This window comes from Trachinotus anak, unplaced genomic scaffold (genome assembly GCF_046630095.1).
Source record: "Trachinotus anak isolate AG129_WGS33_773 ecotype Australia unplaced genomic scaffold, CSIRO_AGI_Tana_v1 ptg000016l, whole genome shotgun sequence".
NCBI lineage: Eukaryota > Metazoa > Chordata > Actinopteri > Carangiformes > Carangidae > Trachinotus > Trachinotus anak.
Genome location: NW_027273867.1, coordinates 23,351,019 through 23,466,133, shown reverse-complemented (window position 1 = coordinate 23,466,133; position 115,115 = coordinate 23,351,019). Strand labels below are relative to the sequence as shown.

General features: G+C 41.9%; 3 protein-coding genes across 6 annotated transcripts; all 3 read left to right on the top strand.

Annotated features, from left to right (window-relative positions):
- Positions 1–7,427: 7,427 nt before the first annotated feature.
- Positions 7,428–46,149, top strand: LOC139634111 (protein shisa-7-like). Of its 2 annotated transcripts, XM_071500373.1 has the most exons (10): positions 7,428–8,037; positions 8,346–8,422; positions 23,180–26,445; positions 27,819–28,061; positions 28,321–28,437; positions 29,088–29,233; positions 31,217–31,285; positions 34,323–34,541; positions 40,599–40,980; positions 42,082–46,149. In XM_071500373.1, exons 3-10 carry the CDS (start codon positions 26,039–26,041, stop codon positions 42,542–42,544), a joined length of 2,046 nt encoding a protein of 681 aa, XP_071356474.1. In that variant the 5' UTR covers positions 7,428–8,037; positions 8,346–8,422; positions 23,180–26,038; the 3' UTR covers positions 42,545–46,149. The 2 variants fall into 2 exon arrangements, with proteins under 2 accessions (XP_071356474.1, XP_071356476.1); XM_071500375.1 differs by lacking the exon at positions 31,217–31,285 and having other exon boundaries at positions 7,430–8,037.
- A 2,197-nt stretch (positions 46,150–48,346) lies between these two features.
- Positions 48,347–60,483, top strand: LOC139634110 (zinc finger protein 865-like). 3 transcript variants are annotated; one of them, XM_071500370.1, is made up of 3 exons: positions 48,347–49,190; positions 49,554–49,663; positions 55,798–60,483. In XM_071500370.1, exon 3 carries the CDS (start codon positions 56,255–56,257, stop codon positions 60,401–60,403), a length of 4,149 nt encoding a protein of 1,382 aa, XP_071356471.1. In that variant the 5' UTR covers positions 48,347–49,190; positions 49,554–49,663; positions 55,798–56,254; the 3' UTR covers positions 60,404–60,483. The 3 variants fall into 3 exon arrangements, with proteins under 3 accessions (XP_071356471.1, XP_071356472.1, XP_071356473.1); XM_071500371.1 differs by lacking the exon at positions 49,554–49,663; XM_071500372.1 differs by lacking the exons at positions 48,347–49,190; positions 49,554–49,663 and adding an exon at positions 49,702–49,969.
- Positions 60,484–65,192: 4,709 nt separating this feature from the next.
- On the top strand, positions 65,193–101,491 carry dbpa (D site albumin promoter binding protein a). The gene is made up of 5 exons (XM_071500376.1): positions 65,193–67,292; positions 73,425–73,693; positions 74,444–74,639; positions 94,189–94,442; positions 97,401–101,491. Exons 1-5 carry the CDS (start codon positions 67,097–67,099, stop codon positions 97,614–97,616), a joined length of 1,131 nt encoding a protein of 376 aa, XP_071356477.1. The 5' UTR covers positions 65,193–67,096; the 3' UTR covers positions 97,617–101,491.
- Positions 101,492–115,115: the final 13,624 nt, after the last annotated feature.

The following is a 115,115-nucleotide window of genomic DNA, read 5'->3' as shown; positions in this document are numbered from 1 at the left end:
CTTCACTAAGGACAAAACTTTATGATGTTTGAAGCCTAAATACAATCAGCAGAGGTAAGAAGCTAATGTTGGGCCATAAACGAATCACACCATAGTCACATGACTTCACCACCACTAAACCTCAACTTACTGTTTTATTTAGTTCTTCTGCAGGAGTCTTCCCTCTTACAAAGCTAGCACCAATTTGCTAAATTGTGAGTATAAACACAAGGAGGCTGTGAAGGTGGACAGGTGAGTAGTGATGATGTTTAACGTTTCATTTAGCCACTTGTTAGCAACCGGCCTTTTTTAAGAGACGTAAAACCTTAAAGAAATCAGATTTACTGATATTTTTTAAATTGTAGAATAAAATCTGAAAATATCTTGAGCTTGAGCCATCTGACCAAAAACCCACCGACTTCAGGATGAAGGAACCAGAAGAGCTAAACTGTTTTAGGACTCATTTCTGTGGCAGTAAATTATGTTGGTGGTGTTTTAAAATCTTATTTCACATGCTCTTTTTTAACTTTGTCTCTCTGAAGGTCTCTGCACGGCCGCGATCAAAACAAACAACCAGATAAAACCCCTTAAAAAATCAAATTACATCTAAGTTTTTTCTGTTTTAATTGAGGAGCGATGATCTCAGAGACGGAGACACTGACTGATGGCTATCAGCTGGACCTGATGTTCCAGTCCAGATCACATCCTCGTGTCTTTAAACTCAACATACAGATGACAGGGCTCTTTCTCCCATACTCACTAACTGCAGTGCAGAAACCCGCTGGGAAATTCTACTGATTTCCTGTCCAGAGGGACTGGGGGAGGCGGTGGGGGTTGAGAAAGGCCAGAGAAAACAAATCAGGTGTCCACTAACGCCGTGCCGTCGGCTGCATGAGAGTTTGACCTCCCTCGTCTAATCAGAGCCGTGGAGTCCCTCCTCATCCTCTACTGTCAGTCGGACCGAATCCCCGAGGGGATCATTAAAGGTTCATTTCTTCAAGAAGTACCTCACATCACGCTGCCCCCTCTGAATCATATCTGCTTGGCCATATCTTCCTCCTCCACATGCTCTAATTTTGCTCTAAAAAAAAAATCTCTCTGTTGAGCTTTTTCTCTTTTTCTGTTGTTACTTTGCTCACAGAAACATCAGCCTCTCTTCTGGGCTGATGCTGATCAAGCTCACTGCGGTTTGTGTATTTTCCATAAAATGTATTTGATACTTATAACTGCTTGAAAATGAAACAGTTTCTGGTGGATATATCTGGAGATCTGAGCTCCTCCTGAAGAATTAAGAAACACCAGCTCAATCAAAATAATGCACCTTAAGAAAAGATATGTGTTCAATTTTACCTTTTTTCCTCCAGTGGTCATATGAAGGAAAACTGAGCCTCACATTTAGTTATAAAACACAAAAGACTGAAAGATCAGAACAACCATTATCATGACCATGTTTGTGAGATTTATTCTTTTTCTTGTTTCTATGGTTTTCAGCTAAAGAAAACTGAACCAGCTATTTTTGTAACTCTCATTGAGTCTCACGAAAAGGTCAAAAACAATCATGTATAAATCATCTCTCAATACTTTCTCCTCTCCCTGCTCCGTCTGTGCCTCTCAGCCCTGAACTAACTGAGTTCCTCCTGAAGACATATTAGTTTTTTCTCATTTCTAAATGATTTCCTAAAACAGCTGGGCACTGCGGTTTGTAGAAAATTTCACAATAATAGGAGGAAATCACTGTGGCCCTTAGAGCTCAACACACTGCAACTAAAGAAAACACATGCAGATAACGAATTCAGAAAACATCACAATGTCTACAATATAAGCATACATATATAAATGTTCATATTTGTGTAGGTTACACATATATGTGAATATATAAAGTACTTCCAATTTCTAATAGGTTTTATATGTAATTTTTACATAAACAGTAAGTTTTTATTTTATAAGTGCCTATATTTAATACCTGTAAATTAAATAAATGTGCTTATAAAACATTTGCATATGAGTTTGTCCACTAAAGAACCTAAATAATAAGGTTTACTGATTTTATTTTGAAAAACACTCCTCCAAGGATTTGTGTTACATGTAATCCGAGCACCCTGTCTTACATTTAGTCTCTCTGGGGGTAAACTGACACACACACACACACACACACACACACACACACACACACACACACACACACTGTTTTGGGATCAGCTCACCTTGAAAGACTTTGAATCCTTTTTAAGCGTAAGGTTTCCAGTCACATCGGTGTGACTGATACAATCAACTGATGAAAGCAGATTCCCTTTAACGAGTGTGACCGGTGGATGCATCATCGTTCATTATTTAGGAATGCTGTAAATTATTAACGATGACAACTGAAACCAAATCTGTCAGGATGGATTATAAACGATTGTTTGAAATCAAAATCTCCTGCTGTGCATTTAATAGTGAGGTTCACTGATGCAGAACACACACACACACACACACATGCACAAAGAAAACCAAGCATGTATTAAATTTAGTGTGCTGCACAGAATTGATCTCCAGCTGTGTATTGATTGCAAGTTTAGTGAAGGTATTGATCTATTGACACTTTAAGCGCTTGTTATGAAAACTCACTGCAGACAGGCTAAACCTATAAATCACTGCAATCCTGTTAGAATACATCTGTGACATGAATCATATTTCCCATCTACTCTTCTCATAATCTGCCTTGTATGTCTCTCTGTGAGCAGAGATATGTGTATATTAATGTGAAATACATATTAAAGGAGTCTTTGGTGAGGGGAACAGCTGGCAAACGGTTGGGTAGATGTGTGCCAACTCCTCTGGCTATTTCTGCAGAGACCAACACGTAGCTTCTCCATCTGCGGTTCCTCCACAGTGTTTCTGCTGAACTCAGGTCAGCACAACTCTTTCCACTCGAAACCTACAGACTTGGAATAAAATATTAATCTGCATGAAAAAGGACAGTAACTCAGAGGCAGCTGGCAAGAGTCTGACTTGAGAGATTGAATATAAAAGAGCAGATCTGAGGAGCATGACTTTATCCAGTGGAGGATGCAGTGGAGATTTAACCTGTGCAAACTGAGTTCACATGAGTATTTTTACACACTCACATACTTTGGATTGTCCATCACTATGGGTCTTTGGCATTTAATAGTTAAGTATAAATATTAAAAGAAAAAAAAAGTAGTAAAATCTACATTTTAATGCAAAAATGGGCTAAACCCCTCTAAAACAGAGACCTCAGGACACAGAGATTGACCACCATGATGACATTGTTTGGGCAGGTTGACATTCACTCAATACCCACTGAGGACATTGAGGTCATGTCCTGATTATTTCGGGGGATGTGGAGGTAATCATGAATTAATTCTTTGCATTTGTGCACACATTTTTTAGTAACATGTACATTAAAGGTCCCAAATTCTATAAAGTGCGATTTGAGATGTTTGTGATTATAAAGCAGGTCTAGGTTCTATATTAATACTGTGAAAGTATCAAAGCCTCAGTCCACAGAGAAATGCACACAGCCTGTATTCAGAAACTGAGCCTTAAAACCAGCCGTCAGGACTTCTGGAACTTTGTGATGTCACAACAAGACAGTCAACAATGTCCGTCATGCCCCAAACCCCGCCCACCTGGACCCACCATCCACCCTTGCAGGATTTGGTTTTTCTAAGTGTTTACCTGAAATCTGATGTATTTTTATTTAATCACTCAGAAAACAGTCAGCCAATCAGAAGAGAGACTCAGAACCTCCCTTATGGATGTCAAAACTTCTATTAAAATACTGGAAAAGTGTAAAATATGGGACCTTTAAAAAATAAGACCTTTAGTTATTTCTAATTTTATTATTGTTTATTGTTATTTCACTTTTCTAACCATTCCAGTCAAAATAAAGAGCAAACAAACAAAAAAAAACTCTTATCCCAAAAAGCCCTCATGTAGGACTGTTCCACTGTTATATTTGTAAAACTCCAGACTACTTCCCTGGTTGTACTTATTCATCTGTAAGAGAAACTCTGGGACACATTATGCCTTTAAATAAAGTATTCATTTGCATAAACATGAATAAATAAAACGCTTAAAGTGAATCTATATTCATGTTAGCCAGAGAGGAATCTTTATCACATTAGAGGAGGACTGCATGACCTATTTCTGATCAGCCAAAATGTAAAACAAAAGAAAAACATGTGATGATATACAAATGAAAACATAGTTAGAATTGAAGATATAATTAATTAAATTTATATTAGAGGCTGTCTGACTGTGTTTTAATTTAGCACTAACTTTCTCCTGAAGACCAACACATAACCTTGAAATATAAACATAACAATGAAACAAAGACTGAAATGTTTAGGCTATATCTTCCTTTAAAATACTGTAATTGGTGCACATGATAAGCAAAGGATAAATGTTTGTCAGGGAGATCCCATTCACAAACAGTACAGAAATAACAGCGTTGAAGAGGCTGAAACACTGACGCATGGCGTCGCCATGAAACACTCCACTTTATTTACTGCCTGCTGACCTGTGAGGTCACTTATTTGATCTGTGATTTTCCACTGACATGTCACTGTGCATATTACAAAACCAACATGTCCACTGCAGCTGAAATGTGAACATTTTTTTTCTCCAGGATTTTACAACAGTCATGTTATATATCTGGTCATATAATCATTTGGACCAAAAATTTGAAAATGTCTAAAGTGGTTCCTGGTGATTTTATTTATGCTTAATGTCTTGTCCAATAAATTAAACCAAATTATATTGTAGGTAATGTTGTTTCTGCAGAGGACTACCTATTCATTGCTGAGGAATATGAGCCAGGGCTTGAGGCTGAGCGCTGTAGAGATTTGCATATTATATTTTCTGTCTTGTTGTTGAAGTCAGCAGTGAGTAATGAAGGCAAACGGCCTGAGCTACAGAGGCTGGGCCAAGAACAGGGAACAAGCCTCTGCTAATTTACTGGCAAAAATTCATAATTAACACGTTAGATGTAGAGGCTCTGGTTGTCAAGGTAACTGATGACACCGCATTATCACTTGGCGCTTTTGCATCCTTCATCCTCCCTCTTTCCTCCCATTCATCAGACGGCAGGGAGCAAAGGGAAGGCACCCCCACCTAAATTCATATTCAAGTCCTATTTATTCACAGAAGAGAGTTCACACACCTTTGGTCCGGTATTAATCTTGTATAGACAATTACCATAATATATGATTATACATTACAATGGGAGGTGGTGGGCCTGGGAAATAGTGATTCCATAAACCATACTTTTATGGCTGTATAATTTTTTTTCTTTTGGGTTTATTCACCCAAATTTAGAAAAAAAGTGTCTCTAACCTAAAGTAAATAGTTAGGTGACATCTGTAGGGAGAACTGACAATGGAAACAAATAGCGCTTAACACAAATACTGTAAACCATGTTTAGTCAGATATAAACTGGTGCAATGTAAAGGTTTTTTTTTTCAGGAACGATGTGAATAAATTAGGATAGCCAGCTAAACAAGCATATAAACAATATTGGTCTAGGAAGGAAGTGATACCTGTAAGGAAACTGCTAACTTAGTGCTTCAGGAAAATAACAACGTTGTTTAGTTAAATATAAACAAAATATATTTAGCTACACTAACCTTCAGCGTACTATAAAGGTCTGTACCTGTCGGGAGAGCTGACAACAGATAGGGCTTGAAAAAAGCAAATACATGAAAAAATATGTAGCTTTTTAGCTAACAAGGATGACTAATCATTTTTGGTCAGCGCATTAATACTGAACCAGATTAACGGTCGGCGCATTAATACCGAACTAGATTAACGGTCAGCGCATGAATATAGAACCAGATTAACGGTCAGCGCATTAATACTGAACCAGATTAACGGTCGGTGCATTAATACCGAACTGGATTAACGGTCAGCGCATGAATATAGAACTAGATTAACAGTGGGCGCATTAATACCGAACTAAATTAACGGTCGGCGCATTAATACTGAACCAGATTAACGGTCGGCGCATTAATACCGAACTAGATTAACGGTCGGCGCATTAATACTGAACCAGATTAACGGTCGGCGCATTAATACCGAACCAGATTAACGGTCAGCGCATTAATACTGAACCAGATTAACGGTCGGCGCATTAATACCGAACCAGATTAACGGTCAGCGCATTAATACTGAACTAGATTAACGGTCGGCGCATTAATACCGAACCAGATTAACGGTCGGCGCATTAATACTGAACCAGATTAACGGTCGGCGCATTAATACTGAACTGGATTAACGGTCAGCGCATGAATATAGAACCAGATTAACGGTCGGCGCATTAATACTGAACCAGATTAACGGTCAGCGCATGAATATAGAACTAGATTAACAGTGGGCGCATTAATACCAAACCAGATTAACGGTCGGCGCATTAATACTGAACTGGATTAACGGTCAGCGCATTAATACTGAACCAGATTAACGGTCAGCGCATGAATATAGAACTAGATTAACGGTCGGCGCATTAATACTGAACCAGATTAACGGTCAGCGCATTAATACTGAACTGGATTAACGGTCAGCGCATGAATATAGAACCAGATTAACGGTCGGCGCATTAATACTGAACCAGATTAACGGTCGGCGCATTAATACTGAACTGGATTAACGGTCAGCGCATGAATATAGAACCAGATTAACGGTCGGCGCATTAATACTGAACCAGATTAACGGTCAGCGCATGAATATAGAACTAGATTAACAGTGGGCGCATTAAAACCGAACCAGATTAACGGTCGGCGCATTAATACTGAACTGGATTAACGGTCAGCGCATTAATACTGAACCAGATTAACGGTCAGCGCATGAATATAGAACTAGATTAACGGTCGGCGCATTAATACTGAACCAGATTAACGGTCGGCGCATTAATACTGAACTGGATTAACGGTCAGCGCATGAATATAGAACCAGATTAACGGTCGGCGCATTAATACTGAACCAGATTAACGGTCAGCGCATGAATATAGAACTAGATTAACAGTGGGCGCATTAAAACCGAACCAGATTAACGGTCGGCGCATTAATACTGAACTGGATTAACGGTCAGCGCATTAATACTGAACCAGATTAACGGTCAGCGCATGAATATAGAACTAGATTAACGGTCGGCGCATTAATACTGAACCAGATTAACGGTCAGCGCATTAATACTGAACTGGATTAACGGTCAGCGCATGAATATAGAACCAGATTAACGGTCGGCGCATTAATACTGAACCAGATTAACGGTCAGCGCATGAATATAGAACTAGATTAACAGTGGGCGCATTAATACCGAACCAGATTAACGGTCGGCGCATTAATACCGAACCAGATTAACGGTCAGCGCATGAATATAGAACTAGATTAACGGTCGGCGCATTAATACTGAACCAGATTAACGGTCATCGCATGAATATAGAACTAGATTAACAGTGGGCGCATTAATACCGAACCAGATTAACGGTCGGCGCATGAATATAGAACTAGATTAACGGTCGGCGCATTAATATTCACATTGACTGTCACAGTCAACTGTCACAGGTGCGCGTTTATCGGGAATTTACCAACGGCTTCGAACTGCGACTCAGCCAATCAGATGTGAAGCTGGGAACCAGCCGCTCCACCATTGGCTGATCATTTCCTGTACTTGAGGAACGCAAACGTGGGCAAGTGCCATTTGTCCAATCAGGGAGTCGGCCGCGGACCTCAGCGGGAGCGGCGTCTGCTGGAGCGGCAGACCGGGAGCGACGCTACCGGACGCGGAGGCTGTGAGCATCACCGGGGGAGCGCCGAGACACTCACCGCAACGACGACACCGAAATACCGCGACTTTATTCTTCAAAACGCGTCTCTCGCTGCTTCTACACGCTTTCTTTGTGTAATTTCATTTTTGTATTATTTCTGTTGTTGGGAACAGCGGCGCCACTGCGGCGGATCAGTTCTCCTCCAGACCCGGGAATTACAATGAAAAATGTAGGTGACACGTTTTCTTTCACAACAGGATCCAAACCAAGGCGGTAAACAAGAGAAAAGGTAAATAAAAATCTCCCTCACTGAGCCCTACCTGTTTCAGAGATGTGGTATATCGTGTTGTTGTTTTAACCCTGCGGAAGTTCAAAGCCCGTCTCATCGGTTAAAGAGGAAAACGGGTCCGTGAGTGTCGTAGTTGCCCCGGGGCTCTTCAACGTGTTAACACCGGCGAATAGAGCGAGCTCGTCTCCAGGTGCAGGGAGGCTGTTGCGCTGCAGTGTTCGCGCTTTGTCGTTTTTATTTCATTAGGGAGGAAAAAAAACTGCTTTTTAGTTAAATTCATACGATGCACTGTTTTCTTCTCCTCAAAGGGGGAAAATGGTGACGGGTGCCGCATCTATAGGATCAGCATCCTCTCTGTGGAGCCCCTGCGTAAAGGAAATAACAGGTATTTATTTTTGCTGCCGTCGTGTTATCTGTTGTTGTGCTGCTGCAGTGTGTCAGACAGGCTTTTTCTGAAATCATGAGGCTTGTGCTCTCATCTGCTGCCTTCAATGCATACATACAATACAGTAACGCCTCGGCATAATGCAACAAAACCCTCCCATTTTGTGTCTCACACTGTGATGCCCTGAATGCAGCAGCAGCAGCAGCAGCAGCAGTCGCACATGGAGTCACCTAGCAGCTTCAGAAGATGGCAATAATTGTGTGTTTTTGCATGCACATGTGTGCGAGTGTGTGTCTGCATGTGCCACACACACAGTCATGCATAAAAAAGACAGATCATGCACATGCACAAACACACACACGCACACACACATACACAAGTGCCATGACTGGCTCCAGCGTGAGCATAAATGCCTCATGAATGCTAATGCATCATGCTAATGCAGAAACACTGCAAAACTAACTGCTCCCCTCTGCACTGCTGCCTCATGGGCTCACAGGTGCTGGCTAGCCTTACCTAACTTACTGTGTGAATTTGTGTGTGTGCATGTGAGTGCGTGTTTGGGAAAGCATGTGTGTAGGCGTCTGTGTAGGTGCGTGTTTGTGGATGATATCACCTTGCATATGGTTGCAGGGCCATGTGTGGTTGAGGATGTGTTTTAACCAGGGTTTTCAGCGCTGCACACCTACACCTGCCTCAGCGGGGTACTGAAGTGAGGGTATTAGAGAAGTGCTTCCCGTCCTCCATGACTGACACACTTAGATTCAGCCTTTCTGGCACAGAGGAAAGTTTGCTGTGATACTTCACCTGCAGCAAAGTGACTAATTGAGACTTTAAATAAAAATATGACCTGAAACACAAAATCTGTGAAAACAGCTTTGGGCAATGCACCCTGCTCAGGGTGAGCTCTGTTTTTTTATTACTGTATTACTGTAAATAAACATAGATGATTTAACATCTAAACATCACAACCAGATATTGAACAGCCACACTGTGAACGAGTGCGACGAATGATTATTTTCTTAATCTTATTCTTCTTAATCTGTCAATTCATTTTTAGTCAGTAAAATGTTGGTAATAGAGAAAAACGGCCAGAGCCCGAGGTGGTGTCTTCACATCGATGTCCTCAGAAAATTTAAAACCCAAAGAAAATCTATTTGAAATCATGTAAAACAGAGAGAGGCTGAAATGCATCACCTATTAAAAGCTGGAAGCAGCAAATATTTAGCATCTTTACTTATTAAATGACCTAAACAATGAATTGACAATCAAAACATCAGGCTTTTAATTGTCTTTTGATCAACACTTGATTAAACATGAATGTTGCAGCCTCTTGATATCACATCCAGATATTCTGAGAAGTCTCAGAGAGGTTTGGCAGCAGGAAGTGTTTTAGACTCTAATGTTAGATTAGAGCTAATGACTGTTTTCATTATTGATTTATCTGATTACTTTTTTCGTTAAGAAATTCATCATTTAATCTATCATTTAAATGTTAGTAAATTGAAGAAAATGGTTGTTGCGGTTTCCCAGAGCCCAGAGTGACAATTTTAAATCCCTGTTTTTTATGATCAACTGTCCAAAACCCCAAAATATTAGATTTTCAATGATATTAAAGAGAGAAAAGCAGCTAATCATCATGTTTGAGGAGCTGGAACCACAGAGTATTTGGAATTCTTTGCTTAAAAGACTTAAATGATTAATTGATGATCAAAATAATTTATTAATAAACCGATTGTTTCAGCACTGTCAACATGGATCACATAACTTTTTTACATTACATCCAGATATTTGTAGCCATCTCTCTGGAGTTTGGTAGCAGGAAAGAAATTTTACTGTTGACTCATCTGTTGACGCGGCGAGTTGTGGCTCAGGTGGAGCAGGTTGGCTGATCCCCGGGTTGGCGGTTTGATCCCCGGCTCCTGGAACCCAGGGTTCCATCAGGAAGGGCATGTGGTGGAAAAACCTACGCCAGATCCTCAATGCAGATGGTGTTCTACTGCAAACGGGAGCCACTTAAAGATGACGTTCATCTTTTGATTATTTTTACAATTAATGACTTAAAAATGGCGAATATGGTGAAAAATGCCCACGGTGATGTCTTAAAATTGTTTTGTTTTGAACGGACATTTTAAAACATGAAGACATTTGCTTTAGAATTATATAAAACACAGTACGGCTGCAGCTAACAATAATTTTCATTATTGATGAATCCAGGAATTGTTTTTTTCTATTAGTAGATTAATTGTTTGGTCATATTCTGTCAAGTAGTCAGTTCATCGATTTAAGAATTAGCTGTAAGTGAAATATTTCAGTGTCAGTTCCTCAGATTTGAAGAGCAGAGGCATCTTCTGAGAGCATTTAAACATTTAACATGAGCATGAGGCTAAAAATCCTTTACACAAGAGGGAGAGAGAGAGAGAGAGACAGAGAGAGAGAGAGAGAGAGAGAGAGAGAGAGAGCGCACTGTACACCCACAGCAGCCTCCATAGACCAGACTGCAGTGCAGCCACAGCACATGTTGTGTTTGAGTAAGGGGCATAGCTGCGATTATAGATGCGTATAACCCTACAGCTGAATGATCACACTTTGAAGCTGTTTGTATGCCTGTGTACGCCTACCTTTGAGTGAAATCAACAAGTTCACGCCCACTCTCTGGGGGCTGTTGACAGGCATTCTGGGAAAACGCAGGGAACCACTGACTGAAGTGGAAGCGGACGAGAAAGTCGGTGCGGCAAGTTGATGACAAAAGCATTGCACATCACAGGCGGATGATATAACAGTGTCAGAGTATCAGAGGGAGGTTGTTCCTCAAATTGTGGAGTATTTTGGGTGATGCTCCCCTCAGGTGCAGAGTTTGTGTCTTAAAAGGCAGCGTAGACGGTGTTTTGAAGCTACTGTCCCTTGTAGTATAATGAGCGACTTTAGCTCATTTGTGGTTGTGCTCACTCCTGATGTGGTGGAGGAGGTGGATCGTCTGCGGCCTCACCATCCATCATGGTTGTTTTATGAGTCAGCTGTGATTAATGTGATAGGTGGTGGTCAGGCTTTCAGCTTCCCCCAGAGAACAAGCTGGAAATGGGCTTCGTATGTAGACAAACGGCCTTGTATGCGCCCCCGGATGTTGGGGGATTCTACCAGCAGCTTGTGGAGACTCTTAGGTATTCATGTCCTCACTGGGGGAGTGGGTAGAAATGGCTGATGTATCCTCTGCGCACAACAACCTTCAGGAACAAACACTATTGTGTTTGTACTGTACAGTGACTCCTCTCCCTGGAACTCCTCCACTGCATCATTGACATGAGTGAGAAATGTAATTTGCCCGTTTACAGGTGTTGAAAAACCTTGATTTAACATCTGTGGGTGTGTTTTTTAGATGATGATCTCTGAGAAGCAGCACACTCATGCCAGACCCCTGACTGTTCTCCAGTGTCACCCGCTTCCTTTAAAAGTTATACGATATAAATCCGCACCAGTCATTGTTTTATCAAAGAAATAAGTGAAAATAAGGTTGGCAACACTTTAGTTTGATCCCCAAAAATGATACAGACATTCAGTAAATGATTTTTAACACAAGATGATGTAGTTGTAAAGCAGCTATAACAACATTATCAGCGTTTATTAATGCACTGAACATAACAACAGTTATAACTTCTCCTGAAGACATATTATATATTATTACAGCATCATCAGTCATTATCTATCCACACTGTCACAGCCTTTAGTTTGAGTTCTGCCTCTAAATGATGGACAGAGGGACTAAAAGTAAAGTGATAAATGTTATATGTCTAATTTCGGAATGACCCATTTGTCGTCTAGCAGACGTCTTTTATTAAAAGTTCCAGTTTAAATGGTGACATGTGACTGACCTGGTTGGGCTCAATGTTGGCTGTTCCCAGGTCAGTTGGGAATATAGTCAGTGATACTGGAGCAGACTCTGAGCCTGCATGACAGGACTGGAAGCTATTTAGAGTCAATCACATCCCTTTTGCAAAGACAAGTAGACCATAGCCTATTATTCACACTTTTCCTGCTTCACTTCTTGGAATTTAAGTGACTGTTAGTTTGTATTTTTGGATGACCTCACTCGTGAATGAAAAAGAAGCTTTTTCTCCATGAACGTCTCAGCTGTGTAGACCTAGTTTTAATCTGGCGCATTGCCCTTGTGCCATTGGCTCCTAAAGTTTTCTGTGAATGAAAGAAACTGTCTCCGATATAATAAATCACAGTTAGATGGCAGTAGGTCTGGGCCATGTGCCAAGTATATCAGATTACTGATGTCATGGATTTTTTGGTTAAAGTCAGATATTTTACACTGTTCCTCTGTTTTATTTGAAGTGTTGAAATCCATGAGAAGATATATTTGTGGCTGTAAGCACCAAAAACCATCCCAGGCTCTGAGGCTCTCTTCTGATTGGCTGACTGTTTTCTGAGTGATTAAATGAAAATATATCAGATTTCAGGTAAACACTCAGAGAAACCATATCCTGCAAGGTTGGATGGTGGGTCCAGGTGGGCGGGGCTTGGGGCAGGGCTGAGAGTGGTGACTGTATAGTGACATCACAAAGTTCCAGAAGTCCTGACGGCTGGTTTTAAGGCTCAGTGTCTGAATACAGGCTGTGTGCATTTCTCTGTGGACTGAGGCTTTGATACTTTCACAGTATTAATATAGAACCTAGACCTGCTTTATAATAAGAAACACATGAACATCTACCTTTATACTATATGGGACCTTTAAATTTCTCCTGCATGAAAACCGTTTTAGTGGGCAACACTGACACTGATGCCGACATTATTCAAAATCGAGCAGTGGTTGACAGTTGACAGTCTTTGTTGCTAGATTTAATGACTTGCATGTAAAAGCTTTGAGTGGCAAACTGAATGACATTTTATCACCACTTGCAGAGATGGTATAGTGTTTGCTCCCATGTTACAGATGCAGCTTGTAGTAATGTCTTATTCATGATCTCACTGCTTCTCATACCCAGTGCAGCCCCTCACTCATATTCATGTAATGATCTTTCCACACTTGGCAGCAGTGATTGTTGTTGCAAAGATTGTTTGTTGACTTGTTTCTGTCGAATCTTCTTGCCAGTGTCGCTGCCTGAGCAAAGCAGAGCGGCCACCATGTGCCACTGTTCAAACTGAAGTTATTTACAAAGCGGTTAGTCATAGCACTCAGGCCTGGAGTGGTTGTACGACCGGCGCGATGAGCGCTGAAAATGCGCCTCGCTGGGCCGACACCTTCCAGTTGGCTGTGAGGGAGGTGCAGCTCTCCCTGTGAGGCCTTTTTTTTCCTCCCCAGTCATATCAGCCACCTTCAACAGATGGGACAGCGTGGCAACATCCCACTGCTGCACATACATGACAGCAAAACATTATGTTTAATTTACGCCTTCTGAAGCTGTCACCAAGAAATATTACACCACTGTTTCCGTGGAGAGGGAATAATTATCGCCTAGATCAGATTGACTAATTATACAGTTGATAATCTTTTGAAAGAAATATTCAAAGTGGCTTCGCAGGCCGGCAGCATTGGTACCAGCACAGCAAATAAAGCTGTGTGCTATCTGTGAGGTGTCTCACAATGGTCCTCATTCACAGGGGCTGTCACTATCTGTTTCACACTTATGATGAGGGCATACGGTGTAATAAAGTGAGAGTGGATGATGGAATCAATAATAACATTAACATATCAGGTAATAACTCTTGACACAAATGGTGATTCACCCCCTCAGTATTGATTAAACCTCTGTTGATTGATTAAACACTTATTTCTCATATAGTTGCTTTATAGACTTTGCCATTTCACTGTTATTATATCTCTTATTCTGTACTTTATATATTCTGGCTTGATTCGGGTACTGTTTGGTTTTAAATAGCTTATTTTTGCTTTATCACAGAACAACCAAGGGTAAGTGCCAGTTTTCACCAAGGAGTGGCTCAGGTCAGGTTGAAATCAGACAGTCAGGATTTACATTTTTTGGAGGAAGCCAGTGCTTTAGGTCTGTCTCTGTGAAATATTTCAGTATTGATCCATCTGAAATTAGTTTTGCTGAAATTACAACTGATGTCAGACTTTAAAGAACTTGTCTAAACAATACAACAGACGTCATATGCAGGATTATATAGAACTGACCTTGTACAGAGGCTGTGAAATGGGCTGCTTTGGACAAAAGCATAAACTGTGTAGAAAGAAGGACGTAGCCTCCGTGAGGTCAACCGTAGGTTTCTGAAGAGTGGTTTTGAATCCAGAGTAGCTTTTAACAGTGAAGACCCACTGAAAGCAGCGCAGGGCAACAAGACGTCTGCCCCTATACTTTTTCAATGGCATATGAGCGATTCACTTTATGAGGCATAATGGGATCCAGGCAATGTGGGACTGACTGGTGATGTGAGAAATTAATTAATAAATTATTTCTGTTGCAGTTCTGATCCCTCTTTGGGATGTTTCCCGGTGCCAAGATTACAGGTTCAACAAAAACCAGTGACTCACAGTGATGAGCCAGATGTGGCAGAGACGATGTCATGTGATTGGTTCACTGTCAGTGGCTCCTCAGTGTTTGTCAGACTTCAGTCTGGGAATCAGTTGGTTGAAGGTTTCTGCTGGTTTTTCCTTTGATGATGCATGAATTCATATTGATTTTCCATCCTGTTAATAGGTTCCAATTTTCATAATCAGTTTGCATAATTAAATGTTATGAATGTTTTGTGTAATGTGAGTCTTTAGAAATCTCATTAGATTGTTATTAGATAATACAGAACAGGATTAGTAGAGCAACAAGCAAACATTGTATTTCCTCATTGTATCTTCTAGTGCTGAAAGATTAGTCAATTAATTGATTAATGTGCAGAAAATATACAACAGTTGAAATAGTTTAATAGTCGATAATATGTTTAAGTAAATTATAAGTTTGCAAATATGCCAACAAATAAATACAGCTCCTGTGCTCAGACAATATTTAGAATTTTGAAACTTTGAAACTGAACGAAAAAACAGTTTGAAGACAAAACGTTTGTATTTCTCAAAGTAAGGTTTACTCGGTTTTAATTTATAGGAAATTTAATTTTATTTGGTTATTTGGACAAAATAAAGACATCTGATGAAGTCACTTTAGGTGACTATAACACTATGCCAGGGATTTTTAACAGTTTTTCCTAAACAAAACAATTAATAGATTAATTGAGGAAATAATTGGCAAATTAATCAATAAGGAAAGCACAAACTTTTGCCCAGTTTGTACTAAAACAAATATTGCAGCCAAAATAATTAGTTGGTTTAAGTCATTCATATCAAAGAAAAATTCCAGAGTCATAGATTCTGTTATGTGAAGATCTACTGCTACTCTGATTCATTTAATAATATTTTTCTGACCACTGGTTAGAAAAACAATGTCAGTTTTCATAATTTTTCAAAATGGCATAGGCTAAACAATTTATAGATTATTTGAAAAAAAATCAATAATAAATAGAAGTACAGTACTTAGTTACGTCACTAGTATCTACTTTAAACCCTGTCATTTTGACTGACTGACATTTTTTTGCTTATTTTGTCATAAAGAGGATAGTGATAGTTTTTTTTCATGTCATTTTCTTATTGTGGATTTTATTTGGCTTTAAAAGTGTTGAATCTGAGCCATAAGGCATTTCACTGAAGTTTACTAAAGCACTGTGAAAGTCATGTACCATAAATTAATGATGTACAAACTGAATACCCAAAACTCACTAAGTGACTTACATAAGTCTGCTTTGTATGTGTTGGTTGGTTTAATTATGTAGTTATGGCTCAACCCACAAACACCAGATTATTCTGGCTGAAATAAATCGTTATGACATTATGTAGTGTCATTCTGATGAGAGTTAATGGAAGCATCTGCCTTCTATAATACTCCTCACTCCACACTATCATCTGAAAACTAGGCTACATTAATGGATTTTTATTTTTAAACCGGTTTTATTCCACCACCGCCGCATCACTGTGTCAGCACCAAGGGCAGTGCATTGACCTTTATGGACAGAGTTCACAGCAGTGACGCCTCTGCCGGCTTTGCCCCAGTCCATATTAGAATACAGAGCCATACTGTTGCTGCTGCTGCTGCTGCTACATGCCCTTCTGCACTGGCACATTTCCCAGCATGCTTCAGAGTGAGAGGGAGGGAGGGAGGGAGTATAGATGAGAAGAAGGAGAGAAGGGTTGAAGATGGGGGGTAAAAAAGAGAAGGAGAGGATGGTGGAAGAGGACTGAGAGTGAGGTGAATAAAGAGTAGTTGTAGGGAAGAGGAGGCGCGTGGAGGAGGAAGATGGTGAATGAGGAAGAGGAGACAGAGGCTTTCTTCATGTAGAAACACACCACTGTGAGATGACGTTAGCCAGCAGGACTGGCTGATATCTGTTTGTGTCATGTTACAGAAGAACACACACGACACAGGAAAAAAGAACCAGATAGTAACGACGGGAACAAGCGTCTTTATCTTTTTTTTTTCCTTTTGCTTTCTCTCTTTTCAATGCTGCAAAGCTATTCTGAGAAAGATGCTTCGGCCCACGCACTGCCAGAGAGGGAGGGAGTGAATGGATGGAGGGGTGGAGTGAGGAGAGATAGTGTGTGTGTGTGTTTTACAGGGGGGTCTGCTGCACTAACTCACTGCCTGTCGGGGGTCTTTAAAGCTCATGTGTCCCTGCAAGGGAAAGTCAGGCAGGCATACAGCAGTGAGACAGATACACAGGCACATATACAGTTTACTATAAGCATGGAGACAGATGTACAGGCACGTGTGTGTGTGTGTGTGTGTGTGTGTGTGTGCGTGCGTGTGTGTGTGTGTGACTATATGGTTGAAATCAATGTAAAGATATTGATACTAGATACTATTTTTTCAATATTCATGTATAGTAGAAAATGACACATATGCAAAATACCACCTATAAATAATCAGTTTGATATTCAGTGCAGTGAAGCGTGTTCTGCTGTAATGATTACATCACACACTTTTGTAGGGCTGCAGCTAACAGTGTTTTTATTATTGATTCACTTTCACTATAAAATGATTTAGAATAGAGAAAGCATCAAATTCTCACATCAGGATGTTTATCTTGATAAATTACCAAAAAGGTTAATTGATAATCAAAATTGTTGTTGATTTATTTTTTGTCAGTCAACTAATCGATTAATTGACTAATTGTCTCTTAATTAGCTTAGCTTTCAATCACAATTTGCTTGGAATAAATATTTTATATTGAGTAAAATGATCAAATATGACCTTATCATCACTTTATCATTCCATGAAAAGTATTACAATTAAAAGATAAAAGAAAAATATCATCCAGCCTGAATTTATACTGTAGACAGGAAGAGGGTTTAGTGTTACAGGATTCCAGTCAGTCTGACTGCGTTCTACCACCAAGACTAAAGCGTTAACAAACTCAAATCACTCGGTAACCAGGGGTTATCTTTTCCATATGTGCTTTCTGAACTAGGAGTTGTCAGGTTACTTGTAAATGAAACACAATATGGCAGCGAGTCAACAGACTGGCACCACGTCTGCAAATGTTTGAATCACTCAGGGAGGCATTACTCATACATTTTAGGTTTTGTAACATACTGTGCTCAAAATAACTGCATTTTGAAGTAGCTGTTCTTACTTATTACTGCAGGTTAGATAAATGACTGTGGATCAGAAGATTGAGAATTTGAAATATATATAGCAAATAGCAATATTTAAAATTTATTTCCAGTATACAGTCCAGTGGGGTCCAGAAATCTGAGACTGTGAGAAAGTGATCTCAGACTGACCCCAGTATATATTCATCAGATCTACTAAAACATCAGATAAAACACTGATCAGAAGGAACCTGCCATCTTCAACCCCCAGCAGATACGACAGATAAAAAAGAGGCACATATACAAAGCAGGGAGTAGAGAAATATAGTAGTATGAGTATGTGTCCCAGTTATTACAAATGAGTATTCAGTGTGTACACACTCCATCAAGGTATACACAGTCAGCGTGCTACAGATATTGTGGAGTGTGCCGGTGACAGACAATAGTGTCCCATAAATTAATGAAATGAAGAAGCTAATCTCAGCTGAAAAGATTGAAACAAGCTGTCGATGGTGAAACAGCATCAGATTGATGTGTGAAAACCAAGGATAAGTTTCAAACCTGATCTCTGTGGCTTTTCACCGACAGTAAGGTTGTGATCATAGCTTCTGCCTTCGCCAGTGTCATGACGATGTTTGGCCTGTTTTCCAATTAATGTATTAACTTAATTATTTGTAGTATTAAATTAATATTTAATTTAACTTGCCTTGACACACTCACACACTCTGACCACCTGATTGTCTGCTTGTTGTGTGTAGTGTGTTGTGTGTGTTGTGCTTTTGAGGTTGTAAATAGGACTTTTGGACGGTCAACGAGAGAGAGAGAGCTGAAAGCCATAAACAGCTGTTTCTGTGTGGCTCCTGCTGATTGTGACTCATTACTGTGAATGCTCTGATTACTAAATGTAAATAATTAATGCTTTATTTGTGATGACAGTTTTGTTTGAACATAGCCATAAAATGTAGAAGATTTAAAAGAGAGAGTGGCGAGTGAAACTCGTCAGGCTCATCGCTCTTTTTCTCTCATTCATAGGGTAATGTAATTTAATATAGCTGTAGTGTATACTTTCAGTATATGGTGGAGAAATGGGGCTTGGCTATAGTATACTGTCACATGCTGTTGGCAGGAAGGCAGAGCAGCAGGTATATAGGCAGCAAGGCAGCACACACAGCAAGACGAATGGCCAGGCCCAGCAGGAAGGTAGAGTGAGACCAGCAGGGTTATACAGGCTGACAGATACAGACAGATACAGACAGATACAGGCAGATACAGGCAGACAGATGCAGACAGATACAGACAGACAGATACAGGCAGACAGATACAGACAGACAGGTACAGGCAGACAGAGACAGACAGATACAGGCAGATACAGGCAGACAGATACAGACAGATACAGACAGACAGGTACAGGCAGACAGATACAGGCAGATACAGGCAGACAGATACAGACAGATACAGACAGACAGACAGATACAGACAGACAGATACAGGCAGACAGATACAGACAGACAGGTACAGGCAGACAAATACAGACAGATACAGGCAGATACAGGCAGACAGATACAGACAGATACAGACAGATACAGACAGATACAGACAGATACAGACAGATACAGACAGATACAGACAGATACAGGCAGACAGATACAGACAGATACAGGCAGACAGATACAGACAGACAGATACAGGCACAGCTATACAGGTATGTGAGCCATAAACACTGGCAGACATACAGTATATAAGAAAACTGACCCACATTTAAAGACTCAGATTAATAAACAGGCTGAATAACAAGCAGAATATCCTTTATTAAACACAGTCACGATGACATGAAAATGCCATTACTTGAACTTCCTGGAGAACAGTGTTATTTTTAGTGTTTTGTAGTAAGCATGAAAAATGCCAGCCCATAAAACTGTCACAGATGTTTGAACAGTTCCCCCCCTGCCCCTCACATCCTGATTTAACAAGAGATAATACCAATTTATCAATGGACAGAAAAATGGACTCAAAGTGCTGCAGAATTTAAACTTTTTTATTACCTTTGTGTGGTTTTACTGGCTGTTAAATTTAAATTTCTATTGTCTAACCTGCAGACACCCACTCCATGTTTAATCCATGAGTGGACACAAGTCTGCACATCTGTATTTGTGTGCATGCATTCAGAATTGAAGTGTTTTTGTTTGTGGTGTTTTTGTTGTTTTTAAATTAGTGCACTTGCTGCCTAGAAAGCAGCAGAAGTTCAGCTGTTTGTCAGCAGGGACTTCTCAATTACGACATCTGAGGAAGCGGCTCAGAAAAGCCCCCGGAGGGCAGAGACACACTGATGTGAAGCCAGGCTGTCAGGGCAGCAGAGCGCCCAGAACCTTCCAGCAGAGAGGAAGTTCTTGGCTCTGGGTTTTTAGGTCACTGTGGTCCAGGAAATAGTTCCCAACCAATCAGCTCCTCAACCCTGGAATCAGAACATCCTGCTCTTATATATTTTTCTCCTCCACTTACACTGAGAGGATCAGCTCCTTTGTTAACACTTCCTACTTATAATTAGTCTCAAATAGGCCTGTCACTTGTTCCAAATCTTACCAGTGATGGCGGTTTACGACCTTGTGGCTGGGGGCCTGCTGAAGCTGTGTGTGTTGAGCAGATGTCATAGATGAGATGTCATAGGTATTGGAGATGTGATTCTGACGAGTGCAGTAGAATAATCCTGTCTAGGATCCTTCAGTGGTGTGTGTCCTCCTTTGTGATGTCTCTGGCTACGAGATGTGAGGTGGTGGAAGTGGAGTGAACAGTGTGCAGAGCCTTCGTAAACTCCTGCGGGTGAAACTGGGCTAACAGAACACTTTTACTGCTGACTGACTCTGAAAGACTCACTATAATCGGTCACTAGCCCAACAACATGAAGGTTATAAAAATCCAGAATGCAACACTCAATGACCACAGTGGCACTCCCCCCATTCAGAAATAATATCTGACTTTGTGAACACTTTAAAACCTCATTTTTAGAAAAAATATCCTCTTATACTCTGGCCTTTCTCTCTTACTTGGTATCACAGAGGCCATAGGTCAAAGGTCATGAAAGTCACAACATATAGTTTATGGCGACATGAACTACAAGTATTAAATAAGAGTATGTCACATCTATTTTAGGGTTTGTTTGATTTTTTTTTCCTGTCAGCAGTGTTATGCAGAGCCCCTCCCATTCCTGGTGCTGCAGGCCTCATGCTGTAAACAGAGCACACACACACACACACACACACACACACACATCTGTGGTCTCTTTCCTCTGTCCCTCTGTCAGATGAGTCCATATGGCAGCTGTCATGTCGCCTGCTCTCTTTTTATCAAAGTCAGATCACGGCTGCTCCCATCTCCTCTGTCAGCTGATGTTTTATATACAAGTCACTGTGTGTGTGTGTTGTAGGAACAAGTATATGTGCTATAGGTCCCTCAGTTAAGCAGAATTTCAGGTTTAATCAAGCATTCAATAAGCTGTACTTACAGTTGCTCAAGGCAGCAGCATTATATAAAATCACCTCCACCCTCCCAGCCTAAATCACAGCATCTCTAATAACAGACTTCCTGCACATATTTCCTCTCTGCCCTCATTCAATTCCGCTGTTGTGTTTGTGCATTTCTTCACACAGGAAGTAATACAGTCAACCTTATAAAGCAAAACCTGAAAAGTCTCCTCATAAATAGTGCAGAAAGTTGGACTTTACTGAAATCACATTAATAGATTTAAGGCTTTTGAAGACACAAGTTTTTTCTTGTGGAAATTTTGAGCTACAACAATGGAGGTAAACAGTGGAGGTGGTTTTATTATCTTTGTCTGGTATAACAAACACTCACTTAATTATTTTACTTTCAGTCACCTCACTTTGTTGCTATCATTTTTCTGAATAATGCACATTGTTATTCAAGCAAAAATGCCAAAAGTAGCTGTTTTCATCTTGTTTCATCCTGCTTCCCTCCGTTTTATATTTTTACAAACTGAATACCTTTGGGTTAGACTGTTGTTTGGATAAAACAAGACATTTGAAGACATCATCGTGGACTCTGGGATATTTTTCACAATTTTCTGACATTTCGTGGATTATAGGGCTGCACAATTAATCCAAATATTATTGAAATCACAATCTGGCCAATATCCAAATCACAGGAACTGCACTTCTTTTGATGAAGGTAAAAATTTCACTCGCATTTTTAGCACCATGATCATTGCAGCGCTACAAAGATGCCCCGGCCTACAAATCATATTCTCCAGACATAAAGTAACATGTTTGTTTGGTTCAATCCCCAAGAAAAATCACATCGTCTCCTCATTTTTATATTTTTTTCAGTGAAAATGAAATGCAAAAATGACCCAGCTGAAATCATGACTCATATCACTATTGCATTGTCTGCCACAATAATCTTCATAAAAATAATCATCAAAATCGTTTTTTTTTTTTTTTTGTATATCATTCAGCCCTAATGGATTATAAAAAATTAATTGATGAATCGAGAGAAAAAGCAACAGATAATTTGATAATGAAAATAATTGTAAGATTTGCTCATAACACAGAACCAGCAGACTGAAATCATTTCTGTTTTCAACATAGATAAGATGTGTATTTTTTTACTATTGGTCAGAAATGATCAATAAAATGAAAGCATGTGAGTCCAGCTTAAAGCATCATATTAATCAGAATGTTGTGTTTAGTTCAAGTAATACAACAACAACAAAAAGTTACAGAGAAATTACAAATAGTTTTAGGGAGATGAACAAACACCCCACTGCCTGAAACTGTTTCATGTTTATGATGCATCATCCAAACATTTGTGCTCCATCATATCATAATATCAGGTTCAAAAGCTGTTTGAATAAGATGTTATAACAGTGACATATGATAATATTCCAAAAACGTTCATGTGTTGCTTCACATCTTGTCTGTTTGGGGAAAAATTATAACAAAATTAACACAATAAATTTAATTAAATATGGTAAAAAAACAAAAAAAAAAACACATCTGATTTCTGTGAACATTTCCAGACAATATATAGACAGACAGAATGTGCTGATTCTCTCTTAACAAACCTTTACATCAGCATTTAAAACCACAGCAAAACTAGACTGAGTGTCTCCTGACAAACACCCTGCATGTTGTGTTCTTCTCTTGCAGCGTGAAAACTGGTGACAAAGTGGATGTGAACCTGTGAGAGAAGGAAAGACTTGAAGAGGCAGAGAGAAGGCAGGAGCGACTCGGATCTCATCGGGACCGTCCCTGTACCTCGTGGAGGTTTCAGGAGGGATTCTCTCAGCTGCTCTCAAAGCCGAGGCTCCTCGATAACCATTCCAGCTATTTTTACTCGTCTGATGTTGTTGGGATCTTCCCCTCCTCGTCTGTTGTTTTGTTCCAAGCGAGACCAAAACCAGGTGCCAAACTGACTGTGTCAAGAGAAGAAGCAAAAAAATCTATGAAACTATCTATCACTAAATCATCATAAAAAGAGTTTATTTAGTCATTTAGCTTTGAAACAGTACAGCTTTATTTCTCCCGCCCTCAGCCCATGAACACATTACAACACCCTGCATCCCATTTAAATCACATTTAATCTCAACACATTCATGACAACATATTACAGAGGTATTTTAGAAACAACCGTAAAAGTTAATATCCATTGTCTTCGGTCAGTGTTTGCTGCTCTTAACGTTAACAGTGAGATGATCAGTGCATTATTGGCTCAAAGTGCTTTATAAACAGATCCTCCAGCTGATGGTTTGTTTGTAGTTGGCAGCGTGGTGCACAGCGATAAGTCCCCGCCGCACTCCTAAACCGTCTGAACGTTTGAAGGCTTCGGGTTTGACTGACAGGCAACACAAGCCACGTCTAAACCTGATAAATATAGTCACCACCACCACCGCCGACGCTGCTGCTGCTGCTGCTGCTGCTGCTGCTGCTATCTCAAAGGCTCGGAGATATACCGTCGTCTCTGTCTGCGCTGTGAAACACTGTTGACACTTTTCCTATCTCCTTCTTCCAGTTGCTTATATGAGAGAGGCCTCTCACTCCTTGTCGTCTTCTGTTTCTTCCACACGTGGCGCTCGATTACGTCACACTGAACGCCCTGAAAGCCCCCTTTATCTAATCCCAGTGACCTCTTCAAGCTTTGCATTCTTCCTTTTATTCTACTAAAACATGCAATTTAATACCTTTCACTGTATTTATATTTTTTGTGGAAGGAGATCCAGTTTGTAAAAAATAAATAAATAAATAAAAAGAAAGCATAACCTAAAGCCATACTGAACACCAGCCATACAGATACCTTTCACATGAACAAAACACCTCACAATGCTTAAGATTCCTCCAACAAAGTGATCTTCAGTCACGTCGACGCACGTACGCATTCAGGGAGTCGATGAGGAAACTGCTCGCTTCATTCGTTTGGATGAAAGAACAGATTTGTAAGCTGTGACTTTTTTTTTCCACCCGTGTCACGCGCAGCCTGCGGTGTCAAGCGTGGCAAGTGAACGTGGCCGTGCCGAGTTCCCGTCATCATTCCCGTGTTCCTCTGTGTTGACGGATGAATCCGGACATTTTCATGTCTTTTCTGTGGGCAGAACCTCGCTGCCCTGCTAGAACCGGGCCCAAGCCCTCCTTCGTCCTCTTCTGTTGGGCCAAGCTAAACTCAGAGCAAAGACACTCACACAAGGGTATCGAACGCACATAGATCCTTACTTTTTTTTTTTTTTTTTTTTGTCTTTTCTTTCTGTAACTTCATCACCAATCTCTTGCTATCGATCACTCTTATGTGAATGCCTTGACATGCTCATCTCTGTCCTCTAGGAGCTGCTGGAAGGATTCGATGCCGCTTCATGCTGTCATCTAGCAGTAACCTTTACAAGTCAAACCACAACTTCTAAATTCACTCTTCTTATAATTTAAACCAAAACTTCAAGCATATTGACCTTTATTGATTCTCTTGCTCTAATCTTTTGAAAGGAGAGAGCGTGTTTATTGGGCAGATTGTGAGAGAAATACAAGTTTAAGTCACAGCTTGTGCCAAATTCAGCCTGAGCTTGTTCACCAAACAAAGCTGAGATCTCTAAAGCTGCCAGCAGCATTGTTTACACACACACGCACACACACACACACGCGCACACACACACAGACACACACACACAGCCAGAGTATTTGATTTGATTTCAGAAGCATTATTTTTCCATGCATGATTTTACACATCAGTTACTCACACAGGACAACAGAAGTGCCAAACTCCAACAAGAATTCTTCCAACATCCGTTAAAGCTCATCAGACGTGAAAAACAAAGTTTACATACAGCGCTAAATGTTTACAGACGACATTTTTCCATCGCAGTTTCTTATGTGAATTGTAACTTTTCGTGCCATAAACAACTCCCAGAAAACTCTTTGGCAGGAGATATAAGACTCTTTGTTTTTGGAGGGGTCTTTATATTGAGAGTTTACAGTTTCTCACACTCATTTTGTTTACAGAAATGTAAAAAAATTACTGCCTGTTTTGAAGATTTCAAGATTTTGAATTCTGGCCAATAGACTGTAAAATACCACAGACCAAAATTAAATATCTGACACCCGCTGCCATAAAATAAACCCATATTATTCTCTATTGATGATCGAAGTTTTCATTTAAATTGATTATTTCAGATCAATAGCCATTTCGCAGGCAGTTCGTACAGGGCCTAAAAACTCTGAAAGACCTCAATGTTTACAAAAGCTGCTCAATGGAGGGATTTGTACACAGGAAGAAATGTTTACATTAAGATGAGAGAGTGAAATGTCAAACACGTTGATGAAACACCGTGAGAACAAAGTGAACTCGGAGAGAAACCCTCTGCACCTGTGCAGCGTGTACAAAACAAGAAGCTGTTAGCTCAGCAGACTGGAGCTGAAACTTTTCATACTGAGGGTTTTTATAAGCCAAGAAGCGGCCATCTTGGAAGAGTTTCTGTGTTTTTTTTTTTTTTTTTTTTTAAACATCAAGAACTTTGTGATAAGACAATGAGGCCATCAATTTCAAGAGGGATGTTTTGGTCATCCCTCATTGTCCTGCTTTTCTCCTGCCTCACTGTCTCCACGGTAACCATCACCACAAAGCGACGCGCTGTTGATGGCGATGTCAGGACTCTGACCAGCAACGGTGGCTCCGCTGCAGCTGGGAAAACGGGCAACACCTTGTTCCTCCTGACTGGCTACAAGCCGCCGCTGCCCGCCGGACCCAAGGTGGCGCCAAAAGCGGCAGAGATGGAGGACGGGGATACTCCTCCAGTGATGGCTGAACTCCCTCCAAAGCCCCTCCCTCAGACCATGTTGCCAAGGAACATGACGGCCGACGCCCTGAAGCCTCCGCTCGGAGCAGCCCAGGTGGCTCCGCCTCCCAGACAGCTGGTGGATGTGGACGTGTGCAGGTACAGAACAGATCTGCTTCCTGTTGTGTGGGGAAATGAACCAGCAGTTAGAGCATCTGTATCTTGTGTAATGTGACATATTCTGAATGTGTGGGCTGGGTTTAGCTATGGAAGGGGTTTAATGTGGAAATGTATTTTTCATTTCACGTGGTCTTTAAAAAGCTGATGGAAATCAGATTTAAGGATTTAATAATGCAAGAACACCAGAGGGGCTGTCGTATGAAGTTGTTTGATGAAAACTGAAAAGGCAGAATGCGGTTAAATCTGTGAAAGTATGAAGTCAGTAAAGTTAACCTTCAAAGTAAAGCTAATTTTCTGTGTAACATGTTGATCACACTGGAAGCCATAAAAGCGAGGCACACCATGATTCCTCTCCTCCTGCTGCTCTCATCCTGATCTCGCTGAGGCTTATATTTTGCACTGAGAGGCGTCTTGCTGTTGCTAGGCAACATGTAATCAGCTCTAAATCAGTTGTGTGTTGGCGAACAGCTACACACCACAACTATCACCAGCAGGCTCACCCGAGCAGTCGAAAGCAGCACTAACAGCACAATGATAACAGACAAACAGATCTATAACTTACATAAAGCTCCAAAAGCCTCACGAGGCCCCTCTGAACCTGGTGTCATCTCTCTCTGAGATTACACAGCTCCAGCTGCTCGGCAACAAGAACTAGATGTCTTTGCTCCATTTTGATGCTGATTGGTCAGTTGATGAAGATAACCCTGCACCTTCAGACAGCAGAGAAACCAAAGCGTTATCCACTTGGAGTTTACCTCTTTCAGCTGGAGCTCCTCCAACGACGAGTCATGGTGCCTCGAGGACGTAGGCAGCACAGAATGCACCAAACCCAGTGAAAAAAAACTGTAAAACAGTAACAAGCCATGAAAAATGTGCATTAGCTTTTTAGAAAACTGCCTCTGCAAAAGACCAAGGTACTTAGGTACGGTACTTAAATACAGCTTGTGGTACTTGTACTTTACTCGAGTATTTGCATTTTCTGCTCCACTACATTTATTTGATAATTTAAGACATTAGTTACTTTGCAGATTCAGATTACTAATAAAATAGCTCCACCCCTACCAGCTGCAATATTACAGTGATGTACACAGTAATGCATCAGTAATCATAATCCAATAATATAAAACAGTAATGAGCCATTCTGCTTAATGAGAACCTTTCCTTTTGGTACTTTAAGTTATGTATTTTTTTACTTTTACTTAAGTAAAAATTTGACTTTTACCTCTAACAGAATGTTTCTACATTGTGGTATTACTACTTTTATTTAAGTAAAATATCTTGGTACTTCCACTTTAACGGGACAAGTAGCAGAGACATCAAATACTGTGTCTTTGTTAAACTTTATTCCTCAGGGGTTACTTCGACGTCATGGGGCACTTTGACAGCACGTTCAACTGCTCCAAGGGCAGCTACATCTACTGCTGCGGTACCTGCCACTACCGGTTCTGCTGCGAGCACCAGAGGAACCGGCTGGACCAGGACTCCTGCACCAACTACAAGTCCCCCGTCTGGGCCGACCCACAGGTCCCCGTCACGGTGCCCGCGGGCAACAAGCCTGACCCGGACTTTGAGACGCTCCAGCAGCAGAACAGCAGGTGAGGGTCTGGACCAGTTTGTCGCTGCGAGAAGTGGTTAAAGCCAGTAAAGCAGTGTAACAATACAAAAAGAGGAATGATGGTGTATGGCCACAGTGCAACATGCAACATTACAGCAGCCACATGAAACATGGATGAAACAGAAATGAACAACAGACACACAAAAGTATAAATAACTACAACCTCAGCCAAGTTTTGTTTGCTGCCTGTTTTCCTCTCCTGTGCTGAGTGAGTTGATGTAATTTTCCTCTAAAAACAGCACTGCCTATGTGATCGGAGGGGTGATCTCCTTCACCGTGGTGGTGGCTGTGGGTGTCAGGATCGCCTTCAGCAAGGTGGCGCGTCGACCCCGGAACAGAGACATCAACATGCCCAGGTGAGACTCAGTTAGAGGACAGGGAACAGACCTGTAGTTCGTTTACTTTGGTTGGTTTATGTAGCTGTATTTTAGCATTTGGTTTGGTTTGCTAGCAAATGCTGATAGAGATTGCAAACGGACGTCATGTGACGTGTTTTACTATTTGATACACAAGGATGCAGAAATGTACTATGGTGAATTTATGAAATGTTTTAGGCAATTTTATGGATGCTCTGAGCCTCTTTTCTGATTGGCTGACTGTTTCCTGACTGATTGAATAAATATAATATGGGATGGGTTTGGGGCATTACTGCTTTTTGTGACATCACAAAGTTCCAGAAGTCCTGACGGCTGGTTTTAAGGCTCAGTTTCTGAATACAGGCTGTGTGCATTTCTCTGTGGACTGAGGCTTTGATACTTTCACAGTATTAATATAGAACCTAGACCTGCTTTATAATCACAAACACATAGATATCTGTACACAATGGGACCTTTAAAGATCAGGTTGCCTCTGTAAAATGGCTGAATATTTCAGTGTATCTTCCACATTCTTATTGTCTGTCTCCTTCCTGTTCTCTTCACATCTCTCTCTGTCTATCGTCTTCTCCCCCTCCTCTACTCCCCTCCATCCCTCCCTCCCTCCATCCATCCATCCTCTGCTGTGTCAGATCACTGGTGGATATCCTGCGTCACCAGTCGAGCCCTGTGCAGCAGGGAGAGAGGAACAACACCACAGTGTTGACCACCACCACCTCAGACGGACGCACATCCAAAAACCTCTACACCCCCATCCTGCAGAGCAAAGACAACCGCAGTAAGTGCCAAGAACTTCACGTTAATAAAAAACAAACATATTAAATACACACATTTGTCAGGGTGGAGACAGAAAACGAGGCACATTCACATTCAGGTGAAATGAACGTTTGATTCAGGGCATGTTGTTGTCTCCCCCAGGACGTGGATTTTAATTCTCACTGCTTTTATTCTAATCTCAGTTCAATCTCAGTATTGGTCACACACATCACACTTCAAGTGGAATACATTTGTTGGGACTGAAATGTTGCCAGACACAGCTATTTAGAAAAGCTGATGGATAATCTCAGTGGGTTTTTGTTTTAAACTCAAGCAACATCACATCAGTTATTAGTAAAAATCTGTCTAATAGTCCTTTTAATAGCTTATAGTGTGGATTCATCTTTACTTCTTCTGCATCTAGAGGAGAATATCTGTAAATCTAACCAGTTCATATTCACAGTTTGTGCATGAATAATCTTCATTTGAGAACATGTAGTGACATTAATATTATCTCTGTAAAAGAAAACACTCCTCTGACATCTAGAGAAATATTAATGATGACAATAATTTCTTGAACTTTCCCAGTGAATTCTCTCTTATGTTGCAGATTTATAATTATGGTTCGTAGGCAGAAAAACAAAAACTCTTCTCTCTTTTTCTGTTGTTAGTTTTTAGGCAGATGTTCAGCTAATTATAATTTTAACCTAAAAATGTGCTAATTAATTAAATGCTCAACACGGCACTGTCACTGAACCCATGAGGGCTGACGGGTTGTTATGTCATTGCCAGAGAAATAAAAAAAAAAAACCAAAAAAAAAAACAAATGAGCATTTTAGTGTTTAAAAGCTGAATTTCAATGGAAGCCTTAATGTTTTCTAATATGAGGCTTTTTTAATATTTGCTATAACAGATTGATCTTTATAACAGTATTTGTTGGTTTGAGGTAATCAGGGCTTTGAAAGTGGCTGCAAAAAGTCTTTATTTAATTTTTGTTTCTCATTCTTGTTCACAGTCCTGTATGTTGTTGCCAATGAGACAAAAATGTTACTCGCATTAACAGATTATAGTTGGAACGATCACACTTCAGGAAAAAAAAAAAAGTTGCCTTTTCCCTCTGAGCTCTGGTGAATGTGTTGATTTTGTTGTGCTCTTAACCATTTACACAGTTACAGTCTGAACACACACAAACAACACGTCTCTCTCTTCACTTCTGCTCTGTCTCTCTGTCGCTCTGCCACTGTCTCTCACCTCAAACAAAAACAAGCCCTCTTCCTTCAGTCGCTCCAGGATTTGAATTGTTTTGTGACTCTGCAAATAATCTTGTAGGAAATTCAACAAAATCCCAGTCAAGAAAAAAATCTGGTGCTGAAATAAATGAAAATATTTTTAAAATATTGGATTTATTTTGTATTTTTCCACATTTATTGTAGATGCTCCTGCTCTGCTGGAATAGGAGAGTCTACATTATGGACACTGCTGAAACTTGATTTTCTGAACAGGTTACATAGACTAACACACAGTCAATGTTCTATTAACACTTGATTTGACTTCATTTTAACACACTAAAAATAGTACAATCTGATCCTTTGCACATGACACATAATTATGAAACTGGATTTAGAGTTTGCAAACAACTGACATTTATTTTCATTATTCGTTAATTTGCTGATTAATTGACTTATTTTTGCAGCTCAAACAAAGAACAAGCAGGTTAAATGGACCAGAAAGATTAACTTAGACTAACCTTCATCTTCTTCCTGTCTGGGGGGTTTTGCCCCACCAGATCATGTGCTAATTAAGAGTTTGATTGAATATTGATAATAAGTAGAGACAAAAATGAGTGAATTCCTGGAGGGACTGACTTCTTCTCTGAACTGTCTTGTTCTCTCTCTGTCCTGTTTCACCCACTGTCTCTCTATTGACACAAATGCTTACTCGACACACGCCTCTTGTGTCTCTCGAGTGGTTGTCCATCAGTTTGTCAGCTCTGCTCTCTTTGCAGCTGGGAACTTGCACCACCATTTTAACCAGCAGGGGTCTGCTTCCAGCCCCAAACACTCTGCTACCATCGGTAAGCTTCGTGGTTAGCAGCACAGTCTAGCACAGGCGGCGGCGAGCTGCCGGCCGGGTGAACGGCCTCACTACCACACTGTCTGTCTGTCTTGTTGTTGGTTTGACGGCCTGTTGTAGTGCACTCTTAAAACAGCTGTGCCACTGTCAACACGACCTTGTGGCAACACACACATTTGTGGTTTAAAACATGTTTTAAATGATGCTTTTTTTTTTACATGGTTGTGTTGACAGTGACACATCATTGTTAAGAGTGTGAGCTAAAAGTTGTCTGGCCTGCCCTCTGCTTAATGCGAGCCTGTCTGCCCCACCACCACCCACTACTACCACAAGCCTGCTTCCAAATGTGCTTCTTCCTCTTCCTCTTCTTCTCTCAGTGTAGCAGTGATGTGCAAGTGTGCTTACAGCTGACACCACACGTTAATGGAGGTCTTGGCTTAAGCGAGGTCACTGCACTTCCTGAGTCTGTTTTCCCAGGCTTTGCACCAAGAAAACAAAAAAGCAATGCCAGCACTGTCCTCAGGAAATAAGTAGCACTCTGATTGTTTGTGAAGCCTAATTTGGTGCATCTTAAATGGCTGCCACAGGTTTCTGGAGAAGGTCTTTGTGGACATTCGATGAGATAATGAACTCAGAAGGAAACAGCTTGCCAACGCCTGATGCCAAAGTCAATTTAATATACAATACTGACGACAGCTGACCTTGATATTCTGCTATTTTTGTGTTGTTAAGTAACCAGTGTCTCATGTCAACGCCATCTTGACAAATAAAATTCTGAAATTCATTCTTGAGCTAAACCCAACCTCTGCCAAACAGTGTCACAATGTCAGGAAGCCAAAACCAGTATTGACGTCAACCTGATTTTCATTTCTAACTGAAATCGATAAAGTCCGACGTCTTTCTGACGTCACATTGACGTCCTGGACGATGACGAGCACGATTTTCACTGAACTTTTCCAAATTGTTTCAGTGCTAATTATTCCAAACCATTCTGTCCCTCGGAGGATGAATTACTCAAGAAGGCAACTGCAAAGAATAAACTGAGTTAGAGTGAAGATTAAATTACAAGTTTAGCATAAATGGTGCTTTAATGTGTGCTGGAAGCACAGTTTGTCAGTCTAATGTGAACCAGCAAGTCAAACGTCCTTATGTTAATTAACTGATAAAATATTAAACAAACCATTGATTAATTTTATGCATTATTGCTGTAAATTATATCTGTAAGTGATAAATATTTTAGAGGCATCAGTTTGTTTCTGGGCAGTGGATAAAAGGAAACTGGAAGTTGTTAAAAAAAAATCTCTCATATTCTAAGTTTTATACATTTCTGTGTCATTCTTCAATGTTTGTGCATAATCAACACTGATCACATTGAAGAGTTCAGTTCATATATGACAGTTCATTCTTGACGTCTTTGGTTCTACAGGTAAAGTTTTAGACCTGTATTCAGATCTTTGTCCTTGGTTCCCTTTAGTTTTGTCCTCAATCTTCCAGTGTTAGATAATGTTAACAGCCTCCTGGGAGGAAACAAGAACAGAACACTTCAACTCTCTGAGTCAGACACTCTGCACACGTTGAAGTTCATTTTTCCATGACACCATTATCAAACCTCTCTGTCAGCCATCGTAGGTGTTCCAAAGAAATCGATTATCTTGCACTCTTGGAAATGACCAGGCTAATTCTGCACCGTGGCAGAGAAGACAAACGGCATATTTAACACAACGTTTGAAGCTTTTTGGTTGTATTTTCCTCATTATGCTCAGTTCAGTTCGTACTTTACAACCTATGATCTCACAGCTGGCATTGCTTTTTTGCCACCGTGTGTGTGACATGCACGGTACAGAAGTCGATGTGGTGTGTGTTCCCTGGGTGACGCTTAACGGAGACATTATTGGCCATTATTGCCCATTACTGTCAATGGTCAATGACCAGTATATGTCCAGCAGTAATCTTAACAAGATCGCAGCCCATAACCATTACCACCCAGAATGGACTCAACATCGATTGTGTCTGTCTCAAACACAGGAAACAACAGCAAATGGCCAGTTTTTCACAGTTACATAATCTTTTATTGCTGTATTCTCACATTTTTAACCTTTTTTTAAGTCCTCTGCTGATGCTCAGCAGTTGATAAAGTTTCTCCTCAACTTTTTTTTTTTTTTTTTTTTTTTAATAAATTCAGCATCTGAAATTACTCCTTGGATAGTAGTGATGTTCCAGCAATGAGCCGCATGTGTTTGTCGATTTCACGTTGTTTCAATGTACAGAACCTACACATGTTGGGTCACCACGAGTGCACCTACGGTACATGTTGGGTCATCGACTGTCTGTTTGCTGTTTGGAAAATATGAATGTACTCGTAAACTGTATGATGTAACTGATATGAGTATACATGTTGCAAAACAGACCCCCCCAGCCCCTCCCCCATACTGCTAATCTTACATAAGTCGCACCATCTTTCTATGTATTGATGGATGTGCTGCTTTTGCTCTTTGCATAAATGTGAATGTGTGTATAGAGACCCCCCCCCCTTGATGCTATCAGTGTATTTCTGTGTATTTACATGTGGCTGATACGTTTGTGTTCGAGCCTCGGATGATCAGTACAGAGTTGTATTTATAGATGGTCGCCATGGAGCTCAGAGCCACTTCCTGTGTTTACTGATCATTAATCAGCTTGTATCTTCTTCTCTTGTTTCTTGTTTTTCCTCTTCTCCACTTATTCTTCCCTTTCATCCTTTTCTTCTCAATTTTCTGTCATTTTTCTGTATCCACTCCTCATACATCTCACTTTATCCTCCCTCCCTCCCTCACTGCTACTCTCCCCCATCCTCTCACGCTCCATCTTCTGTCTTTATTTTTCTGTTTTTCCCTCATTGTTTTTCTTCCCCTCCTCTTCTTCTTCATCTCTAATCTTCCATTTCCCTTCCCTCCCTCCCTTTTTCACTTGCTCTATCTATCATCTTCCTTTTCCCCCTCTCTCCTTTCTCTACATCCCTTTTCCTGTCCCTCTGTCCATCTGTCACTGTCTCTCCCCAGAGCGTGGATCTCGTATGAACAACACCCCCCAGCTCTCCTCCGGTCCCACTCTGCTTTCGGGTAGCGGTAAAGGTCCCGACATTATGGGAGGCGGCATGAGACACAACAGCAGCCACCCGTCCTTCTCCCACTCCTTCCACAACCTGGCCCAGCTGCCGCCGTCCTACGAGGCCACCATGAAACCTGAGATCAGCCGCTACAGCTCCCTGAAGAGGCTGGGTGAGCTGGGTGGGGGGTGTAGAGAGAGGGTTGAAATGCACAAGAGGGAAAAGGGGAGAACAAGGGAGGTAAAGAGGAAAACCTGAGGGAGGAGGAGGAAGAGGGCAAGTGGGACTAATTGATTATTCAGAAGCAGTGAAACCTTTCAGGTGATGCAGCCATGCCGTTGCTGAGTGCATTTATAAAACTGCCTCAAAGGTTTGACTCACTGTACATACATAACTTATTTTGATTGTTTTGCTTCAGATTTGAAATATAATGTGTTTAAAGGAATTTTCCAGAGAAAATATTGTTGAAAATTTGATCCTGTGTTGATAATGCTAGCTGTAGTCAGCTTGGATTCACAAAGGTTTCAGTGGAGTCAAATGGAGACACAGGCTGACATTGAAAATATATATTAAAGCTGAACAATTATTCAAAATACTATTGCAATTGCAATATGGCCACATGGTGCTACATCCGAATCACAGGAGCTGCAGTTTTTTGATAAAGGTAAGATGTGTCAGACCAGACCATAAACATGTGCCACAGAGATGCTCCAGGCCTATAAATCATATTCTACAGACGTAAAGGAACATAGGTGTTTGGTACAAGCCCCAACAAAAATAAAATGTAAACAGGTGAGTGATAAAAATTCACCCTGGTACAGTTGTCATGAAGGACGAAATTAGCTCTAGAGACCAAAACCGTTTTTCGTACCAGGCTGTAAACATTCATTTCTGCTGTAGGGTTGAATATTTTAACATGGGAGTCTGTGGGGATGGATTCGCTTTTGGAGCCAGACTCAAGCGGCCTTTCAAGGAACTGCAGTTTTTAACACTTCACTGTTGGCTTCAGTTTTCAGACCTGAGGGTTGCAGCTTGGATCCTACACTTCACATAGCATGACGACATCTTTCACGATGTCCAACCTGCGAGGAAAACACCCACGTCTTTTAAATCCACACCTCCAGTTTTCAACTCTGTCTTCCTTTCATGAGTGTAACATCTCCAAGCCCAAGCAAACGTATCAGTAGAACTCCCCATGACTAGTGAACTGACTTTTATGTATGAAATATAACACTGGCCTCTTATTTGGTTTTCCACAGTCAACTAACCATCAGTTTTTCCACTTATCTCTTGTGAATATATTGAGACGAGTGACTAAAACTGGTTTGTTGCATGGTAGCATAAACATTATCCATGTGGGAAGTGGGCATTGGCTCTGTATGACCGAACATCACCTTACACCATAACCGCCTACTTCACCAGATTTCGTTGTTTGTCGCAGCCAACTAAACTGTGAGCCAGTTATTCTCAAGTCAGCTGACCGACTCCCACCCCACGACTTTCTTTGTGGGCTATTTCTCCTCTTGTGGCCTGGTTAGTTAGACTTTCACACAGCTGATTCTCCAGTGAATGAGAGTCCGTTATGGCAGTAGCCAGGCATGGCCGCCAGGAGATTTGTGACTCAGCTGCAAAGCCAAATAATCATCTCAGTGTAGCCTGAATGTGTAAACTGTTTCTGCTAAACAGCCATAACAGTACAGTAAACAAACTGGAAGAGAGGAGGGGGAAGTGATTTGATGATAAAGGCGTACACAGGGTAAAGAAAAGCATTTTTTAAAAGTAAGGTAGAAAAGAATAGAGGAAGAAAGGAGAGGCAGAGAAAGAAGGAGTTGACAGAGATGAAAGAAAGAGCTCCAAAAACAAACCTGTGAAAGTGGCACAGAAACATGGGAGAACATGAATGTGAAGAAAGAGGATCGAGGCGGGCAGTGAAAGAGCTGAGTGGGCAAATAAGGATACAGCAGGAAGAAAAAATAGATATTCAGGAAGATAGAGATGCAGAGAGGTCGACTGAGCAGACGGAGAAGAATGAAGGGAGAGGCAGGGAAAGAAAGGAAGAAAGGATTGGAGGGAAAGAGAGATGTGGAGATAGGGGGAGGGGCGTTGGCTGGCTGGTCTGCAGGGGCCTGGCTGCCTTCGACAGGGAAGAAAAGACGTTTGAGAGGCAGTGGCTGGCAACCTCTCTCTCTCTCTCTCTCTCTCTCTCTCTCTCTCTCTCTCTCTCTCTCTCTCTCTCTCTCTCTCTCTCTCTCTCTCTACCTCTCTCTCTCTACCTCTCTCTCTCTACCTCTCTCACCCTGTGATTGCTGAAGACTGCAGGGGGAGGGGAGTTGCCTCTGCAAGCAAAGTGATGGATGGTTACTACATGGGCGATCGTATGTGTGTGTGGCTGTACCTGGAAGTGGAAGCAATAATGAGGTGAAAGCGGAGACCAGATGGGGCTCTTCATTATTTCAGTCACAAAGAGAAAACATTTCTATAGGTGACGCTGTGCAGCGTTTGGAAAACGCTTCAGACACATCATATCAGACCCTCAAAGGTCATTGCACTTCCCTTCATCTTCTCATCTATGAAACAGCATCTCTGTCGCATCGTTGGCAGCTGTCCTGCAGCTTTTTATGCTTCAGATCATAAAAACTGACACGCGTGTTTTATTTTTTTGTTTTGGAATCAGTAGAAAAATCGCACATAGAAAGAGAATCACTTTCTTTCCTTCATCCTTCCTTCCTTCCTCACTATTTCTTTCATTGTTAGTTCTTGCTAACATTTGTCTCTGCCTTTGTCCTTCCCTCATCTTTCTCACTGCCTCAGATGCCTGAAAAAAAAAAGATGGCTACACTTCTGCACAACACATTTAAAAAAAATAATTCTTGATATTTTCTAGTGGTACATCAGTGAACTTAAGTAAAAAACATGACTGAACCTTGATTTTCTTCTGCTCATTGGTGTGGGTTTTTGCACTACACTTCCCAGGGTTCACCTGTGATTCAAAAAGCAACATTGATGTATTTTCTGTTTAAGAATTTCAGAGAATTTTCCATCTGCTCAGTCATCGTGGTTTTCACTTCTCATCCTACTCTGAATCCATTTGTCCGAACATGTCACTTGCAGACTTAGCAGGCATTCAGTCAGAAAACAGCCCTGAGTTAAAGCGAACGCATCGGGGCTGCGTTGGTGGAGGTTTGTTGTTTCAAGTGCTGGTGAGATGATTAAATTAGATCCTGTAATTAGATCAGTCGAGTTTGAAGGACAGAGGTTTATAATACCATGAGACAGGATTTTACAACTGTGGAAAGTTATCATGGCAGCAATCATTTTATTTTTTATTGTGATGATCATGAGTTGAGTAGAAACACGGCTTTTCACGTTATAAAGAGATCTGCCAGAAATGTGCAGCTGCACAGATTTAATTGCTGCTGCATTTTGGCAAAAGTTCATCTTTTTATTGCCAGACAACCCTGTGGTGTTTTGTAGGAGCTCTTTGTGTTGCCTGATTGAAGTGAATGGTGGGGCTGTGTTTTTAAGTTGCTCTGAATGTGGCACCACTGCGCCCTGAAAACCATTATTTCCAAAGGCTTTGGCCTCACCACGAAGGTTTGTTGCTGCGCTGAGCAAAGCACACACACACCACAGCGGGCTGATGGGCGAGTTGAAGTTTGGACATCTCTACATATATTTGCTCTGTCCTCCGTGACTCCCACAGACTGTGCTGACCCGAGCGGCGATTACAGCGCTGATAGTTCTGTCTGAAAGCCCCATTAGAGAGAAACCTTTAACAAAGCGGTCGACAGAAACAACGGCAGCAACCTTCAGCGGGTTCAGAAGACAACCCTGAACGATAATAATATAATAATATAATATAAAGTGTGTACTAATAACTAAAACTAAACACACAAGATGTCAGGTTTGGTCATAAACATGTCAGGTCTCATGCCACATTTCATCCCCTCAGGCCGTAACGCTGAGTGTTTAGTATCAAAATCCAGAGCCCAGTCTTCCTTTTCTTCTGATTACAAACCAAACAGAAGCATAAGGACAGATCATGTTCAGTGGATGGTTTTATTTCCCAGAGTAAAGCTACGAGACGCTGATCACTTCAAAAGAAAAACCAGATACAGGCTGAGTCACTGTTGCAGTGAATCAGTGACACTCAGCAGTATTTTTACTTGTCTGATTATTAAATGCCTGCTTTTTCACAAAACACCCTGAACGCCCCTTCAAATGGAGACTAAAATGTTGTCATTATGAGTCAAAGAGAGGGAACGCGGCCTCTCGCCAGCCATTGTATGAAACCTGGTCCTTTTGATGTCGTTCCCCACACGACTCTGCTGAAAGAACACTGATAAGGGCTTCTTTGTCTGCGGTCAGCAGCCAGGGAGAAACCTCAAGATAATTTGGCCTTACAGGACAGGAGTAAACAGAGAGGAGAGAGATGAAGAGGAGGGAGAGGATGAGGACATGAGAGAGAAAGATGGTGGTGGAAAAAGACAGAGAAAACCTTGAGAGCAGGAGGAAGAGAGGCTGAAAACAATACAAGAGAACAGAAAAGCAAAGGAGAAGAGGAGACAAAGAAGCAAACAGAAGGAGAGGAGAGGAAGGGAAGAGACCTGATGGAGAGAGAGAAGACAAGGTGAGAGGGGAGGAAGAGGTGGAGAGGTGGCTGGGTAAAGGTCAGGTTTAAATTGGCTCTTGGGGAGCTGCTTCCATGGAAATGCTTTGAAGATTAAAGTGGTCTCAGGCTACAGAAAACACAGAAACTCTGCATTTCACTATTAATGAACCTCACTAACTGTTCTCTCTCTTTACTTCTTCATCTCTTTGTTTCTGTCTATCTCTTTATTTTCATGTTGTCGTATCTCCCTCTTCTCTCATCACACGGGTTGAAACTTTCTCACTTCTGTTAAAATCTGTTCATTTGTCTTTCACCTTTATTCTGTTAAGCCTCATCTAAAACATAGCATATTTCTGCTTCACCCCTTTTTTCTCTCTGTTTGTTCCATTATCTTTTCTCATCTTGTCTTCCTCTGACTCAATCACCTCCATTTCACCTTTTTTTGATACCTCTACCTCTACCACCGCATCTCTCTTCACAGTAAAGTTATTTCACCTCCTTTTCCTGCCACACACCTACAACAGATTTTCTTTTTCACGTCTTTTCCTTTGTTTTTTTTTGCTTAATTTCTTTGCATTTTTTGTCTTTTCTGCTCTTTCTAATTTCTCTCTTCTTTTCTTTTGAGGTTCAGAGTTCAACAGTTGAGAAAACAGTCTCACCACAAGCTCCATTTAGTAGCTGTTCTGGAGCTTTCAGTCATATCACATGGTCTCCATCAGCAGATAGAGTTTGCCCAGCTGTTTGTTCGGAATACGCAGTAAAATAAAACTGTTTACACCAAACTTGGTGGAGTGATGGGACGTGGGCGAGGGAAGAACGCATTAGATTTAGGTGCAGACATCTTTTGTCTTGAAGTGAAGTTTGGATCTTGTAAAAAAATCACATATATTTATGGTGTTGACATCTATAAGTTTGTACAGTTTTGTGCAGATCTAGACAATGATCCAGATCTGACGGATGTGTGTAGGATTGTTTGGCCTTGGTGCCACTCTAGTTTACTATGAATGAGATTTTTTTTTCTCTGAAGTCTGAAGTGTTGTTTATCGATGGCCTTGGCAGAGGTCTGCGTTCTCTGAGTGCTCTTCTAGTTATAACTTGAATATCATGGGTTTTGCACTGTTGGTTGGAAAGAAAAAGTATTTCAAGACACTAGTTTGGACTCTGAAAAATTATGACGGGCACTTTTCACTATTTTTTTAAATACATTTTATAGAAGTGAAACCAAGTGTTCTCAACTGCATACCTGGTAGACAGGTGCGTAGGAAAATCAGATCATCAGCAACAAGTATCAATAACCTGGATATTAATATACTAAAGTATCAATAACCTGGATATTAACGTATTAAAGTATCAATAACCTGGATATTAACATAATAAGTATCAATATTAGAGTTTTATTGGAGTTTTCTTTCAGGCAGCAAATTCACAATGTGAAACAAGATACCTGCTAAAACCACAGTGAGCCAATAATTGATTGATTGGTTGATTGGTTGTGGGGATTTAACCATTTCTAACTGACTGAAAAAACAATTGACATATTAATCAATAAAGAAACTAAACATTACCTGCAGCCATATTTACATCTTGTACAATTGTATCTTCCTTTTGCTGAATCAGAGAAAGAGCTGGACGAGTACTCCAGCTACTACTCCTCCAAACGTCGCTCCAACAACGCTCCACCATCCTTCTACTCATCTCAGCACCACCTGCCCTGGGGAGGCGACTACACGCTGGGCTCCAGGGGCACGCTGCCCCTCAACGGCTCCCGACCCCGTCTCCACATCCCCGCCTCCACCCCAAACCCGTACCCACTGCCCTCTCAGACGCAGTACACCAGCTCCACCTTCGACAGACCACCGCGCCGGGTCCGCTCCCAGGACCAGCTGCTGGCACTCGGGGAGGGCAACACGCTGTCCCGCCTGTCAAAGAACCAGCAACACCAGTACTACAAAGCCATGATGAGCACCAGCAGGAGCTCCACCTCACAGACGCTCCGCAGGTGAGACAAGAGATAAGAGGGGACAGAGGACAGAGGACAGCAGAGGTGAGAGGAGGATTGTGAGAGACGAGGTGTGATGAAAGGAAAATTCAGATGAGACGAGCAGATGAAACACAAAAGAGAAAGGAAGGAGATCAGACAAGGTGAAAGACAAGAGGACACCAACAGAGATGATAATGATGTTAGGTGAGATGAGAAGATGGAGGAGAGACGAGACTCATTCTATGAAGAAAAATAAAAGCAAAGGGAGGCTGAGACTATAATATGAAATTAATGTCAAGAGCAGAGCAGTTTCATTGAAATTTGAAGAGTCTGATAATGTGAGGGTACACTCCATTTAACTTCTGTTCAGTCAAATTCGAAACCTTTAACCTTATTTGACTTCTTTGAAAAAGTGAGTCCAACAAGTTAAACAAGCTCTACTGTTCTTTCTTTACCTGGGAAACAAAGGTGACTGAAGACAAAGTCCATTTCATGTTTTATTGCTCGTTATATGTTGATTTAAAGGTCCCATATTGTATGAAGTGAGACTTCCATGTCTTTTTTTTTTTAGTTTAAAGCAGGTCTAGGTTCTATATTAATACTGTGAAAGTATCAAAGCCTCAGTCCACAGAGAAATGCACACAGCCTGTATTCAGAAACTGAGCCTTAAAACCAGCCGTCAGGACTTCTGGAACTTTGTGATGTCACAGACTTGAGAGACTTGATTGGCTCATCAACCTGTTGTTACTGGAGCTCCAGAGAGAAGCCTGAGGGAGGAGATGTAAAAGTACACTGAGATGGTTTTTGGTTCTTAAAACCACAAATATAACTTTTGTTATACTTTTGTTTGTGTAATAAAACTTAATATAAATCTCCAGAAAAGTGTAAAATATGAAACCTTGAAGGTTTAGGAAAATGTCCTTAAATCCTGATTAATTCTGCTGGATGAAAAGAAACTTGAGCTGTGTTTCACTTATTGTGTGGCTGATTTTATTTGGAGAGATCTTGGTTACTTGATCACAATGTGATATTCAACTTATATTCATGTTCAGCAAATGTGCCACCACTGCAACAGTAACTTTTTTAATAGCCCATGATAAACAGGATCTGTGGTTTCAGGTCCCATGAGAGGCTCCTGGTCTCACCTGACCGTCTGGAGGACCGCCTGATGGCGATGGGGCTGATAGGAGGAGGCGACAGAGGTGGAGGAAGCGGGATGGTGCCCACCATGGGCCGGCTCAGCCACCACCAGAAGGCCCAGTCACAGCAGAACATCTGCGTTACGCCGTCCATGGACCGCCACCACATGATCAAGATGAACTCCCACCCGACACCAGGCCACGACCATGACCGCAGCTCTGCTGCCATGCCCGGGATGGGCATGCACAGCGGTTGGGACCCCCACGGTGGCCACCGTGACTGTGACGGAGGCGGAGTGGGGACTATGGGAGGCCACCCCAACGCCCGGCGGATGGCGTTCGCCAGCAAGAGGCAGAACACCATCGAACAACTGCACTTCATCCCCGGAGGAGGAGGAGGGCAGGGACTGCGGACTGGGAGTAAGAACGAGGTGACAGTGTGAGAGATGGAGGGAGAGAGGAAGAGAAAGAGTGAGGGAAGAGAGGTGAAGGCTGAAGTTGTAAAGACGCTGAAGACAGGAGGAGGAAAGGAAAGTGGTGAGGCGTTCAGTGGGAGATGAAGTGGAGATGAGCAGAGAGGCGAGGTAACTGAGGAGGAGGTTTGCTCTCAGCTGGCTGCCTCACAGGGCTGCACTGTGTCCTGAGGACGAGCAGCAAACAGCCCCCCTCCCCTTCATAAAACAAAAAGTGGTGGATGACAACATTAATCTCTTAGTGAATACAGGCACTTGATTTTCTCCTTATCACTTAGTGTGTTGAAAAAGAGAATATTCAGCCATTCTTTGTAAAGGGAAGACAGAAATGTCCACATAAAAAGAGCAAAAAATATGGTATGAGTGCAGTTTGAAGGTTGCTGGGTATTCGCTGTGACTTTTATTGAAGGATACCTGCTGAGTCAAATTCATTGACTTGTCCTTGAGTTTTATTGCACTGTCCTCGAGTCCTCGAGTGCTCTGACAGAGATTCACCAGTCTTTGAATCCACTGTGGATGACAGAGAGCGCAGAGGCAGAGACAGACGGGTTTGCTTGTCTTTGTATTTATAAAAATATTTAAAACCAAACAAGTTGCTTTTGTATGAAACTAACCTGATAATAATAATAATAGTATTAACATTACTGAGCCCTGTAGGACTTTGTGTATACTTGGTTGAGAACGTATTTATCCTTAAGCCAGACAGTTTGTAACTTAAAGGCTGGACATGATTGGACTGTCATGAAAGTAAAACTTCTAAAATAATCCAGCCGAGTACAGTTAGCTGTCACTTGATTGCTTTATGGCTTGATTCACTCTAGGTTAAAATAAAATAAATGCCATTTTTGGAGAAAAACTGTACTTGCGTCATTGCAAACTGCTGCCATAAAGGCCCCGTCACACCAGCATTTTAACAGTTAAACTTTTGTGGCCAAATGAATTCATGTCAGTAAAATCACTGGATTTGCTTTCAGGGGTGAAATTAATAGATGTTAGTTTAATTTAAAGTTTAACTTTGTTGAACTGTGAAGTGAATTCAACTGATAAACTGTCTTTCACTGCTGAGGGGAAGGAGAGCGAAAGAGTCTAAAATGGAGCAAGCTAATGTCGCTAATTAGCTGTGTGTTGGAGTGAAAACATCTCCACAAAAGAGGAATGGTTTTTACACATTTATGAGACAGACGTTTATGGTAGAAACACGTGTTTTGAACTTAAGAATTTGTGAAATTGTCGTGACTCAGCTAAGAAGCTAACCGCTAATTGTCAGTTTCAAAGCCTATTAGCTTCTTAAGCTTTTTTTTGCTCTTCAATAAAATGTCACGTGGCTGGATAGCCTGCTAGCTACAACAACTAACTCCAAACTTTTCATGTGGGTGAATTTTACTGAGCCACTTTCTGGTGTGACCGGGCCTTAAAATCCACTTAAATCCACACTGCAGTCTGATTTTAGCTAACTTTTAGCCTTTGTACAGTGAACTCTAGTGGGTGTATATCATCTATGAAACATTGTGCTGTGACCCTTTGCGTAATAATTAGTCCAATTTTTTGAAATTAGACGATTCAGCCTCGTGCAGACTCTGTATGGGTCAGACATTTTAATATGGACAAAGCAAACATCCCTCAAACGCTGTTTTAAACTTTTCATTGTGAGTTTGTAGAGTCGCGGGTTACTACCTTTTGCGACTTGCTACTAAGCAAATCCTCCCGTACGTCGACGACGCCACATGTTACCTGCGAGTTCAGCTGCTCACCTCATATGAAGGGAAGGGGGGCAGACGGGTTCGAGGCCGGGGACAATGGACACTTCACACCAAGGGCTATACCGAATTATCTTTGTGTGTCTGTGCTCTGTACAGCGTCTGCTTCTCATTTTCATTTCTTCTGCGTGTCAGTGTCAGGAGGCATGCTTGTCCATACATTCACCGATTTTTTTTTTTTTTTTTTTTGTCTAGAGAGAAAATATAAACATGCAAGGAAATACAAAGTGAAGGAACTTTTGTGGAACATGTAAAAACACCACCATGAATTCTTGATAGTACTGTTGCGGGAGAAGTGGTGGCCATAAAGATGTCATATTTTGTCTTTTTTTTTTTTTTTTTTTCTGGCTGTGAGATGGACCTTCTAGCTGTTCAGGCTGGATTTACCCCTCTATGGGGTTTAAGGGACTCATGAGGCCTCGTTCGAGGTTTTCAGTTTCCCCTCTGAGTTGTATTTCGACAAAGTCGGACATGATTGGTGCCAGTCATTTTTAGTCTTTTTAATAAGATACATGTGCTCACGTGTTAATGGTTCATGATCATAATGTGTAAAGATTCCCCCTCGATCAGACTATGAACGCTCTTATCATGATCGTTATTTTTATTTATTTATTTGTTTATTTATTTTTTGTCTAAACATGTATTTATTTTTTTAATCTCTGTGAATTTTAATGTATAATCCTGGATTTTCAATATTCAAACTTTATAGTGGAATTTAAAAAAAAGAAAAAAGAAAAAGAAAAACATTTGTATTCTCGAAAACAAAAAGAGATGATGCAATCAAAGAGAAAAGATGAACCGCATGACGATGTCAGAAGCCAGTGTTGATGATGTCATAGTGCTGACTTATGATGTCATGGCGTGTATGTGTGTAAATGTACATGAGTCTGTTTTCATTTGTGTGCCCGTGTGCGTAACTCTCAGTGTCTTCTTCTTCTTCTTAGGAATGCTGAACCTCATTTTTTGACCAAACTCCGGTCAAGTCTTTGGCCTACGAAGACGATTTTAACGACCCGAGTCTCGTTACGTGTTCATATCAACTTGTAATTCAAATGAAATTTTAAAGCCCTGTCGTCGTTTAATTCAATAAAAGGGAACATTGATCAATCACAACTTTTCTTGTCGAGCTACGTTCACCAAAGCGAGAACTTTTCAAACGTTTGAAAATGTAAATTACTGAAGGCTTATATTGTGTCGAGTTTTTGGCATTTGAATAGAACGAAAAAGCTGAGTATGTTAATTATCACTCAGCTGATGAGTTTGTGTCGCTGCTGTTTGACTTAAATATGTATCTGCAAAAAGCGAATTGTTTTTTTCGAAGCTATTTTGTCATTTGTGCTGATTTGAACAGACTTTAAAGGCAGGAAAGTGACTCAATGTACAGTGTTAACAGCCTCTTAAAGTTCTTGAACACGTGAAGGGGAAAAACAAATTGCGTTCATGTGTTTTTTTTAGCGACAGCAGTTGTTGCTTCAGCGGGTTGTGGAGGGGAATGTATTGTGACTTGCCTTTGGCTGACAGGACTAGAAAAGATTCCGTGGTTTTTACAATGAAAACGTCTCATTAACTTTTAAAATAGAAAGAAGCAAACAACACAGGAAGGGAAATATAAACGACGTGAAGATTCAGTTGTATTTTTAATGTCTCTTTCATTTCTCCTCATACCTTCAAAGGTCTGTTACAGATGTTGTAATCAACGTTCGGTTAACTGCTCCCCCTGATAAAACTGTGTGCCTGTATGTGTGAGGTTGCGTGTATACGAGTGTGTGTGTGTGTGTGTGTTAACCACTGGGGGGGAGGCATGGGCATATTTGTATTCTCAAAGCTACTCTGCATACCTCAAATTGTATGATACATTTATTTATTACATCCCCTTATATGTCTATTTCCAAGAATATTCAAACAAAGGTCTCACAGATGTGCAACCCTTTTGTTATTGGTGATCAATTCTTGCGTTTGTAGAAATCATACTGTTTAATTGATAATAACAATAAAAAAAAATCCCACTAAACCTTGTTTGTCTTGCGTCATTGACCTTGATTCTTTCTGTTTGAGTTTTTAAATTACAGGCTCACATTCACAGCTGGTGCCACAACAATTAGCTGATTATGCCATTATTCAGCGGTCTTGATAAACAGTTAATAGTTTGACTTAAGCAAAAATACCAAACATTTGCTAGTTTACAGCTTCTCACATGTGGGGAGTTTTTTTTCCTTTTCTCAGTTTTAAATTGCAAATCAAATATCTCTGGGTTTGGGCTGTTTGCTGGACAAAAGAAGTAACTTGAATAAACACCATGGATGTGAATTTTTGATGGACATCTTTTTGTCTTTTAACATTTTTTAACATTTTTATCTAGATGAAGTGATAATGAAAGTCAACAGTAAGCATGATGTTTAAGGCTGCATCTGACAACTGTTTCTTAGATTTTGCAAATTTCACAAAAAGGGATAATTTACCTTCACAGCTTTCCAGGTGACATTGGATTACCTTTCCAATCAACAGTCTGAAATCTGATTTTTTTTTAAGTTACAGGTACATAAATTCAATAAAAGCAAAGCTAAAACAAGTGAAGCAGTTACAGGAGCTGCAAATAACCAATTTCATTATTCATGGTTTTAATTTTTAGTCAATAATTATGAAATTATGAAAAACTTTTCATTTTTGCTTAATAATTGACAAACATTTAACAATCTGGAAAAATTTGCCACCGATCAACTAGTTGAATCGTTGAATAATCATTTCAGCACTAATAGCTTAACTCTCCATTCATTCATTCATTCTAACAAACTGTCAAAAGCCACAATAGACTGTACATAGAATTGGAAATCTGCAATTTTGAATACTAGTTCTGATGTGAGGGGTCCCAGTACCGATACCAAAATGATGTTTTCTGGTACTTACATTTGAGAAATAAAAATATGTTTCTCTACAAAATCCTTTTTTTCAATCTACAAAAGAAGCCAAAGTTTCCAAGGTGTAAACACAAGCATCAAACAACAACTTTGTCTGAATAAAATACTAAAATTAGCTAAATGTATAATGAAATCAGGATTTAATCAAAGAATAAGAAAACAAGAGTAAGAATCTGAGCATTCAGTAAACTGACACTTGCAGACTGAACCACTGAGGTTTTATCATCCAGCCCTGTAAACACAGCAAATCTCACTGTGTTTTGAATAAGAATCTACAGCTAGAGTGGGAGAAATGTGTTCAACGCACTGTTATGTTTCTATAATCAGTCCCTCCTCCTCTGTTCCTACACCCGAGGGAGCAATTTGAGGCTCCACACAGGGGAACATCAGCTCTCCATCCCTTCCCACCCACCACTTTAACACAAATTATTAAATTCATTACAGTCATTAAGCTGAGAAAATTAGGAAATTACAGGAGGGGATAGAGATGCAGCGGAGTGGCTCAGCCTCGGCTGTCTGCTCACCAGCTCAGTGAGCTTTTTGAATATATGCACAACTTTAAACTGGACTTAGAACCAAGATTTCTGTTTCTGTTCTCTGACTCTTTTTATAGACATTTTGTGCTTGTGATAAGTGGAGAATTGCACCAGCAGGATACCCAAAGCTATATCCCCGCGCTACAGCCATGAAACTGTTTTCTCCAACCGTTTAATTGATTTATTAGCATTTGTTTTAGGGTGACAGCAGATATTCCCAAACCTCTGCAAATCACAGCAAAGCTCTCAGGATGAACCAGTGGGTTTCTGTGCAGGTTTTAGCAGTTGTGGGTGAACTGACCCTTCAACCGTCCCCTTGAGCTTCGGTTTATTCAGTGTTTAATATTCTCACAACAGGGAATAAAAAAAATCAACAGGTTTATTACTTGGTGGACGTGCACGTGTGAAATACATGCATGCACCAACACACACATGCAGAGGTTATTTCTGTCTGGAACACACACATGCACGCAAAGTAAACAAACGGGTGCACACATTCAAACACACCCACACAGCAGACAGACACAGACACTGTACTATAATGGTGACTTTAATTGAATGCAAATTGGGCACCAGACACACACACACACACACACACACACACACACTTTGTAATGTTATGCAGCATGCACTGTAATGATATCTTTAATTGACTAATTAACATTTCACACACTTAGTGTGAAAACACACACATTATCACACACACACTCACACACACACTCACAGGGGCTTAATAGTGTCAGAATGCACACTGATATCTTCTTTAATGGAGCGCAAACATGCATGCACACGCACGTACACGCACGCCAGCGCACACACTCACACACACACGCTTTATTTATTCATGAGCATCATGCAGGAGAGGACCCGGGTTGTGCAAACGGAGGGGCAGAGGTGGCTGTGAGCGGGGCAGCGGCGGCGTGGTCGCGGCCGGACAGACCAACCTGTGCCTGGCTCTACCCGGAACCATTATGCAGACAGGAAACTACCATTTTAACGCGAGCAGCATCGGTGGAGCCGTCGTCTACAGCGGGGGACACCTCAACCCGACACGGGCCGGAAAACAGCCAGCAGCGGCGAAAAGAGGGAAAAACACGACGGAAACAAAACAAAGGCGCCGTGTGGGTGAAGACGAGCCGTGAGCCGGAGGAGCCGCGGGGCAGCGGCGGCGGACAGTGGGCGCAGCGGGCCGGGCCAGCGGAAACCGGTTTTGTTAGCGAGAGAAAGCAGCGCTCCCGGGCCGATGGAGAGCCAGGCCCTTCTCTGTGTTTTTCCATGGATGAAGCAGAAGGCCCCGCTGGCAGGCAGTAGGGACCCCGCTCTCACGGCGCACCCCCACCTCCATGTGTTCACGCCTCTGCTCCTGTGTTTCTGAGCTTTCGTTGCATCGGGACGTCGACGTTTCAAGGTAAAAAAAACAAAAACAAGCCGTTTCCAGCAGGAGCGGGTCAGCTAATGTGCTAGCTGCCGAGCTAACGCAAGCTAACGGCTCGGCTAACGCGGCTAGCGCGATGCTATGCAGCCGGGATGCCTCCTTTATGTCAGATTAGTTGTTATTATCCGCTTCACGGCGCCGTTAGACACATTTTAGGTTCGTTTGAAACACCGGGTGTGTGTGTTTGTTCATTTGCAGCTAAACATTGGGGCTTTTTATCAGTTTCGAACCGTTAGAGCAGCATCGGGCAGTTGATTGATGGATGCTAGCGGACCCTGGTCAGTGAGCGGTAATCTGTCCGTCTAACCTGCTCGGACACCGGTGCATCTGTTTCAGGCTGCCGGCCAGAGGTCACCGGTTGTCGGCGGAGAAAGCGCACGGTCCCCCCTCCAGCACACTCAAACCTCGGAGGTCCAGCACGGAGCTCGCAGGCTGCGGATCAGCCGGTAAGATGCAAACACACAGCTCCAATTAGTCAAAGTGACTGCGCGTTAATGAGCCCTCCTCACAAACTGCTCGGACTCAAAGACATCAAAAACGTGCAGAGTGCAGTGGAGCTCGTACTCTGCACGCCTCTGGAAAGTCCTTGCTTTGTGCAGAAACTGAAGCTGAGTCTGCAGCTCAGACTGACAGGACGTGTTAATGTGTGGAGAAGTTTCAACAAGATGCGTTTTGCATGCATTTCTGTCCCGATCTGCAGAAGCTGCCGCCTTCCTGCTGGAAAACAAAGTTTTCAGTGAGATGAGGAACATGTAAGTTGGTGTTCGATCATCAAGAAGACTCAACAAAGCTCAGGCAAATATTTTGTAGCTACTGTAGGTGGACCAGTGCCACTGAGCGCTAGAGCTGGAACAATTATTCTTTCAAATAAAAGTAATCTGCAACTGTTGTGATATTCAATTTATCCCAGTAAAACTTGTGTCCATTTTTAAGCAAAGTGCCAAACATTCGATGGTTTCAGCTTCTCCAGCGTGAGGATTTGCCACTTTTACAAATCTTATGTAGCAGCAAACTAAATGTCTGTGGCTTTGGGACTGTTGCTCAAACACAACAAGCTATGTAAAGACGTTTTTATTGTCATTTTTTAAACTAATTTCTGCTGTAATTACCTGGAAAGTGATATGTAGGTTAATGGATAGTGAAAAGAATCACTGGTTGTAGCCCTTCAGCAAACCGATCCAAGTACGTACTGTTCATTCATGATATCGTCGTTTTCATCGTCGTGTACTAAAACACTGCAAAGCTGTGCATCAGGCGAACTTGGTCATGCAGCAGAGTATGTTTGTAGATAGTCTGTACCACGGTTTCACTACCTACACGGGTTCACAGCTGATTTTTATAACCACAACACTGACGTGAAGATAAAAGTAAACAAGTTGTAAATACATGTTGTTATTGCATTGTTATCTACAGGCGGGTGACAGATTAAAGGGGGAACCAACAGAGCGTCTCAGGAAGGTGTTGAGCCACCACGTGCCACATTGATTGAAGTCTCAGGACTCTGCTGAAGGCACGAGCACCATTCCTCCTAAAGATATTCCCTCGTTTGTTGTTTCGATGATGGTGGTGGAGAGGGCTGTCTAATAGGTCTCTTCATAATCCCCCATAGGCGTTCAATGGGTTGATATCTGGTGACTGTGAAGGCCACAGCTTATGATTCACATCATTTCCATCCTCATCAAATCAGTCAGTGACCCCTCGTGTCCTGTGTGGAGGTCATCCACTCATTTATTCAGGGTTTTTCCTTTAATTTGCCCTTGTCTGTATTTTGAGCTCCTCTGTGGTTTTGAAAGTATAATAGAGCGACGGTTGAAAACGTGAAGATCCTACAAGTTATGCTTTTTTCCACATGTTGCATCTGATACTTTACCCCACAGAGAAAGATGTGCAATAAGCAAGTTTCTTGCTGATACCAATGCTACACACAGTGTTGTGTGTGTAAAAGCTGCCAATCAAAGGGCTTAAGGCCATGTTGTTAAATGTTTCTGAAAAACTCTTCTGAGCTGCTGCATTAGTTTTTTTTTTTTTTTTAATGAACTTGGTGAACAAACAAATTTGCTGTCACCTGGTTGAGAAAGCATCATTTAAAGGAGAGCAATAAGAAATACAGATGGAAGACAAAATCTAAACTAAAAGCAATTTAAAGCTGCAACACAAAGTTGAATAATCCATCAGTCAATTGACAGAAAATTAATTGAATACTCTTTTAGTCATTTTTTAAAATACAAAAATGTCAATTATTTGCTGGTTGTAGCTTCTCTAACACAAGGACTTGTTGCTTTTCTTTGTCACATGACCGTAAACTGAATGTCTTTGGACTGTTGGTCAGGAAAAAAACAAGACATTTTAAAATGTCACCTTGGTTTGTGAGTAATTATAACAGACACTATCACTATTTCCTGGCATTTAATAGACAAAACAATTGATTAGCTGAAAAAAAAAGTAGATTAATTGATAAGATAAATAAGAGAGAGCAGAGAGGCTCAGTCAGACTGTTAGACTCCTCTAACTACTGATAATATTCACCCAGTAACACACTACCTGTCAAGTTGTTTAGGTCCCTAAGTTTCAGTTCATTTTGATATAATGGAATAAAGTCAATGAGAGATAAAAGAAACAGCCACTGTCTCACAGAACGTTAGCTGTCACAACAGAGATAAGGTCCCTCACACCGGCTGCACATACCTTCAGACTTTTTTGAAGATGACAAATGACATTTAGGGTTTGTATTTCTATTCCCAGCTACTATTATTTTTTTAATTTATTAAATTTTTTTTGTTTTTGTTGATGCCTTGAGGAAGCAAATAGTTTCTCTGCTGTCAGCAGGGAGGACACTCGCTGTTCAGGGGTTTTACTCCAGCGTCTCACTCAGCTCGACCAACACAGAATAGAAAACGTTTTTTTTTTTTTAGAATGGTTTGAGCTTCCTGGTGCAAATACTGGTTGTGGTTTCTTGTAGTTGCTGTTGTAGTGAGGAACTAACACAGCTTGTGTCTCTTTTTTAAAGTCATCCTCCAAACATTTACACATGTGTATAAAAGTGCAAATCACCTCATATCCTGCGTTTTCACCTCAGCGATCATGTTTTTTTGAGTTTCTGTGTCGAGTTGTTTGTGTTCACTGCGAACGCTGACTCGCGCTGTAGCAAACACACTTGCAGTACAAAGTGGTTGCTAAGCGTTGTGCGCTGTTGGGAGGAAAAGTATCGCTCAACAACAGACATGCTGCAAAATGTTGTCCCATCGAGCACATCGGAGGTTCACCTGTCGAAGGAAGTTCTCCACACATCTTGATTGGTGGTCAGTTTTTATTCCGTCACTCAGCAGCAGGTGACACACACAGTGGTTCCTCTCCTCTGGTGAAAAGGTCACTAATCAATATGCTCTGCTGATTGGTTTGGAATCAGACCTGTAGACTCTCAGGTCCAGCTGCTTCCCCGTCCAGAGGAGTCCACACTCCTGCTGGTTTACTGTCCTACCTGCTGGTTAGCTGGTGGAACAGGTGCAGACTAGTTCCCTGGTTGTGGTTCTGCCTCATGAACTGGAATGTGGATTAATTAATCCTAAATCTGATGAACCAACAGTTTCATCCTCACATTGTAGATTATCAGGTTGTTAATGTCGTGCACGTGTGTTTGCTAAAATTTTCAGTTTCAGATTGGTGCATGTAAAAAATGAGCAAAATGAGCATAATGATTAAAATGATTAATCGTTTATCTGACTAGGTGCTGATTAATTGATTGATTAATCCTCTTGTCCTTGCAGCTCTGGTTTTAATCCTTAAACCAGTCAGTTACCATTTATTTCAGGCCGTCCCAGTTAGACAAACTGGTAACTGAGCAGAATTTAGATTCACCTGCTGTTATACTGAGTTGTGCGACAGATTGACACTGAGGTTTGTCCTTTAGACTGTGAGTGTGATTTTTGTTACGGTTCTTATTGATTATTGTTCATTTTGGCGGTTTTGTAAAGGGGCTAAATTCTTTAAGTGATTCTTTAAGTGGTAAACACAGTGGTAACTTTTTATAAAAGCCTGATGGTGGTGAACAGAAGCATCATTTTTCTCAGTGTCACCATCTGTGCACTTAGTTCACTGGTTCATCAGCTTTCTAAGACCTTTCTGTTTTACACTTTCTTCTTCATCTCGTTCAGAGGGAAGTCAGGATTAGGTTATTAAGTGTGTGAGCTTTGTTATTGCTGTATTTTGAAGATATGTCAGATGCATGATCAGCTCAGGTTGTGAGTCCTCAGGGCGGCTTCAGGCGGTGTCTCTGGTTTCTGTCTCAGGGGAGAGTTGTTCATGTCGAGCGCTCTGTGCACAGGCAGAAGGTCAGCGTGAAGAGTAGACTTCACCTCAGTCTTCATCACGATATGGCAAGACAAAGGCAAGACAGACACACAAGAACACAAAATGATCCGTCTTCAGGGCAGCAGGTTGTTTCCCAAAGTGAAAGTGAGAAGCATCATTACTTATTGTAAAGAAGGCGTTGAGTTTTTTCATAGCAGCGTTCAGACCCATCAAAAAAAAAAGTTAACTAGTGCTAATTGTAGTTGTTGACCTCAGATTCTCAATAACTGGGCTGAAACTCGTTACTGGGTCACACTTGAATAAATACAGGACATAGGAAGCTTTAAAGCAAGTCTAACTAAGATCAGTGATTGGCTATGTAGCTTAATTCTGTAGAGCTAAACATGCTGAAGGCTCCTTCTTTAGCTGAAACAACTAATCTAATCAACAGATCCATTAGTTGATTGACAGAAAACGAATCAAGTATTTTGTTAAACAATTTATCATTTACATGTTTTTTTTTTTGTTTTTTTTTCTGGCAAAAATACCCAAACATTAATTTGTGAGAACTGGCTGCTTATCTTTGTTTTATTTGGCTGTAAATGAAACAGTTTTCAGATGTCAGAAGCAGAAACAACAGATTTGACAGACGGGCTCGGACGGTCAGTTAGATGTTTAATGAATCAGCTGAAGGTGTCGGATGCTGAGTGACTGAGTGACATCAGACCCCAGAAACAACAGCAGAAGCATCAGTTTCTATATTGGTAGTGAAGTGCTGCGTTCCTTGGTGAGTTAACAGTATCAAGTTAACGCTCCATGCACTGACCCGTCTTTGTATGAATACATTTTCTTCCTAACTGGTTTTAAAAACCTTGGAGGTTGAAGAAACAAAACAAAAACATGATCAGTGAAGGTGGGGAAAGATGTCAGTTTGTGAACACCAGATTACAGTTTTGACAGAAGGGATTTGCAGATTCTCAGCAGCTTCCTCTTGCACACAGAGACACTGTCCACCAGACCACCTTTTGTTTTTTATCAGGCATTTAGTTTGTGTGTATCTGTGTGTGTCTTGTGTGTGTGTGTGTGTGTGTTTGTGTGTTTTGGGGACGACAGGCAGCCATGTTATCCTGCAGGAGCTGGGCAGGAGCGATGGCATTTTGAGGCACCGCTCTCTTTCATTTTTATTGTCGATTTTAATCTGCAGATGAACTTTTTTGTCTTAATTTTAAAGTGATTTAAAACAGAGAAAATCTGCAAATCCTTACAGTGGAGAAGCTGCATCCAGAGAACAGTTTTGAATAAATGACTGAAACTATTAATAATTGATGTAGTTACCCATTAATTTTCTGTCAGTTATTCAAGTCATAGCTTTACCTGCAGTGTTGAAACGAACCGTTTGAAGTCATGTTTACCTGAACACATTATAAAGTAGAAAACCAGTGTAATGAGTAACTGGTTTTCTTATTGGGCCAAGATTTCAGTTTAACACATGGAAACCAGTTTTATCTCTAATTATATCTGTGTTTAGCTTTATGCCTGCTAATGAATTCTTTAGTTAAATATGAATGTGATTAAAACTGTGACACAAAGACATTTTAAAATATCCAAACAATATATAAAAATAAAACACTGAACAGCAGCCGCTGGACACTGGGTCCATTGGGTTCAGGCTGTGTGATATTAGGAAATCAGCTGAAAAAACGAAACAAAAAACTTTTACCTGGTTGAAAAAATAATCAAATGCAGAGTGCTTTCCAAGATTTCAAGAGTTTGTATAAAAATAATGGTTCAACAGCTGCTCGGGCGTCTGAGTGAGCGTTCAGTGTGAGGAGGGAAGGCAGTGACCTAATTTCCATCTTATCTTGAGTCACACGTTGTCAACATGCTTGTATTTTTAGCCAAAAAATGTAGATGAGGCGACCACAGCTACACTTTTATTTTCTTTGGAAATGTGTTGTGAAAAATGCACGCGTGACTCTTACATAATAAAAGGTTTAAATTTATAATAATCAGTTTTATAACATCACCAGAAGCTGCAGGCTTTAGAAAATGTACTGAGGAGTAAACAGTGAACAGAGTTCAGCTAAATCGTTTCTTGTGTTTAACCTGAGTTGTTTGTTTGTGTGTTTCCTATTGTGACATTCAGCATCCGGCTTTAAGTCCTGAGGGCGAGACAAGCAAAACAGTGCTGCTGACCTAACTGTGCCAAAACTGTTGAGTTCGTCTGCTCAGTATCAAGTCTCTGAATCACTTACTGTCATTAATGTGTCTTCCTCTCCCCGTCTGTCCTCAGGCTCCCAGAAGAACTCCATGAAGGGACATAAGGGCACTGAAGCAATGGTTCACCCTCCACTAAAATAGCGGACACACTCCTACTTCATGGGACTGCTGACCTGATTTGAAAAATCAGCACACGGTTATGGAACACTCTAAAGAAACACTACAGACTTTTAGTATAATTTAGTATATTGCCTATTTATGACCTTTTTTTATAACATCCCACAGAAGCACTTGGAAGCTTCACTCTTGAATGGAGGGTAATACTTTTATTCTCCATTGATATATTTATGTGAGAAAATCAAGCATCGGCTTTTGGTGGATTACAGCGGCTTGTTTGAGGTAGACTAGTTTGCGGCAGGACTACCTCTGAAAACCAGACTGCAAAGCTTCACTGCTGTTTCTAGCAACTATAGTCTTAGTGTACAGGGTAGTTTTGCACCTTGGACACTTTGCCACAGCTGCGTTCGGAGATGTTTCAGTTCAGCAAGTACCCCATGGACATTTTAGAGATGCTAAGTGGACACCAAGCCCATCAGTTCAAAGGCCTTGGATTAGAACGACAGCTGAGCCACCAACAGCAGGTCCAGCTGCAGCATCAGCAGCAGCTCCAGCAGCAGCACCAGCCCTCTGCTGACACCTCTGGAAGCCTCCTCTCTGGCCTCGGCCTCGGATCCCTCCAGAGCACTCGGAGTAATGCCTTCGCTGACTCCTCATCATTATTCGCCAAAATGAGCGCCCCGCCCCCATCCATCTCCCACCAGAGCCAGTCGTCCTCTTCGTCTCACAGCTCCAGGAAGTCCAGCAAGATGAGCAGTAGCAGCAGCAGCGGGAGCGGGAGCTCCTCGTCGGGGTACCCCCAGTTCCTGCGGCCTTTTCACCCAGCCGAGGCTGCGCTGGCTCAGGAGCAGCTCCACTCTGGGATGGGGCGCTTTGACTTTGGTGGGAGCAGCAGTGGAGGAAGCGCAGGGGTCATCGGGGGTGTGGTCACACCTGCGCCCCCACCTCCGCCGCTGCATCCAGGTCTCTCTGTCCCTCAGCCCTCCCCTGGTCCCTCCTCATCGTCGCCCTCTCCCTCCACATCAGCTTCAGCCTCCAACAACCCCTCCGGCAGCACTGCAGTCCCCTTAGTGGGCCAGTCTGATCCCCGCAGCCTCCACCAGCAGTTCAGCTGCATGCTTGCCGCCAACCAGTACTTCCTGTCTGGAGTCCCCACCAACAGCAGCCTGGAACAGTTCCTTGTCCAGCAAGGCACTCACAACCACTTGGGCCTGGGGCTTAGCCAAGGGGCCACTGAGTCAAACTCGGCCCTAGCGCCTCCCCCCGCCCTCCACTCCTCCCACAGTCACAGCCACACAGCTCCACAGCCTCAGCAGCAACAACAGCAGCTGACCTCTCATGCCTTATCTCATCCACACAGCCACACTCACCATCCACACCCTCTCCACCCGGCCCCCCAGCCTGCCCCGCTGGGTGGCTTTGATTTCCAAGGCATTCCAGTCCTTTCCTCCAACCAGATAGCATCGCTAATGCAGCAAGAGGCGGGCCTTCCCCTCCCCCTTCCTCTCCACCTGTCCCTCTCTAAAGACGATGCATCAAAGTCAGGAGACAGCTCGTCCACATCTACTTCGAGTGGAGGAAGCAGGAGAAAGAAAGCAATGGCGGGTTACTTACCCCAGAGGAAAACAGACAGTAGTAGCCACAGCAGCCACAGCCACAGCAGCAGCAGTGTTAGTAACTGCCATAACAGCAGCTCAAGTGGGCATAGTCAGAGCTCCTCATCAGGCCTTGTGGGAGGAGGATCTGGGGGTGTTGGGATAAGTGGCATCGGAAGTGAGCCACCGCACTCCTCTCTTCTCTCATCGTCCTCACAGCAACAGCAGTCCTCCTCCACCATCTCCTCCTCTTCGTCCGCCCCCCCTTCCTCAAACTCCACCTCTGTGCTTGTAGCAAATGGTAACCAACAGTTGTCTAAATCCCGAGAGAGCCACAGTAACAGTTCATCTGGCCAGCCCGAACCAGAACCCCTTTACCACTGTGGTGAATGTGGTAAAACCTTCACCCACCTCTCCAGCCTTCGAAGGCATCTCCGCAGCCACGGCTTGACACCAGAAAGCCAAAGCAGGAAGTCAGACTGTAACTCCCCCAGCCCAGAAAGGATATTCTGCTGTGGTGAGTGTGGAAAGAGATTTAAAAAGAGGGGTCACCTCATCCAGCACAGTGTCACCCACTCAGAAAACCGGCCTTTTGTCTGCAGCATCTGCCAAAAGTCCTTCAACCGTCGAGAGTCACTTACGAGACATGAGAAGATCCATGACGAGAAGCCTTTCCGCTGCCCAGCTTGTGGGCGATGTTTCCGTGAGAGCACCTCTCTTCTCAATCACGCTGCTTCAGGTGCCTGCGGCAAACCTCCCCGCAGTTCGAAAAACCGGGCCAGCACTGGAGGGAGTGCTTCGTCCAACCCAAGCAGCAGTAAAATGGGCAGCAGTGGAGACAGGGTAGGCATTTCAAATGATGGGGCGGCAATGACTAATGACAAGTATGCAACAGATTATTCCAGAAATCGCTACCAGAACCAGTCGTCCTACAACAGCGCGGTTGACGACTACAGACGGTCACAATCGTCGTCTTTGTATTCTCCAGAGAGTACGCTTGCCAGTGAAATGACCAGCCAAACACTCCGTAAGGCCCCTTTAGCACCAACTCTTCATCCTCACCCTCAAAGTCAGCAACAGCACCACCACCACCAACAGCAACAACAGCAGCCACACCTCCCCCTCTCCTCCCTATTGGATGATTCAGAGGATGAGGTCACCAGCAGTGCGATGTCGGCCATCGCCGCTGCAGCCGCAGCTTCCTGTGATATAAACACAGAGGGCCGGGAAGGAGAGAGGAGGGATATCATCGGAGGCCTGCTGGGGGGGTTGGGGTTTGGTAACATGGGTGGACCATCATCCACGTCCAGCCTCAACGGTTCCACCATGCCCTTAACCCACCCCAGCCAACCCCACACAAAGCCCCGGAGGCCGAGGAAGCCTAGAGAGAAAAGGGACCCAAACGCTATTGTGAGGAGGAGGAGGAGCCCCGCACCTCCAGGGGACGGCTCAGAGAGGCCGTATGGATGTCAGATTTGTTGCAAGCGCTTCAGGAGGGCGGAGACCCTGAGGCGCCACAACCGCGTTCACACAGGGGAGAAACCTCACGCCTGTGATGTGTGCGGCAAAATGTTCCGCGAGCCTTTCCACCTCACCAAGCATCTGACCGTGCACTCTGGTCAGAAGAACTACAAATGCAACCTGTGTGGCAAGATGTTTGCGTATGCACAGAGCCTGGTGAGACACGGGAAGTTGCATAGAAAAGGAGAGATTGATAACCAGGGGCGGAGAATAAAAGGTGCCGCTGCTGCCCTCAGTCAGGTCGCCAACCCGGGAAACTCTGACTACTTCTCATCCTGCTCCCAAGGTGAAAAGTCACCCACATCTGGGACCCCCTCCCAGAGGCTTTATACCTGTACGGTGTGCTGGAAGTCATTCCGCCACTATTTCCACCTGACCGCACATCAACAGACTGTCCACGGTGGGGGGGTAGGGCTGGAAAAGTCCTTTCGTTGTGAAGTATGCGGCAAAGCCTTCGCCTACTCCAACAGCTTAGTGCGGCACAAGTTGTCTCAGCACGGCATCGACCGGAACGGCCAGCGTGTCAACCAGTCCCAACCCTCCGGATACTCGCCCCTCTTCTATGATTCAGGATCAGGCCCCAACTACACTGGGTCGTCTCACATGCAGCAAGGGGCCTCCGGACAGCAACCGCAACAGCAACAACCGCAACAACCGCAACAGCAACAACAACCACAACCACAACAACAACCACAACCACAGCTGCAGCACCCTTTTCACTACCGCTCAAAAAACTTCCAAAAACGGCATGGAACGACAAGAAAGCAACGAAAGAAAAAAAGACGCGTGGTGATCCACAGCATTATGAGAGACGGAAAGCTGGTGGGTGTCCCACTGAGTAAAGACACTCGCAGGAAGCTGTTGCTTCTGAGGAAAAAGAGGGGGAAACTGCAGGCCCAGCTCAACAAAAAAAAGCTCCTGGCCCAGCTGAGGATAAAGGGCAGTGTGATGAAAGTGAAGTCATGGAGCGGGGGTGCTGTCAGAGTCACCGGGCTTACCTCAATGGACATCCCAATCAAGCGCTTCCCTTGTCCAATCTGCCCCAGCACCACATACGCCAAGCATGGTTCTCTGCTGGTCCACCACGCCATCAGACACCCACCGAGAAACTCAGGCCGCCACGCCCGACTGCGGTGCCAGGTGTGTGGAAGACGCACCAGCTCGTTACACAAAGCCTTGAAACACAGGGGCCAGCATCTCAAACAAGCTGCATTCCAATGCCGAAAATGCCGACACCGTTTCTGGAACGCCCGGCTCCTGGCTCGCCACAAGTTCTCCTGTAGGGGGATGACCTCCGGCGGCGGGGCCGTGAACTGGGGACTGATGAAGATTAAATCTCCATCACCTCATGACCAGTCAGACAGTGACCATTCACCGGTCCAGCTGACGGTCCCAGTCCTGGTCCAGCCTGAGAGATCAACAGTTCTGACTGAGTACAGTCAGTAAAAAAAAAACACAAACAAAAAAAAAAAAAAAAAAAAGTTTTCTAGAATAGATTCTTTTGATGTTTATTTTTTTTAAATAATCCAAGAAGCAGCAAGCAAGAGCTAGCAAGTTTTTAACAAAAAGAGGCGGGAGAATGGGGAGGGTTTAGTGTAACTCCCATAATATCCCCACACCCCTCCCCAGATGAATCTGTACACAATCCTAACTTACTACAGCAGAGGTGGTCGATAAATTAGCGTGGACTTCAAAAGACCCAGAATCAGAACCACTCTGAGTAACTGTCTCCTTTTCCGCAGAGGTGAAGGAACTCCAGACCATGAGACAATTTTAGTAGCATCTATTTGAAAAAGGCATTCATCCACTTTCCTTTGCATCATGTTTTTTTTTTTTTTGTAATTTTCCCATTAGCAGTGTTGATGCATCAATATGAATTGGATGCCTATTGTAGAAGTGAGGTACCTTTTTAGTACCAGTTTATTTTTACAAATTGTTTCCACATTATTCACAGTTAAACAGTATAGTCCTCGTCTCTTGCTCTGTATGTGTTTATTTGTTACCCCAGTGGAGATTCTCTTTTTTATATTGAGATGACAACTGCCCTCAAGATAAAATTATCTTTTTAAGAAAAAAGAAATCCTGACCCGACTAAGAGCCTCATGACAATGACTTTTACAACAGTGAATAGTCTCGTCTGGCACAAAAGGCGGCAGTAGTAGTTGATGTGCTGAAGTGACTGAACAGGAAAAAAAGGAGCTAAGACGAAACAGTAAAGTGTTGGTGATCTTGTTTTTAATGTACACTACTTTAGTCATTTTTAAAGAGGCGTGGATGGAGAGAAATCCCGACTCAAACTGTTAATGTGTTCAGGATTTAAAAAGGACAACACAAATAACCGGAGTGTACTGTACAATTCGTATTATATTTTATTATATATTGATTATTTGCTGTTTTTTACTCCAAGTATCATTTCTTTTATCATTGTTGGTATTGTATGGGTGGGAGGGAACGAGTTGGGGGCTACCTTTGTAAAACAGCGGGATGAGTATATGTATCGATGTGATATTTTTTTTCCCCCCCTCCCTTCACCCCTTTTACCTACTCCCTCATTGCCACAATTATGCCCAATTTTTTGTAACAAAAGCGTGTACACATAGTTCATTACTTAGGTCCTGTCCAGACGTGTTTTTCTTTTTTTCTGTAAAACTAAAACATGTAATATTACTAAATTACTATCCTTTTCTTTGCCTAAAGTGAGTTGTTGAAAACCCTCAAATCAAATAAAAAAAAAAAAAAAAAATCTGAAATGTTATGTCCACTGTTATGTTAAAATTTGAAATTTCCCCACAAAGGTTTATCTTTGGTTGTGATTTGAAAAGAAGTCAAGTTGAGAAATTTTTAAGAACGTGATTTCGTGGGTGAGTTCATCATCATTGCATCACTGCCCGATGCCTGAAAGGGGCACGTGGAGTAGAAAACAAGGTCACGCCTGTCTCTGAAATTTCCCTGAATTACTAAAAAATAAATTAAACATAGAAGGAATCTGTGTCGGCTAACTTCACGTAGAGAATCACATGGTGACTGAGCTCCAGAAGCTAAAATCTACATGACCAGAGATGAGTTTTAAAAAGTTCTCCCCTTTGTCCTCCATTTGAATTAAACCAAAAATTCAACATCCTCCTCCCATAATCTAAAAAAAAAAAAGCCCACATTTTGTGATATCCACCGATGAAGTTTCAGCCTCCAACCCAACACAGTGATGGCCAGTGGAATTTAATTTATGGTGCTTTGAAAAGAAGGCACATAACCTCAGTGTTGTTCCAGAGACAAGGTCACAGATATTCACAAGAGCTCCCTGAGTTTTCCTGGAACTAACGTTGTGAAGATGAAATTGTCCATTTACTGTAGATATACACTGATGCAAATAAAAATGATCAGTGGGAGTATATAAAAAAAAAAAAAAAAAAAAATTTTAAGTTTCAGTATTCTATTATGTTCATTTACTTTCAACTTCTTTAAAGAAAAACATTTTCTTCACAGTTTAAAATTTGGAAATACTGTAGATTCTAAAATGAAAAATGTAATATTCAGTCATCAGAGCTTTTACTAATAAAGCATCTCTTCGTGTAGAGTCGAGAACTGTTGAAGCTGAATTTCATGTATCTGCATGTAAACTGGTATAATGGTGATGGCAGTTTGGTAACTTCTGATCAGTATTAGTTACAGTTAAATTTTGCTTTAGTGTGATGTAGTTAAGGATCTATGGGCAGATATTCTAGCAATAAATATTTTCATTTAGATAACACACAGCTACTTGTCTATTGCCATCAACCCTCCACAAAGCCCTAGTTCTAGGAGTCTGTCTTTCTATAAAATACCATAAAGACTGTAACTAAACTCCAACTTCCATCCCCTCAAAGCTTGTTTCAGATAATTAACTGTGTATATTTTTGTCCTTCCCTCTCTACTGAAGGGGTGTTGAAGTGGTTTTTCTCCCTGACGCATGTAGCCCACGCACACAGGAGCAGACTCAGAGAGCTCCAGGTACATCAGTGGCCGGAGGTAATGAGGCCTGTGGTCAGGTGAGCTGTCCTGAGCAGGCGGCCGCGGAGCCTGGCAGGCATGGGCCGAGGGAGAGGTGGACAGCTGTAACGTTTTGGTGCATTACCAACAAATGGCCACTAGATGGTGCCATTACAGTACAGTAGACAGTAAATGAGGGCTGGACTGGAGCTACAGGGAAAATAATTTCAATTCGAAACAGCTCATGAAACTCGAATCACACATTAGTGGAGTCAAGCTGTTGTTCCACACTTTCCCTGATGCATGCCAGAGTACACACACTCCTACACGTGTGTGGGTGAGTGACAGATTATTTTGGCCTCTTACTACCAACACATTCCTATCATGTATATTTGACAGCACTATGTCACGAGATAGGACCTGCAGGCTTCTCCAGGTCCTTCTAGGAACTGCTGCTTCCACAGTGCAGCTGCTGCAGCTGATTCATGAGTCAGTCAAATTAGTATCAACAGGAAACACATGATGTTGTTTATGTTTGACTTACTCCTTTAGTTCCTTTATGAGCTGTTATTATTACGAGGCTATTGTTGAAGTCCTGAAGTTAGCTTCTGCTCAAAAAAACATGACAGCACATGATTAATGAAACGGCATAAAAGCCACAGCAAACATGATGATTAAATACATATATGTGCAAGGAAAATTAGAATTTAATTTGAGAACACTGGCAAGTCTGAGATGCTTATCAGGGACAGTGCGCATTAACAAACATGTACCTATGCATGAATGCTAACAATCCTCCATTCTGATTACATTACAAAGTCCTGCGTTTAAAATCCTGTTCAGGTAAAAGTAGCCTATTATCAGCTAAATGTACTTCAAGTATAAGAAGTAAAACTACTCATTCTGCAGAAACATGGCGCCTGTGACTGATATATTCAATTATCTATCAGTTTATAAAGATTATGTGATGTTAAGATTATCGTAATTATTAATGCATTAATAACTAAGTTGGTATAGATAAGCATTTTACTGTTGAAGCTGCTTGAAGTGGAGCTAGTTTTAGTTCACACTTCTGTACAGTTCAGTACTTTTACTTTATCATATTTTATGAGTTTGTCCTCTTTTAGTTTAATTTGGAAAATAACTAATAAGCTAAATGTAGTGGAGTAAAAAGTACAATATTTGTAATAATGTAGTGGAGAGGAAGTACCCAGGTAAAATATTAATACCTCAGAACTGCATGTAAGTACAATATTAGAGTTACTTTTCACCGTTCCTACATCATCAGGTATGAAAATAGTTTGACACCTTAACATAATAAAGAAAAACATTAAATTGTCAAATAATAATAATATTAATAATAATATTAGTTCAGCAAAATAAACTTTATAATATTTTACTTATGATGCACTATTTTGTACTTTTATCTTGTACTTTCTATTTATTTTTATCTTAATTGTAAATTTTAATTAAATTATAATTTTATAGTATTTTTTTTTAATGCACTTTCTTTTTATTCTATGTTCTTTTTCAATCTATTTTCTATTTTTAGTTGTTATGTTAGTAAGGTTTTTAATGCATCCTTCACCATTGATTTTTAATGCCCCCCCCCCCCCCCCCCCCCCAGCCAGACCCTCACGCGGCAGTGGCATGGGGAAACCTGTGGGCGGAGACTGTGACCTAATTTTAACCAATAGGAAGCGGAGAGCGGCAGCGAGTGACCTAGTTTCAGCCAATCACAGCGCGGCAGAGTCGCCGGTAGGCAACAGCGGACGCGTGCCGGAGCCATGTGCGCGGGGAGCCGTGGGAGAGACGCGGTCCCGTCGTGGATTTTTCCTCCGTGTTCGCGCCGGTCCACGCGCTTTAACCGGTATAAAAGTGACGAGTGGGAAACTTGACCGCAAACACAACCTGACGTTTGATCCTCCGCTCCCGACCAATCACAGCGCGGCGGCTGAGCCTTTGATCTCTGCAGCTGACGTTAGGTTCACATGAGGCGGGACACACACACACACACACACACACACACACACACACACACACACACACACACACACAGTCCTGTTTTCATTCTGCAAATCCTGTCACGTTGTGGGAGTGGATGTGTATCAGTGGTTTTTTTAAGGGGGGGTCATTATTTCACTCTGACTCTGAGCTGTTGTTGTGGCCCCTCGGTTTAAATGACAGCGTGAGAGAAGAGGAGGGGGGCGGGGCCAGGAGCACAGCCCGGGGGGGGGGGGGCTTGGTACGCAACAGTTCCAGCAGTCACCAGCTATTGGCTGAAATTACAGGGGGGGTGTTGTGTTTTAAAATGCTAATTTGTGTTGCGTTCAAGTACCATGGGAGGAAACAGACATACATGTGATGCCATCGTTCAAAGCAAGAATCCAAATCAGTTCATGAAGCTGATTAATCAAAGCTGACCAACAAATTCATTCAGTCAAAGTATTTGATGATTTAGCTGATCTGGTAACATTGAACTCCCGCTGTTGTAAAGCAGTCGGCTATAAAAACATTCACTAAATGGTTTGTAACACACTAAAATGTGGACGTAAGCAGCCACAAGAACATTTTTATTTTTATGAAGACGCATCACAAATGTGATTTATTATATATACTGCAATTCATCATCTTTTTATACGCCTGCATGTTACAGTTGTTGACAAATATATTTAACCCTAACACAGTTGTTTATAGTATAGTGTGCTATAACCCATTTATTACATCTTTGCTCCTTAATGCCAAATGGAGGGATGTAAGCTAAAGTGTCACCAAAATACAACTTTACAGTTTTTACAAGTAACTCCATTTAGCATTGCTTCAAGAACGAGACATATTGACACTGCATATATGAAGTTTCAAGAAGTAAATCTGAAAGAAAATTTCTTTTCATTTAACAATATCATAGATTTTGGTTTAAATTCAAGACTTACTTAATTGAAGATGCTTTTCACAAGGAAAAGCTTCTGTGTTGTCTATAGTTAAACCAAGCTGAACATCATTTTCTAGTGATTTATTTGTGTTAAAAGTTCTTTGTACCTCCTTAAAGGCTATAAGATATTTCATCTGCTATAAGTAGTCTGCGTCTAAATAGTTTGCCATATCAAGTTAAACCCAAAGTGGCCGAAATAAATTAGTTATTGCAGGTTTAAGCTAATGAGAAAATATAAGATGAATGAACTAAATTAATCTAAAATCCATCCATTCATTCATTCCTGTCGCCTTAAACCCCTGAAATCTGATATAAACATGGAGGCTCACATTTACCAGCTTTCGCATGGGCCGCGAAGGCATCACAGTGGCTTGAAGAAGAAGGCGGCGTTGCCGGGGGGCGTGGTCTCGGGATGCAAACGAACCACGCCCCCAAGCGCCTTTCCCCCGTGAGCGGTGACGTCACACGAGCGGCCCGTGTTGGTTCCAGCTGACTGAGAGAGAGAGAGAGAGAGAGAGGGAGAGAGAGGGGGAGGAACAGGAGCCAGCAGCCCCATCTATCTGACTCTCAGACTACTGGATATTATTATTTTGGGGGGGTCTCTTTATTTCCTTCCATCTTGTTTGTTTTGGCTCATTTTCTCCACCTTGGAGATTCTCCCAGCGCCGCTCGACTCCGTCTCCACTGTCTCTAATCCTCTCTCTCCCCCCGGTGCATGGGACTACACTCATCCGCGTTTATTTCTCTTTTGCATTTTCTACTTGTTTTATTCTTCTCCGGACTAAAACACCCCCCGAGCGACCGTGGGACCGTGGGACCGTGGGACCGGGCCGTGAGCCGCTGTTGCAGCCCCACAGACTGCTGCGCCTGCGGGAGTGGAGCGCCGTCCTGTGCGCGGTCTTTAGCGCGGGGCTGAGTTTGGTGGAAGAGCCGGCGGCTCCTGGAGGCTCGGCTGGTCTCAGAGGATGAGGGAAGACACGGTGCCATTTTGGAGATAAATCCCCGTCTTTAATTCCGTTTCTCTTCTCACGTTTCTTCATGGGCCGGGCGGAAAAGCGGGAACTCAGGTGGAGGTTTTGAGCGTCACCTGTCCGCGCACCTTGTGACGGCGCGCGCGTCAGCCAGCGGCGCTAATTGGATTATTTTGATCTTGAACTTAAAGTCTGCAGGTTGCTCTGCTCCACCTCCTCTCCCCCAGGGCCTCCCCTCATCTCCCCCCTCCTCTTCCTCCCCTGGAAGTTATGTCAAGGCCTCTCTCGCAGCTCCTACCACCGGATCTCCCTGCCGGGGCCACCAGCCCCCAGTTTGGGGCCAGCAACCCGGCCGGAAGTGGCCCTCAAGGTGGACACCTGACCTCCATGACCAACCTGAAGTCGCTGCTCCAACTGCCAATCAAGAGCGACCAGAGAGGAACCAAGGACTGCTGCGAGATGAAAGGTGAGTGTGTGCACGTGTGCATGTGTGTGAGCTGGTGTGAGTGTGCATGTGGGGGGGGGGGGGGGGGGGGGCAAGAAACTTCTTAAAGGGACACTAGTGGAAATACCTCAACCAACAAGTTACTGCAGACTACAGAGAACTGCACTTGTAATATGCACCAAAATGTACTGTAATAGAGTTTACTGTGGTGGAAGCACCATGCACACCTGTGTCAGATGTTTGTTTGATTTTTTTATAATGAATTTATTGTAAAAATCCACATCAAATGCAATAAAATACAAGAAGTACAACTATGAATGCACATTTGAAGCCCCTGCAGAAATATAATGTGAAATAGAGCTAAAATCAGGGACTGGTCAATCTGTTTCAGTAGTTTCTCAAGTCAGACAGTCAGAAATGTTCTGCTACCAGCTTCTTAGATGTAATAATTTGCAGCTTTTCTTTGATAAATATGAAATTTAACTGAATATAATTAGGTACTGAACCTCTGGTTGGGATAAAACAGGGAGTAGGAACACATCACACAGAGCTCTGGGGAGTTATAATGTGCATTTGCATTCTTTTATTTTGTCATTTTAACCAAGCGAACAATCAGTAGATTAATGGATGATTGAAGTAACAGTTAGTTGCAGGACTAATATGATAGAAATCCTAATAGATGTGCATTAAAGAGCCTCTACTCAATATGACTCTTTGCAGAAACATCCCTGGAATATTACAGGGATTATTCATTGGTGTGTGTGTGCGCATGTGACTGAGTGGGTAGGTGTGATTGTAGAAGACAGAGGCCCTGCTTATCCAGCACACACACACACACACACACACACACACACACACACACACACACACACACAGTGTTTTCACTTCAGCCTTCCTCCTTCTGGCTCGCTGGATTCTTATATTAAATGTTTCCTTTCTGCATTTGGTGGTGAAATGAAATGATCAGAAGGAGGAGGAGGAGGAGGAGGAGGAGGAGGAGGAAAGAGGGAGTAAAAAAAGCAACACAGTCTGGAGTGGATGCCATTAAAAATACAGCCAAGGCAGAAGCAGCAGAAGCAGCAGAAGCAGTCGTTTGTGTTGAATCTGAGTCGTTGTTCTGTTTAAATAAAGGTTACTGAGTGGGATTGAATTGTTTCCCATCCACCAGCTGCCATGACAAATATTAACCAGGCTGCCTCTCCTTCCTCTCTCTGCTGTGGGGATGTCATAACTCCTAGTCAGCTGCTGTCAAACACACTCACACACACACACACAGGCTTTGGTGGACTTGTGAGGACATTGCATTGACTTGCATTGATTCCCTTGAGGGTTTGTCTTGTCTTACTTTTCTGTTTTATCCTTAAAATCAGCCTTTTTCTCACTGTGAGGACGAAGCTAAAAATGTCCTCACAAGCACAGCATGCTGTCACGAGCCAGTCCTTATTAGTATAGATGGAGCTTAACATGCACACACACACACACACACACACACACACACACACACACACACACAGAGGGAGAAAAACAAAGAAATCCCACTGTCCAAACGCTTCCTGCTGGTTGGCGGCCCCCGGTGGCCTCTTGGTGTAACTGCAGTTTCTTTCTTTGGAATTTTTTTTTTTTTTTTTTGCTTTGCATGAGGAGGAGGAGGAGGAGGAGGAGGAGGAGATGATGGTGAGCCCGGCTGACAGGCTCTCCATGTAGTCAGAAAGCAGCTCAGAGGCCCCTGCTATTGTCAGCGCTCATGGAGCCCGTGCTCTCCTAACGATGGGTGATGCGTTCAGGGGTGTAAAAAAGATGTTTATGTGTGATGTCGCTGCGTCGCCTGTGGCTCTCCTTTGCTGTTTCCCTCTTCCACAATGCAGAGTCAACGTTTCGCTCCCTCCCTGGCTAGCTTTGTTTGACGCCTTCACAAACACCCACCCCCACCTATCACATCTCTCGCTCTTTCACACGTCTCTGAGTTTTTCCTCTCACACTTCCCTGTCTCATCAGATCAGTCCGTCTTCCACTCTCTCCTGTGGCTCCTCTGCTCATTTACATTTCCTCTGGCTTTGTCTTCCTTCTTTTTCCCTACACTCTCATCTCTCTCTCTCTTTTTCCAAACCCATTTTATTTGCATTCATCTCTGTCTCTCTCTCTCTCTCTCTCTTGCTTTCCCTCTCCTTTCCTCTCACATCTCCATCAAATTTGCATCGATCCTCTCCTCTCCTCTTTCCAGTCTTTCTTTTCTGTCTTCTCGCTGTAGCATCTCCTCTCCTCTGTACTGTGGTCAGTTCCCAGTTCATCAGGGTTTAATGACTTGTCCACTTCAGTTCAAAGTGTCACCATCACTTTGATTAAGCTGTGTCACTTCCACCTTTTCCTCCCATCCATTTCCCCTCTCTCTTCTTCTTTCATTTTTCCATTTCTGTCAATTTTATACTTCGCTCGCCGTTCTCCGTTTCCCGGCAGGGGTCAGGAGTTTTTTGTTTTTTTTTTAATTAAAAACTTGCAGACACAAATTAGGAATATATATCCTTAAAACTACTTAATTCTTGCTCTTGAATTCACTGATGAATTCAATTAAATGATGAATTACACATCGCTGTAGCATTAAAAACTGAATGGCCAATTTCAGATACTCGATTAGGCTATAATTATTATTGATGCATTAATGTCTATATCACTTTACGGTGCGGCTAATGTTCATTATTTTATAAACTGCTGTGTAGCTTGTGAATTCAGCCCTGGGGATCAGTGAAGTCTTATTTTAACCTACGATAATACATCATAATTTATTTAGTTATTATATTTTGCATTATTAATCTGAACCCGCAAAGCAACCGGTAGCTAAAGTAATCAAAAAGGTATTGGAGTAAAAATAAAAAAAACATATTTTCCTTTGAATGGTAAAGTATGAAGTACTCAAGTTCAGCACAAGCACTTCAGAACCATACTTGAGTGAATGTGCCTGATGTGGTTATTGATTTCGATTAGGAAGCTTTGTAGCCGCTGTGTTTTGATATTGGGATTCCTCCAGACACTGATTTCAGTACTTCCTGTTAATAATTGTTTGGTTAAAACGTTTCCCAGGCTGTGATGCTACCGAGCAACCGGCTCTCAGTCGTGTTCATATACTGTGCACATCACTGTGTAGCCTAACGTAGCACTTTGTAGTTCTTTAGGTGTTAAACTCAACTACATCTCCTCCATCACATCATTAACACACTGTGTCCTAAGGGAACGGTTCAGCATGTGTTTGCCCTCTTGCTTAGTCACCTGAGACATGCTAACATCAGCTACACTCTGCTAGCATCGCTCTTCCAGCAGCACCACAGCTTTCTTATTTAGCCTGTTGTTTCTATTTTATTTAACATGTGGAACTAAAACACTGAGGCAAAAGTTTTTGCACTTGTTGTAACCACTGACGACAAAATCGAAGTGACTGGCGAGCAGCTGTAGCTCGTGTGTTTCGTCTGAGTTTTGGAATGAATACACAGGAGATTCAGAAAAACTGGCAGGCAGATGAGGAAGATGTTGATGATGACAATGACAGAGACGTGAATACGGCGGCCTCGACTATCTGTGCTGCTATTTTAGTGCAGTAATCTCTCGTCTTTATGTCCTTTAATCCCTTTAAATTAAAATTTCCGGCCTTTCCCATTGCTCTCCCTCAGTCTCTGCAGCTTGTTCCCTCTGTCTCATTACTCTCTGGCTCCGTCACTCCAGCCCGGTTAAATATGCTCTTTTATTACTATTTTATTGAGTTTTATTATTCAGTGTGCCATTTATTCAATATGCACTTTTGGAGGCACAATCCTTTGGAATAATATTACCAAAGGATCCAAGGACAAAACAATCACTGAAGCTCTTTCCGTACAATTTTTCAATTAAATCGGAGTCGTCTTTTATTTGCAGGATTTCCTCGTATTTTTTCTGCTGATGGTTTATTGATGCCTGAAGTCTGTATCTATCTTTCCATTGGACTCCCTCCCTCACTGGGGAGGGGTCAGAGTGCAGGGTCAGTCAAGTCAGCTTTATCTATAGATGCCTTTTAATGACTGCAACTAAGTGCTTTACAGAAAGCAAAGGACACAAGTGCCAGACAGAAGCCGAGGTCCAGCCAGCAACAGTGCAGCTGTTTATTGATGGTTGTTTGCCTTTTAAAATGATTATCTGACATAGTGTTCACACAATTGTAGCATGACCTAGTGTTTGAGTTCCAGCAGAATCTCATCAGGACATTCTTGTCAGCAGATAAACTCCTCACAGATCTGGAGCTGGAACACAGTGATCGAAGGGTGGTCTGTCCATCTGATTTCACCCGAAATCCAAAGCTTCTTAGTTTTATTAATTAAACAAATGAACAGAAGAAAGTACAAGAAAAGAGCCGGAGCTTGTGGAACCAATTGTCCATTTTGTGCCTTGCTCAAGGGCTCACAGAAGGCAGTTCAGTGTCATGGTGGTCATAGCGTACACTGCAGGTGCATGATAATGATCATATTTGTACAATAATTTTGTCATTTGTACAAGTGTCATGGTTTTTTCACGACAGTAAAATGATCTAGAGCTGATGGAACCAGTGTAACAGTGAACTTGTTAAACCGTGGAGCGAGTGTGTGTCAAACAGTCTTCGCTGCGATTCATGTTAAAAACTAAACTGTTGGTGCTTCACAGTCTTTATTTCCAGTGTTCGATTGAAATACGATTGATTCAGTAAAAACAGTTTACACAACGATATCTGAAGTTTGTTACGTTGGCACCATAAGAAGCAAAACTTCAAGTGTGGATTCAACTTTTTATTTGTAAGAAAAAAAAATGTCATGTCTTTCCCAAAAATAATGTGGCATTGGCTGAGTCCCAGTTCAAGGAGCACGTCCTTCGGCAGATGGCTGTGATACCGAAATGAGACGGTTCGGCCCAATTTCCACGTTGTGCCACCAGCTGTGCCCACCCTTACCGCTGCGACACAAAGCTTGGCTCAACACATAACTGAGCCAAAACCCAATGCTTACATTTAAAAGTGTAATCCTCAGGCTCTCTGTGGGTGTCGTTTGCTGCCATATTGTTTCATTACTGGTGCACAATGAATCCTGGGGTAAATCCAGGAAAAGAAGCCTAGACGTGCTTTGTGATGCAGTTGGTCTTCAAATGTAGTCTCTGAAGGATGTGGCCTCTGAATCGGGACACAGCTATAATCTCCCTTTAACACACGCTGGATGCATTGAACTGACAGTAAGGTGTGGTAGCCTGGATGTGCCGATCCTGGGAGTACATGTGATAAAAGCAATGCATTTCTGGAGTGTTAACACACTGGCGCTGGGAGAAAGAATGTCTGTTTGTAGGTTTACATAGAAAACAAAAGGCACGGTTGTTTTTCTGTGTTTCATACACCACCAGTGTGTGCAGCCCTGAGGGGATCAAACCTGGGAGCATCTGGCTACCAGACATATCTTTATTTATTTGGGTACAAAGGGTGTGCAGGAATATTTTCAAGTTCAATCAAGTTGTCTCAAAATTTTAATGTGTTGACGACTGAACCAAATTAGTGATGTCATTCATAGTTAGTCATTTAACATTTAACATAAGTGGCGGGAATAAAAAAAAACTGCTTACATGAATATTGCTCACTTGCTTTAGTGCAGAGTCAATTAATCATAAAATATGTTTTTAAGTAAAAATGGTTTTTGAAATGTTATGACACTTTTTCTAAAGAGTGTTTGAATAAAAGCCTGCTTTAGTTTGACGAGGGGGTTTCATTCTAACATCAATAAATCAGTGCACCGCATTAGTTTGAGGAAGGTTTAATGACAGTAAACTGATGTGGATGAGATTATCAGCCTTTCACTGCGCACTTACAGTCACATTTGAAATCTGCTGGATTGTTCTGCAGCACAAAATGTAAAATGTATTCGCTCTCTGATGCTAAAACTCATTTCATTTCCACATTTCTAACGGCACAGTTTCACTTTATCTTACCTCGACAGACTGGGTGTCAGTTGTCATTGACTCATATCTTTCCTTCTGCCCTTCAACCAAACATAGAAAGAGGCGGGAGGAACAAGTGTCATTACCCTCTGTCAAACTCTAAACACAACACAGACTTTTTACATCCTGACGAAATCTGTGTTTACAGCCTAAGTAACAAACTTTTTTCTTCCTTCCCTCCAGACAAAGACAAACCCTTGGACTCGGATGAAGACTCACTGGGTGTCAACGCCGGAGGGCCTGGTGGGGTGGGGGGAGCCCCGGGCTCTGGCGCCCTGCGGCCCAACTCCCAGTCAGCCTTCCTGGGCCCGCTGCTGTGGGAGAGGACCTTGCCATGTGACGGAGGTCTGTTCCAGCTGCAGTACATGGACCTGGAGGAGTTCCTGACCGAGAACGGGATGGGGATGCATAGCAATGGGCCCAGCTCCACCAGCGCCCAGATCCCCTCCCAGGTAAGATCGACGGAGCCTGAAAGGTTTTCAAACTTAACCTCAACCTGTGAGAACAAGATTTATTTTTTCTAACAAGGTATGGCCTTTGTCGCTCAACTACAGTTTGAAGCAGCAAATGCTTGATGTAAATACACAAGCTGCTTGTTAGCAGGCTAGCTTATCTTTCTTGTAAGCTAGTTAGCTTACTTGCTAGTGTGTTATTTGATGCTGTGTTGATATCCTACAGGCTGTAATTACAAGCAGTAGAATGGGAAAATAGTTAACATCAATCCTGTTGTTGTATTTTTGAGAGTTTCTTTCAGCTACGATGTTTCCCTCGTGGCAAAAAGAAAGTTCGATGTGTCACCAAACCTGTGGCACAGTGACTGAAAACCTAATGTCACTGGCAGTCAAATAAAATCCAGCTGTAATATTCATGATGTCTTCTCAGAGCACTAAGGGCCAATAACAGTTTTCCATCACTGAAAAACAGAGAACCATTGTCTGTAACTGGCATTGCTCAAAATGTCAACAAGAGGCTGTTTTCTGGGACAGATATTTGATTTAACAAGTTTTGATGTGTAACCTCTTGTGGGTGGAGAGGCGGCCGTGTCCAGCACCTGAGTTTAATTTGGGTGAATCCACAGCAGCTCAGTCAGGGGGGATGTTGTGCAGATCTCTGTTCTCCATGTTCTTGTTTAGACTGATGATGCAGTTCACAGACTTTTGAAGAAGGGGTTGTATTTACTTTTTTTTTTTTGTCCTCTCCAGAGTTCCCAGTCAGCGGTGCCCAACCAGAGCTCCCAGTGCCCCCCCACCTCTCCTCCACCCTGCTCCTCCTCTTCCTCCTCCATGTCCTCTTCGTCCTCTTCTTCCTCGCTGCTGGGACTGGAGACTGTCCAACCGCAGCTGCCGCCACCACCTCAACAGCAGCAAAGCATGATGGGAGGACCCGAGTGTCTACATGGTGAGTGATTGTGGATTTCAAAACATCACAACAGTGAGCGCAGGGGAATTTGGGGGCAAAGTCAGGGGGGGTTCATTTTATTTTGTCCCATTTTTATTGAATTTATGACAAATTAATACATTTTGTTTATTGATTATTGACTTCATCGGTCAGTCCAAAGACGTATAAGCAGATGGAGGCTGTCGGAGGAAATGTCTTGATGTCTTTAAAGTCTTAAAAATGTATAGAAATGAGAAATCTTTTCTTAATGGTGCTCTCAACAGAGATATTAAAACTGACATCACGTGAGACGGAGACATTTCTGCAGCAGCTAATACGGTCGGACATTTATGAAGCTGCATATGCAAAAGCCTCGATGTGATCTGGCAGTAATGAGGACACAGATCCCTGATACATTAAACCCAGTTCAACCGTCCCACTCCTTCAACAATAACCAGAGTAGGATTGTCTCTAATTATATCTCCGCGTGATAAATGTCTGACACGCTGTTCTTCGGCCCGGCTCGGCTCCATCCAACAGCCTGTTTTCATCCGTTATATATTCATAATTTATTGTTTCCTCTCTCTGCTGCCTTTGATATGAACCAGAAGTGCCAGAACATCAGAAGTGCCTTTCTATCTGTCTGTCTGTCTTTTTCTCTTTTGGAGATTTCACAAGTCTGACAACTTCCAATTCTGACTAATCAAGCCCACAAAGCCTTTCTTGATATTGCTGACAGTTGTGTTTTTCTGCCTGTGAACCATTGAATGAATCACCACAGCTAATTTCATAATGATTTATTGAAGACAGATTGTCACGTCTTTGAAAATGTTAATTGATTACACAGATATTTAAAGGAAGAAAGAGACAATAAGTGGATGTGTGTGTAAAGTAGAGGATTGGAGACCAGACTTTTTTGTGTGATCTGTGTCTGAGTTGTTTGAATTTTTTGAATTTTTTCTTGCCATCAAAGAGTTACTGAGCTGAATCAGCAGAGAGAGGCTGAGTCTAAATTGTTTGATCATATTTTATGTATGCAAGTGAAGGCAGGGCTGTATGTACAGCATATTCCCTCCACTGGAACAGGAGGAGTTAGCAGGTATGTACCTAAATATAGGAATTATTAAAGTTGCATCTAATCCTGTTAAAATTAGGCTTTAAATCCGTCTGTAAGTTCTGGAGACAAACATCTGATTCAGGATAAACTCAGTCGGGCTGGTAAAAAGTCAAGTTTGCAGGAATTCGCACTGGCGCATAATTTGTTGGAACGAATTCAAACAAAGTCCATAAATAGCATTGATTTGGACCACAGGACAAAACTAGCTGTCGCTCAAAGACTGTAAATATTGAATTTGAGCAGCTCATTATATTTGTAATATTCTTTTTGAATGTTTCTGAGTAAAAAGTTCCTTTCCTTTGGTGTCGTTTCATAACCTGCAAGTTTACAGCAGTTGTGATGAGATAGATAAAGAATGAGAAAAACTGCAGAAATATTGGATGATTATTGTCTGTGGGTTATCGTCTTTACCTCACAGTCATTAGCAATCCATTGCTAATATAAGAATGTTGATTAGTGCAGCTTTAAAACACTTGTAGCTAGTTATCTAACAAATACACCAACCGCAGTCACAAGATAGAGGAGGTGGTTCACGTTACAAAGGTCCCTGCGTCTTACGTCACCTTTGTTAAGCTATTGAAATTGTGTAAAATAAAAACAACTTTTAAATCCATATATTCCATTTAAAGTTTCTGCACTGTATGACATTATGCAAATATATTTTCTATCAGCTTGTTCAGACTCGTCATTGAAGCTGTACTGAACTCTTTACACACATTGCTTCCATAATTCAGTCTGATACATTTGGCCTCCTCTGAAACTTTTCCAGCTCTTTGAGAATGTGAAATAAAGTTCTGCAGGTTTTGAATAGATTTGGCTGTACAGAATAAAATTATAAAGATAAAGACGTGTGGGCACTTTAAATTCAAAAGGTTTACTGTTTGATGTTTTGTTCAGAAACCTTTGCTTGGCTCGGTTTTGATCGTAGTCAGCTCCGTACCTCATGTTTTTGTCTATTCTGTATTCATACTTAAAGCTTTCACACGCTTTTCATAACATTTGAATACCATGAGAGTGCAGGCTGAAGAGTTTAGACTCAGATGGAGGCAGAGAGAAAGAAAGAAAGGAAAAAAAACAGAAAGAGAGACTGTAAGAGGGGGTGAGAGAGATAAATTGCCCAGCAGGATCAGATTCTGAGAAATCTGACTGGGACATTGTGTTTATCTTTTTCTTCTGAGCCCTCAACAATAAGAGAGGAGATGTTTCACTGTGAAAACGAGCTGCAGAGTAGCTTGAAGAAGAAAATAAAACACAAAAAAACTGTTGGAAAATGAGACACAGAGAAAGAGAGAGAGAGAGAGAGATGCATGAAAGAAAGCAGCAGAGCTTCAGCCTGGGTAGAGGAGGAGAGAATACCACTGGATACTGCTGCAAGGCTCTGAGTGAGTGAGTGTGTGTGTGTGTGTGTGTGTGGATATACACCAACCAGTGTGTGTTTGTGTGCATGCATTTCTGCTTTTACACGTGCACATTTCTGCTTATGTGTGTGTGTGTGCACTGAACTTTGAACATGCATATCAGAGTGTCCTCTTTGTTTCGCCATTTGCATGCAACTGTGTAGGCTTTAATGTGAGCATACTTTCATCTGTGTGTGTGTGTGTGTGCGCGCGTGTGTGTGTGTGTGTGCTCTTTACTCTGAATTATAAACACGTGACTGGGTTGAGCATGATGCATTCAGCCAGAAATCCCTCAGGTCGTTGTGGAGCTGAAGTGTTACTACAGAGCTGCACAGAGACAGAGAGAGAGAGAGAGAGAGAGAGAGAGAGAGAGAGAGAGAGAGAGAGATGGAAAATAGACTGGAAATAATAATCTGATCCACATGCACATGTTTTAGTTTGATTTTAATTCATCCTGGGTTAAAAATGTGAACGGCTCAGAGGGAGGGAAATGGATGCAGCTGTGGCTTTGTCAGACACTGCGATGATATTCGTCACCTGTTTGGTCCTTAAAATGTTGTAAGTGACAAATATTTACAGGAGTCAAGACGCAGACTGAGGTCGTCAGCGGAAAGTGGTCAAAAAGGACGAAAACGGCATAAATAAAACAATTACCAAAGCAGCTGTCTGGTGCCTGTAACTGCAGGAGCGATTATGTTTCCGCTCTTCTCCTCACCTCGCAAAGTCAGAGCCTGGCAGGCTCAGTTTTTAGCCTGAGCGTCGTCCTCTGAGAATCATCTGAGCCCAGGAGCGGGACCGAAACAGAGCTTTGATGTCAGTCACTGTCTCCCAGAACCCCCCAAACCTTGTGAATAAAGCTCATAATTTTCACTATGACCTGATTTCAACGAAGATACTAGGATTTTATCCCAGACCCAGAACAGTTTCACAGACTTTCAACTAGATTTTATGTCCCCGCAAATCCGGAAGTTTTGTTTACTGCTGCAAGAAGAAGAGCCTGGACGCCTCACCGCAGTTACTACTGTCACACTGACAAGAAAACAGAGAGGAAAAGAGACAGGAAATGCTAATGAGCCTTTGATCACGTCCCTTCAGTGTGTAATGTTTTATGTATGTAAAATAGTTTATGGTACAGATGCTATTTTAAGAGTTTTTCATCCAGAGCCTCTCTTTATGAGCAGATATCTAAAATCTGTGTTGTTGCTTCAAAATGAAACATGATTCTCCATCTGAGTCACCTATTATATTATCTATCTGACCTGGAGTACGTCCTTTGTTTTATCCTCCTTTATATTTTTTCTTCTTACTGCATCTGTTGCATCTTTACACCCTGATATTGTTCAGGAATTAAATTTGCTGGATGATTCAACATAAGAAGAACAGAATGTTTTTTCCAGTTTCAAAACAGATACACTGATCGTACCCGTCAGCTACACGTTCGTCCTGGCAGGTGTGCGGCTCGTTCATGTCGGTGTTTTGAGTTAATTCAGGTTTAACTTTAATCCAAAGTCACTGTAGTGAACACCCACTGATGACGTTCTCAGCGCCCACTGAGAATTGATAGGACGTTAAAGAAAGACGCCCATGGGACCAGTCTATGATCGTCTATTTATAATTGTGGTTCTGCAATGTAATTTTTCTCTGTAAAGAACACGCCGTTGTTTGCTTGGCTCAAGGAAATAGATGGTTAATCAGTGGTTACAAGCGAACAAGATGAGTTTCCTCTGTAGAGTGTCTGGGTTCAGCTTTGGAGATAAGTAGGAGCTGGGACATCCGGCTGCTCCTTCACGTCGAAAGGAGCCAGTTGAGGTGGTTCAGGCAGCTGATTAGTTTTCCAGGTTTGTCTAAAAGGTAGGAGACCCGGGAGCTGGCCAAGGACACGCTGGAAGGATTATGTATCTCATCTGGCCTGGGAACGCCTCGGGATCCCCAAGGAGCTGGAACATATCGCCGGGGAGAGCGATGTCTGGGATTCCTTGCTTGGCCTGATGCCACCGCTACCCGACCCCAGATTAAGCAGCTGAAGATGGACGATGGATGGATGATGAAGCACCTTTACTTATTGTGCAAATCAGGCAGCAGCTTCGACGTTTCCATGGCAATTCACTCAGTCACAAACCTTCTCAGTGTCAGACTGGCCACTGGTCATACTGGGACCAGTATTAATCTGGTTTCCTGATCCAAACCAGATTTTGAACCTCAGATTCCCATGAGCCCTTGCACTGTGGAGGATGCATGAACTCATTAAACTATGATGTGAAAGCATCTGCTGTTTTCACAGCTATTACAAAGGCGAGCTTTAGGGACGATCAACCACTGAACTCAACACAAAGATTTCTACAACTTAAAATCAACATCAGAGACAGAATCTGATGAGTAAACATGAAATTTGATGTCAACAGTTTAATACACGTGAGAGGCTGCACCTGAAACACCGCCCAGATCTGATCAGTTAGTCTTTTGCCTGAGGCTGATCTGTGCACCAAACTGCATGTGAATCTGTTGAGTTTCTACAGACACATGAAGAGACTGACAGTGAAAGCAGAAGTGGTGAAGCTTGAGTGGGAAGTACACACAAAAACAAACAGGCAGATACATGAGAGAGATTATGGCTGATATACATTTATAGAAACTTAAACAGGCAAACAAACCAGAGTCTCCACACAGCAGCTAAATCCAAACTGTTACTTTTATAGGACATTTACACTTGATTTGCTTTGACTTATTTATGGGTTAGACAAGATTTCAGGCCTCAGGCCATTATTTAATTATGTTTCAGCCAAAGTTGGATCTCTTTGCCCTCATGTTGTCTGTGGGTGTGCACAGCCACAATAAGCACATCTAAAAGGAGCTCAGTATCCCATATGTTAAGGTGCCGTTTGCTACACGCAAATACTTCACAACGCTTTCTACTACCTGAATGAGCGCTTATGTTTTTTTGGGGTTTTTTTTTTTGCAAAATGTGAACGAATTTGGCAACAGTTGCTTCTGTGAAAGGTGTTCAGACAGATGTCGACAGAGTTTGAGGTTTAGGACTGGAAGGAAACGTTCTGATGTAATGCTGTCTAGTTTGAAAACAGATATACACAAATTTCATTTTCAAGAATGCGATGAGTTGGTTTTTTGTCTAATTTCTTTGTCAGTTGTTGAAAGTTAAGGCGTATTTCCACTTCTGCAGAAAAGTGGCCTCTGCACACGCCTCCTCTATTACTGGGTATGTGGTGTGTTGTGACTGCTCTGCACATATATCCACTGTGCAGTGAAACTTCAAATTAGCTGAACTTTGACCTGAGCTGTGCTGACTTTATGGGCACAGTCAGTCACTGATTGGACTGGAAGATGCATGGAAAATGGATCACTTCCAGAAGTGTACAGTAAAATACTGGAGACCAGGAACAAGGGAATTCAATTGGCAAAACATGAGCAAGCAGATGCAGCCACTAGATTTATATTATAAACACTGTTATAGTCTCAGACACTTAGCGATATACTGCTAGCAACTTGGTACAGCGCCACCAGGAGCTCCAGAGCAGTAACTGCTGCAGCAGCACCCTTGTTTTCCTCCATAAAACACCCTTAGCTAAACCACGCTGCTTGGGTTGGTTAGCCAAGCTCAATAAACTAGCATCTTGGTTTAAAAAACGGAGGACAAAGAAGTTGAAGATTGAATATGAACTGTGCACCAACAAGTCAACATACTAGCTTTTATCACACTGTCATCATCTGCAGATGGAGTTTGCTCATTCGTTGCTCAGTTGGATCTGTTGACATGTTAGCTCAGCTTTAATCCAGCCCGACTGCTCAGCAACATCCATCCATCACTGCGACAGCTGAGCAAATTCTATTGACAGATACCGACGTACCTGCAGTTAGCTAACACTGGCCAATATATATATGATTCTGGACATATTTACATAAAAAGAAGATGAAAACTCATTAACAAGCATCACTTATGTGACGTTCAAAGACTGAAACAAACTGGGATGACTCCTTCATAACGTGGTGTTTATTCTCTCTCTGGTTGCAGGAATACTGAACGCCACAGCAGTGTTAAACAGTGCAGATGCCACCATAGTCAGTTGTAGAGAACACTGAATTTAAGTGTGATAGATAATATTTAAAGGGCCTGAGTGTTGCTCCGATGCTCCTTCAAACTGCATAGTTTTAGAATTAAGCTGTAGCAGTCATGACAAAGTGACGGCCTCCTGTGTTTCTTAGATTACTCTCATGGAAACTTTATCCATCCAGTTTACAACAGAAATTAGGGCCCAGAAAACAACCAACTATTAGATTTTTCTATTTTGTCTTTCTGTTTTTTCCTCTGCTTGTTTAAAGATAACAGAAAGTTAGCAGTTGGACAACTGCAGCCTGTACTGTATAACCACAGTCACTTATTGATTAGACCACGCTTGGCCTGAACAACATGCAAAAATTCTTCAGCTGAGATGTTTCCTCCTTTAAATATACAACAGCTTCACCTGAAACAGAAACCAAATACCAGCGTCTAGACCAGGGGAATCCCAGATAAACCAGAGAGTTAAAGTCAGACATACAGGTATTAAAAGATGAATTTAGCTAAATCTGTAACGTGCATTGTTTACGAGCTGATGCTCTGTCTCTTTAAAAGAAGAGAGTGCAGGGATAATGCCATGCTGAGGCGTTCAGTGATTTAACGTTCAGGGCTGTGATTAATCCCGGTGAGGGAAGGGTTAAACAAGACACTGACTCTGCACTCTCTAACACTGCACAGAGAGAGAGGGAGGGAGGGGGGGCACTTCTGGAGGGGGGAGAGCGGGAGCCCAGTCTAGAGTGTTCGCTTTGCATGTTTTGAAACGTCTCTCTCTCTCTCTCTCTCTTTTTCTCTCTCCGTCTCTCACACGCTCGGGCCATGTGCGGCTGCCACCTCACGTGCCGCTGCAGAAAGTATTGGAGCGAGAGAGCCAGCATGAGAAAGAGAGAGAGAGAGAGAGAGAAGGGAAGGGAGGGGCTGGCGGAGGAAAGAGAGAGTGAGGAAGGAGGAAAGTGGAGGGAGATAGAGAGAGAGAGAGAGGAAGCAGTGGAGATTACTGAGAGAATAAACACAGAGGACGAAGCAGAAAAAGGGAAAAGATACAGAGAAGAGTGGACAGTGATTTATGGATTATTGATTGAACTTTAAAACTGATTGTAATTTATCATAATTTATATATACATAATATTTTTTTTAAATGACATAATACATGTACAATTTCACAATTCGCCACGTCCTCGTCCTCTGCCACTGAGCACATCTGTTCAATTAGAAACCTCCCAGGTTCTGGATTCAACAAGTCCTTCAACCTGATCCACAAAATCCTCCTCCCGAAGAGCTGATCTGATTGGATCTGATGCCTTCATCGACTGTGCAGCGTCACATGTCAGCGTCTTCCAAAAGCACAAATGACCTTTAAAAAAAATCAGTAAGATGACCTTTATTTGGCTCAGACACGTCTACAGTGAAAGGCAGCTCACACGGTGGCATGTTGTGTGTGCAGGGACACACTACTGCAAAGACATGTGTTAGGTCTTTGAGAAAAATCTGCATCTGTGTGTGTGTGTGTGTGTGTGTCAGTTGATGCATGACCACACTTTAAGGTCACGTCCGACATTGACACTGTGTGAAAACAGTTTATTTCTGCATCGGTGATGCAGAGTTGTAAAATCCAGTCTCATAGGTCTCAAACTGGTTGAGCTGCTCCAACACTAGACTCAGAAACGGCTCCGATGCTGCCTGAAACACGTCCTCGCTGCCACGTGACTTACTAATAAACTTTATAAGATCACGCTCAGATAAAACTGCAGTTTACCTGCAGATCGATTCTTCTTCGCTACTCTAAAACAGTAGCCTACACAGGAAGTTGCGCTGTGCAGCCACTGGCAGCTCCTGTTTTAGAGCAGCGAAGAAGAATTGACCTGTAGTGTTGACATTTGCTGTTTGCAAAATGTCAGCAGTTTGCAAGGCTTTAATTCGGAGCGGTGGCGCTGCTGTTAGGACAACTAGTGTAGAAATTGTTCTTAGATAATAAAAGAAATATTCATGTATCTGTTCATGTTTCATGTCAGTTCATTACTCGGTATCAGCTGAGTTCAGGTGTCAGAAGGAAAATGTGGAATCGGAACATCTCCACAAACTGGCCTGGATCGTGTCAGGGTCTCAGCTGTAGCTGAAGCAGCTTGCAGTTTCTTCATGATGTGGATGGATTATGTTTAGGCAACAGCTACTTGGTAAAAGTAAGGGAAGGATTGTGATCATGGTAAAAAGGAGGCAGTGCTGATGTTTATCCTGTTGTTGTGGCTCTGCGCCGGCGACAGCCGGGCCGGAGGGATTATTTGTTCAGGTCGTCTGTCTGTACGTCACATTCTCATGAACGTGACGTCTCAGTTATACTTTCAGGGAATCTCTTCAGATTTGGCTCAAACATTAACATGAACTCAAGGATGAACTGCTTAGCATTTGGTGGTCAGAGGTCAAAGGTCAAATACACTGTGACCTCACAAAACACATTTTTGGCCATTACTGTATTGGCTATTAATGTTTTAATATGCTAATTATGAAAATTTAACACAAACGTCTAATAGGATAAAATGATGAAGGGCTGACATTTCATGTCCAAACAGTCAAAGGTCAACTTCACTGTGGCATCATAATGTTCTGCAAAAACACTTCTGACCTTTATTCAATGCTGTAACTCAGGGGTTGTGACCAGATTTCCTGTAACTCGACTGGTTGGCACAGGGATACAACCAAGAGGTGGTGACTCTAGTGTTTCTTATGAGGACAGTCACATCAAGTTTGCAGTAAGTGTTAGCAACAGTTTTTGTTGGGATGCTGCGCTCAATTTTCTTCTGCTGATCTAATATTTATATACATCTACATAATACATCTGTGCAGAGAACCAGAGAACGTCTGCATTAAAGCTAGAACACGACAGGGTTCCTTTGATTCTTGTGCTTGAGTGTGTTGTGTAGTATTTGTGCAGAGCAGTGTGAGTGTGGATCTGCTTTCAAAGGAAGCTTTAGAGAAAAAATCTTTTCATCCAGAGAACAAACAAAATACTGAAGCACTTCTTTTTTTTAAACAACAGCAGCACTGTAGAATTATGGGTAACCTGCAAAATCTCTTAGCACGTCAGGGCCTTTTTTTTTTTTTTTTTTTTTTTTTTAACATGTCTGCTCATGTCATGTGTCCAGGGGCCAGTGTCTCATAATCTGATCCGACCAAAGGCAGAGTGAGAGCAGTGATTTAGAAAGATGAGAGAGAGAGAGAGAGAGAGAGGGACAGAGGGACAGAGGGAGGGAGGGAGAGAGGGAGGGAGGGAGGGACAGAGGGAGAGAGGGAGGGAGGGACAGAGGGAGGGAGGGAGGGAGGAGGCCACTACTATCCCCACACTGTGGTGACATAACTCTCAGTCAGTGTGTGTTGACATAAGGAACAGGACTCCTGGGGTGTGTCACCTGGGCTGAATTGTTTCTGGTTTGTGTGTTTGTGTTGCACACTCATGTGAACGTGCACGTGCCTGGCAGTGTGTTTGTTTGTGCATTCAGAGGGGAGTCTGAGCCTGCCTGGGTGTGTGGATGAGTGTGTGTGTGGGTGTGTGTGGATGAGTGTGTGTGTGTGGGTGTGTGTGGGTGTGTGTGTGCGTGGGTGTGTGTTTTCAGTGTAACTGAAATGTCGCTGAGACAAAAACCAGATGTTGAAGATGCTGTAAACTGAGATAAAAATAAAAGTCTGAGAGTCTGGTTTAAAGTGATTCTGTTTATAAAAATGACTTTTTATGAAATATGTTTAAACTTATTTTTTAAATTTTCTTTAACACGATGTTCATTTTAAATTGATATAGTTTAATTTAGAAGATAAAGTGTGTTTGTGCTTGTTTGTATCATAAACGACTGTCTTCATTTTTCAATCTAAAAATGAAAAACTACATATAAAAACAAAAGTGCTGACAAATGTGTGTCCGACTGTGTGTGTGTGTGTGTGTTCATGTTTGAGTTTGGGGCTGAAACGAAGTCGCCTGATAGAAAATGAATCAACAACAAGTTTGATAAACGTTTGATTCTTTAAGTTTATCGTGTAAAAATGGAAACAGTGTGTTTTAGTCCCAGCTTCTCAAATGTGAAGATTTGTTGTTTAACATAAAATGGAAATCCTCATGTAAAGTCTCCACCAGGGGGAAATGTTCATGTCATTTATCTCTTTTATAATCATAGATTCAACAGCAGATTAATGAATCGATCAAAAAGTAGTGAATCAATAATGGAATTAATGTTTGTGATCAGAGGCAGAAGTTAAACATGGCTGCAGACAGCAGCAGCGGTGAGGCGTTCGAGGACCTGCCTCAGTGTTTACGTTACAGGGAGCGGAGCCTCCTTATGTAACACACGTCCTGTATCACATGTTGTGTCTGTCCGACACAAACAGCTGCTCACAGGTTAGAGTCCACACAGGCGCTACTACTGCTACTGCTGAGTACTACTGCTGGTACTACTACTCAGAGTACTACTGCTGGTACTAATACTGAGAGTACTACTGCTGTAGGTAGTAAAATTACTGAGAGTACTGCTGCTACTGTTACTACTACTAGTAGTACTGTACTACTGATGATTATATAGTAGTACTGACAGAGCTGCTACTGATAGTACTGCCCATACTGCTACTGCTGTTAGTACTACTGTCGACACTACACACACTACTGCTGCTGCTACTGTTTGTACTACTGCTGAAACCACTACTTATTATTGGTAGTACCAGTAGTACTACTACTACTGCTACAAGTAATACTGTACTGTACTGTAATGCCAGTACTGTTAATACCATTAGCGCTACTAATAGTAATAACAGTACTCATAGCAGTAGTAGAAGTACAAGTACTGCTGCAATTACTCTTAATACTGTTGGTAATACTTCTAATTAACTGCTGCTAATATGATGACTGTATTAGTACTACAGCTGTGACTATGAATACTACTGATAGTACTGCTACTGCTGTAGTACTGCTGCTAAAAGTAATACTGTTAGTTATACCAAGGCTACTACAACTACTACTGCAACTACTACAGCTATTATTACTACTACTACTACAACTATTGGGCCCTGTTGCTGTTACCACTGTCAGCTGTGCTATCATTAAAGCTGCTGCCACTGTCATTACCACAACCACCACTACTACTACCATTACTACTACCACTACTACCACTACTAGTACTACTCCTGCAGCCTGTTGTCACCGTTCGCTCCTTTCAGCCTTGTGTTATTGTTTCTTTATTGGTTTTATCATCTGATCTGAATCATATCCTGCAGTGATCTTCCTTCATTAGTATTTTCCCCTGATGTATAAATGTTACTCAGTTCAGTTGTGTGTGTTTTTAAATCAGATTAAAGTCAGCAGAGTGTGAGTCAGTCTGTTTTCTCATTATTCAGAGCTGCAGTTAACTGACACCAACAGTCATGTAACTGTTCCCATTATATTGATTAAATATTACAGTGTGTCATCTTGTTAGTAGTTGTTGTACCTGCTCTGATGACTAAGTCTGGTCTTTTCTTTTCTATTCTGTTTGTCTCTGTTGTATTATTGAAGAGAACTATGTTTGAAATATAAAACTGACACCAGCGAACATCAGTGGAAGGAAGAAGTTGGTAGAACTCCTGTTTGTCAGAGTGGAGGCTGAAATAAAGACTGGACACGTCCACTTCAGAGCTAATGGAGCCAGTAATTGCAGTTTCACTGTAGTGAAGTGCTTCACTTTAATGAGGAAGAAAATAAGTGACTCAAAAGCCGCCGAAAAAGTTAACAAAATCTACTCAATTGCAGTAATCAGAATGGATGTTAATTGTTATCCTCCATCCTTGTATAATTAACATAATTACCATTCTCCTGCTAATTGCATTGTTTCCATTTATTACATAAGAAAGTAGTGAAACAGGAAAAGGCTTAAACAGACTTCAAGGGGAAAGTGTCGTCCTGCGGCGAGAGTGGAAGGTGATGATGACGATGACGATGATGATGATGAGGAAGATGACTGTGAAGTTAAGTGTGTTAGAAGAGGCTGTAATTACATCTTTATTTTACCGTCTTCGCCTACTTCCACTCCAGGTTTCGTTTCCTACATTTCCCAAAATGCCTTTTCCACTACCCCCCCCCTTCTCAGCAGAGGATGTATTTCCTGAGGCAATTGAAGAAGTTCAACCTGCCAAGGACTATGATGGTGAACTTCTACACCTCCATCATTGAGTCCATCCTCACCTCCTCCATCACCATCTGGTACGCTGCTGCCACGGAGAGGGACAATAACAGACTGCAGCGTATCATCCACTCTGCTGAGAAGGTGATTGGCTGCAATCTTCCGTCCCTCCAGGACCTGCACGCCTCAAGGACTCTGAGGCGTGCAGGGAAGATTGTAGCTGACTCCTCCCACCCTGGACACAAACTCTTTGAGACACTCCCCTCTGGCAGGAGGCTGCGGTCCTTCAGGACCAAAACCTCTCGCCACAAAAATAGCTTCTTCCCATCTGCTATTAGCCTCATCAACAAGGCTAGAGAGCCCCACTGTTGCTGATCAATTGCACCAATCACCAGAAAAAATTCCTTGTATGTGAAAACATACTTGGCAATAAAACTGATTCTGATTCTGATTCTGATTCTGATTCCCAGAGAGCAGCAGCGAGTTTGTTGCATTCAGCCGTTGGTTCGATGTGCGTGGGCGGATCAAGTGAAAGTATTAGTCAAGAGGAAGAGTTGCTCACCTGACTCTCAAACCTCAGCTCGGCTATTTTCTGCCTCCGTGGGCGTCTCTGCCCACCACAGCTGATTCCTCCTGTGTGGCTCCAGAACATGGGAGCAAAATGAAGAGAGAAGCTGATTGATTTTAAAGGACAGAAGCCAAAAAATTCCCACTTTTTTTTTTAGATCATTTAAACATTTTCTCCCACAAACCGTGTTGGACCTGAAAACGGCCTCTGAAAAGTTTGAGAGGATGAACTTTGAAATGTATTTCATCAGTATGTCAGAGTTCGCTCCATCCCAGGATCAATGCTTCACAACCTGAGGTGGAGCCTGTGATGAAGAATTTAGACGATACAGCAGCTGTTTTAAAAGCGAAGGTTTTCTGGACTTGACAAGAATGTGAACAAAAAGCAAAGGCTCTAAATCTAAACCGTTCAAGTCCTCGAATTTCATCAAACGAGACCTTCAGAGACCTCAAAAAGTTTAGAGTTGCAGTTCGGGTGGAAACGTTGGAGGAATTGCGATGTTTTTGGCATTAAAATTTTCCAATTTAAATATTGGTAATATTTTCTTTTATGGGTCCAGTAATTTCCAGCAAATTCCCCAGAAATATATAAGAAATTCCTCCTAATTTCTTAGAAATTAGCTGGAGTTTAGCTGTTTATTACTGATCCAGCTCTATTTTACTTTTAATAAGTAACAATTTGGAAAACTACAAAATTATACAGTTGGCAAGTGAAAAATTGTTCATAAACAGACGTCAATATGCAAATTAGAATTATTTGTTGTTGATTAAATATAAAATGTTCCACACTTTATTTGACTGGTCCGGTCTGTGGAAATATGTTTGAAAGTAAAACTGCTGAGTCGGTGAAATTTACAACATAGAGTGAGTTTTATTTCTTGATCATCATCAACACAACTATAACATGCAATTCAACCATTATGCAGCATAAATGTCCACTAAAACAATATTTTCCAATATTATCAATCTTGTGTATACAGTATATAATGTCTACATAATGTATGGAAGTTCAAAGTCATGGAGAATCCAAATTAAGATTTTTTTGTCTTGTAAGAAACTCGTCTTCCTATTAACCGTTTTTGTTTAAAAACTAATTTCCCTTGCAATTAATACCAAATTACAAAGGCCTTTCTTGAAAAAATCCTTGTAAATTCCAGGTAATTTTCAGGAAATTATGAGGAAATTAGATGGAAAATGCAGGACCAGTGAAATGAGGTGTTACCTGAATATCATATTGTTGGGTATGAGTTACTTCAACCCAAAAATAACATCACTGTATAGAGCAGTTCAGCCTTCCAGCTGAATTCACAGACAGAACCAGACTGGGGGAGAGACTGACAGCAGAGCGACAGGCACAAAGAGAAAACCACATAATCTCAGCTAAATTAATGAAAGCACAGAGAGAATCCGAGAGTCGGTGGCTGCTTCCTCCAAATGGCTCCTGCTCACAGACAGGAAATGAAGCCAGGCGAAGACGCGGCTTGGCGACTGTTTACCCGGCAGCAGTGGGAGCCGTGTTCTTGGATCAGATTCAACTTTTTGCCCAAAATGGTTGTTATTAGGTTGGAGCTTTGGGCAGACTTATCCAGGATCAGCCATGTCCAGCTGCCAGAGTCAGATCAAGCCAGCAGCAGTTCATCTGATGGAGTCGCGGCTTCAAACAGATGGACCGGAGGGTGTATCGATGGATAAAGGGCGGGGTTGGTTGGGGGGGGGGGGGGTCCAAAGACATTCATGACGATTGTATGGATGTTTGGATAAACATGTAGAGTTTGTGTGCAGTATGTGTAGTAAGCTTGGATGGATGTAGAGCTGCAAATACAAGGATTAAATCATAATCTAGTCGTTTATCAATTACTTTTGTGGACTAATCAACTGTTTGATCAGTAAAATGTCAAACAGCTGTGAATATGTCTGATCGGGCTTAAAGTGGTGTCTTCACATTGTCCAACCATCTGTACAAAATCCAAAAACAATCACATCACAAAGAGAAGCAGGAAATGCTCAGTGTGGTCAGACTGGGAATGTTGGAAACTTCCGAGTCCAAACGCTCAAGTCCGAGTTCACGTCTGAGTCATCGGTGCTCAGGTCCAAGTCGAGTCCTGAAGATAAGGGCTTGAGTCTGATAATCACTCATATCTGTTTAAAACAAAATCATAGTCAATGATACATAGGGCGGCTTAAAGGAAAGAGTTGCCCTGTCTGTACTTTTTTTCATGACACATTATTTGTTCGTCTCGTTAGCTTCCTCTCACCCCACAGCTGAAATGAACACGCAGTTGTACAGAGCAACTGCCCCACTGGTGTTTTCTACACTCACTGTTTGGTTAAGTAAATGATCCATTATTGATGTGGGTGAGTGACATCGTGAGCGTGTCCGGGGCAGTTTATTGTGTTGTTGTAGCAGGTTGTCGAGTTCAGTCCTCTAGAGAAGCAGACAACAACTCTGCGATGGCTGGAAATTGAAGAGGAATTTTAATCAGGTTTTTGTCCCATCTGCCAAAACGTCCAACTCTGCAGGACGACAGGTCGCCAAAACCCTGCAACCAGTTAAACAAGCTATTCTATTTGATGGGTTCATGTGACATTTGTTTACAAGCCCCTGTTTGATTGCAGCTGAGCACAGGGAACCTGAAATATACAAAAAAGTCAACTTTTCCACTCTGTTTTAAAACCAGAGAACTGACTATTAAGGATAATAACTGCAGAGGAAGGAGCAGGGTGATGCATTCATGTCACTCTGAAGGTTATGTAATTTCAAGCGCTCAGCTGTAAGAAAAACATTCAGATAAACTCTCTATTGTTAGATACAAGTAGGAAATGTGGGTTGTAATTTTACTCAGTATGTCACGACTCCTGTTTGGCATAACAAACGGTGTAAAAGTGTAGGCGACTGTTTCCTTTGGTCCTCGTGGGTTTTCATAAGCAGATCAAAAATCCCTGAGGAGTCAAACGATTGGATGTAAACACAGTCGTAAAGAGATTTTATCACAGAGTTCAAACTGAAAAAAACAAAACAAAAACCCACCATTCACAAACTTTATTACCCCAGAATTTCCCACTCCTGCTCGCTCAGTGTGTAGTCGAGTGTTTTCAGCTGAGGTTCGGAGGGGTGGGGTGGCATGTAGCAACTCTCTCTTACCCTTCAAACATCCCTCCCCCTGCTTACCACGGAGCGTCAGCTTCATGTCTCAGACCCTGTAGAGGATTTGGTTGTGGTATTGTGGTTGATGCGCACAATAAAAATGAGTGACAGCTCGCAGCGGCAGTCGAGAAGCAAATCAGAGTCAGTCGTGCTGCTCTGGCTCACTGACATTTTCAGGTTTACAAAACGCTGTGGTTGCACAAAAGGACCGGACGGCTGAGGACATTGTTGGGTTTCTGTGATTTGACAAAATGCACAAATGGGTTTTTGTTGTGCAGTAAAACCAAATTAAAGCATAATAATTCTAAATCTATCATTACCGGGAGGGCTTTTGGATTCATCTATTGAAAAGAAAACTGAATTTCCTCTAATCTCTGCTCTCTCTGTCTGTAAAAATAACTTAACAAGTTGAATTACTCACTGCAAACATGTCATTTTTGTTTAATTTGCTCAAGTACGTGAAATCTCTCCACTACTGTTTCAGTCGATATTGGTCACCAGCTCTGAGGTTATTTATAATCTGTGGCTCAGAGCCGAGAGCTCCAAAAAAGCGCCTCACAAAACGCTGCCACAATAGAGGACTCACTGGTGCTGGATAATTATCAGCTAACACTTCTACTCCAAAGAGGAAACGTTTGGGAAAGGAACGTTCTCCCAAACCAAATGCCTGATAACCAGCCGGGTTTCAGAGCGACGCCTGAAAATGGAGTCGTTACTATTCTTGGTTCTATTCTGTTGCATTCACAAAAGCAGATGCTAACATAGAGTAGCTGCAGGGTAAAAGCATCGTGGAGCCAACTTCACATTCACTGCCACATGATTTACGACCAGGATCCAGGAATTTCTTAAACCGATTCAGCTTTTCTTACCTAAGTTTTAAACACACTATGTCTTTAACCTCCTGTTTATCATATGTTATTGTTCATTTCAGTCCATTACATTGATTTTAACACCATTGTTGTGCTGTGGCTGCACATGTGAGAATATCTTCCCAAGCCCACTGGAATCAAACAGAGAAAAAAAAAAACTGACAAGCTGTTGTCCTGCAACAGAGCACGTTTAAGTGTAAACACGCAGGGTCGACCTGATTCCTGATTAGATGTCTCTGCTTTCCTGTTTCCGGTTCAGTCGTGGTCGCTCTGGGCGTGTGTGCAGCTGATTCCCTCACATCACGCACCACAAGGGGTTAAACAAAAACCTGATCTTTCCTGCTTGTTGTGCATCAGCATGATGTGAACCCGCTGCCCTCACCCAGAGTTTCTGGCTCAACACTGACGCCTGGTGGTGGAGCAGCGTCGCTGCAGCGAGTTGTGGGAAACAACACTATAAGATGCTGCTTGTTTGTACAGCTTTAGAGGCGAAAGTCAGTGTGAGTGGTAACAGGTTTCAGGTAACAGTGTCCACCTGCCTTTAAAAACACAGAGGCTACAGTTAAGAGAAGAGAAGTGGGTGGATGTAATGGAAAAACAAACATGTTTACTTTCCCCCGTCCAGCTGCAGTTTGAATCAAATTTGCACATATTGTCCACTGTCTATAGGATAATCCTCTTTATGGTGGACTCATCTCGCCGGGCCTCATTCTTGGCTCGCTGCTCTCAGGATGGAGCAGCAGGGAGAGAAAGAGTGTGCAGCACATGTGACTGAGGCCTCTACATGGAGAGCGTTTGAGCACCACTCTGATGCTATGAGGTTCGACCTGTGTGGGATTTTAAACACCCAAACCAATGAAACAGCCTGCGGAGCAGATTTAAATCAGATCCTACATATACTACTACTACTGCTATTTTACATAATAAGAGCCTCAAAATCAAACCTGTCAAACCTATACATCAGTAATGTGCTTTGCATAAGAAGAAAAAAATTGTAACAACCAATAATGAATTTAACAAAACTACAAATGATGAGATGTTAGAAAATGATAAAAATTAATCTTTTAATCTAAATGTACAGTGTAAAAGCCTCTAAAACAACATATACAACATCATGGAACAGCAAAACTATTTCAGTTTGTTCATTTATTTTTGTGTGTTAGGGGCTCTTTAAATCAAGGGTAAAATGTGATGTAATAGTAATTACAAAAAATTATATCTTCAGTATATGTAATTCTATTCTATTGAGTCACTTTTTTGGAGCTGTAACAGACAAGTGGTAGGCAGATGGACTCTAAATAATCAACATGAGAATGTGAAGAAAAATAAGAATTAGAAAAAAGAAATACAAAGAAATTATGAAATGAAAAATATATGTGTAATATTTTGGTATTGTAATGTAAATGTGTATATTGTTTGTGTAGGTGGGCTGCAAAAAACAGACTTTTCACTAGTTTGTTGTCTGTGCGTTGGTTATTTAGCGCCTACCAGTCACTAGGCAGATGTCAGACTTTAATGTAAGCTGTAATATATATTTTGGTTCTGAGGGGTTTAAAGTTGGGGGGAATGTAGTAGATATTCATTCTTTATAAAAAGAATTCTGTAACAAAAGTACAGTCATTGTACAAATAAATACATTGTGCAGTAAATGTACAAAGAAAATGGAATTTGATTGAAGTTACACAGCTGTTGTTGGAAGAAAGAAAACCACATTATAAGAATTCCTTCATGGTGTTTTGCTCGACCGGGCTGTGATCGTGGTCACTCTGCTGTTTGACGAGAGCTGATCTCTGTTGTCTCCGTCAGCTCGTTAGCTGTTAGCTGTTAGCTGTTAGCTCTGCTGCTGCTGCTGCTCTCTGTCATGTGACCGTCCTCAGTGAAGGCAGATGGGCTCTAATCTGCTGATAAAACTAAAATTAGATGATGATGATTGGACGGCTAAACGAGCAATTAAGCCGGTCCTGCTGATCCTGTGTTTATTACATCTGAATGGAGTGGTCACTGGAAATACACAGACAGTTAACCCACACTGTCTCCTCCCCATGTCTGCTCCTCCTTCTCTGCTTTCCTTTAATTAATGTGTGGTTTTATTGATACGACTGCCACAAACAGCCATTATTAACAAAGCAGCCTACATAACTGTGGTGAATACAACACAGGGATCGTTTCAATTGTACATTAACGGCCTCTTTACAGCCACTGACCAAGAGCATCTCCATTATGGCTGCCAGAGCCATGTAACCATATAACAGCCCTCTCTCTTCCATCCTCCCAGGTGGGCAGTCGGTGCCTCAGGACCCGTCACCTTCTTCTACCTGCCCTCCGGGACCCCCTGGGCCTGCAGCGGTCGCCAACGGCAGCAGTGACATCATGGTGAACTTTGACCCCGATCCAGCGGACCTGGCGCTGTCCAGTGTGCCGGGCCAGGAGGCGTTTGACCCGCGGCGGCACCGCTTCTCCGAGGAGGAGCTGAAACCTCAGCCGATGATCAAGAAGGCCCGCAAGATGCTGGTCCCCGATGAGCAGAAGGTAATACATCTCCCACAGTTCTTAGCTTTTCTGAAGACAAGCTTTATTTTTCACTGTGGGAATGAGACTGATGTGAAGTCCAAACATGCCCATTGACCATCGGGTAAATAATTAGCTTTGCTTTTTGTGGTTTTAAAGGTTTTACTGTCTGTTAAAGGTAAAAACAGCCACATATATAAAAGAAAAAGAGACAGTAAAGTGAGAATATTTCAGCTCAACATTAGATATTTTGAGAATGTCCTGTAAAAAACGAGCCCACAGGTCGTCTGTCAGCAGGTCACTATGACCCATCGTTAGGTTTTGTTGCTAAGCGACATCTAGTGGTCGTAGTGATGATGACAGGAGCAAAGGGAAAAGTGCGGTGACGTAGTTTATAGAGCGACAAAGTCCACGTCAGGAGGAGGTTGGGGTGGATGGATGAATATGACCCAGGAGAGCGGTGTTCGATTCCCATGTGACAGTAGCAGTTTATGTTGTTTCTATTATCCATGACCGTTCACTGTTATTATTGTAACCATGACAACAAAGATCGTCTAATGTTGAGGAAGTACTTATTTTAACCCAAATCACCATCTTCTCCTAAACGTAACCACACCATGACTTTTATTATAGTAACCATGGTGACGAAGATGGGTGCGCTGTCTGTGTTTATTATTGTAACCATGACAACTTAGGTCCATTACGCCTGCTGTTGTAGGGGCGCTATTTCAGGAGACACTCCTATGGGTAGTATCAGAGGTTTGAAAAAAACGACCTGTATGGTTGTTCAGGTTGGAGACTGGTTGGGCATTTAATGAAATAATAAAAAAAAAAAAACGTATTCTTTTTAGTGATGGAAATTAATGAATTTCTATCAGAAGCAATTTTAAATATTCTAGTAGCACTGGCAGATTTTACTTCTTTTTTCAAGAAAATAAGGTTTTTGGGACTCAGACAAAAAATTAATCGATAAGAATGTTTTTCACAAAAAATAACACCAGATACAGCTTCAGTAAAACAAAAATCACACTTCATATGATCGTCACAAAAAAAAAAAAAACAACCTATAAAAGTAGTATTTTTAAAAATTCAGTCTACTAAAGAAGCAGGTCCAGTGAGTTACAGCTCAGCGTTAACGTTTCTGAAGATAAACACCACAGAAGGATTCACTTAAAGACCCTGAACTTCATCACGACCGAGGCTGCAGCTCTTTGCCAGCTCCTGTATTAATGTGGAAAAAAAGGTGAAGGAGCGTGATGTTCACCGGTTCCAGTGCCTGCTGACGAGTCCTAAAATATTTTGTACTATGCTCAGCTCAACAATTGGAGAAGCTCTGATCAATGGCTCATGCTTTCATGGGTCAGTGCAAAGCAGCTGCAGCTCCGGAGGCGTTTGTTATTTATGGAGAGATGGACCTTCAGTGTTCAGTAGTAGCTGGTTTTATAAATCATTTGTACGCTGGTTGGGATAAATGATCTCTGACCGAAGCTGAAGATGGACGTCAGATTACTCAGCAGCTCCTCGCAAATGAGCTTTAAATTCTTCTCTACACTGCAGTGAGTCTGTGGTTAGAAAAATAAAGATACTCAAAGATCACAACATTAAGGAGAATATGAATTTTACATGTATTTTAAAAATCAGTTTTGCTGATGAGTTTAATTGTGGAAAGATTCTCTGTCTGAGGAAACAACGAGAACCTGCAGAGATTCCACTGGTATAAAATCCTTCAGGGAGAGTTTTATACTTTTCAAATTGGATTCCTGTTCAAAGTCCAAAAGATTCACACACAGCACCTCGATTGTTTCCAGTCTCATGTTCTCATGAGACCGTCATCAGCAAACACATTTCTTTCATGCCCCAAAAAACAATGTTGCAGAGACCTTTGTGAGGCTGCAGGGGCTTGACTGCAGTGTATTTATTCATTCAGCTGAGCAGCTCACCAGGGCAGGACTGTACAGCTGCATTAAGAAAGAGCTGCCTTTCATTAAGACGCATTAATACAGTTTTCTCTTGAATCATGACTATCATTGTTTCTCTGTGTCACATTGATTCCCATTCTAAACAAGATGCAAACTTTTTTAATCTGATGTTTTTCTACTTGCAAACCACTTGATTGCTAGAAAGCTTTGGCGCCTGACTCTGTATGTGCCTCTGTGTGTCTGTCTGTGAGCTTTCAGTTGTCTCATGTAAAAGCTTCTATGTACCTTAAACAACAAAACACAAGGAGGTGTTCTGATATAAGAAAGTAACGGCTGAGACGGAGTCTGTTATTTTCTAGATGAGAACATCTTGGAGTGTATTATTGCTCTTATACCATGGTCGCCACCTACAGGAAAAAACAGAGAAGAAGAGATGTTGGTATTGCTACTTGCGGTTTAAAGGAGTATGCCACAAATACCATCTTACAAGTACATTTACCCCGTTACATTTGCCATTTGTGATCAATGTAAATTCTCTTTTCCACTGGTCAAAAAACCTGTTAGGACCTGCTAACATCTGGCTATTGTCAGCAATACCCATGTCTACTACTCTGTACTCTGTATTGCTGACAAAATTAGTTCCTGAACATAAACGCCATTAGAATCCATTGAGACGATTAAAACAAGTTGTTTGTATCTGGTTTCACCTGCGAACAAACTCCTACAAATGCAACATGACCTTGTCCTTTAATATACTTTGTACATTGTTCACAGTTTGATGTGATGAGACACCTGCTAGCCAATCAGAAATCAGTATTATCCATGACCATGGTATAAGAATGATGATTATTCAGTCTTTTCGTGCAACTGTCATGGTTTTCGTGTTCTGTAGTTATTCAGCTGTCGCTACCTTTCCTGCACCCTTTCCTCCTTTCCTACCATCCTCTCTCTCATCACATAACTCATCCCACTCTCCTCTTTTTTTTTCTCTCTCTCTCCTCCCCCCACCTTCCTCCCCACACACCCCAACATACCACACCGCCGCCGCTGCTGTTGACAGGACGAGAAGTACTGGAACCGGCGCGTCAAGAACAACGAGGCGGCAAAGCGTTCGAGGGACGCCCGGCGGCTGAAGGAGAACCAGATCTCAGTGCGCGCCGCCTTCTTGGAGCGGGAGAACGCCGCCCTTCGCCAGGAGGTCGCCGACATGAGGAAAGAGCTGGGCCGCTGCAGGAACATCATCAACAAGTACGAGAGCAGGCACGGAGACTTGTGAGGCGGAAGGAGGAAGCAGAAGAAGAAGAAGGCAAACGAGGAAGGGGCGGGAAGGGGAAGAGGAGATGAGAAAAGGGTACAAGGCAACCCAACAACAGCAGCACTTTAGTTGAAGTGGCAAGGGGGGAAGGCTGGCGTAGATCTGCAATAAGCACCATGCGACACCGGGCGCAAACACGATAAAGTGTGTTTTAGTGTGTCCACTGTGCTTCAGGATGACATGACAGGAAAGCACAGCGACGCCACAGCCCCCCCCCCCTCCCCAGTTTGACTCTTTGTACATGCTGCTTCGCTGAATCCACACAATGTACTGTATCACCACCTTGTGTCACCTCGGCAGCTTCCGTCACCCTTGGTGCTGTGCTTACGCCCGGTGTCACACGGCGTTTTTGCAGGTAGTGCGTCCTAGTGCTGCTCTGGCCAGTTCAAACAGGGTGTTGAATTCACATTATGCCAGTGAAATCTCACTTTTTAAGCTCAAGGCATGGACACAAGCCAGGAGAGGTCAGATGTGTAATTTTTTTCTATAAATAGGACAAAGAAACATGTATATTTTTGAACTGGGCAGGAAGGCAAGACTAGTCCAGCAAAGAGGAGGAGCAGGAGCAGGAGCAGGGTTTTCGTCCATAACGCAAAGAGATTTTGACATAGGATTATTGTATATTTTTCTATTAGCAGAGATAGTCAGGAGGAGGATTTTGGAGATAATCTTTTGTATATTTTATATATGGGGCGGGGAGGGGCTGTTAGCTGGACAGTCACGGGGCCACACGAAGCTCTTTTCCTCCCAGCTGTTTATCGCTAAACAACAAATAATCTATTTTCAATTTCATGGAGCGGGTTAGTTGGAGGTGGAGGCATAACAGAGAATGTATCACGGTTGAATCAGGTATTTCACACGGTGTGAGATGAGGCGAGGTATCTTAGTAACGATTGTTTTCGGTGTGGGGGGGGGGGGGGGGGGTCGTTGGAAGAAGACTGAAACACAAATTGTATAGTTTTGAGAAATTTTTGTGTTTGTTTGTTTGTTTCTCTTTGTGGGCTCGTTCAAGCACTTGATTTGTTATCTTCTCTTTTTTTTCCGTGTCTGATTTTTGGAAATAATCGCAGGGCTTTTATTTTTGAAGATGCAGGAGAAAAAGAGAGAGAAAAACAGGAAGTAATTAGCCATCAGAACAGCTGGATGTGAGCAGATGTTTGAGAGTAAATAAGGTGGAGAGTTTCGCTGGCAGGTTTGCGTTTAGTTGGGTGAATGTGCACTGCTCACACGTACACACTCAGACACACAAACTGGTGATAATAACACAGCATGGTTGGGGTCTTTCTCTCTCTATTTACTCCTCGATTTGTCCAGGAAGTGCAAAAATGAAATGCTAACTGGTTTTAGGGTTGATTTGCCCAGATTGAACAGTGACTGAAACCTTCAGCATGCAGACACACGACACAACAAACACACAGTCATGCACAGTCCTCACCCAGGTTTTTAACCCTTATTGTTGTTGTATATGTTGTTATGGACTTCTATGGTGCTGATCTGATCTGATCCTTCACCTGACGCACACAAATACACACAAACCCATTATGACACACATGCAGACACACATAATAAAACACTTCCACCATCTCAAACACAGTACTGAACTGCCTATACCCTTTCTTTGTCTTTTATTCCTTCCTTTTAGTTTATTTTTCTTTCTTTTGTTGCATATTGTATTGATAAATCGTATATAGATTTACACACAAACACTTGTCTATACCTCTCCTTCAAACTTTTCCCAATGAGAAACGAGAAATGCACCCTACTGCTACTGTACCATACAACTGTACTATTGAATATTAAACTATTCTCTCACTAGATATATATGTGTATATGATATATGCTTGAATTATGTGATTATAGTTGTAATATACATAATTGAATATATTACAGAAAAACCCATTGGAATCATTTTTGTCAGTTTTTTCTCAGGTGTTTTTGTCTGAGGTATTAAATACACGTATTAAAAAAGAAAAAAATGCAAAAAAAAGTCTTTGATCCAATCACAGAATTTGTGGTTTGATTTGTTATTGTTTATTTGTTTTTTTGGGTTTTTTTTTTTGAGGGGTGGGGGTATATTTCATTTTTCCTGTTGCGAAGCTTTTCAGAGTTGTTGGGTTTTATCGTTATGATTCTCTTTCATCCCACTTCGTTACCAATCTACAAAACTTTCTCCTCAGTCCAAGTGTCCGTTCACTAAGCTCCGCCCTCCTTTGTTATTGTTGCTATGACTGTAGAGCTTTGTGGTTACTATGGTAACAGTGGCAGCTCTACCACTCCTGAATTCCAAGTCATTTCCTCAACATTTGGTCCTTGATTTCAGACGGACGTAAAACAAAGCAGCTTTGACCATCTGCTAGCAAATGTTAGCTAACATCAGCTCTATCGCTGTGTTGAAAATATTAAACCTGAACTTGTTCACTACTCCCTCCCCTCGACAGTTTACGATGTGAAAAGCTCTAAAACAATATGTCATGTGGTTCCCTTTGATGTTATTCATGTTTTTAGCCGCAGTTAAACACAATTTCCCATAAACCCGAGATGTTCACATGCTAAACGTCCCTGGGTGAGTCTAAGGGCGCTCTACATCAGAAGAGAGCGCCGGTGGTTGTCATGGATATGGACAAAAACCAGGTTACGCTGATCTTAAATATGCATTTGATGGCAACACTCATGATTTCATGCAAATCCTATGCTGTGCAATGATGCTGAAAAGATAACTCGCCGCTAGTTTTGATCAGCTGTGGTTTGCTAGCTAACAAAGCTAACATCAACATGGGGAAACATGTCTCTGATGTAACTTTCTAACTTATCACCATCCATGATGAGACATTAAAGGTTAGAGAGAAAACCTTTGAGAAATCTACAGCTCGACAGACCTGCTGATCTAAGTTCCAGCGGCTAAGCTATGATTGGACAGTCGCTGTTTGGGGGAGGGGTTTAGTGAACGGTTAATTTAGAGCTGTTGTGTCTTCACAGATTTAGAGATGTCAACCAAATCCACAAGATTTAAATAATGAAAGTCTTTGTCACCTGCCACACAGTGGTGGCTCCTGTTTCATGCAGCAGCTTGTTTTTCTTCAGGGGAAGCTGTGATTCGATTCTCACAGAAATCCTCTTTTCATTCCCAAAAACAACTTTACCTTATTTCCCATGAGCCTGTTAGCTGTTGGCACCGTCCACAGAGACTTACTGTACCTGAGCCCCGGGTGTATTATGGGAGCTGTAGTTCTATCCCTGATTTACATATATATTTTTCTTTCCTCTTGTTTTTTCTTTTTTGGGAATCTGTTTAAACCCTGATACACAGACACAGACTTTTGAATTTAAATCCATGGAAGAAAAGTCTCAGAGCTTCTCACGGTTCTATCTGTTGTTGGAAGAAAGAAGCCGTGTGTGTTTTTTTTTCCTTTTGATATCTGGGATTTTGGGATTTCCTCACAGACGTTTCAGAAACTTTTTGACAGTGCTATTTTTCTATGTAACTGTGTTGTTGAGCGTGTTACAACTTTTCCTGGTGGCCATTTGAGGCCCACTCTTCACATGGTGGCAGTGACAGTTTGCTGCTGTACGATAAAACGGCATTGCGGGTAAAAATGACAACAATAATAACAATGATAACAATAATGTACACAGCCTTGTTATTTCTCCTTCAACTTTGTGGATTCTCAGCTAACTTCTCCTTGTTGTGACTGACTGTTATGAACTACAAATCCCATGAGCGCAACACTACCCCAACTCCTCACCAGTATTGTGTGCTGTCCACAGAGATGATGGCATATGTGGTCTGGCTTTTTTTCCGTCCAAACATCAATAAAGGCTTATCCTTACTCACCGAACGAGTGTTCCTGGTGTCTTGCTGTGTGATCTGAAGCTGTGTGCAAATACTGTTGAAGCTAATGTGGGAAGTGTCGTCACCTGCAGGTCCTTTAATGGCCTCAAGGGCCAAACAGGCTCTATGGGGAAAAAGGGACGATACTGAAAATACTGTTACAGTTACAGTGAGTCCAGAAAAGTGCTTCGAAAAAAAACACAGAAACTAGATTAACCGCCCTGCAGTTGTATGAAGGAACAGTTTCCTCCTGTTTAAGTAACGTTTGCTAAAAACTACAGTGATTTTTACAGTGTTTTAGGAAACTTTAGAAACTTAGAAACTTTATATTTGTGATTTTTTTTCTTAATTAAATGTTTAGTAGGAAGCAGTGAGGTTGGAGCTGAGAGTCACAGTCAGGGCAGGGAAGTGAGACAAAACTAAAACCTAAACCATCACTATGTCTTTGACTTTTCATAATAGAGAAATATGGAACATCGTCAGCCTTTTAAGAACAGCAGCTGAATATGAGCATCACACCAAACTTCATTTTGCATTGTTGGTTTTGCTGTTTGCAAGATATTTGTTAACAATTAAAAAACATAGAAAGTCACATCCTTTGACATACGTGTGTTTACATCGATTAGTATTGTGATCGGTATCTTGGTCTACCGTAGTCTGCAACTGTATTTGCCGCTTGCTTGTCCTCAGCTCAACCCAGGCTGCTCACTGTTGCCAAAGACTGGATCTCCAGGTCCCAGACTGCTGGTGGAGGATCCAAAGTCCAGTCTCTCAGAAACCAGTAAGAAGGTGACGTCACAGACCCTACTGGACCTGGACCTCCACTGTGTTCCCGAGCCTGGCCCCTGAAATGTAATTCTCACTGCAGTTGTGAATATAATGGTCCTGTGTGTGAGATTCTGAGAGCTGAGAGTTCATTATTAATGTTGGAGATGGTAGTTAGAGAAACTAAATCTTAACCCAGGGTCTATTTTCTATCTTATTAAATTCTACGTGAGACTCAAACAGGACAAAGGTTTGATTCCCACATCGGCCTGATTTTTGTCAGTTCACCTGAAATGTAATCGCAGTACTGTTCTTATAACCTGTGTGATGTTCCTACTCTGCCGCTCTCTGTGTGTGTGAGCTGTTCAATAATAACCTGAGTGTTTTCCACAGAAAGTGCAGCAGCAGACCGTTGGGAGGCACTCGGACCCTTCTGACGGCTCCTCTGTTCACACAACACATCCACAGTGATGGAGTGTGTTGTTTGTGTGTGTGATCTCATCATTTCCATTGTGTACATGAGTGTTTTTTAAACTGAATACATGCGTCTGCATAGATCCACGGCCTAATGTGTGTGTTTCCATGGCTACTGCTATGAATTGCGGCTCCCCTACAGATTAGACAGTGAAGCCCCTCAACCTCAGTTATGTAACACACACCAGCCTGGTCTGTGTGTGTGTGTGTGTGTGGGAGTGGATCACTTTACCACCTGTATGTGGTGGGTTGTTTCAGCTGTTCTCCGATGTTTGCGTCACCAGCACCCCCTCGCCACACTGCCGACCATCTGCCCAAGCTGTCGCTGATGGTCCGAGCCAAAGCGTGCTACGTCGGCCCACTCGGAGCCGCACTGTGCCGAGCTGTGCCAGGTGGTGCCAGGCCCTGTATCCCTGCTGCTGCTGTTTATTTACAGTGAGCCCAGGGAAGTCCCACAGAACAGGGATGTGAAACTCATTTCCCTACATGCAGCTACGTCTTTCAGCTGTTTATCTATTTTTTTAAGGTAAATTATCTTATTATTTCTTATTATCTTATTATTTTCTTGTCATTTCCTTTGATGTCCCTGCTCATGTTGACTCTCCAATTAATCTGCTTTTTGCAAATTACACTGAATGTTAAAAGTTGTAATGTCACTGTGTGTAAAAGACGTCACAAAATTTCCTCCAGATGTCAGTGTTAAGAAACCGAATGGCTGAGTATCTTCACGCCTAAGCTCCGGCTACCGAGGGCTAGAGGCTGGACCACAGAGAAATGAGCTGCTTCGCTACTAAGTGTAACGCTGAGGTTTTATTCACTAAATTACAAAAGCACTGACACATAAATTGGTTAAATAAGAAATATTGCGAATCTTGCAAATGAATCTTAATGCAATGGCTGCAGCAGAATCTCTAATCAATCCATCCCTGAATTCACTCCAATAATGTTGTTGTGATGAAATAGAAATATCTGCAATATTTCTATTAATTCCCATCATTCTGAATGAATAATTAATGCAAAAAAAAGCCCATTCAATAAGTTTCCTCCGCCTACAACACTGTCACTTGCTTTGCTTAATTTGCTTGTTCTGATGAATCATGTGTAAATGACAACAAACAATATATTTACATCTAAAACCCAAATGTCAGAAAACCAGAGATACATGTGGAGAATTCACGCTGCCATTTTGAGCATGTGTGCGTGTGTGTGTGCGTGCGTGCGTGCGTGCGTGTGTGTGTGTTTGCGTGTCTTCGTCAGGCCTGGAGGAAAATTGGGTGAGAGGTGAGTTCAGTGTTCCACCTCAAGTCTCAATAGGAACCAGATGGCTGACCCTCCTGGCGTAAACATACACACACACACACTTGCAAAGACCCACGTGGAGTTCAGGCATTTACCTCTGTATAACTTAGATTAGATAACTTAGATTAGGTGGTTTAAGAGCCAGTCGTTCCTATCAGCCTGTTACATCATTAATGAACCTCACAAGTTTTTATTATCAGTCAAATAAATGTGACAACAAATGTGTACAAAGTTCATCAGTCAGTTATTTCTCACACACAACAAATGCACACAACCCGTCTCCTCCTGGTTAAATCTGAGACATGTTTGAAATGTTTCCTTTTCTTTTACACCCTGCTGTTGTTCCTTTAGTCTCTGTGGTTGCCTTGACGACCACACAGACAACACGTGTGTGTGTGTGTGTGTGTGTCTGCAGCCTCACTCCAGTTCTAAGAAGTGTTTTCCTCACATTTCTACTCATGTTACCATCAGAGAAAAGTGTCCTCAGGGTGAGAAGCCCACCGTGAAGTGGAGCTGGGGAGCTGCAGCGCCTCCTGGTGGTCGGCTGTTAGAAGAAAACACAACAATCTGTATTATGATGAAATATAACCACTATAACTTGTGGGAACACACAGAAAAAACAAAAAACAGGGATTTAACATCAGATTAAAAAACCTAAGTTTAGAGGCTGGTTGTTGTTAGCAGCAGAATTGTGTAATCAACTGAATTCACTAAAGCCAATACAAAACTGTTATACAGTATATTAGTGTTAAATGCGATTTTGTGCTTTGTTTACCACCTAATTTTTTTTACCAGTTCAGTTTCTTCTGTTAATTATTAATGAAACTGTAATAATAGTAATAATGATAACAATAGTAATAGAAAAAATAATGACTTCAGCTGAGTTACAAACAATAAAGTTAAAGGCTGGAAAACCAAAACTATGAGCTTTAAAATGCTCTAAAACTCTGTAGAACAGGAGAGTCAGATGATAAGAGCTTCATCTGATTCACTGGTGACATGAAAATCAGATCAGTGCAACATCAATGATACATCAATGAGTGTTAAAGGTCCCATATTGCACAAAGGGAGATATCCATGTGTTTGTGATTATAAAGCAGGTCTAGGTTCTATATTAATACTGTGAAAGTATCAAAGCCTCAGTCCACAGAGAAATGCACACAGCCTGTATTCAGAAACTGAGCCTTAAAACCAGCCGTCAGGACTTCTGGAACTTTGTGATGTCACAACAAAGCAGTCACCACTCTCAGCCACGCCCCAAGCCCCGCCCACCCGGACCCACCATCCAGCCTTGCAGGATTTGGTTTCTCTGAGTGTTTACCTGAAATCTGCTGTATTTTTATTAGATAACTCAGAAAACAGCCAACCAGAAGAGAGGCTCTCTTCTGGCTGGCTGTTGTCACTAGAGCTCCAGAGAGAAGCCTGAGAGAGGAGATGTAAAACTACACTGAGATGATTTTGGTTCTAAAACCAAAGACATGATATCAAAACTTCAAATAAAACACAGGGAAAATGTAAAATATGGACCTTTAACTCTTTCTAGACCAAAAACTAAAGGAAGAAGATTCTTTTCACTGTTGGAGGTTTGTGTTAATTAAATTGTGTTGATGACTCTGAGGGACCTTTTACTGATGTTCAAGGTCGTGGTTGCCTGTTGGACTGAACTAGTCAGAATCAGACTTTATTGTTTTCTTCTGGTTTTGTTGAGGCAAGAAACCAAGATGAGACACTTTAAAGGAACATTCAAGGCCACAGTTTAATTTTTCTCAAAATACAAAAACCTCATGCGGCTGCTGTCTGACCTTTGACAAACATTTCTGTGAGTCTTGAATCATTAATGGTTTTATTAAAAATACCATCATCATTTAGTTGACCTTATCTGTGTGTGTGTGTGTGTGTGTGTGTGAGCAGACAGCAGGTCAGACTGGGGTTTAACTGTCACATCTGTTGCCGTGCCGATCTCCATCTTGCTGCGAGGACGACGTCACTCTGAATGTCTCTCGGAGGCGCCGTTTGCCCTCAAAAACCTTCAGCCGCAGCTCCACCTGATCCCAACCAGCTGTCAATCAAACTGCCTCCTCCAGCCCTGTGAGGTCCACATACAGGCAGGAGAGGTGTGTGTGTGTGTGTGTGTGTGTGTGTGTGCATGTGTGTGTGTGTGTTTGCGGGAACAAACACAAAGTATTTGTATTCACTCTCCATAAACAGCCAGATGAAACAATCAGGGGAAGTAAAATCAGTTAGTCAATTAGGCAGATTTGGACATCACTGAAATATTAATGACACGCCAACGTCACTGCTGAAATCTGCAGCGTGACGACATTTAAACAGAGATCAACAGGTGAAGCAACATGAACGGTCACATGATCAGATCAGGTTGTTTCCAAACACAGTTTCTCAAACTTAGTTGGACCAGAAAACCAATGTCACTGATAAAATGATCTCCCACTTTCCACTAGACATTACTTTGTGACTTTTCTGGTTCAACTCTGATATTACTGTAAGATCTTGTCACACACACACACACACACACACACACACGCAGGTTTTCTATTCACCTAACACAACAGTGCACAAACTGTTTTTTACAGTCTTGTTCAAGGCAACAAAGAGGAACCAGTTTGCAAAAAAAACCAATCAAAAAACAAAAACCTTCCTGCTCTTAAATTGCCCAGTTATACATTATATTCAGTTACTTGTTGTATTTCTTTTTTAACAATAATAAGGCTTTACACAAAATATCATCACTTAAGTCCAACTTCCTGTTTCAGTTTTTAGAACAAAGGTATTTTTTTAGGGGTCAAACATCTATTTCCAAAGTCAAGACTGAACTTTTATGCTTTAATTTTTGTTGTGGAGGCTTTTTTGTTTCAGTATAAACATGCAACTATGGTGTGAAAAGCTCCTTCCACTGCACTGACACTGTGTTTGAATCAAGTCATTATGCCTAAGCCCAGTATCTGCAGAGGTGCACCGTCAATGGCCAGTGACTGGGGTCTCCCCGAGTCCAGGAGTCTAGTATCTGCTGCTGCGATTGTGCTGTCAGTCGTTTGTAGAGGTGCATGTTTTGGCTCAGTAAACTCCAGGCTGTTTTTCCTTGGCAGTGCCACTGAGCTCCAGCTGCATTGTTGCTGCTCTGATTCAGTCTGTGATCAGGATGAATTCTTGCCATTTCAGGCCTCTGCACGCCTGCAGGTGTTGTTGCGCTGATGGCGGCTTGGTTTAGTCATCCTGCCATTTGCATTCAGATGGTGCTGTCTGGCATCTGCTCCTCTTGTTGCTAATGCCTCTGGTGGTATTTTTTTTTTAATTTATTTAGCTGATCACAAGAGAATTGACTCAGATGTGGTTTGCGGCTGTTTGTGTCACAGTGGAATCTCCTGCAGGTTGATTATCGTCTTCTGGGAGAGGAGTCCAGCTCGCAGAAGAGCAACACACGTTTTACTAAACAAGTTCCCTTGAGGGAACTTATTTAGATTTGGTATAAACATTCCTTTGGAATCAAGCATAAACTGATTAGAATTTGGTGATCAAAGGTCAAAGTTCAAGGTCACTGTGACCTCACAAAACACATTTTTTAGCCCTAACTCAGGAATTAATTCACTAATCATGACATAATTCAACTCAAATGTCTATGAGGATAAAATGAAGTGATGACATTTTATATCCAAAAGGTCAAAGGTCAACTTCACTGTGGCATGGTAATGATCTGCAAAAACACCTCTGGCCATTATTCAATGCTGTAACTCAGGAAGGCAAAATTGTGACCATATTTCCAATGACTTGGCTTGTTGGCGGAGGGATACAACCACAGGGAGGTGATTCTAGTTAACAAACATAAATGAGGAGAACGTCCCATTTGGTGTGGAGGAAGTCGAGCGTCCTCGACCCGATCCAACACTTTTGGAATAAATTGAAACCCTTTATTCTTGTGTTCTTTATTGGTGTGAACTGTGAGGAAACATCACGGCACTTTGCGTCACTGAAGTGAAGTGAAACTGAAAAATAAAAGTAAGCTCTTTCATCAATAGTAGACTTTACTTAACCCGCATCAGTTATTTCTACCCTCCCCCTCCACACACCTCCCCTCATACCTGACAGGTCCACTCTGTGTGTGTGTGTGTGTGTGTGTGTGTGATGATGAACCGGGTGGTGAAATGTCAGCGGCAGCATACTGATGAGAGAATCAGGCAGTCTGATCTAATCGCCTCCGGGCTGCTGCAGTCGGCCTTCTCTGGGCTCAATCAGACAGATCGCAGCAGTGATCGACGTCCCACAATGCATTTCCAAGTCTTCAGGTTTCCACACTAATAACTTGCTGACAAATCACCTGGTTAGACGCCGGATGACACTGTGTGTGTGTATTTTTGTAATGTACCTGTGTATAAATGACATTGCTACTGTAACCTACAACAGGATGCAGCTTTCTTAACTCCCATTTCTGCGTTTGAAAGCAGATCAGGTTGGTGCATCTGGAGCAGAATATAAAATAGAGGATTATATAACCTGTAACTCAGTGTCAAGTCAATATTCACAAATCTATATATATGTGTCTCTATGCATAAACATGTCTGTGTGTGATCAATACACTGTAGCATCAATAATGTAACAAAATCTTTCTTATTGCCCTGTTTTATTTTCAGGAGGATTAAGATTAGCTCCATAAGAACAACACTGTCTTTTAGGCTTGGGCGATATCCAAAACTGAACATCTTGATACAGCTCAAATGTCATGTATAAGATCTTCTTGTATTGTTGTATTTTATTTTTCAGTTGTTTTTTTTAAAATACATACTTACATTATTGCATATGTGAGGATAATTGTATGAAAATGAAGACAGACTGGTTTAAAACAGATTAAACCAGTTTATTTTGATATAAAACCAAAAGGGAGTAAAGCTGAAATACTGGTGGTTACACACACACACTACAGTGGCACAGCTGTGAGGACGTTTTGCTGCACTCTTAACATTTTCTGTTGTCACATGATGATAATATCAGACAAAGATCCAGCAGATAAATGAGAGACTTTCTGTCAGAACAGGACGTAAGAAATCACCATTATAACTTAACAATCCGGAGGAATATGGATGAATCTGGATGAATCTGGAGGAGTCGTCACTCTTGAGATTCTTCTTCACTATTGCTGCTTGTATGCAAATTATTATAGGAAACAATCAAGTTAGGTTTTCTTAATGCAGGTGATATTCAGCTGTTTAACATATTTAATGCTTTATTTTTTTAAACATAGGCCGACTGTGAGCCGGGGAAGGTTTTTATGAGATGCAAAGGAGTCAAGGACGTCCCTGTACACACATTCAGAAACCTGAATAAATAAAGACACCTGGTGTGTAGCCTTGAACCTCAACAGTTCACATATAGAACTACCTTTGCCGACTGGGGATGGAGGTGCTGCATCCTCAGCACATCTTTTCCCCTCAGGGCTATGCACAGTAGGCACTTTCTAACAGGCAATAATTTGACTGTGCACCTCATTTTCCTCTTCCGAAAAACCTGTGGGTTTGTTTATGACCTGTCTGACCCCATCAAACGTCTTGTCAGGGATGTTGCATCTACAGCTATTAACAAAGTGAGTCCAGTGTCGTTGTAACTCATAGGAACTATGGACAGAACTACCTGCTTTAATAATAAAAATGATAAGGCCCCATAAACAACCTGTCTCCAGTAACCCTCGCCTACACCGTGATGATGTGGCCTTGTCAGGGCCTGCTGACATTTCCTGGTTTCTCTGGGGGCCTCCCGAGGGACGAGAGTTAACGGAAAGGTGAAACGTGATTAATGAGAAGATGGACAGGTGGGGCGACAGCGGAGGAGGGATGACAGATGAGTGCGGGGGGGGGGTTGAACTTGGAACAGCAGGGCATCAGTGCTGATGTGTGGAGGAGACAGATGTGAGCGGCCTGAAGCGTTTTTAGTCACAATGATGGTATTAACACTTCCAGGCTCAGTTCTGATTCGCTCACTGTGGTAACTTGCTTTTTTCCTCTCCAGACATGATTTGAACTATGTAAACACACTCTTTGATTAATATTTTGTTCAACATGGTTTTCCCCACATAAAAACATTTTCAGCCTTCAGTCTGACCGATACCAGTGTCGACTGTTTAAAGGTAAATGTTGTTTTCATGTCTCAGTATGTGATAAACACTGAAGTAAGAGGCAGAAACAGTTTTTGTGCCCTTAACTCTGATTCTGTGTCACATTGTTTCTGGGTCACAGTAAGTGGGTAAAATCTGGATGTGGACTCCTTTAGCTGCAGTCTGACTGTGTCACGCAGCAGAGTCAGGGGCCTGTCAGTGTCTTACAATTATAGAACTGTGGGTCATGAATTTTTATTCTCAAAGATGGCGCCGGACCTGAAGGTTTAGACAGCCCAACACTTCACCAGAACAGTGTCTCAAAACCTGAGTTTGACTCTTAACAGGCTGTCTTCAGGTAAACTGAACGAAAGCAATTGAACTGTGCTCATATTAAAATGCTCTGGTTTGTAAAAGAAATAATGAGTCAGGGTATTTCATTTGGAATATGATGAAACCCTTCATCCCATTTTCAGCAGCAAAGATAATATGATTCAATAAAACAGTCCAGCTGCAGCAGTAGAAGATAAATAAGTATAAAGGTTTTAAAGGTCCAATGTTTTACCATTTTCCTGTGTTTTATTTGGAGTGTTGATCTCCATAAGAAGATTTATTTGTAGAACCAAAAACTATCTCAGTGTAGTTTTACATCTCCTCTCTTAGGCGTCTTTCTGGAGCTCTAGTAACAACAAATTGGTGAGCCAATCAGAGGAGAGACTCTGAGCCTCTCTTCTGATTGGCTGATGGTTTTCTGAATGTAAAATAGATACTAAAAATATATCAGATTTCAGGTAAACACTCAGAGAAACCAAATCCTGCAAGGTTGAATGGTGGGTCCAGGTGGGCGGGGCTTGGGCATGGCTGAGGGCGGTGACTGTCTTGTTGTGACATCACAAAGTTCCAGAAGTCCTGACGGCTGGTTTTAAGGCTCAGTCTCTGAATACAGGCTGTGTGCATTTCTCTGTGGACTGAGGCTTTGATACTTTTACAGTATTAATATAGAACCTAGATCTGCCTTATAATAAAAAAGACATGGACATCTACCTTTATACTATATGGGACCTTTAATATAGAAAATGCTGACATTTTCACCATGCTAAGTAAAATGGATATTTGTATTAATTTGTATTTTTTCCACAAAAAGCAGTCTATTCATGAATAAACATGAATGGACACATTTAATTTGAATAATTTAGTTGTGCTGTTTCTGCAGAGGGGATTGTTTTGAAGAAAACTGCAGAGTAAATACATGAATGAAAAAGGTTTGAATGGTGAAGGAAAGTTTGTGACCAAAACATTTATTACCCGACTCTACAGCCTAGAGAAACACGCGGTGACTATTTGAACAGGAAATCATTTTACAGACGGAAACTCAGTGTGATGAAAAACTGTACGGATAAAAGACCCACTGCCCACTGTGTCCTAATCACAGGGAGCGATAAGCCTCTTTATTAAAAAAGTCTGTCTGCACACTGACAATTAGCTTCATATAATCTGGGCATGAAAAGCAACAGACGACTTTGAACCAATCACAGTAGGAGATCCAGTGAAAGAACTTCATTAGTTAAAATATGAAGCTACATTTGTTCATAACTTTGATCAACAAAATACCAGAAATGTTTCATTTGTATTTATGATGCAACTTGTTTTTGTCCATTTTAGATATGGTGATGACTTTTTTCTCCCCTGATGTGATCCTGTGCTCAACTTGGGCCAGAGTTCACCCATTTAGATCACAGGGACATTAGACTTCTGTCCAGCTGAGTTTGGTTACTTATTAGTCAGTGTCAGGGGAGAGAATTGTTTCTCTTCAAGAACATTATGTTGGTGGGATGAAAAAGGCACAAACTAGAGTTATTCAGAGTTTTTTTTTTAAATGAAATCCAGAGTTTGGACACAGAGTTTGTGAACACCTTTAGCCAGAGACTAAAACCAGACAAATGGAAAATCAACCAGTCCTCCAACCTGAACAACCACGCAGGTTGTTTTTTTCAACCCGCAGCAGTGTCCCCTGAAATAGTGCCCCTATGGCGGCAGGTGTACTGCACCTCAGTTGTCAAGGTTACAATAATAAACACGTGGACTGTACCGAGAGCGGTGTACGTACCTTTGTTGCCATGGTTACTATAATAACGGTCATGGCTTGGTTAGGTTTAGGAAAAGATGGTGATTTGGGTTAAAATAAGTACTTCCTCAACATTAGATGATCTCTGTTGTCATGGTTACAATAACAACCACGAACGGTCATGGATAATAGAAACAACATAAACTGCTGCTGTCACATGGGAATCGAACACCGCTCTCCTGTGTCATATTCATCCATCCACCCCAACCTCCTCCTGATGTGGACTTTGTCGCTCTATAAACTACGTCACCGCACTTTTCCCTTTGCTCCTGTCATCATTACTACGACCACTAGATGTCGCCTAGCAACCAAATGTAGCTATAGGTCAGAGCCTGGAAAGAAGAAAACAGGAACAGGCCAAAAACAAATGTGTAATGTGGCCCAGGGCCGTCACACATTAAATTGTGAGATACACAAAGATTTTCACGCCCTCTCAATAGTCAAATAAAAATGTTATCTATAAAGCCTCATAGAATCAGAATCAGAACATCACAAATCACAAATTTGACTCAAAATCTGTTCAGCATTACGACCTCCTCTGTCCTCAGAGCCACAGCAAGTCCACTTCAGAGCGAATGTATGTGCTCAATGTGCAGTTATTGTCGCTGTCAAAAGTGTCAAAATAGACACACATCAAGCTCAAACAAGAGAGAGAGTGGGTGAAAATGTGAAGCTGTGTGAGCTGAAATATGTTGATAAGAGCTGAGATTTCAGCTCCACCTGGTGCATATCAGGGTCACAGTTTTTATAACTCGTGCATATTTATTTAATATTTAGTTTTAGTAATTAACAATTTGTGCCCACAAATTAAAACATCTTGTGCAGGTTTTGAAGCAACAAGTCTTAACAGGCAGATACTGGCACCTCCCTGAGCTCCAGAGCAGGTTGGCCGAGCAGCACAGGTTACCATGGTGATTTGACTTGGGTTAAAAGTTGGTGAGCTTTCAAAAAAAAAGAGAAAATCTGAGGTTAAGCTGAAACTTAATCTCGCTTTGTGAAAGGCCAGTCATTGATCAAAAACCCTATGAAACAGTGTTGAGGTGATTTTTTCTTTTTGACTTTTTGCCGTGGTTCAGAAACTGAGGTTTGAGATACTGAGGAGCAGGCTCAGTAGGAGGCGAGTTTTTTTTCCATCAAAGGTTCACCCACTGCAAACTGACAGAAAAATCAAGCGCAGCTCATTAGGAGCTTCAGCCGAGCCGGACTTACACACAGTCAATCATACTCACCCATACATGCAGTTGTCCCCTTTACCATCCCTCCATGTGACCACAGATAAATCAATTGTCCTTCTCTCTCCAACTTTTGCCCCCGAGCCTCATAACAATGTTGACTTGGCTTGACTCTGGGGGCTGCTAACGACGTGTTGGAGCGCTCATTTGTGTGTTCCCGCGGCCGTGGGAGGCCTCGACGTGCTTGATTTATCCTCATTAGGTGCACTGCTGAAATGTAGCGGCTGAAAATCTTCCAAATATACAGTGAATATTGCCAATATTGGTTGTCAGCAGGAATTATTATACACAGGGAAATGGGTAAATCAAGCGCAGCTAAGAGCATACATGCAGAGAGAGAGTTGTGTAATTAGTTTCAGTTTTCTCCATTAGAGTTCATTAAATTAAGACTGATTTAAGCTATATACAGTGTAATTGAACATAATTGTGTGTGGGTGCTGTGGAAATCCCCCTTAATTCGAAACTGAAAAGAATTATGCAATATGAGTAGTGTTCGAGCTCGAAGGCTGAATGTTTATTAGACAAAAGTTAGGAAAAAATAAAATATTATAATCCTGCTTACCTGTAATGATTAGGTGAGTGCCAACTAGATCTAAATATTATAAGCCTGTAGAGAGAAACAGCTTATTAAGACTTGAGGGGGCTCATTGATTTCTTTCCTGTTTGCGATGTAAACAGATGGTTGTATTTTCAGCAGCCACACGTTCAAACTGATGGAGAAGCTGCTGTTTTTATGCTTTGAAACACTTCATCTGATTAGTCGTCGCTTCCTTTGGTCGCCATTTTGTGTTTTTTTATTGCAAATTTAGCTGCTAATTTAAGAAAAATAAATACATTTCCAACTTTGGCAACGCTAAACTGACAGCAAAGCACAAGCCTTCACATGTATTTTACACATTTTACCATTTTCCTGTGTTTTTATATCTGAAGTGTTGATCTCCATCAGAAGATATATTTGTGGTTCTAAGAACCAAAAACCATCTCAGTGTAGTTTTACATCTCCTCTCTCAGGCTCCTCTCTGGAGCCCTAACAACAACAGGTCAGTCAGCCAATCAGAGGATAGGATCTGAGCCAGGAAGAGATTTACTCACCATCAAACCATCGTGGTTTGAAATTACCTGGAGTCACTTTTCTCCTGTTCTGATAGAGGCCAAGGTTGACCCTGCACCTCAACCATATCCTGGACCAGTCTGCCCACTGTCAGGCCTCAGTCAAAGCAAGTCGACCCCCAGATGTCAATGTAATGAAGCGTTACTGGGATTTGTAAACGTAATGTACGAATTGCTGAATTTATATTTGTAATCCCTGGTATAAAAGTGAAAACATTCCTGTAACACATTATTCAGTAATGTGGAAAAACAACTCTCTGTCCTGTCCACACCAGATGTCGAACATCTTGTGGTTAAACAGCAACATCTAAACACAAAATCACGTTCATTAGTGGTGTACGCATCAGTCTCCTGTCAGTATCAGCTCAGTGGGGAGCAGTGTTATCTGACAGTCCTCGGCTACTGATGATCAATACATGAATATGCTCAAAAGATGGTTCAATATGTTAAACAAACTCCCTCCCAAAGGCTAGAGACTCTGCTCTGATGATGAATTAACTCTTCCTGCAGCACTGACGGATTCAGCATC

Bases quoted from the DNA above. Each gene is read 5' to 3' on its own strand.
- LOC139634111 (XM_071500373.1), top strand. From the start codon at position 26,039: ATGAGGCCATCAATTTCAAGAGGGATGTTTTGGTCATCCCTCATTGTC. The intron at 31,286-34,322 runs GTAAGCTTCGTG...GTCTCTCCCCAG, and splicing joins CAAACACTCTGCTACCATCG to AGCGTGGATCTCGTATGAAC. The intron at 40,981-42,081 runs GTGAGACAAGAG...CTGTGGTTTCAG, and splicing joins ACCTCACAGACGCTCCGCAG to GTCCCATGAGAGGCTCCTGG.
- LOC139634110 (XM_071500371.1), top strand. From the start codon at position 56,255: ATGTTTCAGTTCAGCAAGTACCCCATGGACATTTTAGAGATGCTAAGT.
- dbpa (XM_071500376.1), top strand. From the start codon at position 67,097: ATGTCAAGGCCTCTCTCGCAGCTCCTACCACCGGATCTCCCTGCCGGG. The intron at 73,694-74,443 runs GTAAGATCGACG...TGTCCTCTCCAG, and splicing joins GCGCCCAGATCCCCTCCCAG to AGTTCCCAGTCAGCGGTGCC. The intron at 74,640-94,188 runs GTGAGTGATTGT...CCATCCTCCCAG, and splicing joins AGGACCCGAGTGTCTACATG to GTGGGCAGTCGGTGCCTCAG.